We start from the raw sequence: 144,179 nt of genomic DNA, 5'->3' as shown, positions 1-144,179 counted from the left end.
TTTGAACCCGAACAACACTTCTTGAAAGTCTGATAACACTGTCAGAGCTTTTAGACATTCAAAGTGTTGCCATGTTATCCATCAATGCGTCTTAACACAATGACCCTAACTTGCTTCTAACTACAGTCACACATTTTGCAATTAGGGCTGTCAAAGTTAATGCGATAATAACGCGTTAACGTTAATTTTAACGGCACTAATTTCTTTAACACATTAACACAACTTGGGATTTTTAGGCTGTGGCAGGCTCAGTTTTAAAGCCAGAGTGAAGATACTGGTATCATATGAAACTAGAAAACCTAAAGAATCCATCGGTGCCAACCATCCCATACTAGGAAAATAACGCTCCAAACTTACGCTACATTTTGGCGAGAAAAAACTGTCATGTTCATTTTCAAAGGGGTCCCTTGACCTCTGACCTTCAGATATGTGAATGTAAATGGGTTCTATGGGTACCCACGAGTCTCCCCTTTACAGACATGCCCACTTTATGATAATCACATGCAGTTTGGGGCAAGTCATAGTCAAGTCAGCACACTGACACACTGACAGCTGTTGTTGCCTGTTGGGCTGCAGTTTGCCATGTTATGATTTGAGCATATTTTTTATGCTAAATGCAGTACCTGTGAGGGTTTCTGGACAATATGTGTCATTGTTTTGTGTTGTTAATTGATTTATAATAATAAATATATACATACATTTGCATAAAGCAGCATATCTGTCCACTCCAATGTTGATAAGAGTATTAAATATTTGAAAAATCTCCCTTTAAGGTTCATTTTGAACGATACAAAATGTATGATTAATTTGCAATTAATTTGGGATTAATCGCGATTAAATATTTTAATTGGTTGACAGCCCTATTGGCAATCCAATTGACTTCTGCATACATAAAACAACTCAACTACACATTACAAGTGACAAAAGAAACAAAACGGCCAGCGTGGCCAACAGCGTGTTGTTAAATAGCACTTGGAACTGGTTACGGCAATTTTTTTTATACGGAACAGAACAGGGTGAAACAAACACATATGATTGGTTGACGCTTCACCACTTTGATTTGTAGCCTTCATGTCACCGGCTTCCATTGAAAATAACTTGCAGCCTGTTGCTGTGTCGCTTATAACGTGAACACAGAATTACTGTAGCAGCAGTGCTGGTGTTTCTCTATTTTCAGATTCATTCTGAAATCCTCACAGGTCGTGTTGAAAACTCATATTGGACAAAGTATGCAGGGTGTTGTCACATCTCTTAAATGTATCTCTTTTTCATCTTAAACTCCTTTGATATTGTTTCTGTGTGGCACCTTTAATGTGTTTGATGTTTGAAAGACGAATCATTTCCGTACGAGACGGGCGGAGTCGACCCCGTTTGCACAATAGAAACAGCTGAGTGGTCAGTGAGTGGAGTAAAGTCATTCTCCTCCTCTTTGTTTTGCAACCCCCCCCCCACACACACACACAAACACACACACACACACACACACACACACACACACACACACACACACACACACACACACATCGTTCAACAACAATAATCCCAGCAGATTACAACAAACGCTAGTGTGTAGTTTTCGGAAAACCATTTGCCTCAGGTCTGACTCATTACTTGGAATTACTGATGATGTAATGCACTTTCTGCATTTTACATAAGAGGGAGAGAAACAGACTAAAATGCATTTTCACAACTAAAATCCACTGAAAGTTCTTAATATTATAATCCAAGAGAGATTGCTCTTGTGTTTCTGGTCACAGCCCAATCGCCAGGAGAAAACTGTTGGCATTGGACGTTTCATTCGGACAGAGCAGGTGACGTAGTTTTAAGAGCAAAAAGAGACACACTGGGCAGGTGGGAGGGGAGGTGGATGGGTCCAACAAACACAAGGCTTTCATCCAGGAGACCGCTGTTCGTGTCACGCTACAATCAGCTGTTCGTTCGTGTCCCGTGTTCACAACGTTCAGTGTCATTTTCCCTGTACAGACGTAGTAGTTTTACCATGTAGTGTGTTGCGTTATTATGTTGCTCGTTATTATTTAAACACATCTTCTTTTTGATCTGTTTCTAACCTTAACATGTAGTTTTGTTGCATAAACCCTAACTAATCGTTTCACAACGTTAACCACGTCGCTTTGTGTTTCTGCTAGCGTGATACGTGGCTGATATGAAATGTATTTATGGAACATATTTTGGTTCAGAAATGTCGCCATTCAACATATCCTGTGTTTTTCAAAACAACGCCAACATTATTTCCGGTGACGGGGTTGCTGGTCAACAGTGTATTTACGGTGACCTCATCAGATTTTAAAGGTGCAATCCATAATCCAAACGTAAACAAAAGGATGACCCCACCATTTTAAATCACCAAACTTCAAATAAAGTTCTTTAATTCACAGAAAAACTCAACTAAATCTAAATGTTTAATGTTTCTGCTAATGGAAAAGGTTTGTTTACTTCATCAATGTCTCTGATTACTTGAAAAAAATAAACATTTAATTTATTAAATGATATTTCAGGTTATTATAACGCAGATAGGATTAATCAAACTTTCCCTTTAAGAGCACCCATGGGCGCTCAGGTCTCCTTGCTCCTAATAAGGAGGTGGTGAGTCCTGCCTTCGAGAGGAGAGGAACAGGGGCACAAATATAAGGACCAGAGTCAAGTCAGCCACATGAGAATGTAGACTTCCTGTAAGGAACTTTCAAAGTAAAACTTTAAATCACTTGCGGGCCACATTGTCAGTGTCTTTATGATTACAGAGATATATAAAGTGAAAATAATCTCTGAGAAGCAGAGAGTGAATGTTTTCTTTTGGTTTCATTTCCAATTTACATAGTTTTATATTATCTTTGGAGTCCGTTTTAATGAAACATATATCTTTTGAATTAATCCATTTTTATTGTCATTAAGCCAACAGTACTTTTTATATTCTATAAATCACTTGAAGTGATGTCAGTCTGGTGTAATCACCATACTCGTTTCTCTCATACACATTTAATGTGTTTGCTTACTGCGACAGAGACTCACTTTCACAACATGTTCATGCAAATTCCAATCTATTCTCTTATTTTGTCTTGTGTGGAATCGTTTATCACTGTTGTTGGTGCTGTTTTAATTTAGTGTTATTTATTTATTAGGTATTTATACAAGGAGAACTACTGGAGAGTCATTGGGTTTTTATATATAGCACTTTTAAAGACCTGATGGCTTTTATTCTGCTTTTACTCTGTTAATATCCTGTCGTCCACTTTTGATTGTGCTGCACCATCGCACTTTGTTCACTGTGTTACGTTCTATGTTTGTGATTGTTTTTGTAAGTCTGTCTTTGCACCTTGGTCAACGACATTTCGTTTTAACCGTGTACATTGTATGTGGAAAAATGACAATAAACTTGAACTTGAACTTGAATGTGTTTGCTACTGTGACTAAGACCCATTTTCACAACATATCCATGCAAATTCCAATCTACTCTCTTATTTTGAAAGCAAATATCGTCCCGTTTCCGGTATGCTTGGGCTTTTCTCCGTGTGACTTGATGTGTGAAACTTCAGGAGGGGAGGCTCTGTTTATGTGTGGATAAAAAGCTGCTCACCGTTCAAAACGCAACCAGAGAGTGAGAAGCAGAAGCAGAAGAACCGGAGAGCAGTGAACAGTGAGACATACAGGGAGGAGCTACCTACCTATAAGAGACACGCTCTTAAATAAGACGGACAGGTTATACTTACAGTCCAGTGAATCGAGAGAGTTTTGCAGCGGAGCGTCCAGACAGAGAATTACGCACAAGCGCGCCGTTCCGTTCCAAGGTGAACCAACTTTTACGCACGGACTAGATTGGAGATGTGAGGAGAATGCTGCATTAGTGATATATTCTACTGCGACTCCTGGAGTAAAGTGGATGCATGGAGCACTTTGACACATGTTGATGAATTATTATTATAATAATTTTTTTTAAATCACACATTTGGAGACATTCTTGGAGTAATAGCAGAGGCTTATTGGGACGCTGCAGACTTGAGATAATTGCATGGCTGTATTCTGCATTACGCACCTGTCCCACCGTTGACGTCTCTCCTATTGAGAGAGTTTCTTTCCTGGACACAGTCAGACGTCTAGCCTGCGCAGTGAGTCACCAGTGAGCAAACACTCGGACAAGACGCGCTTAAAGGCGGTGACACATTTGGGGATATTTCACAGTGCGTTGACTCGCACGACGACACCGGGACGAGGCTCTCGGTGCAGCCGGAGGGGGGGATTGGACACCGAGCTGCTCAATGCCCAGCCGGTCGCTTGCGGCTCCTCAGGCTGGGCGGCAACATGAGGTCCTGGGTCCTTCTGCTGCTGCTGGCTGCTCTCTCTGCAGCTCGTCTGAGGCTCGGCAGCGCTGAGGTAAGACCAGCAAACACATATGACCTCTAGTCGGTGAGGGGAAACTAACAGGCATGGTTTAAAGGCATGGTTGTACTCAATGACAGGCAATGAAATATTGATTCTAGGATAAAAGCTTTATGATGTAGTGGTGGATAAAATGTGGTGCCAAGGTTAATAGTTCACTATCAGGGGAAACACATTTATATAGAATAGAATAGAAAGCTTTATTGTCATTGTATTAAATACAACGAGATTGCCACTTCTGGTCAGTGCTTTAAAACAAATACTTGACAAGACTAAACGAGGTAGATAAAACATATAACAGGTAAAACACACACAGTTATAAAGCAAATAAAAACAGATAAAGTAGATGTAATAAATACATATAAACAGAAGTGTTACACTAGAAGTATAAAATATAAAAATAGATGTAATGTAAACAGAGGTAATTGCACATGAGGTGTATATTGCATCAACGATATTGCACAGACAAATGTATTTTACATTCAGTGTATTAGTATTGCACAGATGTATTGTTTGTTCAGTGTCCGTGTGGCCAAGGGAAAGAAACTGTTGGATCTTGGATATGCTCTTTTACCTCTCTTATGACCCTATGTGAAGACACAACATGTCAATTTTGATCTGCAGCCTCCAATAAATCTCTGTCAGCTCTCTAATAATGAGTGCTGAGCCTCCACGACATCCCTGGACAAGTTGGAGGGAAGATTTCAGTGTGAGAGACAGACTGAAAGAGAAAACTAGAATAGATACTTTGATTAGTCGACTAATTGGTGGTTTTGGTCTTAAGTTGATGAAGATTTCTTTAGTCAATTAGTCGTTTTTTGGTGCCGTTTTCATGCTGATTTTCCAATTTCCAAGAAACTTCTGAGCACATCTCTGGTAAACACCAGATTTCAAGTGATGCTTTTGTGTGATTCTTTGTGGAGAAACTCAGTTTTACAGTCGATTAAATCGCTTAGTCGACAAAATCCTATGAGTGTCAGTTGCCTAAGAATTTCTCTGGTAGAGGACTGCCCTACTATGAACCATGAAGTTCAACTGATGGAGATGTTGTTGATCTCTTTCGCTGATCTTTTACTGGCAATAATGAGATCGATTTCCAAAGAACAGAACAACAGGACAAACAGGTTGGAAGTTCATGTTCTGACTCAGATACGTCACACAGACCATGACAGTCATGGGACGATGGAGAACTTCCTTCACTCGTAAGGAGCATTTGACGCACGCCATCCCCCCTCCCCTCCCCCCGTGGGGTGGGTTGGTTTGGTGTAACAGTTTAACTGCAGGGCAAAAGACAACGTGTGTGTGTGTGTGTGTGTGTGTGTGTGTGTGACAGCGTGTACGTCAGTCTATCCAGTTTTCTCTCTGTGACTCTGCAGCTTGTGCCGAATGACGGATCGGTTTCTCTCTGCGGTTCCTTTTCACGTTTCATCACAGTGATTCTCCTGAAGAGTCATATATAGAGGAGGGAGAGAGGGGGAGGCAGGGCCTTGGCTGTCACACCAGTACATCACACCACACTGAGGTCCTGTTGTCACTCCACCACTGACTGATTTTCTCTGGGATCTATTCTTTCAGCGCACCTTCATGTTTCCACCAGACACTTGTTTCTTTAGCTTGCAGCCAGCAAATGGAAACTTTCAGGTGATCAAATCAACATTAGAAAAGAAAAAAGTCTGCACATTACTCTGTTCATGTGGCTCAAATAATATAATTGTTATGTGCATTTACATTGGTTCTCCTCTGTGCCAATGATGCTTATCCACTTACACCTCATCTAGACACACATGTAACCCACAGTGTTATCTTTCTTAAAAGACACGACTTTTGACATGATGTTGCAAAGTGTCTCACAAGTCCTGCTCGTTCATGTCCCATCTGCAACACTAGTCTGTCATGTTGGTGACGAGCTGTCAGATGACCTCTGTAAAACCCAGCAATGATACAGCGTGTTGCGTAGCAATTAGAGCAGCCAGACCTTCAACCTCTACGGTTAAGATTCAGCAACAAACACGACACAGTTAAGTCTAGATAAAGATAATTACTGGCTCAAAGAAACCAACAGTCTGTTGGTAAGAGATGAAATATGATCCGAGGTCTGTGGTGTCTCACACTTTGTGAGTACGAAAAGTAATGCAGTGTTAGTCGTATATATCGTATTGTATGAAATCCACGTAATCTTGAACCAGGAAGTATAAAGAGTGACAAAGTCCTCAAACAACAGTTCGTCTGATATGTTACGAAAAAGTTAATCCTCCTTTTTCCTTCATTTTCATACAAATGTCCAGCAACATGTGTCAATTTCCACTCGTTACATGCATACAGTCTTTTCAAAATAATACTTCCGTCTTCACAGGAAACTAGTTAGGTTTAGGCAAGAAAGCTACTTAGTTAGGTTTAGGAAAAGAACGTGGTTTGGGTTAAAATAACTCCGTAAGTGGCGTTACTTAAGTACAAACTTACCGGACAAATAAATCAATGTTGAGTTCTGGTTTCACACGGGACATGAATTACACTCAAATTGATTTTGTGGGATATACACAAATTACAGTGCATTACTTTTAGCTACGAGCGGTGGATGAGACCAGCCTTGAGGAGGTCGGGGTGGATGGATGGGTCAAAAAACACCTGACTTTCACCCAGGAGACCGCTGTTAGAGTCCCGTTAGGCCTGTTAGTGAAACCACAAGTTTCACACAGTTTGTCATGTAACTTCCGTACTTCAGTTACACCACTTCTGTAGTTATTTTAATCCAAACCATCTTCAATCCACAATCTTTTACTAAACCTAACTATTCCTGTGAAGACAGAAGTTTATTTTGAAAAGACTGTATGCATGTAACAAGCGGAAATTGACACGTGTTGCTGGACGTTCGTAGGAAAACGCACGAAAAATGAGGAATAACTTTTTGTAAGATATCATACGAACCGTTGTCAGAGGATAAGTGACTCACAGCGTCTCAAAGGCTCCACATCCTGAAGATGGTGGAACTGATGATCGGAGAACTCGTTGACATTCAGACAGTTACATTTCACACAAGATGGTACAAACACTCTGTAGTGTAGCACATTGAGCTGCAGAAGGCAGAAGCTCAGTGCCTTGAACAAGGGCACGTTGGCTGGAAACCGGCTGTTGTTGGAGTTAAATGTGTGTTCCTGAAACCTACAGGTTATTAATCACGGAGACTCTAGCATGCTCGACTTCATGTGCACGATGAGTTAAACTGCAGCTTACTGTAGCCCGAACATCTTTTGGACAGATGTTTTTATTTAAAACAAAGAACGTATATTGCCAAGAAGTGAAAGTCAATCGATCAGCGCCCAGCAGCAGAGCTATGCTTCCGCCACTTTGGACTGAAAGTGACTACCGGACGCCGGTAATACATCCGCCTACAAAGTGCCGTACAAAAGTAAAACGTAATCATTTTTATTCTCATATTCTAATGAAATGACCTGTGTTGAACAATAAAATAATATAAATATAATAAGCGTTATCAGTCCAAAATGGCGGCAGCAGCTGTTAATAAACACACTGGAGTTTCGTCTCTTTGCTTCTATAGTCTTTGTTTAAAATAACGCTGAGCTGTCATGTGACCTGAGACTCTAATCTTCTTCTTGTCACACGATGTCTAGTCCAGTGACGGAAAAAATGAAGACATCTTTGACGTCTTACTTCTGCCACATCTGTCTGTGGAAAGGTTTGCACAGTCACGCTCACACACAGATTATTCAGTAATGTCACTACAGGTTCACTGAGGTTGACATAATCCAGAAAACATGATCATAATTTATTATTTACTGTGCAGCTGCTGCGTCTATGAGCAATCCAATCAAACCTTACTGCTTATACAACGTGTTAACACACATACTCACTCTCTCACACACTCACACGTACACACACACACACACACACATACACACACACACAGTCACACACACACACACACAGTTCATTTTTAAATCCATTTAAACAGATCTGGAGACAGATACAAACACACAAAAGCACTCACACATGAGGTCAGACCTCAACGGTTTCATCATCTGCTGTTCAAATGTTACATCAACACACACTATAACACACACACACACACACACACATACACACACACACACACACAGCTGATTGGTGAGCAGGTTGTAGTCTGACTATTGTCTGTGCGGGTCAGTTTGGATGATGTGCCGCCGACCGGTTTGATCCATTTTACATAAGAACAACAACTAATCTGCCGAGCCGGGGATTTCACAGACTTTGTGTAGCAGTGTGTGTGTCCTTGTGTGTGTGCACACATCTGGGTGCATGGCCGGGTGTAGCTGCGTAAGTGTTAGTGGACATATGTGCTTGTGTTTCTGTGTGTGTGTGTGTGCATGTGTGACAGATAGAAAAGCGCAGTGGTGCATAAGAGTATTTGTTAGTAAGCTCCGTGTGGTGCAGTATCAGAGGAAAAATCTATTCAGAGTCCAGTGGACAGTTTGAAATGATGATAATGAGGAATAATAATGAAGAAAGTCATATGGATTGTGGATCACAGTTACTTATTTTTCTAAAAAAGGATAGAAAATAACAAAATCACTAGATGAAAATGTTACAGATGTAAAAAAGGTTTGTTAGAATCAGGGCTGTAGAAGTGGAGATTGGTGCTGTCGCTTTATTGTTAGGCTTTAGTTTTTTTAGTTTTAAAACTAATGAAATACTTGCTTATTGTTAAATGCAGAACACAGAAGGGCAACGATGCACAGCATTTTTTTTCAGCTGCAACGCTTTGGTTGCGTCTGGTCGCTATGAAGGCTGAAGCTCGTATGGAGAGAGGACGGACCCACCGGTCTATCTGTATTCATTTCTCCTCCGTTGTTGTTCAAGACTTGTAGTGACGGTTGGTCTTTGTCCCTCCTCCGTTGTGATTGGACGTCCGGGTAAAACGTGACAGTGACGAGCGCAGCATGTTTTCAACTCTCAACCAGAAAAAAAACACCAAACGTGCAGCGGTCAGCGCTGAATAGACACTCAGCGGCTCGTCACGCTGCTGGAGTTTATAGCATAAATACACAGCGCTCCCATCGCAAAGAATTTAAAAAGAAAAAACGTGAACACAGCGGTTGCTTGGTCCTTGGCTCGTCAATAGCGCGGTATTGCAATATTGTGGTTATAGCAACAGCCCTAGTGGAAACACAATGTAATATGTGTCAAATGTGTTGCCGTGGTGACATGAATTAAGATAAATCAAAGACTCATGCACAGTCTGCATGTTGTGGACGTTCACATTGCCGTTATATAGAAGAACTCCCTGAGGGTTTCAGAGCCTTTTGGTGGTGTTACTCCTCACTCAGCCCTCAGACTTCCTCCCGTCTGCTCCTCTCCTCTGTCGTCTTTCCATCCATCATCTGTACCCTCCTCTCTGCAGCCGGGTGGGAATCTATCTGTTCTGCTGGTGTGTGTGTGTGTGTGTGTGTGTGTGTGTGCAGCGCGTTAATGCGACAGTGTGTTGGCCCTCTGCCATGTCTCTGATAAAAGAAGGTGCGTGTTGTGACAGCGCGGCGTGATTGTGAGTCACCCGTCACACATTCAGAGTTTGTGTGCGTTTACTTTTCGAGTCTGCGTCTCTCTTTGATAACATGTTTGTATATTTAAGACTGTGTGTGTGTGTGTGTGTGTGTGTGTGTGTGTGTGTGAGAGAGAGAGTCAGCTGGCCACATAATTACATTCCATTACATTCACCTTTCTCCTCAAACATTCCTTACAATCTCTTTGCCTTCCAGGCTTCCTTCAAGGCCCCATGCTGTGTGTGTTTTTGCACAAGCGTGCGTGTGTGTGTGACCTGCTTGTAGATCGTGACATCCTACCAGACAATCTCGACCCTAAAGAGCTTATAGCTACGCAAACTCACGCAGTGTAAGATATGAAAAATGCCAAACTTTTCATAAAAACATTTACAAGCTTCACAGAGACGGAAAACATCAAAGTTAACACAAATTTGTTTTAATGCCATTAAATTCTTTGACACATTAATGCAACTTTGGATTTTTAGTTTGCAGCATGGTCGGTTTTAAAGCTAGAGTGAAGATACTGGCATCATATGAAACTAGAAAACCTAAAGAATGCATTGGTACCAACCGTGTCATACTAGCTTGTCGAGAAGGAGGCTAAATACTAGGGCTGGGACGATTCACCTATCTCCCGATTCGATACTATCACGATACTTGGGTGCCGACTCGATATGTATTGCATTCGATATTACAATTTATTGTGATTGTTGTTAACTTTTTTAACACTAGACTATGGGGAAAAGTTGAATTATACACTTCTAGGGACTTTTACTTTGGAAAATATCCAAGTGAATCCAGTAAAAATGTTTAATTTTCAGCACGTATGTAGTCAGAGATGTCCTGAAGTCTTTTTCGTTTTGGCTCGTTGTGGTTTGTTTTGGTTGACGAATACAGAACGGATATGACATCACGTTACTCAGACTACAACAATAAAAGCGCTAACTTCCTTCTACCTCCGCATAGACTCAAATGAAACAAATATATTGATTCTGGCGTTAAAGAATCAATTTCAAAATCTATATATATATGTATATATCGTGATACATAGATGAATCCATTTTTTTCCCTACTAAATAACGCTACATTACATGTTCCTTAAAAATTAAAAAGAAAATACCACTAATTGTGAGGGAAATGTCTTTATTCCTTGATTTTTGGGTTGTTGAAGAAGAATGTTTAATAAATAATGCCTGACAATGACTGATATATTGGACTTCAGGACATCTCTGACTACATACATGCTGAAAATCAAACATTTCTACTGTATTAATTTGACTACTACTGTATTAATGTGGTTGACACAACGTGAGGTTGTATTTATTTATAAACGTGACACAATTTCAGACGAAAAATACGGACTTGGCGTGCAAAGACGTTCAGATGGCAAATAAGGAACTTGATGTCAGATCCATTCTGGGAGATTCAGCTCTTCTGCTTAAACCACTATTATTAGCTTGTTGTCCAGTTCTTGGGCCTTTTTTTAAACCAACAGTTTGTTGTTTTGAGGAACTACTTCCTGTCTGTGTGCTCCACTCTCTAATTTCTCTAATGTGTGTGTTTCTGCACATGATAATGATAGCATGTTGCTGAGTGAAAACTGTCTCTGTGTGCGAGTGTGTGTGCGAGGCTCTCTGGACAAATTGGGCGGACAGTTAAGTGGTTAAGCATCTGTATGTGAACTGGAAAAGAGGGGGCGAGTGTGTGTGTGTGTGTGTGTGTGTGTGTGTGTGTGTTTGCTTAACTAGGTCAGCCAATGGCTCGTGAAAGTCATCCAGGTGTCCTGAGCCGCCGCCGCCGCCGCCGCCGCCCACAAAGCAGACATACAGAGAAGAGGGGAACTAGATGGAAAATTGACTTAGAGACAGACATAAAATGATAATAAAAAGGCTCAACAATAAGGATTGCCCTCTTACCCGGGGCAAGTAAAATACCACTTTCTTGCAAAAAAGAAAAATAATTAAACACATTGTTTTTTCCCGGATCTGATGATGGAAGTAGCTAAGGAGTGAGCCCTCTCGTTTCCTTCTCATCTCCGTTGAGAGATGCACATGCTCAGTACTGATCTGGCGCTCGTGAGAAAATGGCGGCGGGTAAAGACAAAGTTTATGAGCTAAAGCGCAAGCGAGCATTTCAATTATCCTGGAAACAGGAGTTTAGTTGGGTGGCGTCAGAGGAAGAAGGCGAAACTCCAGATTCACTAACTTAAATAAATATTAAACACGACAATTAACTTTGGTCTTTGTTGTTGATAGCCCCTAATAAATAAAACTATTTCTATAGATAAAATATAAAAATAAAGATTGCATGTACCATCAGTTTGAACGGCAACACTAATATATTTGACATCTTGATAAAATCTTATGTGTCTGTATAAGAAATTGTATATTGCGATATTCGTAAAGTACATTTTCTGGTGTTCAGAGATCAATCAGTGTACTTCACCACGACATTCCTGTAAATCCTATATTGTCAGACCAGTTTATTGATTGGTTACATCGTCTTATAGTCTATGGTATGTAGTCATATCGCCCGACCTCTCTGTGTGGTATTCTTGGTAAAGACGAAGAAATGCAGCTGTATCAGAAGTGCATACAAATTTGTACACATCCGATGAAATCAATGCGTATTTAATACAAAATACAAAATGCGACAAAGTGCGTGAAGCAGGTGACTAAACGTCCACTTAAGTTTCCGCTCCACCGGAGAGACTAAAAATAGCAGCAGACGAAAACATTCAATCTTTGAGGAGCGACGACGAGACTGTAGATTAATACATGGAACAAACATAAATGCCATATGTGCATCTCTTTTTCCACATTGTTTTTGTTCAGTTGACGTTTGACTGACCCTTTTTGAATGATTTAATCTCATTGCAGCCTCTTCTTCTGCAGTGGTTTAACGGCATGTGACTAGAGATTACCGGGAAACCGATGCAGGATTAAATGCAGGTGTTGCAGATCATCATTTTAATCTCCATCATGTTATCACATTAACTGAGCCGCGGTTGTCCAGTATAATCGCTCTCATTTATAGCTTGATTTTACCCCTCAGATTATAACGGTAGTAGTGCAGTAGAAACCTAGTTTGAGTGTTACAAGAAAGTAGGTTTGGTTTGGGCTAATATTATACATTTTCTGTTGCATAATACTGATTAAAAAGTTATATATTCAATCAAACAATCCAGGTATCATAAAACTTGAATGCAGAAAGTGATCAGACTGTTGATGCTCCTGATCATTTTAATGGAAAAATCATGTCAGTAATAGAGTTGGCACATCACACTTTATTTCCCATTAAAATCAAAGGGAGCATCTACAGTGAACTGAAGCCGTTATATCGCTGTCTTCGAAGCCACCAGACTCCATTCACAAAAACAGTAATTTAACCTCTCAGAACACGGGAGTTTCTGGTCTACCGCTGCATCGATCGGTTAGTCTGTTTGTGTTATTGTGTGACTTTCTGATCTGAACTAACGTGGCGTCCACAGCAGTACATTAGCTTAGCTTCCTGCCGGTCCTCCTGTCTGCTTCTCCAAACTGGGAGCACGCCGACCGCCATCTAAGTTACTGTATTAATACACTGACTATAAGGATGTATATATATACTGTACATGTAGCAGCGTCATCATGCAGAAACCTACGTCAGGTCACGATGTGGGAAAAGTTTTTACAAGGACTTGAAGGGAAAATAACATTTTGATGCTAAAACATTATTTGATTCAAATTTTAATGTTTTTATTTGACTATATAAGGAACGCCACTGGGAAGCTACAGAATGATATAAAAACCTCAAAACATTAAATAATAATGGACCCACCCTTTAAATATATAATTCCTCTGACTAGCTGTAAGATCAACACTTACATGTTGTATCTTGATGGAAGTAAGGAAATTAATGCTTTTACTTTTCTCTCCTTTATCCAAAACTATTTTCTTCTCACATTCTCAACACACCCTAATTTGTTTTGGCCTCCTTCTGGCATGTGGCTATTTTAAATGGTGTTCCAGCCGCTCTGAGATCGTATCAACTAACAGCCAACCAAAGACTACAGGACGCTGAGTAATCTGCCTCTGATCTCCATAAAGAAACCACACGAGTCCTTCCTTAAAACCAAAACACTTGATCCGTAAAGAATCCCTGCAACGCCTTTCATTAACAGTTCATCAATTATCCTCTTATTTAATAACTGATTTTACAGTTAACTTTTATGTTCTTTGATTGATGATTTCACAATAAATGCTTGACCTAATCTGTGATTCAACACAAGATATTGACCTTTTTCTTGATGTCTGGTGCTAAAACATGTTAAACTGAGAGAATGACGGTGTGCTAGAGAGAGGCTAGTTTCCTGTGTTAACAACGGGAGCAACTGCGGTGTTTGTGGGTAAACAGACAGGGGAGAGAGTGACAACAGCAACAACAAACACCAATCACAACCATCATTTCCTTCCTCTGCAGGAGGCAGTGAAACTGGAGCAAGTGTTGACTGGAGAGAGATGAGATATTATACATCAGCCCGTCTCGCTCCCCCCTTCACACTTTCTCTTTTGATTTTCCAGGATTACATGAACTTTGTAAAAACAAGTCTTGCAAAGATTTATAAAAATATCATTCTGCTTATGTAACTATTAGAGATATTTGCATATCAGTGAATGCATTTGAGCACAAATACAAAAACAATGTGACAATGGAGTTTTTTTTAATTGATGGGGACCACCTGAATGCCCCATCTAACAACAGATGGTGCACAATGGTGCATTTCTTAGACCCTGCCGGTCCATTATGATGTATTGGTTCTAGAAATGCTGATTTAAAGGGGACATATCATGAAAAACTCACTTTTTCAGTGCTTGTTCACGTCCATCTGGGTATCTGGAGTTCCTACCAACCCACAAACTGTGAAATAGGACGATCCTATGTAACATGCAGTCTCATTAGAATATACTGCCCACAGCTTGAGAACTGCCTTTGCACCATATTTTTCTCTCAAGCCAATCAGAGCACACTGGGCTTTTTAAAGAGAACATTAAAGCATGTAAACATGTTCTAGTAGAAACCCAAAATACAAGTATGAACCTGGAAATGAGCACAATATGTCTCCTTTCAGGCTGTTCTCATACACTGTACGAAAAGTAATGCTCTGTAATTGGTATATAAAATGCATCAACTGTTTGTTGATGTGTCTCCACAGGGTGATCCTCTGCCTTCGTCGCTGGTCGACCTGGTGAGGAACTCTCCCATCTCCTCTGTGGACGACCTGAAGCTACTGCTGCAGCTGGAGACCAACGCAATAGGTACTAATGACCACACACAGACATACACACACACAGAGACACACACATACACAGACACACACACATACTAATAACAAAGACGTGGAGGAGGGAAGCGTCTACAGAGGCCTGAAGAGATAGGAATGCAGCAAGGGAGAGCATCAGCAGCCAGGGACCATGTTAAGGCAATATTTACCCGAGACAGCAGCAAGAATGATGAAGCAGCTTTATAATGCCGGGTACACTCTACACGAGAATCAAGCTGATTTTGGGCCTGATTCCTCCCGACCATTGTCAGTAAAGCCCTGATCGTTTGATGGTTCTAAAGATTATCTCTCCAGATATTCCTGTGGTGTGAGGTATCATAAATATTAAACATGTTCAGTATTTACGATGGGATCTCCTGTTGTGTGTGCGGGGAACCCCGAAGACAGCCGATGACGCCGTCACGTGGGAAAGAACGATAGCCAATAGTGCTAAACGTGAAGCATAAAGTAGTAGTAAGATGGAGCTCAGAAATGGAGGACCAATTTATTGATTTGTGGCAACAACACAAATGTTTATTTAACGTGTCTCCATGACTTCATCCATCCTTCGTCAATTTTTAGTACAAAGTAAAAACTAACATCGCTAATTCTTCCTGCCCGTCGTCCGACATGTTTGTTTACACTAAAGTCACGTTTGATCACGAGAGATTTTGCAAGATTTCTTTCTTAGTGTGTGCTGCTGTTTTGACCAAATCGTTGCTCTCCACACACTACAGGAACAAAATGTTGTTATGTGTGGAGTCTCTAACATTTTCAACATCTGGTAAGATTTGAAAAATCTTTTAGTGTCGGGCCAGCCCTCAGAGAGAGACAGAGAGAGAGCGTAGCTGTGACCTCGGTGTGTTTCGGACAAACGGAGACGGAGAGAGAGAGAAACTTCCAGCTCACAAGGTCACTGCATTGTTCTCCTGCTCTGAATTCCTCTCCAAGTTTTGAAATATGGATGTGTGTGACAGAAACAGACCCCCCCCCCTCTCTCTACGCCTCCACCCCCAAAACAGAGTCCAAACAAACAGTCAGACGCCTGCACAACTAGCTTGGCAGCTTGATTAAAAAATTCATTAATCTTATCCCTCAGAAGAACCAAGTCACACATACATATATTAATAGACAGCCCCTTTGATCACTCCATATGCATAAATCACACGGTGACATAACAGCGACCACAGAGAGGAACCAACAGAGGGAAGGATCCTCAGAAACAGGCCACGAGGAAGTGACTCACACTGAAGTTTTTTTAATCAAGAAACTTTTTGTTTTTTAGTTTCGGTGCAAGTTTATGAAGGGTCTGAGTCGAGGCAGCAGATGAATGATTTATATGATGGATCCGTGTGTTGTCATCATTAGCGTTCTGTTCGTGGTCACATTTTGTTGCTTGTCATCAGAAATTGAACTTCATCTGTAGTTAATTTGTAGCTTCCTCTACTTGAGATAACTTTTGTTTTTGCAATTCTGTCATCTCCCCTGCAGCCCTGCATTGTGTTTTATAACACTCGTTTGAAAAGATTCACTGGACTGATACTTTAACAGAATTAAATGGGTCACATGTTAATACACGAAAGAGGAAGGAAGGAGTCTCACAAAACATGTTGGCACAGATCAATGCTCAGATGAAATTAGAAAGTAGCTTCTGAGAACAATAAGAAACCGTTGTCTTTCTGCACCAGGCAGTTAATTAGGGCCAATAGGCAACCGAATAACACACACACACACACACACACACACACACACACACGGTGACCAAAAGCAATCTGCACCAGGGATATAATTAGGACTACGGGGCAACCGTATGAAATAACAACATATGTAAGAGTGCAAACGCGCACACTCACAAAGTCACACATGAGCTATATTTAACATCTCATATCTCTCCTCAACAGTATTCTTGACAGCGCCGGGACAAATTGCGGCAGAAAATAGCCTAATTGTTTTAGTGGGAGGAGAAAAAAATGGCTTCCTTTGTGCAGTGAACAATGAGCTTTGCTAAAAACTGCCCCAGCAGCCTCACAGGCTTTACACATTTCTGTCATTGCTTGTAGAAGTGCTGCCCTGTTTCAGATAAAAGTTGACTTTATTGACTCTGTATTTGTGTTTTTGTCCCTCTCCCTTCTAATCTCCCCTCCTCCTCTTTTTGTCTGCAGAAGAGGAAGAAGACGAGCATGATATTCTCACAAACCACACCCGTGGCCGATACACTAGAAGTCTTGGTAGGTTTCTGCATCTATTTGTGTCCCTTCCTGTGTCTTTTTCTATCCGTCCGCTTCTGCCATCTGTCTTTCAACACTTCTTGTCATTCCGACCAAACTCCCTGTCTCTTATTCTCGTCTCCCTCTCCTCTCCTCCCCTTCCAGTGGAGGCGCAGCCGGCCCAGCAGGCGGCGTGTAAAATTCGGACGGAGGTGATGGAGGTGACGAGGTCCATGCTGGACCGCAGCAACGCCAACTTCATGTTGTGGCCGCCGTGCGTGGAGGTGCAGCGATGTTCGGGCTGCTGCAACACCAGGGTGCTGCAGTGTGTCCCCACCGTCACCTCCAGCAGATACCTGCAGGTACCCGATGCACACACAGCTGCCATGAAGGAGCTTTAGGTTACATCGACACTAATATGTTTTCATTTTAAAACGCATCACGTTTATGCCTAGCGTCCACACTACTCCGGCGTCCTCAAGCCCGTAAAACGGTGACGTTTAAAAACCGCTGCTGACCCTTTTTTTGTTTTAAAACTCCGGGGGTTGTTTCTGAGCACAAAAGCTCAAAAGCTTCAATGAGCTCTGTGTTTTTAATACGATTGCTTCGAGGGATGATCTGCACACTTGGGCAGGCGTTGCAAGTGAATATGCAGAACCTGATTCTTTACATGATGTAACTTTGAGAACAAGTACTCCAACGTCTTTCATCAGAAAATTACACAGTAGAAGACTTGGCATAAAACAACCAATCAGATTGCTCTGCTGCTTGTTGCAACATGCACGGCAACAGTATGTTCAGTGAAGTGAAACAAAACAATCATCATTGATTATAGTTTGCATGGTTTCTGCGGGTATTTCATCATGTCTGGAACAAGCCCCCAGGAAGAGCGCCACACTTTGTGGCCAAACGGCGGTACGACAACTTCTGTGTCCGTCACGTGATGCCATTGGGCCCAAAAAGGCTTTTCCCCATAGACTTACATTGGGAAAGAGACGTCTGTAAATTCAACCCAACAGGAAGTCAGATTTTGTGTGCTTATGCTTTTGTTCTTTCTGCTTGTTCAGGTGATAAAGATCCAGTACATCAACAGGAAAGCCCACTACGACAAGGCCATCATCTCAGTGGATGACCACGTCAGCTGCAGGTGCCAGCCTCCCTCCTCTTCCTCCTCGTCTGTTCCCATCCCTCGCTCCCCAATTCAGAGCAACCCCAACCCGCCTCCACCTCCACCTCAGCAGCCACCCCCATCCTCCCACCTTCCCCTGCCCCTCCCCCGGGCCGTCCACCCGGCTCCGCCAAAGACTCACGCTTCCAAGGCCGACCTCCATCGCCACGACGACCTGAAGCACAACCAGCAGCGCTACCACCCCGAGGAGCGTGAGCCGGTGGCGAGGCAGTGGCAGCAGGGCAGCTACACCCAGCTGGTGCACTGGACGCAGCCCAGGGTGCACCAGCCGATCGCCGGGGTGCTCGGGCCGGTCAGCGGCTGGCCGTCTGAAGCAAGGGCGGAGCATAGCGTCATGGGAGGTACACCGCAGGTCGGGCACGGGAGCGGGAATGACGGGAGCAGGGAGGAGAGCGGCGTGCATGTAGCAAACAGCGGTGGGGAAGTGCAACATCCTGATCACATGCAGAGGCAGCAGCAGTTGCTGCAGCATCAGCAAAGACAGCAGTTTCAGCAGCAGTATCAGTTTCATCATCAGCCGCGTTATCCACAGCAGGACCAAGAGCTGAGGACACAACATCTGCTCAACACTCCCCAATCAGACAGCGCCTCTCCGCCTGACAGCCCAACCCAGCCAAAGCCCACCCCTCCTATGAGCACCCATCAGAAAGACTCAGTGACCAGCCAAAAAATCACAGAGGTCACAAAACACACACAGACTGAGACTGTAACAACCAGTCAGAAAGGAGGGACCGGGAGGGAGGAGAGCGGGTCGGCTAATAGCGGGGACTCGGCCGGGGCAGAGCTGGCCAATCAGAGGAAGGAAAAAGACTCAGAACTGACCAGCGGGGTCAGTCATTTAACGGAGGAGGAGAGGAGACAGAAAGCTCTGGAGATGATACAGAAGGAGACTCATCTTCATCCACATCATCCTCAGCAGAGACCAAAGCCGACCACATTTAAAACAGGTACCGCTCGGCTGTGTGAGAATGTGTGTTAGTGTGAATGAAAGATTACTTTTGCTAAATGAAACGATACTTTTGCTGAATATATTTTTATATCAGGTGGTCCAAAAATGACAGATTGGACCTTTAAGTTATGAAAGAGGCAGCTCAGTGATTTTTCCTTAAACCTGCAGTAGGCAGTATATTTTTGGCATCATTGGGCTTCCATAACAACATTTCAGATTATTGTAATTCAAGAGTTCTGAGAGAAACTAGATTTCTGCACCTCCTCATGGCTCTGTTTTCAGGCTTTAGAAAATCTAGCCCGTGACAGGAGACTTTGACCAATCACAGGTCATTTCAGAGAGAGAGCGCGTTCCTATTGGCTGTACTCCCGCTGGTGGGCGGCGTTTGGTATTTCCTTGAATTATCTCAACATGGCTGCCGGGTCACAAACTTTCTCATTTTATAGCTAAACAGTACACTACAAGATGCTTCTGAACACATCTGAGGAGAGAAATAGGCATTACAGTAACAGAATATTGATTCATATTTGATCAGCGCTGCCTAGCTTGACCGTTTGGTCGGAGTTCACGAGTGATTGACAGCTGCTCAGAGACGGCAAGGCTCCAAATCGGCTCTGATTGGTTGTTTTCTTCCAGTCTGTGAAATCTTGCAGATGCCGTTAGGAGCACCGGAGGACACAGAGGCACATTTTTTAAGATTACCTGTCTCATGCACTACTGTCAGGATGTAGTGACCGTTTTATAAAAATAACTTTTTGTAATCATATTTGCTGTGATGGTTTCTGGACAATAGTTGTCATTGTTTTGTGTTGTTAATGGTACATAAATTTGCATAAAACAGCATATTTGCCCACTCCCATGTTGATAAGAGTATTGAGTACTTGACAAATCTCCCTTTAAGGTATTAATTGCAATTAAATATTTTAATCAATTGACAGACAGAGTAACGTTACGCCAGGCAGACACAAAGCTGACAACCTTGCAGCTAAACTAAATGGTGTGGTGGAGACTTTTACTTGGAAAGTGGCTGCATGTGTCCGGAACAATAAACGCAGCATTGGGCTGCTAACTCTCCCAGACGGGTGAACTGGGGACTCGTTTGTTGTGCTCATACACTGCAGCTTGCGCACTGCTGAATGCGACGCACTAACTTTGTCGGTTAATGGTTATTAATCGGTGAACGAGGGTCGGTCCCTATCTCAAAGCGCTTTACACTACATGTCAGCATTCCCATTCACACATTCAGACACTGATGGCACAGCCTTCGGGAGCAATTTGGGGTTCAGTATCTTGCTCAAGGACACTTCGACATGTGACTGGAGGAGCCAGGGATCAAACCACCGACCCTCCGATTGGTGGACGACCTGCTCTACCCTCTGAGCCACAAATCATTTGTTAATCACTAACAAATACTTAGAATAATATAGTATATAATATGTTATATGCGAGACAGTGGGGGGCGGGGGTGGTGACCACTGCTATGTGTATGTCATGTGTGTACTGTCTCTGTGTTAGAGACATGTCTCCTATTTGAGCTTTTAATATATGAGAGAATCAATGGGCGAGTTTCCCAGACAGGAAGCAGCCCACCGTACACGCATGACTAAACATCATGGCCACATGTGTCCTGCTATTCTTCCTCGGCCCCCCGAGAGCTGAGACTTCCCACTGCTCCATGTTTGACTCAAACCTGCAGGGCTTCATTATGCAGACTTCAAGGTTATCAGCTGCCCTTCAGAGTGCAGTCAGAGCCACTACAGGAGCTATTCCTTCTATCTAGCGTTCTTCTATCCTGCTCTGTGTTTTTGTTGTTTGTTTATGGTCCTCCAGTAACAGTATCGAGTCCTTAAGATGAACTGCTTTCATGATCAATATTGACTGTTGCTATGCAGTGGGACACAAACCTCCTGTGTCTAAGTCAGATGCTTTAGTGTCACACTTCCTCCTGCGCTGCTGCTGCTTTTAGCTGTTTTTGTTGTGAGTTTCCTGAGGACAGTCTTATTATTATTTTTTTGCTAATCTGTCTCACATGACAACACTTATCACATTTCAATGTACATATAGGGAAAGATGTAAAGATGAAAGACTCTGCGTTAACTTTGTGTCCTCTACCTTCTCTTCTGGTTTCTTCCAGCCCTCTCTACTGCGGCTCCCATCTCGCCCGCGGCCCGCCTGGCCCCGTTCCGTCCAGCTTCGCCTCGCCGCAGGAGGAAACACCGCAAACGCATCAGCAAAGCAGCCATCAGAGCCATGATCATGTAGAGCTGCAGGTGAGAGAATGAGAAAAAAATAATTTCTTCATTATGAAAATCATAAAAAATGAATCAACCGCTGATTAAAGTCACTGTTCTCTTAGTCTGACTCACTGGATGTAGTCTGTGGGTATCAGCCTGCCATTGGCCGCCTATTTCATCCGGCATTGTCCTCCTAATCCGCGGTCTATTTTGCACCGTCGCTGCATCCTGTGCTAAGCACCGCTCAAGACGACTGCCAGGGTATTTTCCCCCTCTACCAGACTGATATTCTTAGATATCAATGAAATAGTAAACTGAGTCTTATATCAGGCCTGGGCGCCTCCCTTGGGAGGTGTTCCAGGCACGACCAGCTGGGAGGAGACCACGGGGAAGACCCAGGACTAGGTGGAGAGATTATATCTCTACTCTGGCCTGGGAACGCCTCGGGATCCCCCAGTCAGAGCTGGTTAATGTGGCCCGGGAAAGGGAAGTTTGGGGTCCCCTGCTGGAGCTGTTGCCCCCGCGACCCGATCCCGGATAAGCGGTTGAAGATGGATGGATGGATGGAGTCTTAGATCCACCTGCAGCTTCACAAATACGTTTCTTCCTGCTGTTAAACTGTGAGGCTGAATGCCAGAATAAGAATATGTGAATTTGTTAGAGTTGCACCGATCCGACTTTTTCAGCCCCGATAGCGATACCTGGGCTTTGGGTATTGGCCGATACCGAGTACCGATCCGATTGTCAGTGTGTCAGTGTGCTGACTTGACTATAACTTGCCCCAAACTGCACGTGATTATCATAAAGTGGGCATGTCTGTAAAGAGGAGACTCGTGGGTACCCATAGAACCCATTTACATTCACATATCTTGAGGTCAGAGGTCAAGGGACCCCTTTGAAAATGGCCATGACCGTTTTTCCTGTCAAGTTTGGAGCGTTATTTAGCCTCCTTTGTGACAAGCTAGTATGACATGGTTGGTACCGATGGATTCCTTTGATTTTTTCTAGTTCCATAGTCTACCAGTATCTTCAGTCTAGCTTTAAAATCTAAAAGGTTGAGGTCAAGGGACCACTTTGAAAATGACTATGACAGTTTTTCCTCGCCAAAATTTAGCAAAGCCTCCTACAACCTAAAATTTTGCAAGTTGCATTAATGCGTTAAAGGAATTTGTGGCGTTGAAATTAATTTGCGTTAAAAGCCCTAATTGTAAGATTAATTTATTCATGTGTAGACATTAATTGAAAAATAACATATTTATCTTGTGATTTTGTCTTTTTCTCTGACAGGAAATGGTAAAGCTAACCAAAAGCCAGACAAATTGCACCAAAGGAATATGGAGAGACGAGAAACGTGGGACTCCTGAATGTGGGATGATTGACGCTGTGGACGGACGCTAACGTTGATGGACAGACAGTGCTGCTGGCCTCAACGGACAGCTTCAGAGGAAGTCACCTGTCCTGCTCCAGAGCTGCCCGCAGAGCGTCCAGCTTTTTGGATGAAATAAAAGTGCAATCTTATAAACTCTTTGGGACGGAGGATATTTGTCACACTAAGACACTGGATTTGATTTGTAGGAACCACAAATCGAGGGAAGCTTGTCAGACGCTAGACTGGTGGTCTCTTCCTGCAGTTTGCAGCCATTGATTGGTTGCGTACACACTTGTGACTCCTAGCTGAACTACTGATTGGTCCACGAATGGAGAACTTGACTGTGACTTGGGTTAAGAAGTCATTATTGGGGGGCTAAATGTGGAGAACTGGATTTCTACACTGGGACGATAACTGGAAACTGGAGAGTGCAGCTCAGGCCTCAATGCCAAACATTACTGTTATCCTACAATGTCTGAATCTAACTGTATCTAACACTGGAGTAGCCATACACTGATCATACTACGTGCTCTACCGTGTACTGTAGCTTCATGTAACTGGAACATATTGATAACCTGCTCATTTTGTACTACTGCCAGATCAAAATGGAATAACAACCAAATGCCTGCCTAGATAAAATGCTATGAATATCCACATTAAAGCAAGTCTTAAAGACCTGGCTGTTAGAGATCGCTGTGAGCCAGTTATAGCCAACACTGTATGTAGAAATGCTTTTAGAAAATTATTTCTGGGGGGGGGGAGAAAACTTTATTTCTTAACTTATTTAAAAAAAAGGAGGATATGAAATCCTCCAGTTCTCAAGTGTAATTATTGTTGCAGATTATAATTATTGGTTGTACAACTGTTACTGTTATGAATGTTATTTTTAATAAAAAATAAAAATGTTCAACGAATGTTCAGTTTGTTTATCACTGTCTACTTGTGTGCATGCATGTGTGTCTGTGTGATTAAGTGGTAACATTAACAGTAAATGCATGCATATGAGTGCATGTTAAGTGTGCGTGCATGTGTGCTTAGCTGTGTACGTGCACTCTTACAGTAGTCTCCTCTGCTAGTCTTTGACCTGCGACTGAACGTCCTGCAGCTCTGTCACGCAAAGCAAGGCAGGGGTCAGCAGAAATGTCTGGTTGCTATAGGAACTCGCCGTCGGACACGTCAACAGAGAAGTATCGTATGTTGAAAGAGAGACGAGGGAGGAGGGGGGGGTTTCAGTCCAGGAATGGACAGAAGATGAACGACGGAGAGGCAGAAAGAGAGGGAGAAGGCCCAGTTAGGGGAAGGAGGTGGAGGGAGATGAAACATCACAGCAAGAAAGACAGCAGGGACAGAAGTAATGGTAATGAGGCTAATAAAAGAGTCTATAAAAAGGCTATAAAGTATATGAAAGAGTAGCGAGCATAAGACAGAGGCCTGCCTGAAAGATATATTAAGAAAGAAGAGGCCCTTTAAATGTCATTCTGTTGTGTAACGGGGTTTCCCCTGCAAAGCTAATTCAGTCAGCAAATTCTCTTCTTTAAGAATGATGACTCGGCGTGTACTTTACCAGGCCTCGAGGTACATAAACACACTTTCAGACTGCCTGGATAGTTTGAAGGGATAGTTTGAAGGGATGGATCAACCTGGTATCACCAAATGGCGTTACGAATAACACGCCAAATTCTCATGTCATTTCACGCTGCGGCAATATTAGACGTTCAGAGAAAGTGCTCCAGAAGTCAGGTGACGTAGTATAAAGCAGTGATTTACAAAGAGAGGTCCGTGGTATCATTAAAAAGTACATATCGATGGGGACCATTAGCACCAATAGAATAAGCTTACAGGTGCCGGCGACTGAAGTCATGAAGCCGGCCAAGCTAAAGCGACATCTGATTACAAAGCACCTGGAATATCAGGACAAAACAAAGTGGTGTTAACATGACTCTAAAGTATTTCGGTTGAAAGGTTTTATAATACAAATAGTTCCAACGGCATCTAATTGGTAGTAAGCATTATGCTTAATCGGTGTTACGATTATGAGGAGGTCCTTCGAACATTTTCTCCCCTTTAAAGGGTCCCTGGCCCCAAAAAGGTTGAAAACCCCTGGTATAAAGACAGAGAAAGTCTGCGTAGGGAGGAGGACGGGGTGGATGGACAGGTCAAAAAACCCGGAGGCCGCTGTTTGTGTCCTGTGTGAAACCAAAAGTCGACTGTTGACTTATTTATGTTGACTACTTAACTTGCGTATGTAGCTTAATTTACATAACAAACGTACTTATTTTAACCCAAATTGTGATCTTTTCCTAAACCTAACCAAGTAGTTTTTTTTTAATTCACTAGTTAACCACATGTTTAAAACTGCGACCGTGCGTCAAACTCATTTTCTCAGAGTTTGTGCAAATAACATCTGGGTATCTGGAGTTCCTACCAAACCTCAAACTGTGAAATAAGACAACCCAGTCAGTTTTTTGTGAGCTGCCTGGATCAGAAAACATGTGATTCAACAAGCCAATCAGATCTGGCTCCCCTTCCTATGTCACATGCATCCTCATTAGTATACTGTATACCGCCAACAGCTTGAAAACCACCTCTGCAAAGTGCACCATATTTTTCTCTAAAGCCAATCAGAGCAGACTGGGCTTTTTAAAGAGACAGGCACTAAAACGGAGCGTTTCAGACAGAGGGCGAATACAGGTATATCCAGACAGACAGGATGAGAATTAAAGCATGTAAACATGTTCTAGTAGAAACCCAAAAATACAAGTATGAACCTGGAAATGAACACGATATGTCCCCTTTAAAAGTGGCTTGCTATTTATATGCCTTCCCATGAGATCACGCTGGTTGGACATGAAAAAAGTCACAGTTTTCAATGCTGTAATTGTACTGTAACTATTTTTACAGCATCACAAGTCATGCCAGAGGCTGTAGTTCTGAGTCACAGTGAAGTATTCACCAACAGAAATCTGAATGGTGATCTCTAACACAAAGATAAACACTAAAGTTACAGCTATTAATAAGGAGGAAGAGGAATAAGATTTGTATCCAATGCTGTTTTAAAGCAAATAAGGGACGGGATGTTTGTTCCTCGAACACGATGGAGAGATTAGTGTCTCTGAGCAACAGATGAGGAGTTTGGATGAAGAGGTGAATTTGTGCAACACCAGTGTCAAACCTGCCGTCCATAATGTTCAAAAAACAACAACAAACAGTCCAGATATCATCAACTTGGTATTTCATTACTTGAAAAAATGTATTTCAAATGATTTATTTTGGTTACTTGGATCCAATGTGACAGAAAAAGTGCAATCAATCACATTAGATGTTGTAAATACAGTAGTGCAGTGAGTGAGCCAGACTGTTCTTGAAGCTTGATGGAGAGTAACGAAGTACATTTACTCAAGTACTGCACTTTACTAGAGTATTTCTATTCTCCGCTATTTATTACTCACGTATCCCGTTTTCTTCTTCCTCAAAAAATGTCCATCTCCCTTTAATTTTTTCCTTCTTCACTTCTTCTCATTCTTCAATTCTTCTTCTTTGTTTTCAATTCTTCTTTGTCTTCTTATATTCGTCTTCTTCAATTCATCTTCTTATTCAATTCATCTTCTTCAACTTGTCTTCTTCGTCTTTTTCAGTTCTTCAATTCGTCTTCTTCATCTTCTTTAATTCTTCTTTTTCAGTTCTTCTTCAATTTGTCTTCTACGTCTTTTTCAGTTCTTCTTCTGCATTTTGTCTTCGTCATTTCGTCGTCTTCTTTTTCAATTCGTCTTCATCTTCTTTAATTCCTCTGCTTCATCGTCTTCAATTCGTCTTTTTCATTGTCTTCAATTCGTCTTCTTCTACTTAAATTTGTCTTCATTTTCTTCAATTCGTCTTCTTCAATTTCTCTACTTCATCTTTTTCAGTTCTTCTTCTGCATTTCACCTTCTTCATCAATTCGTCGTCTTCTTTTTCAATTTTGTCTTCTTTGTCTTCTTCAATTTGTCTCCTTCATCGTCTTCAATTCGTCTTTTTCATCGTCTTCAATTAGTCTTCTTCTACTTCAATTTGTCTTCATCTTCTTCAATTCCTCTACTTCAATTAGTCTTCTTCATCTTTTTCAGTTCTTATTCTTCAATTTGTCTTTTTCGTCAATTCGTCTTCTTCAATTCTTCTTCTTCTCTCTTCTCCTCCTGTAAGTCATGACCCTGCAGTTGGTCCACCAGCCAAAAGGCATCTAGGTGTGAGGTTGTGTGGTGTAATGAACCAACGAGGGTGAGCCAAAGTTCAGCCAGGTCACCGAGGCCAGACAGACGCTCTGCTACTGATGGACTGTGGTGTGTGTGTATGTGTGTGTGTGTGTGTCTGTGTGTGTGTGTGTGTGCATGTGGCTGCCTGCCATACCTGCGGTGTCCCTCTGACGAGTGTGTGCGACTGTGTCCGTGTGTTGTGAAACAAATGGAGAGTGTGTCCTCTGGCACTGGTGTCCCCGTGTGAGTGGCTTAATGAGCTGGTAGCTGGCAGCCAATCACGGTCACCGGCAACCTTCGAGGTCACACCGTGGCGTCGTGTGTAAACAGTGCGGTGGGTCCGCCTACGCTTGACGCACACCTGACAAGACACACACACACACTCAGTGGCGAGGTCACAGTGGTTAGGGCACAGTTTTAGCACAGAAGCACACACAGATGCTTACATGCATTTACGCAGACGGGATGCAGTCACACACACACACAGACACACACACCCACACACACACACCCACACACACACACACACACACACACACACACACACACAGACAGACAGACACACCTTCCTGATTCACTGTGTGTTTGTGTTTATGTGTGTGTGAGGTGTCATCCCTTTCACCTGAGGGGAGACACAAAGACACAATTAATTCGCCCTCAGAATGACTCACTATGAGCTGAACATGCACTTACAACATACACACACACACACACACACACACACACACACACACCCTGTTCTGTGTCTCATCTTACTCACTTTTTTTCATATATCTCAAACATTCCTGTAAAACCAGCATAATTATCTAAAGTCTGAACAGCAGTTTGAACAGCGGGGTAAAAAAAAGAAAAAACACAGAGCAGAGAAGAGGAACAATCAGGATAAGATTTCTAATAAAAATAAAAAACCTATTTGCAGGTTTTCATACCAGAAATGACTAAATACAGAGTTTGCATGAGGCCAATAAGCACACGACTACATCAGGAAGTCTGTTTGTGACGTCGTATCCGTCAAACAAAACAAACCAGCTGGCAGCAGCGAACAGAAACGAAAAAGTATAAAACGGCGGAGGGTCAGCGTGGATACGACCCGCACCCTCACATTTTAAATCCAAAGTGGTGAACACTACACATCCAGTAAAGTATGAAAACGCTTTGGGTTTCACACATTGCAGGAAAAGCAGAGCTAGACATCACGGCTAAAGCTGCATGCTAACTCTGTCATAGACAGGAAACGTTATCGTATTGCGGTATCGTGCAGTCAAGCTGGCCGTCACTCTCATCTCCGTGGTCATATGGGCCGACGCTACAACTGTAGAGCACCCATATACTGACATTTATGTTAAATGCATTCAAACGGCCCTGATGGAGCTGACCATGGATGTATAAAGAGAACGGAGCTGACGGGAGAGCTAGAGACGTCCTTGGAGAAGTTAGTGGAAGTATACACGTGTGACTGTCAGGTTTTCAAAATAAGGTTTTAAAGGGAACTGTATATACAAAATACATATATGGAAATAAGATTGATTGGATTATATTCACCAGAAGTATAAAACTTTTTCAAATTTTTTTTTATTTTTCAAAGTAAAAGTCCCTAGAAGTGTATGATTCAACTTTTTCCCCATGGTCTAGTGTTAAAAAAGTTGACAAAAATCCTAATAAATTGTAATATTGAATCGCAATACTTATCGAATCGGAACCCAAGTATCGTGATAGTATTGAATCGGGATATAGGTGAATCGTCCCAGCCCTACTGTGAACCACACTGAAGAAGTTTAATTTGATGCATATTTGAATTTTGATTGTTCACTCATTTCTTACTCAATTGTAAAGAAAATCCATCTTGTCGTCATTGTCATTTATTTCATTTGTTTGGACAGACATTCATTAAACCCGTCGTCCTGGCGGGTTAGAAGTTTTGGCTCGGTCTGCGTCTTATTGTGACAGACTGTGTCAATATTATCTGTCTGTCCCAACGGGGAAGTGAATCTCCCAGAGTCCGTTTGTTTCACTCTCTGGAGGAAACCCAGATGACCACCCCACCCCACCGACAACACACACACACACACAAACACACACATACACTCTCCCTCGGCCACAATAGTGTTGTCATGTGGTGAGGGAGTGTTTGCATGGGCAGGGCTGGGAGTTTGGTCTCCCAGTTGTTTGCTGTGGGGGTGTTGTGGCTCCATGTGCGGCCTTCGTCTACCCCCCTACGCTTTGTCCTCAGTCCGCCCTCTGTCACAGGACACACACATGCACACCCATGTGCATGTTTTTCTGAACAAACATTGGCAAGTTTGACTCTCAAACACCAAGACAACTAGAAAACACATTCTGGCTTTGCTTTGGACACTCGCTGAGAAGCTGGATCTGACCGTAGGGAGCTGTCTTCATTTCAAATCTGCACCTTTGCATTTCTGTGTGTCAATCTGCCACCTCACATAACCCGTAACTTTAACCATCACAACTGCATACTTAACCCCAACCCTTACCTTAAACTTGAGATGTTTTATGTGACAAGTGTAAGTCAAGTTTCAAGTCTTATCAAAGCAGGTCTCTAGTTCTAAGTTGCTAAGTGCATTCATTTTATATTCATTTTGCCCCCAATCCACCTCATTTTGTGCAGCTTTGGAAACAGCTCAAAAATAACAAATTGCTGCTGAAAGTGTCATCAAATTCAAGGTATTTAGGCGGTCAGATCCCAAGTAAGTCAAGTAGAGCTGCAACGATTAATCAATCATTTGATCAGCTGTCAAAAGGGCTGTCAAATTCTTTAACGCATTAACGCAACTTGCGTTACGCAAAATTTTGGAGAGGAAAAACTGGCATGGTCGTTTTCAAAGGGGTCCCTTGACCTCAACCTTTTAAGTTGTAGCGGGCTCAGTTTTAAAGCTAGAGTCAAGATACTGATAGACTATGGAACTAAAAATCTAAGGAATCCATCGCTACCAACCATGTCATGCTAGCTTGTCGGAAAGGAGGCTAAATAACGCTCCAAACTTGCGCTACATTTTGGCGAGGAAAAACTGTCATGGTCATTTTCAAAGGGGTCCCTTGACCTCTGACCTCAAGATATGTGAATGAAAATGGGTTCTATGGGTACCCACGAGTCTCCCCTTTACAGACATGCCCACTTTATGATAATCACATGCAGTTTTGGGTCAAGTCATAGTCAAGTCAGCACATTGACACACTGACAGCTGTTGTTGCCCGTTGGGCTGCAGTTTGCCATGTTATGATTTGAGCATATTTCTTTATGCTAAATGCAGTACCTGTGAGGGTTTCTGGACAATATCTGTCATTGTTTTGTGTTGTTAATTGATTTCTAATAATAAATATATACATACAGTTACAAGAGAATTAAATACGTGACAAATCTCCTTTTAAGGTACATTTTGAACAGATAAAAATTGTGCTATTATTCTGCAATTAATCGCTATTAGACAAGACATTTGAGGATGCCATATTGGGATTTGGGAAACACCGACATTTTTTCACCATTTTCTGACAGTTTATAAACCAGACAATTAATCGGTTATCGAGAAAACAATTGGCAGGCAGATTAATTGAATAAAACAATCATTAGTTGAAGCCCAAAAGTCAACTCTCTATGAAGTCAAAGTCCAATTCAGTCAATCATTTATGTGACTTAGATCTGGTGGGATTCTGAGTTCTAAAAAAAAAGTCCTCAAAATCTCCTCTGAAGAAGTAAAAACCACCCAAAATAACTCCCATAACCAGGTCCTCCCAAAGACTGCACAAAGCACACATACAAACGTCATCATTCTAGCTCCACACACAATAGCTCGGTGCTCAGTCTTCCCGCACATCATCCTGCACAATTTCCTGTTATTATCTTACAGGGAGCTGAAGTCATAATTACTGGACTGTGTGTGTGTGTGTGTGTGTGTGTGTGTGTGTGTGTGTGTGTGTGTGTATGCGTGTGTGTGTGTGTGTGAGAGAGACAGAAAATCAATAGAGAGAAAGATCATTTTTCTCTCCCACAAACACAAGTTACACTTTCTGTCTCCATTTCCGCACATTGTTGGTGACATTAAAAGACGGTTTCTTTTCGCCTCGTCTATATAATGAATATGTTTTTTTGTCCACAGGGAAATTAACTTGGCTCCACCGGTAGCTCGGTTCACAGGGTCTGCACCGGGTTTTGCCCGTGCCCTCATGCTGGGTCTGAAAATACCTGAAGAGAGTTTATTTGCTCTGGGACCCTCAGTCAGTTGTTCATTAACCCTGATTTCAGTCCAGAGCTGGAGCCAGCAGATCCCAGGACAGCTAGAAGTATTTTAAGAACGGGTTTATTTGTCCCAGGGCTCTTGGTTACGGTAACTAGGCATTAGCTCATTTCCAGATATCCAGTTTACAGAAGTGAAACAAGAAGTGCGTGCTCGTCCATTTCTTCTCCTCGTCCTTTTGTTTCGCGGAGAAGTGCTAAGATCCATTTTTCCACCTCTCCTATATTCCCTCTTTTTTTTCATCACGCTGCTTTACACTTGTCCTTCACATGAAAACAGCAACACAGAAAGAGGAAATGTTCTTTCCCCTCTAACCAGAAGTATATATTTGTCTCTGGTTTCTAGCGGGGTGTGGTGTAATGTGACATCCGTGTTGCAACATTTTGCATGTACTCACATCCTCAAAACACACACATGCACTTTTCTGGATGGTTTCCTATGCAGATGTCTCACCATTGAAAATATTTTGAGGCTAAATAACCGAACATAACCTCAATTAGTGTTTATATCAGTCGTTTGGTTCCTTTTCTTTCTACCATACTTGCCAACCCTCTCGGTGACTTCCATATTTCATCGCCCTCTCTCAGTTTCCTCCCGGGGATCACAATTTCTCCCATTTTTCTACTGATTTTCACACCTTTTTTCCTTTTCGTTATCTCAACCTGTTTGCCCTACTCTTTCCACTCGGACGACAATAGAGCTTCACCAAATGTTGTTTCCAGCAGAAAGAGAGCTGCTTGTGACCATAGATAAACTGTATATATATATATACACTCACTATACTCACTTTATTAGGCACACCTGTTCAATTGCTTGTTAACACAAATAGCTAATCAGCCAATCACATGGCAGCAACTCAATGCATTTAGGCATCTAGACGCGGTGAAGACGACTTGCTGAAGTTCAAACCGAGCATCAGAATGGGGAAGAAAGGGGATTTAAGTGACTTTGAACGTGGCATGGTTGTTGGTGCCAGACGAGCTGGTCTGAGTATTTAAAAAACTGCTGATCTACTGGGATTTTCACGCACAACCATCTCTAGGGTTTACAGAGAATGGTCCGAACAAGAGAACATATCCAGTGAGCGGCAGTTGTGTGGACGGAAATGCCTTGTTGATGTCAGAGGTCAGAGGAGAATGGGCAGAGTGGTTCAAGATGATAGAAAGGCAACAGTAACTCAAATAACCACTCGTTACAACCAAGGTATGCAGAATACCATCTCTGAACACACAACACGTCTAACCTTGAAGCAGATGGGCTACAGCAGCAGAAGACCACCCGGTACTAGCAAGGTGTACCTAATAAAGTGGCCGGTGAGTGTATATATGTACTGTATACTGCATACTTTTGTGTGCTTTGGTTCTGAGGCAGGTTTTCATGGTTTGGCTTCAACCCCTTCGTCCCAATGAAGGGAATCTCAATGCTACAGCATACAATGATATTTAAAAAAATGGTTAGGTTTCAACTTTGCACAACAGTTTCAGGAGGAACCTTTTCTGTTTCAACAGGACAATGTATGTGTGCACAAAGCGAGGGCCATAAAGAAACGGTTTCCAGAGTTTGGTGTAAGTTAATGGCCTGCAGAGAGCCCTGACTTTATGTTTCAGATGAACTGGAACACCGACTGCGAGCCAGGCCTTATCGGCCAACATCAGTGCTCCACCTCACTAATGACTTAAAGGCCGCTAGCTAGTTCAGACAGTAATCTCAAGTTCACCTGGCATTCTCTTCTCACTGCAAGATATAGGCTATCCAATGCACCAAACATCAACTGCACATATTCTACATGAATGTATCCTCTTGGGCTGCAACTAACGATTGTTTTCATTGTCGATTAATAGGTTCATTTCTTTTCTCGATTAATCGTTTCGAGTATGACAAGAGAGAAAGTCCACTACGGATAGATGGGTCAAACAAACACGGACTTTCACCCAGAAGACCGCTGTTCAGAGTCTGAAATTAAGTTTTTTCCTCACCTGTGGCAGGTCGAAATATGGAATATATCATGTAACTTTGATCCCTGATGACTTTAAATTTAGTAATTGCTTTTTAAAATAATATGTGTTGATATAAGGAAAAGCTATCTGACATGGTTTGTACCTGCCATAGCCAACATTTACCCTGTTATTTGGCAGGTGGCAGATGCTAATTTCATTCCCTGTTTGTGTCCCACGTGAAACCAAAGTAAACATTGACTTTACACTTGTTATGTAAGAAAGTCCTCTAAGGTTGGGTTTTGCTTATTTGGGCAAGTTACGTTGTTACAGTTGTATCAGTTGTATCAGTTGCTGTAGTCCCATCATCCAGGGAATGATATAAAATAAAAGTGTTTGGGACGCAATAAACTCATCATCGACGCGTCCCTATTTTTCCTGATAATGCTACATTGTGAACAACAAATCCGTGTTGAAATCGGCAGGACGAGAGCGAGTTAAGGCAAGATGTTTGGTCTATAAAATGTCAGAAAACGGTGAAAACTGTCGATCAGTGTTTCCCAACGCCCACGATGACGTCCTCAAATGTCTTGTTTTGTCCACAACTCAAAGATATTCAGTTTACTGTCATAGAGAAATAAAGAAACCAGAAGATATTCACATTTGAGAAGCTCGAATCAAAGAATTTTCTCTTTTTTTTCTTAAAAAATTACTACTATCAAAATAGTTGTCGATTAATTTAATAGTTGACGACTAGTCGATTAATCGTTGCAGCTCTAGTATCCTCATACAACAGTTCACATGATATCTTATAACAAGTTGTTCCACATTTTTTGTTCGTTCACCTACAAATATCCAGCAACACATACAGAATTGATTTTGTGGGATATATACGAATTACAGTACACAACTTCTCAAAGGTATAGCTAGGAACAGTGTATGAGAACAGCCTGTCTACATTCACATTATAATCTATTCCACCACTTGAGTTGTCTGACTGAAAAGCTCTTGCGGCTGAATGGGAGTAAATCCCTGCAGCCAGGCTCCAAAATCTGGTGGGAAGCTTCCCAGCAGAGTGGAGCCGCTGTTATCAGAGCAGATTAATGCCCATAATTATAAAATGAGATAGTTAAACCATCACATATGGGTGTAATGACGTACATTACTGTATGTTGTATTCATCACTGATGATCAAATATTTCTGACTGGGTCAAAAACAGAAAAGGATTTAAAAACATTTCTTTGTACCTTATTTTGAAATAACTCTGCTGCAGTTTTCCTTTTCTTTTTTTTCACCCACTCACCTCTTCATCACTCACTCTTTGGTTTTGTTATCAGTCCTACCTAGCACTCAGCACTCTCACTGTGTAATGACCCTGATCTCTCTCTCTCTCTCACTCCCTGTCACTCTCTAATCCGCTGTTGTCCTCGCTGGCCCAGTGCTTATTATGCTGTAGCTCAGTTGCCCTGTCATTCCCTTTTTCTTATAGGACGTGTGTGTGCATGTGGTGTCCCATTTTCTGTGTGTGTGTGAGCGTGTTTTTCTCTCTGATTAAAGAGTGCTCAGTGCTGATTCAGCACATCTAGTCGCTTAAACCATCAACGATCGAGTCACACGCTATTAAACACTTGAATTTACATCTAGAGACTGCAGCTCTTTATACGATAAACTGAGAGCTTTTGTACATAATGTGTGCGTGTATAAAAACAAAACATTTACATGCTTCATGATGTTCATTTTGTGTCCGTGCACAAAGGCAAACTGCATTTGATGTCAGAATTAGGGTGTTTATATTCGGTGTATTTTGGGGCACATGGTAATGCATCGCTATTGTCTGTGTACTCGTTTGTATGAATGCTTGTGCACGGTCTACTGTATGTGTGTGTGTGTGTGTGTGAATGTGTGTGTGTGTGTATATGCATGTGCCTGCATTTCATCAGTGTGAGGTCAGTACAGTGGAAACTCTGACAGTGGAGTTGTGCCGCAGCCTCGGAGGCTTTTTTAGCTTATGTAAGAAGAGTAGGTGTATCTGTTTATTATACACGCCCAATGCACAAACACACATAAACACACATTAAAGGCAGGGTTGACGATGTTCTCCAGTAGACACTATTTGTTATATTGGTTGAAATGGTCTTTACACCCCGACAGCGATCCATTACTGATGAGCTCTGAAAAAGGACCGGAAAAGAGCCGTCACCTGTAGCTGCTGTAATCCTGTAAAAACGTCTACCAATCACTGCCTCGAGGTCCGCTTGGAAAGAACCAATCAGATGCCTCCCTGCCTCCCTGCTCGTACTCTACTCTTGGCGTGCACCAGCCTGAACTCAAAGCGCGTTGCCGCCGCACGTTTACTGGAGAATGGAAGAGAAAACTAGTAGTACTTGTTATGAGGTAGCGTTGAGTTGAGGTCCTCTCTCCACTCTGTTTCTGTGAAGTAGTTACGATGCGGCCGTGTGGGGGGTGGGAGGGGTGGAGGGGGGCGTTGCCTTGGAAGGAGCCCCGAGGGAAGGGGAGGAGGGGGGTTTAGACGGAGCTCCTGAGGCGATGACACTTTCAAATTATGCTAGCTTTCCAACATCGTCGACCCTACCTTTAACATGGATGGGATTAACACAAACTGGGCGATACGAGACAAAGACCGACAAACATCTTATCACATTGGGTGAACGGCGGGCGGACGTAGTGCAACGAGCGACCGTCATTGAAAGTTACGTGTTATAGTAACGACAAGCGAGAAAGTCTACTAAGGGTGGACGGATCAAACCAACACAGGACTTTTTCCCAGGAAGCCGCCGTTTGTGTCCCGTGTGAAACCAAATATGAACGTTGACTTTGTGCTTGTTACGTAATGTTACGAAAGAAAGTCCACTAAGGGCAGTTGTTGTTTACTTACGGTGGTTACGTTGTTAAAGTTGTTACGTGACTAACAGCGTCCCGTCGTAACAGGGATGACAGAAAATGCGTTTGGGACACAGTAAGCTCACTATCAACGCCTCCAGGGAACGCACCCTATTTTTCCCTGATAATGCTGCATTGTGAATAACAAATCCACGTTGAAATCGGCAGGACGAGAGTGAGTTAACGGTAGTTGTTTGGTTTATAAAATGTCAGAAAATGGTGAAAACTATCGATCAGTGTTTCCCAAAGCCCAAGATGACGTCCTCAAATGTCTTGTTTTGTCCACAACTCATAGATATTCAGTTTACTGTCATATAGGATGAAAGAAACCAGAAAATATTCACATTTAAGAAGCTAAAATCAGACTTGAAATTTACTTTTTTTTCTTAAACAAAAAAACGATTAATCGATTATCAAAATAGTTTGCAATTACTAACAGCTCCTAAGAAACTGTCTTTTTAACTTTTCCCAATTTATCTCCCAGTTGCTGTCAACTCCTTCTTTTCACCTGCCATTAGGAGTCTTCACCACCAGGGGGCGTAACACGTGGGATTAAAGAGAATTTCTTCTAAATGTCAGGTCAGACAGGTCAGATTCATTTTTCACTATCAGTATCGTGACATTTCACATCCCAACCATGAACTAAAAGAGGTCAACTGTCTGATTCTAACAAACGCCTCACTTCAAACAGCTCATCAGCCATTTAACACTTCACCACTACACTTATCAGTCCTTCTCCTCTTCACTTGTTATCTCTCTGTCTCTCTCCCACGATGACAGCTGAAAAAATACCACGACAGGCTTTTCAAAAAGTCACAAGTCAACACTCAACATCCTCCCTTTCTTCCCCCCCCCCCCGCAGCAGTACCACCGCTCCCCCCCCACCCTGCCTCCCTCTGTCTGTTTCTCTGGATGTTGACAATGGCATTTTCTGTGAGCAAGTGACTAAGACTCAAAGAATGTGCGTCTGTGTGTGTCCCTCCGTACTGTCACAGGCTGTCAGGGCCACAGACAGAGAGATGAGTCTGACAAAATGACAGCAGGACTGGAGTTCAGTCTGCCATCGGGACCAGGCCGAGGTCACGGGCATGCTGGGACTGCTGAGAAGGAGAAAACAAAGCAAGGCTACTTTGAATGTTAAAGTGAGCGAGAGAGCTCTTCAAAAAGAGTGATTTAAGAAAGTCATAATATCGTATGTTAGCGCTGATGTTTAGTTTTTATTATCAAGATAAATAATGTTGTCAAGCACCATTCGTTAAAATACTTCAATACTTCAATATTTTTCCATTTCCATTTGTGAGTGTCAACGCATGTTGTCACATTAAGGCAGCAATAACTGTTTTTTCAGCCATATATAAACAGTATACACCGATCAGCCATAACAACCATGACAGGTGAAGTGAATAACATGGATTATCTGGTTACTATGGCACCTGTCAGTGGGGGGGGGTTCAGCAAGTGAACATTTTGAACTTTGAACTTTGTGTTGGAAGCAGAAAAAATGGGCCAGCGTGAGGATGTGGGTGACTTTGACAAGGGCCAAATTGTGATGGTTAGACGACCGGGTCAGAGCATCTCCAGAACTGCAGCTCTTGTGGGATGTTCCCGGTCTGCAGTGGTCAGGACTAGGGATGTCACGAGAACTGATACTTCGGTAACAAGTCGATGTCAACATTTAAAAAAAGTGACGGTACACTTTTTCTACAGTACCGAAGGTACCGTACGATACTTGTAATGGTCGTTGGTAGTGATGTGACAGTGAGGAAAATGTTCCCAATAAACTTGTGACAACACTGGTGTCACCGATTACACCGGACATTTTATATGAAAAGATGACATGTCAATATGTGCAGAGCGCTGACTCTGATCTTTACCGTTGGGTGGCGGTGTGTCTGGCCTCTCCGGTAGCGCTTTTGCTGCGGGGCTCCGCTGCGGGTGTCTACTTGGCGCCGCTGCTCCGTGCACAATGGTATCGAGAATCATGGAAAATCACTGGTATTGATATCGACTACTAGATTTCTGGTATCGTGACCTCCCTAGTCAGGACCTACCAAAAGTGGTCCAAGGAAGGAAAACCGGTGAACCGGCGACAGGGTCAGACCCGAGGCTCATTGATGCACGTGGGGAGCGAAGGCTGGCCCGTGTTGTCTGATCTAATAGAAGAGCTACTGGAGCTCAAACTGCTGAAAAGGTTAATGCTGTTTGTGATAGAAAGCTGTCAGAACACACAGTGCATCGCAGTTTGACCGGTCAGGGTGCCCGTGCTGTCCTAATGTCCTGGCTGATCGGTGTATATACAGTTATATAAGTAAATCTCTCTTTAGGTTACACAATATCTGGCTTGTTTGTTGAAGGGGATGATTTGCTACAGATGCTTTATAAGGAGAGAAAGAAATATGTTTTAGCAAGGGCATGCTAGTTCAATTTACTGCCAGAAAACATTAATACCCGCATAGCTGCAGTATGTTTGTACAGAGTGGGCATGTGTGAATGTGTGTTTGGGCAAACACTGACGTGTGTTTTGCATCGCAGCAGTGTTTTCCAGCTCCTGAGACAGGAAGTGCTACCTTAGCGACATGAGGAAAACACAGGAAGTACAAACTGCGTGCCTCGAATTCCAGCAAATTCTTACAGCCGTGATGGAGCAGAGAGAGAGAGAGAGAGAGAGAGAGAGAGAGAGAGAGAGAGAGAGAGAGAGAGAGAGAGAGAGAGAGAGAGAGAACAATGAGCAGCACACAGTTTCACAAAAAAGACACAAATGTTCAAACTGGAGTCACACAGATGGCTAGACACGCACAAAAGGTCAATTATGAAGCCGTGGAAAGAAAAGACAATTATGGCGGATAATATGGGCGAATACGCACATATCTGCAGAAACAGTCACAGCAGGAATGTCTTTCCTCTCTCACAGCAATGATAAAAACAATGTACAAATACATGCATGTGTAACAAAAAAATTCGTAGTATTATTAGAATAAAGTCATAATATTATAAAGTAATAATTTTACGTGTTATTTTTTTTTTCTCATAAAGTTATGACTTTATTCTCATAATAAGATTTTTTTTCTCGTTACGTTATGACTTTTTTCTCATAATATTCTGACGTTATTCTCAAAATCTCAAATTTTTTTTCCTCAATGTGGCCCTAATACTATAATAGTACATTGTCTCTTTGGCCCTCACTGCATTAGACTTATATACTATAAACTTAGACTATAAACTGTGTTACCTTCATCACAATGCTCAAATGTTTTGCGGCTCCAGACAGATTATTATTTTTTTGTTGGCTAAAATGTCTCTTTTGATAGTAAAGGTCGCTGACCCCTGGATTAGACTAACCATTGTTACATAAAGAAAAGTAATGATTTTACTTCACTTTTCATCCTTTGGAGGAAGAAGAGGTAAAACTCCTGCTTCACCTGCAGCATGCAGAAGAATACAGTTGTTCTGAATACTACTAAACAGTGTTGCTGCGAGTTCTTCTCCATGCACCTTGGAAGTAGGTGAATTTGTGCCGGATATCCCTCCTCTGCTTCTGCATCCTTTAAAAGGAACTCGGTACATTTTTAGGAACTTTGCCCAGACGGTCAACATGAGTGATGAGAGTACTTAAGTTAAAGTCCTCCGTGTGTCCCTGGTCTATTATCTGCAGACATTAGTGCAGAAATAGCATTCTGTGTTGGAAGAAATACAAAAAAAAAAAAACGTTATCACTGGACCTAATGTCGGTTTTGGTGAAATCTATTTTTGTCTGTTTGTGTTGTAGTTGGTAGGTCCAATTTAAATTTAAATTTAGAAGTAATGGGAGAACGGGAGTTTGGTTTAGGTCTGTTTGAATACGTTTTTTTGGCCCCCCTCCTCCTCCTCTTCCTCCTCCTCCTCCTCCTCCTCCTCCTCCTCCTCCTCCTCCTCCTCCTCCTCCTCCTCCTCCTCGTGGCCTTGTATCACCTCTCTCACCCGTCTTCTGTCTCTCACTCCATCGCTCTTCCTCCCCTCCTCTCTCTCGGTGCTCTCTCAGCCTCGCTGTTTGTCAGCAGAGCTTGTGGGTGACGTTATTATGTTGGCATAGATTATGTCGGCCCAAACTCTGGCTGGATTTACTCCTCTGCTGCTGCTTCTGCTGCTCCCCTCCCTCTCTCAATTATTATCCTTCTCCTCTTTCTGAGCTGCCTCCCTTCCTTCCTCTGCATCCCTCTTTACCTCCCTCACTTTCACTTCCCTGTCTCTTCAGCACTCCTTCATTATCCTGCTCCCCTCTTGTCCCCTCTTGACCTCCTCTCTACCTGTTTTTATTCTTTCCTCCCTCTCTCCTGACTCCCTTCCTGTCCTCCTCTCCCTTGACTGCTCATAACACCTTTCACCTCTCCCTCCTCCCCATCTCTCTCTCTCTCTCCATTTGTCCTCTCTCCTTCCATCTGCATCCCTTTCTGCACAACATGACTAAGTGTATGTGGACACCCGAACATTATGTGATTGTTGAATAGGTTCAGGTTACTGTATTTGTACCCATAGGTAAAATTGGTTTTCAGTAAAAAGACAAGGTATCCATCGTGACACACATTTTACAGACACAGACAACAGACAAACATGATACAAATGCTCAAGGCTCCAGTGATCACTAAAACCATTAATATACAATGAATAAATATGAATAAATTAATAAATAAGCAAGCGTTGCTTCGATAGCATCTGTACAGTGTTGCTACAACTTGTTCATCTGAGTGATAGCTGCTGGAACAAAGCTGTCTTTATACCACTTTGTTCTAGACCGTGGGACACTAAACCTCTGTCCAAGATTGATTCAATAAAAGCATAATAAAATAAGGTCATCATAGTCAAAACAGACACGGGTTCCTCTTTTTGCACACAGCTTCATAATAGCTTCAGAGTTGAGCTTTGAGTCAATAATTGTCCCAAGATATTTATTAGTTTGCACACATTCCACTGTCTGATTGTTGATGGATATGGCTTCATGTGTGTAGGGCTTGTCTTCTAAAATCAATTATCATATCTTTGGTTTTAGATATGTTTAATTGAAGATAGGACTCCTCACACCACCTGACAAAGTCGTCCATGACCGAGCCATAATTCTAAAACTCATCACTGTATTGACCTTAGCTAGGGCTGTATACTGGTAAGAATCTGGCGATAAGATATGTATCATGATACAGGGGTAACGATTCAATATATTGCGATTACTGTATTCCGATTTTTTTCAAATCTAAATTTTAGGAAAACTGTCAGAGTATAAAAGATCCATCACCATAAAATCTGAGTAGAAAATGTCACGATGTGACACTATGACTATGGCTACTATGGGGACTAACATCTTTATGAATTAATATTATTGGACTGAATGGATCCACAAGTCTCTAAACCTAACAAAGTAGTTTTATTTTGAAAAGACTGGAGCGTAAATTGACGATTGATTCATGATTCAACATTTTCCCATAATCTACTGTTTAAAAAGTTAACCATAATCACAATAAATCGTAATATTGAATCGCATACTTAAAAATCACAATACATATCGGCACCCAAGTATCTTGACAGTATCGAATCGGGAGACATCGTCCCAGCGCTAGTGTGCAGGCCAGTCAAGTTCATCCACACCAAACCAGACTAAAAGTATATGAAAATGGACACTGGTGTCTACATACTTTTGGCCACAGTGTGTGTTTACCTTTAATCTCTCTCTTTCACCATCCTCCCTCTTAGTCGCTCTCTCTATATCTCCCCCTCCTTTATCTCTGCACCACGCACTTTAAAACTCTTTGAGAAAAGTTTGGCTACTCGTCTTGCTCTACCTGCATCCCTCTCTCCCCCTGTCTTCCTCCTTCTCCTCTCCCTCCCTCTCCTCCCTGTTCTGACAGTGTGATCCATGGGGGCATTATCTTTCCATTATCTGTCCATCCCATAATCGTTTCCCTCACCTCGCCCGGCGTCTCTGGAGAATATTAATCAGCTCACAGACAGGTCTAATCACTGCTCTGGGGCTATAACGGGAGCTGCAGTCCATCAGGCCTAACCACACACACACACACACACACACACACGGTTTCTCTCCCTCTGTGTTCACGGAAATCATAAAATAAAAAGTCTATTATCAAAACTGATACACACAAGCACATGCAATCTGTCAGGTAAACCCCTACCTTCACACAACATGTGCAAGTTATATGTTACATTAGTGTGGTGTCGGTGGTATAAATCAGGCAGAGCAGCGTTAGCAGCATCAGTTAGTGTTCAGTTACAGATTGAAACAGGCAAAACATGTGACCTTTGAGACACTGCAGATAGATAATGGCTGTTCTACAGGCCTAGCAGCTACCACCAAACATCTTGGGCTTTTGAATATGTTTGTGGAAATAGTTAAGTCGTTGGGTGATTCACCATATTTCTAGGTTTTAATAATTGTAAGATCAGTTCTCAGCTTTAACAGGCTTGGTCTCAAATGAACTACAACCACAAACATGTCAGGTGTTTGTTTATACTTGCGCGAGACACCGTGGCGCGGGCCTCCGTAGATGGCGCACACACTACAAGCATGCACAGAGGCGTTTATACTCGTTGCAGTATGCTCCGAAACGCCATAGAGGCGTACAAACAAAATATTCTGTGGATAAGCAAGAAGTCAACGAGTGGTACCGGAGAAGAAAGTAGAATGCCTGGCAACTGTAGTAAACACTAAACACCAACGTACAGTACGTACCGCCAAACATTGCATTTGTCAAAAATTGTCCAAGTCAAAATGACTTTTTGTCTCTCGGTGCTTCCCCTCGGGTCGCCACTCTTTCCATGAGACCTTTTTATTTTAACTTTTACAAAACAATCTCTGATATTCTTTCACATCCTGCAGCAGAAAGCCTCTTCTTTATCCAGTGTGTTGCCTATTTCTTTCCAAGTATTTGATGTCATGTGACTGTTCCTGAGCCCTCTGGCCCTCAGCGGGTGTATTTCTTCCATGGTGGTGCGCCAAGACCGGCTCTAGATCGGCTTGGGAAAGCCAGAGGCGAAGGTGACGCTTTACAACACCCCTCGCCCGGACCTCGCCGCTTAGCGCTCGCTGTGCCCCTCTCTCCCTGCCGTGTCATCACCGTTTATGATTAAATAGTTTTCAAGAGTACAAAGTTCTTCATAGATCTAGCCTCGTAATGTTGCTCTCAAAGTGCACCAGATTGATGCATCTAACTTTAAAACTTACGATACAAAATGTTCTTTCTAAATGCATGATGTTTTCCGAGGTCAATGAGTAATTGAGTTAAATAATGGTGATCTCAATTGTGACCACAATAATCGCGATGGAGCGGCCCTGTTTGGTGACAGCAGTACAGGCAGTCTGATGGTTCGGGGGATGTTTTCCTGGCACACATCAGGACCCCTGATGCCCACTGAAGAACATCTGAACATCTTTACTCACATACTATGCACTCCATACTCAATATGTGGTTGAACTGTGGTTCAACGTACTTTTGTGTGAATAAACAGTAGTGTGTATCTTTTCGGATGCACTGAGCAGTAATTTTCGTCGTCACTTCCTGAGAGCCTCCTTGCCAGCTGGAAACATGTAACCATGGTAACACGTGCCAACCTCCTGACAAAAACGATTATTTGTGAGAATTAAAGTCTGAAAGTGAAATCGAATACTTACAGTTAAACTGAAGCGTTACTGACGTTACAGAGCTGTCCGTCAACGTCTGTTATAAACGTTGTCGTCATACCGCATTGCATTGTGGGATATTTATGCCGCCATAGTGTCCAGCATTGCATACTGTAATATTTCACCGGAATATTATGCAATAGTAGTAAAAAAGTATGCACCTCACGTACTATTGGTTTCATACTAAGGTTTTGGACTGTTACATGTTAGTATGGATTTTCAGATGTGTTCAGTTTGTCCACTAGATGGACACTTGCTGAATCAAGAGTGTGTCACACATACATTTACAATTGTAAAGCTGTCAAACGGGAGACAAACGGGGGATTTTAGGCGATATGAATAAAATATAAACGTGACTGGACTTGATAACACAGTCAGCAAGTCCAGGGATGTTTAGTCTCTAAATGGTTCCAGGGAACCTCACAGCATTTTACTGCTGTTTTATTGCTTTTATTTCAGTGATTTTTACTGCGCCAGGATCTCAGCCCCATTGAGCATCGATGGGATGAGGTGGGAAGGGTTTACAGCAACACTGTGCAGATGTCCAATTTGCAGCAGTACATTGTTTTTGCATCTTCATGCTGCTCAAGGCCAAAGGAGGCGCAACATACTAGATACAAGATATAAACCGGTCACTTATTCATGCATACTGTAACTGCAAAGATGCATTTAAAAAATAATCAATTTATTATTATAAGCTGTTACTGCAGAACTGTTAAACATGCCAACTTTGCCTCAAACTGCGTCAAGATCTGCATTTTTCTGTGATGGCATCCTATCATTTTTTCTTCTCATTTTCATTTTTCAATGACTGTATATCTCAGTGCACACACACTGTCACTAGCACACTAAATCCATCTCAACATCGAGCCAGTTTCATCCCATAAATCTTTCTGCAGCACCTTTTTATCCAAATAGTAGAAGGAGAAAAGGGCAAAAGATGAAAGAATAGAGTGTTTTTTTTACCCCCAACAAAGCTCTTTTCTTCCAGCATGATCTTGATTATGAATGGCTGCCCTGAGGTGGACGAGGAGGAGGAGGTGGAGGAGGAGAGCAGAAAAGAGGAGGAGAGAAGGGGAGGGATGAATGTAGGAGAAGAGTGGAAGATCAGAGGCTGAGGAATGTTGGCCATGGGAGTGCACGAGCACTAAACACACATGAAACTATAAAGTGTCCACATGCATGTGCTTATAGGCTGTGGCACTGAAGGAATTTCCCCTGCAGTGATAATGATTGGCTCAACATATGCAATATTATTGCCTTTTAATTTTTTTGGTAAGTTACTTAATTTATCCTGATTTTAGGGCTGCATAAATAAGCTTTATTTTTAGGCTATTATTATTGTTGCTTTTTAAAACTAAATAAATAGAACACAGAAGGGCAACAAAGTGCAACATTTTTGTCAGCTGAGACTCTTTGGTTGCGTCTGGTTGCTATGATACGGAATATCTACAGAAGTAAAAATGTCGGCACAACGTAGAGTAGTTTCTCTGGATGAAGGGAAGGCTGAAGCACGCAGGGAGAGAGGACGGACCCGCTGGTCTATGTGCATTAATTTCTCCTCAATAGTTGTTTTTGTTCAGCACTTGTAACCTACATGTAGGATGTGACGGTTGGTCTTTCTGGTGTTTTTCAACTCTCAGCGACCAGAAAAAAACACTTAACGTGCAGCGCTCAGCGCAGCAGTTCGTGAAATAGTCACGAAATATAGTGTATTGACTTGTGTACATAGACACGTACATTTCACATTTTTTTCGTGATGGTCAGCACGAAATTAATTTGTATGTAATCCACGCCGTGTAGGAAGGAGGTTGGTGTGGGTGGGTCAGAAAACACCAGCCTTTCACCCAGGAGACTGGTGTTCGTGTCCCGTGCTAAACCAGAAGTCAACGTTGATTTATTTGCCATGTAACTTCCGTACTTAAGTTACGCCACTTCCTGAGTTATTTTAACCCAAACCGACCGCGACCTTTTCCTAAACCTAACTAAGTAGTTTTGTTGCCTAAGCCTAACCAAGTCGATCTAGTCTTGCACATACTGTATGTACCTGTAAACAATGCAATTACATACATGATGCACAGATACATAAACGTAGACCTGCTCACACACACACATCTACATCACTACACACAAACACACACACACCATGTTAAGGTACATGCAGAGGCAACTTCAAATCTCTGTCCTCTAAGCAGGTTGAGAGAGGTGGAGGACGGGTTAGGGAGGGGTGTAGCGTGAGGTGGGATGTTGTGGAAAGATAAGGGATGAGGGGTTACGTGAGGAAGTATTTGTATGTATGTGTGTGTGTGTGTGTGTGTGTGTGTGTGTGTGTGTGCGTGTGAGTGTAGATAGGCTATAAATCCCAATGGGGACTGCAGCAGACACAGCTGTTTCTCACTCGTCCAGATGTCAGTGGAGAAAGAGAGACGGAGGAACATAGAGAAGGAGGGAGACATGCACAGACCTATACTGTACACATCAAAGACTGTAACACACTGCATACACAAACACACACACACACACTACAGATGGTGTTAGGACTCATTGAGAGCATCAGAATAAAAGCTTTGAACTCAGAGAACTTCACTTCAGTATCCATGCAAACATGGGCTATAATATACATGTAACTGCTGGTGGAGGTGCTGTGACGGAGTATAAGATCTGAGTGATGGAGGTCTGAATGGTCGGCCATGGTACAGTAGAAATTGGTGCATTAAGGTAGCCGGTGGAGTTGCTGCCTACTAGTGGTGATATGGAGCTCATCATGTTTTGATTAGCAGGTCCGTGTTTTATTTGTGTCATGTGCTCTACCGTGTTAACGTGGGGAGTCACATGTGAGGACATCAGCCTGTGGTAGAGGTGGGCGATATGACCAAAAATGTCACAGTGGTTCTTTTGTTTTTTGCGGTATTATATCACGGTATTATAAAATTGAAAGGAATACTCCATTCAAAACATGATTCTTTTCTTTCTATTGGCAATGTAAGAGGACATATTTTAAGAAAGAAGAAAAAAGTTCAGCAGAGCACGCCTCCCTTTGGAAGCTACAAATACAACTTATTAGAGAATATATATAATTACACCATAAAAAACAATCCTTAGTGTCTCGTGCTCACATAGTCGTATCCAACACAATGCAAAACTACTATGTATTCTTTGTATGATGTCATTGAATGTCCCATCTTAATTCTCATGCTTTAAGTTACTATTTGACAGAAAAACTAACATATTTATGAGCTGAGTGGTACACAGAGGACCTGTTGGTTCTGCTGAAGAACAAAGCTCTGTTGTATTTTATGATGGTGACTGTTGGACCAGTCGCCTCAACTCTGGTTCCACTGCGGCTCTGACTCCAGAAAGGAACTAAGTATTCACTACTAGCACTATGTTCCATCAGAAGCTCAGACTACATGCTTTAGTCCAGTAATTGTCTATAAATTAGACAAGATTAAAATAATAATCACACTTGAAGAAATAATGTCTTCATAGTTATTATTCTCAAACATTGCCTTTGTGAGGTCTGTCTACCTGTACACAGTTTCATAAAATGACGGCAACACACAATTTAAATCTGTTCATAACATTAAGAGTAAACAGTGAAGTTAAGGCAAGCAAACAAACGCTGGTTAAGCCCATAGACTGTATACAGTCAATGGTTAAGCCTCTATGCATGTATGCATTCAATGTAGCACGCTCAGTGCAGCAGGTTGTTGTGTCTCAATGGACCTCAACGCCAAACAAAGATGGAGAAGCAACCAGAGGTGGAAAGAGTACTAGAATATTGTACTCAAGTAAAAAGTACTGTTACTTTAAATACATTTTAGTCAAGTAAAAGTAGGCTACTTGTGTAAAAAATGTACTTAAGTAAAGTAAAAAATAGTTCTGTTTAAATATACTCCCTCTGAGTAAACGTACTACGTTACATTAAAAAGAGGGGTGATATATGATACTACTGATAAATTAAATTAATAAACATCTTGAGGCTACAAAACAGACATGCATTAAATATTAGCATATATATAACATCAGCAACAACACCAGCCAGGAACTCTTCAGTCTGTGTATACAACTGAGTATCAATAATATAAATATTAACAGCCTTCCTCAGTAGTTATAGCCTCACAAGAATCAACCAGATTAAACAAGAATGATCAACAATAAATAAAACGAGCTGTGGATACTATGACGACTTAAACTGCTTTTAGAATCAACAGTAGAATAAATCATCACCAGCAGACAACAACGTGGACATGTAAACAACAGATATAAAAGTGTTTTATGTCTGTGATGTCAAGAACAGCTTTTTCTGTGAAAGGAGCGAAGTCTTGGAACTCGCTACCTGATCACTTGAAATCTGCTGCAAACTTTACCACCTTTAAGAGAGCAACCAAATCCTGTTTAATTCAGCAACAAACCTGTACTCATGTCTAGTTTTTACATGTATCGTTTTTAAATGTGTGCTTTATTGTATTTTCTTTATTTTTCCTGTACCCATTCCTGTTTTATTCTCTTATTTTCACAAAAAGCCCTTCTAGGGACAGGTGTTGCAAATTAGCATCCGCTATAAGCACTATGATACTGGCATCAGATAGCTGTTTTTAAGTTGTCTATGTACATTGTATTGGTCCCTATTAAATTAACCATGAATAAATGAATATTACCTCCACATAGAGAGACTGTGAAGCAAGCAGACGTAACTACTGTCATGTGGAGAGTTCAGCCAAAGAATATATATAGAACATAGAAGAGTCGCAATTTCAAATCCATCGGTTACTTCAGCATCATGGATTTATCAATACACAACACAATTATACCAAAAAAGGTATATTAATAACAAGTGAAAGTCAATTGTTTGTTCCATTGCAACGTCAGCGCCCAGCAGTAGAGCTACTCTTCCGCCATTTTGGACTGAAAGCGACTACCAGAAGTCAGTAAAAACATCCGCCTACAAAGTGCCATACAAAAGTAAAACATAATTATTTCCATTCTATTATCATATTCTACCGAAATTACCTGTGTTGAACCATAACATATTATGAATATAATAAGCCTTTTCAATCCAAAAATGGCATCAGCGGCTGTTGTCAAAAAAACACCAGAGTTTCTTACTCACCTGTCTGAAGCATGAGGTCCTCCACAATCTGCTCCTGGTTCAACTTCTCTTCGTTCATTCCCAAAGCATTCAACCAGTCCACCCTGTCTCTCTGTGCCAGTATAACCAGTCCACCCTGTCTCTCTGTGCCAGTATAACCAGTCCACCCTGTCTCTCTGTGCCAGTATAACCAGTCCTCTCTGTTCACAGTCTCAGGGTCCTCACTCATCTCAGTGAAGGTAGAAGCTCCACAGAACTCACCCTTGTAGCTTGTTAGCCATTCCTCTACACTACAGGTAAGGAACATCACAGGTGTGCCTCTCAGCGTCCTCACCTGTTGGTTCATTAAATCAGTCATTAACTAACTCTCTCGCAACATTTTTTGTTGAACTATACCGAGGTACAATAATGGTAATTATAATTATTCTAGCTGCTCGCTGCTAGTTGAAATGATGACGTCACACATGTTAGAGACGTTCACGGACCGAGTTTGGCCGAGGCTAGCAGCTAGCGTCTCAAACATGTGTGACGTCATCTTTTCCGGTGTGCAGAGAGTCTCCTCTCTGTCGCTCTGCTGCCCTCCTGCAGCCGCAGACACACCTGCAGCTGATTCATCTCTTTTCTCTCCTATTCTCACAGGACTTTTTCATGTGACTTTTGTTTTTACTCTGTGATAATCATTATTATGTAGTGAAGTAAAATACTTGTGAAAAAATATAATTTCAGTCCTGGTTGATTCAGAATTTCTAGGGTGAGAACAACTGAATTGTGCTAAGAGTTTAGCAGTATTATCAGTGGTGGAATGTAACCAAGTACATTTACTCAAGTACTGTACTTAAGTATAATTTTGAGATACTTTACTTGAGCATTTTAATTTGATGCTATTTTATACTTCTACTCCACTACATCCCAGAGGCAAATAATGTATATTTTAATACTAATATTTTTGTATATTTATTTTATACAGTATGTTATTGTTATTCTATGTCCATGTTTTATATTCTCTAAGCTAGTTGTAGTAGTCAGATATATTTATAGTCACTTAACAGACATTTATTTAAATGAATGAATGATTGCCACTTTAAGTAAAAGTAAAATTACTGATTTTTTTAAAAAATACTCAAAAAGTACACTAAAAAAACTACTTTGTTACAGTAACAAGAGTAAATGTAGTTCGTTACTTCCACCCCTGGAGGCCACCAGGAGGACACCAGCTGACCATCACACTGGTTGTCTGTCCAACTCATCTGCCGTCCTTTAAGAGCAGCCTGCAGCATCCCATTTATTTTCAGTCAGAGGAGCTTTCCAGGAATACACAGGGGATCACAAGCTGGCACGAGACAGGGAAGACAGGAGGTCAAAGTTCAAGTAAACAAACTGTGACTTGAAAGGGGCTGAAGCTCCTGACGTATTTTGGTTGACTGAACATTTATTGCAGCTTGAATATTTGACTGATGAAATATAACTCCAATGACTTGACAGCCCTGTCACCCAGCGGTGTCATTTGTGATCTAAACTGCGACAACCGTGGAGGAAAGCAGTCGACTGTGTTTGAGTTGACAGCATGATTGATCGGCCCACAAGCTGCTGCATTTCGTCTGGCTGTACCTGAAGACAGGCAGCCTGAGACACAGAGACAGGGCGGGCAGGTTTACTTTACTCACGAGCCAGCAGCATCTCTGTTTCATGTTTCACTTAGAGACATGTGTTACCCAATTTTTCTCCATTCCTGAAGACCCTGTACTGGTGAAAACTAAAACCAGTTTTGTCAGCCCGGTATATGCAGCGCCTACGTGTCAGTATGTCCTACTTAAAGTGTTAAAAGATGTGGAGATAGTGGTTGTGGAAGTGACTGAAAGAGGATCCTTCTCCCATCGAGTCAAGTTGATGATAGGGGATGAATGCACTTTGGTCTACCTTCTATCCTCTCCACACACACTGAGGGTATCTCACTAAACACTAAAGTGTAACTGTTTCCCTCTTCAGGATGTTTTGAAAGTGAAAGTGGAGCCTTTTTTGTCTTTGTTCTTGTGTGTATGCGGGTACACATGCACTCAAAACACACCAGCATCTTCAACCTCTTTAAGTGGGAATGTTAACACGGTGAAAGCACAGCTGCATGTTGGGAGTTGTGGGAGAAGACACAACACAAAACACACATAAAGGTGACAGCGGAGAGTCTCCTCTTTGAACCATAACTGACCTTTTTTAAAGAGCGTGTAATACTTTTTATATTTTAGAGAGAAAATAATCCATTTTGTATTGTTGTGTGCTGACAGCCACTGAGCAACTGCAGGTTGGAATATGGGTTTCCAAAGCATGCTGCTGAATCTTTAGACTTTTGAGTGTGTTTTAGTACCTTCCAGACAGCCGTTGGTTTCTGTTCACCTTTATCACGTTAAAAAAAAAAGCTTGAAGAGATGTAAAATGGTAAGGTCACACAAATTGTAAAGGAAACACATGGTCCCACTTTCCTCTAGTATTGGGTTAATTTGTCCAGGTTTACAGATATACATCTCTGCGCCTTCTGCTGTCGCTCCAATACGATGGAGGTGAATGCTATTTCACTGAAGTCAGAATCCGACTAACATTGAATTCGTGTTACAGAGTTCCCACTGCCAGTGCTGCCTCTTAACTAAATTTGGGAAAAAAAATTTTTTTTATTCTGGCTATATAGAGGCATCACATTTTAAAGATGCTAAATGCGAGATTAGGAGCTAACAACTCGTTCTCACTCCCAACTCGTCAAATACTGCCGTTTAGTCAGCGTCCCTCAGCATCGGAAACTGATGCACGGAGGCACCCTATAGCAACAGTATGTGACGAACCGGGCTTTTAACTAACTCCAATGTAAACCCACCCGCGGCGTTAGTCAACAGTCGGAGCAAGGGACGTAGTATTAATAGTGTGAGAGTCCGTTCAGGGCGGAAGGCGGGAGGCAAGAGGGAGGGGTGGTGGACGTGTCAAACAAACACAAGACTTTCAACCAGGAGACCGCTGTTCAAGTCCCATGCGAAATTAAAGGTAACGTTGACCTATTTTGTCAAGTCAGTCTTTAGTCACGCGCCTCGTCCGTATCGGGATCATCGGGGGACTGCCCATTGTTCCAAAGGACCATTGATCCAGTGCAACAAACAGAAGCACACGGCTAATTGTTATGCAGAATGACATCATTGGACCTTCCTGTCTTTGCCTCGAATGCCTTCCTTGGTTGGGTTGGTTAGGTTTCGGCATGAGGAGTGACATTAGTTAGGTTTAGGGTAATAAATATCAGGGTAAGACAACCAGAGGAAAAGCAGGGTAAAAAAAATATTGCTACCAGGAAGGTCCAATGACATAATTTTCCATAATAATTAGCCATGTGTTTCTGTTCGTTTCACGGACATTGTGTATTTTCGAAGCAAAGGGCTTCCTGCTCAGGTAGCCATTACTCCTCTATGTCTTTACATAGCTAATAGTTGTTTGATGTGTTATTAAAGCTCTGGATATTGTATAGAGAACCTTCAAATTAGAGCAAATTCTTCACATCTGCCAGTAAAGATTCAGCCTCTGTGAAGCAGCAATCCTCACTTGACCATAATAATATATCAATGGACCTAAACAGCCCGACACATACAGTTGCATCATACAACTCAAGCCAAAGTCAAATGTCATATAACATAATATGAGCTGTTTATGTGTGTGTGTGTTTATGTGTAGTGTGTCTCAGAGCATTACTGTGATGCTGATGTAAAGTGAACCTCTGAGCTGAGAGGACGGTGGTATTTAAATTAAAGGTCAGTTTATTCCTCCCTGAAGATCAGATTATGCCGACGATGAGATTATTTTCATGAACTAGAAGCTTTCACCTCAACCTGGCTGAAGGGAAACATGCAGCACTTCAGGTTGTCAAATAGCAATAACATAAAAGATTACAGAAATCCTAGATGCTTTGCTGGCACACAGTTTTACTTCTAGTTCTTCCTTCTGACTAAAACGTGAGATAGAAGCTGTTTTCTTCTCTCCTCTCATTTTGTCCGATATTTCTTTAAATTCATATGCAGCCCTTTCTGTGTCTGTGATTTCTCTTTTATTATCTGAACATCACTTTGCAGAAGGAGGCTGCATCAGTCACCATATCACATGGTGCACGGCAGTTTACACACCAAAGAGCTCCGTCGCCTCCTGATAAAAGAAGTTGTGGATTCAGCTGTGTCACTGTGAGGCAAACCGCACAAACCGACTCAAACACACCTCAGTCGGAGGGGAGCGCAGATACCCGACCGCCCCCCAACAACACCAACAACACTGGAGGTGTGAGTCTCTCAGTAGTTTATCCACACAAGGCCCATCAAGGGCAGCAGCTCTTTGTACGGGCAAACCCCCTAATTACAGTTTGGACCGTCATGAAAAAGCTTCCGCTCTGACATCAAACACAAAGTCACTGAAGTACAAAGGCTTTCATTTTTCCCTTTGTTTCAGATGCCAGCGCAGCAGAAGGAGCGGAGGGGAGGCGGCAGGAAGATAACGGGATTTACAAAGAGACAATAGTGGAGAGAGAGAGAGAGAGAGAGAGAGAGAGAGAGAGAGACAAGGAGACGGACAAGAATGGACAGAAAATGGAAACATGATAAGAAAGATGGAAGTAGAGAGAAAGAACCCCTCCCAAACACACACACACACACACACACACACACACACACACACACACACACATCAGACCAGTGGAAATGCCATTACTGTAATTTGAATCAGAGATGAATCAGATCAGAACAATGAAACAAACTTCATGAGCAAACTCTCCCAGTTTCCACTTCAGCAGACAACCAGTCATACAGTGTGTGTGTGTGTGTGTGTGTGTGTGTGTGCGTAATAATGAGGGACTTTTCCTAATTGTTTTCCTCTCCATGTCAGTGAAGTTTAACAATGGTCTATTCTGTGTTACAGTGGAGACTGACACACCCAAACTGAATCATGCTGTTTATTGTGTCCTTAAGAAAAATTAGGTAACACTTAATAGATAAACACTTAGTGGTAATTAGGTGATAGTTAGCAAGTAACCTATTTGAAATTTCTTTGGAATTACTGCCAAATTACCCCAATATATACCTCAAAATATATAGAAACTTACTTTATTATAAACATGATTTAATAATGATATGCTAAAATAGCAAATAATGGTTAAAACAGGGCGGCTGCTCTTTATCGGAGGTGGAAAACTAATAGAAGACACTTCCGATCAGGCACAAATCTCACCATTGTGTGACTTATTGTCCACACAAATGTAACCTGGTAGCTGATGTCATGATTTAGGGAGTTTTTTAAGAAATTTGAAATAAGTTATTTGATAATTCTTATCTATTTATCAGCAGACATGGAAATAAAGCATATCAATTAACTTTGTATTCTTTTCCTGGAAATGTATTAAAGAAATGACCAGCTATTGAGCAATAAGTAAGTGTTCCTACTGGGAAGTTGATTTACCTAAAAAAGAAAAATTCTCCTCTGATTTCCAGACGTCTCTTTATACATCCATGAAACTCAGTGGCATTTTCAATCCTAAATGGCGGCAGCGCGTTAATGGTTTCTCAGTAAAATGCTTCTATTTGACATGCTACAGCTCAGCCAGACGTTGGTAAACTCCCTTACCTGCCAACATTAGGTTGTGAATAGCTATTAACCTCTAATAAAGAGGTCAAAGGTCACAGCTAGAGTGTCCTTACAGTTATGTGACTGTGATCCTCGTGGATGGAAGAGACGAGCAACAAGAGGATTTGAGGCTTCAGTCATTTTGCTCCTCTTTTTTTTGTTTCATTTCTCGTCAGAAGTTGATCTTTTTTATGATAATCCCCACCAACTCTATCACACACACACACACAAAAACAATTTTCCCCGGCTTACTGTAATCCAGGAAAACAGATTTGTTACTGTAAATCTGGCCCAGCCTCTTTTCATTGTTGTCTTGTTCATCCAAAGTCTCTCTTGTTTAACCCTCCTGTCTCCACCTCTCACTCTTTTGATTCTCTCTTTCTTCTCCACCCACTTGTCTCGATCCCTCACCAACTCATCTTTCCCCCCTTTCATATCTGTAGACAGATTTAAGATCCACGCAGAGACAAACACACACTTCTCAGTATCCTCACACCAACCTCTCAGGCCAACTTCTTGACAACAGACTCCCAGCAGTCTCTGCCTCCTCCACAGCTTCATAATTGACCTGTGTGAGTCTGGCCATCTGTGTCTGCGACTCCAGTCGTCCTGTTTGAACACTTTCACTGGGGGAGCTCTGCTCACTGGTCCGTCTCCACTTATTTTCTCTGCCCTCTCTTTCTCCTCTCGTGTCTGCCTTTCCCTTTCAAAACCCCGCAGGCCTAAATGGAGATGACAGTATCGACCAATTTCTCCTCTCCGCTCTGATGGGAAACTCAATGCAGTGTTTTTATCCAGTCATGCTTCTCTTCTGACTGCAATATGCTGCCAATCATATATTTCATTTTGACATTAAAAAAGGGCAAGAACATCAAACGTATATGAAGGAGTAGCTTCAGTTACTTTACGACAAACACAACATGAAGCACAGAGGAGTCAGTGTTGTGTGCCGTCACATATTTCTGCTGCCAAACTCCAGGAAACACAAATAAAGCGCTGGCTATATGCAGAGCTGGTATCTGTTTTCTTTCCTTAGAATCTAATCAGCAGGAAGCTGCTGCTCATGTTGATGATGATGATTATGGTCCTGATGCTGACGACCCTGATGATGATGATTGAGTTGATGAAGATGTACTGAGCCTCTGCAGCATGCAGTCATCTGACAGCTACAAAGAGTGGATCAACAGCGCCCCTCTGTGGCGAGGACAGAAAAGACAACAGAGAGAAAATTCACCTGTAGGGTCACACATTTTCTTCCTGCATTTTTCTTTATATTAAATAATTCTCCATTACGAAAATAAATGTTTTGGATTCATTGGAAATTTGATCAGTTATACTTAATAAGTTGATTTTTAAATTTTTTATTTAGAGGCCTTTTCAGAGCTCTCAACCGAGATTGGTTCAGCTCTGATTACTTCCTCTGACTAAAGAATCAATTCATCAATTCAAGTCACTTTTCAGTCACTTTGTATATCACCACTAAAACTAGGAATTATTGTTTGCGCTCAAATGACACCTTCTTACTCTCTGTCCTTAAGGCTCACATTGAAATGGGCAAATAGGCCTTTATGTAGCTGGTTAGGTTGATATCAACCAGAGCTTTTAAAAATGCAGTGAAGGGTTTGAAGGCCAATTCAATTTGAGTTTGCCTCCATAGCTAGATATGTTTCATCTTGCCTGTCTTCCTGGTCACATGACTTTGTAGTGGATACCGCATGTTCTCTTTTATGTGTTTTTAATGTTTGCGTGTGAATACTGTGACTTAACACTGCATGTTTGTTTTATTTGTTCTAAATGTTTGTGTGTTTCTTGTCTGAAACATCCCATTGCTGCCGTCTTGAAAAAAAGATTTTCTTATCTCAATGAGACTTCCCTGGTTACATAAAATATAAAGTAAAGTATGTTTATAATGCATTATAGACATGGGCGTCATAGAAAGTGTATCTCAATATATTTCATGATATATGCATTAAAGATAATGTTAATAATAATCCTGCAGCACATACAGTATTTATCACACTCAGCCGGGAAGCCGTTTAATGATGCTCCTTTGTGTCATAAAAAGAAAACATCGAGCCAAGTCGTGTTAATGATTTGATCTGTGAAAATGATCCACTAAATATTACTGGGACTGGAAGGAAGAATTAAAAATACAGTTTTAGGATAATCATACTGTATCTTGATCTCTTACTGCTGCCACATGTTCCTGACTCCGCTCTCTGCACACCAAATGATAACAGTTGAACAGCAGTTTGTGAAATAGTCACAAACTTTAATATATTGATTCGTGTACATAGACACAAATTTCAAATTTTTTCCCTGAAGGTCAGCACGAAATCAACTCGTATGTAATCTACGTAATTGTGAACCGCTGAAGGTTGATTCATTTGTAACGTAACTTCTGTACTTAAGTTACACCACTACCACAGTTATTTTAACCCAAAGTGCAATCTTCTCCTAAACCTAACTAAGTAGTTTTATTTTGAAAAGATTGGAGCCGAAATTGACGCGTGCATCACGTGTTGCTAGACATTCGTAGGAAAACGCACTAACGTTGAAAGTAGTGCTGGGCGTCACAGAAAAACAAATCACGTAGATTAAATTTAGTGACCATTTCACGACACTGTGTTGGATAAATTCATGTCTGAAGTGTTCATGTTCATGTGTGTGTTCTTAATTTAGGCCACCTTTAGGGACATATTTCAGACTAAATACCAGTTAATTGGGGACATGTTGTTGGGAAAAAGCTGATTCGTGTGTGTTCTCTCTGTACGACAGATCTCTACATGATCATAAATGTGGATGAGGAGGCTGAATGTCCGCCGGCTGGAACAGAACCACATGAAGATGGATTGAACTCATCGCTGAAAACCTGGAGCAGACGGACAGATCCATCTCTCAGCCACACAGTGTGTCTGTGTGTGTGTGTGTGGTCATACTGTAGCTACGTTTCTAAAAATACAGAGACCAAAAGAAAACATATATAACCAAAAGCTACTTATTTATCTTAGTTTGGCTCCTGTCACCTTTAACACTCATTCATCACGGTCTTCATCAGCAGAAGCACAGAACAGCACCGCTGCTCTCCTATAAGATGAGACGTCGTCTCACCAACATCAAATCCTGTAAACTAGGAATCAGAATCAGGTCACAGCAGCAATTAACAGCAAGAATTAGACTCTGTAGTAGCGTACAGAGTCCAATGAGAGGCAGCACTTCACAGCTGATCAATGGAGAGGAGAGAGGATATTTTATACTGAGACTGCTACTTATCAGATAAAGATAAAGAAAATATACTCACCTGTAACACATAGGCCTACAGGTGATACATACAGTATCAGCGGGTGATGTAATTAAGGGTGGAGTTTCTAGATCAAATGATAAGACTAGAATGAGGCTACAAGGAGAACAATCTGCACAAACATGGCCTCAGTATGCTTCAAACTAGGGCGGTCAATCTAGAAAATAGTTAATCCTGATTAATCGCACATTTTTTATCTGTTCAAAATGTACCTTAAAGGGAGATTTATCAAGTATTTAATACTCTTGTCAATGTGGTAGTGGACAAATATGCTGGCTTTATGCAAATGTACGTATATTTATTATTGGAAATCAATTAACAACACAAAACAATGACAGATATTGTCCATTAAGCATAAAAAATATGCTCAAATCATAACATGGCAAACTGCAGCCCAACAGGCAACAGCAGCTGTCAGTGTGCTGTATTTGTCCGCTGTATTTATACCCTACACCTTAAAGAAGTTGCTTCATTGAGCTGTGAGTGTGACTACAAACGGAGTTCACTCCGTCATGGAGTGGGAGGCTGTAGGGAACGGATTGGAATTGGGCCAGGGTGAAAACAGGGCTGCGGTCGAAAAGTCTTTTTCTCTCAGGAAGGTTCCTAACGGAGTGAAATGAGCCGGAAGCATCTGAGTAGCAGCCATGATAAGAGCTGTTTGAATCCTCTAAATGTTAAGGAAAGGTGCTTCAATGCGTCCTTTATTATCTCTTTTAACATAGGATATACTTGAGCATCCTTTATTTAAGGAAAGGAGATAATACCGTCCCACAATTCCTTGCGGCCGCAACATTTAAAGCGACGCACCATTCTGTCGTTCATGAAAACAAACGATATGCCTATCTTGCATATTATTTTCATAGTCATATACTAATTGGGATTCATGTTGATAAATACGAGTGGACAAACATTTTGATTCACTTTATTTCTATGTATTTATTTTGAACAAGTAACAAATAAGTAAGGGATAACGACCGGCTAGCTGTACGTTATCCCGCCTATTACACGTCTACCTACTGAAGAAATCAATATTTTGACAGAAAAACGGTCCACCAGAGTCCGACATCAGACCTGCGCCCATAGCAACGGTCTGATATACATAGCAACGGTCTGTTATAAAGAAATAACGGCCGCAGAACACCGCGATTGACCAATTACGATCGAATATTCAACATGGCTCTACTCCTTCACCATAACTCAAAAAATAACTAAATATTTATCATATACACTTTTTGTGGTAGCCTGTAAGTTATTCCTTTTTTATTTCAGTTCCAACCTTCTTTAATGAAGTGATATATTTCACCGGTTGTCCACGTTGGGTCAGATAGTCATTTATTATATTTTGATGTAAAGTGTTCCAGCAACAGAAGGACCTGCAGTATCTCTATTTCAAACACCGCGGGTGAAGCAGCCGGTCACTGAAGGAGCTATATAACAACGCACGTAGGGAATCGGCGACTTTTGTAGTTTGTTGGGAACATTGTAGTTTCACCACAGCAGACCCGCGTCACTCACATCCACCACCGTTGCATCATAATTACAGAGTCGGATTTTCTTAACACCACGGTGGTCTTTTCCTAAATCCTTCTGAATTCTCATCCTCATCTTCCCATGACCTCATGACATTTTCCATCAAGGTCAAGTGGTAAGGAAAAGACATTAGGATGTATTTTTTTTACTTTTTGACTGCAGCCCTGGTATATTCAGACAGACAGGATGAGAAAAATGTGTTTTTATTTTTTAATCAGGCAGCTTTTGTCTTACTTGGTTCTTTAAGTTCCTCTGGTCTTCGTGGCTGGAGAGGAACCTTTCAACTTGGGTTGATTGGAGATGAGCTACAGCTAGTCCTCCCCCATGACTGCAGCATGTGGCGGGAAGCTACTGATAACCTCTTACCATCCCCAGCTGGCATCTGCTCCTACAGTCGTCCCTCGCTCTGGCTCCATCTCCTGGACGTTGTGATAAAACATCACACTGGCTGTAGGCATCTTGGCAAATGAAGCGTCAAGAGTTAGTAACAGCTACATATTATATAATGATAGCATGGACCTTTCTACTGTTACGACAGAGTAAGATGTCAGTGTGTAATTTTGTACTGACAGGAACTGATGATCAGAAATCACTCCCTATTTATTGAGATTTATTCACTACATAGTGCCTCAAACAATTTCCCACAAAGGAGCAAATAGAAGTTTCTGCCAACGATCCCTCAGCTCTAGATTTTATAGATACTAAATTACCATTGTGCAACTCAACCGCTGTAAACGATGACATAAAATGATGATTCATTAGCGTCTAAAATCTCAATTCACTGCTCACTAAAGAGCAAACCACTGAGTGTCTATTATGTACAGTACAGGAGGGAGTAGTGAATGAGTAACTGAGGGAGGGATTTTGGACACAGTTTGAGATTATAGTGCCAAATAAATTTTACAAACAAAGAAAGATAAGCCCTCTGGATTCATTACCTTTTGTAATTTATTTTCAGAGCTGGAGCCTTCATTCATCATCATAGATATGGATCCTGTTGTATGGCACACAAATACCCATCAACAAGAAACTTGAAAGAAATCTTTTGGTTGTTTTGCATCTCTCTGTAGTTGTTAAGCATCTCTTCTTAGTTGTTTTGCATCTCTTTTTGGTCATTTTGCATCTCTTTTTGGTTGTTTTTAATCTCTTTTTGGTTGTTTTGCATCTCTTTTTGGTTGTTTGCATCTCTTTTTGGTCATTTTGCATCTCTTTTTGGTTGTTTTGCATCTCTTTTTGGTCATTTTGCATCTCCTTGGTTGTTTTGCATCTCTTTTTGGTTGTTTTGCATCTTTTTGGTCTTTCTGCATTTATTCTTAGTTGTTTTGCATCTCTTCTTGGTCGTTTTGCATCTCTCTGTGGTTGTTTTGCATCTCTTCTTGTTTTTTTTGCATCTCAATTTTGTCATTTTGCATCTCTTGGTTGTTTAGCATATATTTTTTGGTTGTTTTGCATCTCTTTTTGGTCATTTTGCATCTCCTTGGTTGTTTTGCATCTCTTTTTGGTTGTTTTGCATCTCTCTAGTTGTTTAGTATCTCTTCTTGGTTGTTTTGCATCTTTTTGGTCTTTCTGCATTTATTCTTAGTTGTTTTGCATCTCTTCTTGGTTGTTTTGCATCTCTCTGTGGTTGTTTTGCATCTCTTCGGTTTTTTTTGCATCTCAATTTTGTCATTTTGCATCTCTTGGTTGTTTAGCATATATTTTTTGGTTGTTTTGCATCTCTTCTTGTTTTTTTTGCATCTCCATTTTGTCATTTTGCATCTCTTGGTTGTTTTGCATCTTTTTTTTGTTGTTTTGCATCTCTTCTTTAACTTCTATAAACAAACAAAGATAATCCCTTTGGATTCATTACCTTTGTAATTTGTTTTCAGAGCTGGAGCCTTCGTTCCATCATCCTAGATATGGATCCTGTTGTATGGCACAAAAATATCCATCAACAAGAAACTTGATTCTCCAAGCACGTTGGCATCTTGCGTTCTCTTTTTCTCGGTGATACTCACAACATGCTTAAATCAATCAGCTATATATAATCCATATGCATGCTACTGTATATGTTCAACAAATGTTTAAGAAAAGGTCCGAAAAACTCTTTTGAAAAGCTACATAACCCAAACTAGTGGCACGATTTAGCTTATCAGGGAACTTTAAATGGATACTCTCCTCACTGCAAAGCTCCTCCAAAAGCAATTTGGATCTTAGAGTAATGTGATTTTGAAGAAAGGCAATCACCCAGAACAACTGCAGTGAAAAACAGCCAGAGCAGGAGCAGGATGCGATTTTAACTACCCACTGTGCTGAGCTGAGTGAGGACAGACTGTAAGAGGAAAACTGTTATTTCACTAACGGAAGATTTATATTTCTGGAGTTGCCAAATGGGAGAAAAAAGTGAGAGAGAAGAAGAGAAGGTGAGAGGAAGGTCAGGGAGGTAAAGGAGACGGGAACAAACAGGAGGCACACAGGAACCAGTGGAGGGAAATGAACACCATCCACCAACCACATGTTGGTAAATTTAGGCCGACTCTGTCACATTAGTCTAGTTCACCAGTCACTCAGGAAGGGAGGTGAACAACCACCGTCGAAAAGCCATCGAGTGTAAGTGCCACATTCAAGCTGACACAAGGTCACCGGTGCATAGAAAGACAGAAGTCCTTCCACCACCGAGGGACCACACAGGAGAAGAGGTTTAGATCCTCCCTCCCAGTGACAGTAGGACTACTGTAGTCTTTGTAACCTGTTATCCTGTTTGAGCTCCTGCCTGCCTGTTATTTCCTGCCTCAGCCCCTTCAGATATGTTTGACTTCTGCCTCCTGTTGCTGAGTATTAGCCTGTTTTATGAACAGAACATTTGAGCAAAGTGAATTGCCTGGTTTGTTTAGCATCTCTTCTTGGTTGTTTTGCATCTCTTTTTGGTTGTTTTGCATCTCTTCTTGGTTGTTTTGCATCTCTCTGTGGTTGTTTAGCATCTGTTTTGGTTGTTTAGCATCTCTCTGTGGTTGTTTTGCATCTCTCTGTGGTTGTTTTGCATCTCTTTTGGTTGTTTTGCGCCTCTTCTTGGTTGTGTTGCATCTCTTTTTGGTTGTTTTGCATCTCTTCTTGGTTGTTTTGCATCTCTCTGTGGTTGTTTAGCATCTGTTTTGGTTGTTTAGCATCTGTTTTTGGTTGTTTTGCATCTCTTCTTGGTTGTTTTGCATCTCTTTTTGGTTGTTTTGCATCTCTTCTTGGTTGTTTTGCATCTCTTTTTGGTTGTTTTGCATCTCTTTTGGTTGTTTTGCGCCTCTTCTTGGTTGTGTTGCACCTTTTTTGGTTGTTCTGCATCTGTTTTGGGTTGTTTTGCATCTCTTTTTGGTTGTGTTGCATCTCGTCTTGGTTGTTTTGTATCTCTGGGTTTCATCTTAACTTTGACATGCTAGGTCCATATGTGTCATATTTCCAGAGCAGCCAGTATCTATCCATCTTTTTTTACAGCTGAGGCCTTAAATAAACTTGGGCCCTGCCATACATACAGTATATTGAACTATACCAAATGTAATTCAAAATACAAAATGAAATGTCATCCCTTTATCTCTCCTACTTGAGCATGTGCCTCATGGCTAGTTTGCAGGCTGACATGACTTTGGCCTTAATGACATTCATTATGAGCTTAATTAGATGTACAACAGGCCGTCGTGGCAGCAAAGACGAATGCTGATAATTCAATTCTGGCCAAAGGTTGACTGGAGAACATGCTACTCAGATAGAGTCTGCCCTTTCTTACTGATTAGGTTGTTATGAAGCACAGAGAGATACAGAGTGTGAAAGTGACAGACTGGGTCAGACTGACAGATAAACATGAATAAAATGTTCTCCAGCAGGTGATCAGTCACCCTCAGTCATAACATTAATCATTCCTCAAGTTTCACCAAAACATGACTGGTATTCTTACAGATGTGTGTTTTCAATCAGACCCATCAGTCAACCTCAATGCCAGAACACACACACGTTTATTTATTACACGGCTTTGTTGAATACTCGATGCTGATTGGTTAATTACGGCGTTGCTATGTGTAACAGACCGTTGCTATACATAACAGACCGTTGCTATGTATAACAGACCGTTGCTATGTGTAACAGACTGTTGCTATGTAGAACAGACTGTTGCTATGTAGAACAGACCGTTGCTATGTGTAACAGACCGTTGCTATGTAGAACAGACCGTTGCAATGTGTAACAGACCGTTGCTATGTGTAACAGACCGTTGCTATGTAGAACAGACTGTTGCTATGTAGAACAGACCGTTGCTATGTGTAACAGACTGTTGCTATGTAGAACAGACTGTTGCCATGTATAACAGACCGTTGCAATGTGTAACAGACCGTTGCTATGTAGAACAGACCGTTGCTATGTAGAACAGACCGTTGCTATGTGTAACAGACCGTTGCTATGTGTAACAGACCGTTGCTATGTGTAACAGACCGTTGCTATGTGTAACAGACCGTTGCTATGTATAACAGACTGTTGCTATGGACGCAGTTCTGATCTCGGTGGATGTCTGGCGGACCACTTTTGTGTTAAATTATTGATTTCTTAAGTAAGTGGCCGTGTATAACCAGGATAATGTACAGCTAGCGGGTCATTATTGTCCGCCAGAGTCTGAGATCAGAACTGCTATTCAGTGAAAGTGACTAACATTAACTAAGAGATTGTTATTTGCTTACGATGTGACAGTGTTATATAAGGACGTATATCAGTAGCAGAGTATGAAGAGCATTCCCAATCACAGCACCACTTAAAATGAATAATAATGGTTATGTTTTAATAAACACATTAGGAAAGATTATTTCTGACTCCAGAGAAACTTCCTAACAAGAACTCAAACCTATGTTGTTGTCCTTGAACAGGACCTGAAGCCTTGTGTGCTCACTCAGCTAAATGTATGACAGCAGGTTGCCTCCTTCCTTTTATCACAACAAAACAAAGCAAAACCACCACAAAGCCTCACGCAGCAGAAGCATCAACACGTGCAGTAACAAGTGATCGTGGTCACGAGGTACGGCTGCCTCTTGAGTGGCATCACAAAGCACCACATACTGTTTATTTCTCTGCAGCTCTGCCAAGGTGAAATTCAATGTCACTGGAGATCTCACTTGCTCTTTAGAAATGAAAAAGGCAATAGATGTAATTGGAAACAGAGTAATGTGTACGTAAAGTTAAAGGCAAACTGGTTTATCAAGGACGTGTGCCCTTTATCCATTTAATCCCCCTGTACTGTAATTCACACTCAGATAAATCAGAGTGTGTGTGTGTGTGTGTGTTGCTTCTTCTGTTTCTGAAGCTTTCAGCCCACAAACATCAACACTATCGTACTATCGTTTAGATGTTTCAGAATAACTGTTATTTTGGTCTAAAATAAGTTGAATTTCTACTCAAACTGTCAATAAAATGTCTCAAAATAAAACCTATCGGTATGAAAAGCATAAAAATATGTAAATGTGCTGTCAACTCGTATCCATCACAGAATCAACAATCACATTACCTTCTAGATTTGTCATTTTTTTACCAATAATTCTTTCTCATACAAAAGAAATAAACTAGATGAACACCTGAATACTCAACAGAATAAAGGTGTTTACACTCAAGTATCAGTCGCCTCTTGCGCCATAAGCAACTTTTAAAGATGCATAACTTCCACAGTGCCTGGGTGAGGATGTTAAAAAGGAATATGAGGAGAATAACTTTGCATTAAATATAAGGAAAAACTGTCCTGCTAGCAGAAAGCTAATATCGTATCTGAATTTCCTGGAGGGTATGAATGAAATGCAGACACGTGGGAGAAATGTGAATGCAGGTTGTGAGCTGGACCGAGCCAGCTTTTGATACATGCAAATAAACAAATATGAAAACTTAAACGCTAACTTCTGCATTTTTCGACTATTTTTTCCCATGTTTTTGTGTCCAAGTGACTGATCAAGCCATTAAATAGGCGTTATCAATCGCCATCAGCACCATAGATGTGGGTTATTAGGGGCCTACTACGTTGTAAAAGTGAAAGTGAAACTTCAAAGTGACACGTTCTAACATGTAAAACTGAATGAAACATCACGTTGTGAACATAAAAAAAGGCTTCATTGGGTTTAGGCAACAAAACTACAACTTCTTTAGATTTAGACAACAAAACTACAACTTCTTTAGGTTTAGGCAACAAAACTACAACTTCTTTAGGTTTAGACAACAAAACTACAACTTCTTTAGGTTTAGGCAACAAAACCACAACTTCTTTAGGTTTAGGCAACAAAACTACAACTTCTTTAGGTTTAGGTAACAAAACTACAACTTCTTTAGGTTTAGGCAAAAAAAATAATATATATATTAAATTTAGTGAAAAACATTGTGTTTTGGGTTGAAATAACTAATAATAATGGTACGGACAGACAACCCTGATCATAATGCCTCCGGCCGCGGCTGTCGCCGCCGCAGAGGCATAAAAAACTAAAGCATGCAAAATGTAAACATGTAATTAAATTAGTTTATTATTAAGTGAAATGTATCGGCCATTAACTGAAACACAGTGACATTAGTAACATGAATGAGGCTGTAAATGAATATCAGCAATAATATTCACTTGGTCTACTTCATTGATCTGATATAACAACACTAGTTATCTTCTCTCAGGCCTCGGCGTTGTACACTGAGAGGTCAGACACCATGGTCACATGCAGTTCCCATGTAAACTGATTGACAGGTCTCTTGACTTTGCCCTGCTGACGTCTGCTCTCCCTGATCATCAGCTGGATGTCCTCGTCGTCCAGGATACGGATGAGGTCGCCCTCGGGGTCGCGGTAGTTCACGGCGATGTCGTCCACCGTGAAGACGTTCCTGAAGAGAGACGAGGACAGGGAGAGGATTACGTCAGACGTTTTAACGCCCAGACATGTTCCTCCTTTTTTACTTTTATTAATTTGACTATAACACATCACAGCAGTCAGACCTTTTCTTTATTTTGTCTTACTTTTATCAGGATTAGTACTTTATTATTATTATTATTGTGTGGAGGTTCTTATTCAAACTATTCCAAGAGAATGAAAATGCTTCTAGGTTTCTTTCATAATAAGTGGTTGTTGACTTCAATGGTAAAAGCAATAAAAGATATTTAATGAAGACATTATGAGAAAACCCAGCACCGTTCTTCCAGTGAAGAACTGACTGCCCCCACATGGCTTTTGTTGATATATTACAGCTTAATTAAAATTTTGCTGTGGGAATTATCACCAAGAAAACATGTGCTGGACCAAAGGAAATGAGATATGACGTAACCACCGTCTCTATGTTCACCTCACGCAGACAGAAATGTTTGAGTCCAGGACTTAATAAGAGAGAGAGACAGTCAGAGTTTATGAGGCTTTCTGCAGGATTCCTGGAGGCACCGCATGACGGAGATAGTAAAAGTCACTTCCTGTCACCAGCAGTGAAAGAACAAACAACATTTTCTCATTAGAGGATGTGCATTCTTAATCTATAATTACACATTATTCTTATGTATCACTATACACCGATCAGCCATAACATTTTGACAGCATGGGCACCCTGACTGGTCTGCGGCTACGCAGCCCCATACACAACAAACTGCGATGCACTGTGTGTTTCTATCGGAACCAGCATTCACTTTTTCAGCAGTTTGAGCTCCAGTAGCTCTTCTATTGGATCGGACAACACGGGCCAGCCTTCGTTCCCCACGTGCATCAATGAGCCTCGGGTCTGACCCTGTCGCCGGTTCACCGGTTTTCCTTCCTTGGACCACTTTTGGTAGGTCCTGACCACTGCAGACCGGAAACATCCCACAAGAGCTGCAGTTCTGGAGATGCTCTGACCCAGTCGTCTAGCCATCACAGTTTGGCCCTTGTCAAAGTCGCTCACATCCTTACACTGGCCCATTTTTTCTGCTTCCAACACAAAGTCAAATGTTCAAAATGTTCACTTGCTGTCTAATATATCCCCCCCACTGCCAGGTGCCATTGTAACCAGATAATGAATGTTATTCACTTCCCCTGTCAGTGGTCTTAATGTTATGGCTGATCAGTGTATAAAATGTCAGTGGTGAGTGGGGTATCACCGACAGCATCATTGCTGAAGTGTCTCTCTGCTTGTATTAGATGATACATCACTGAAATGTGTTAAAACAAACTGTTGATAATCTTGCAAACTTAAAGGTCCAGTGTGTAGGATTTAGTGGCATATAGTGATGAGGTTGCAGATTGCAACCAACTGAGTATCCCTCCGCTCACTCCTCCCTTGCGGTAACGTGAGCCGCTGAGTGTAAAACTGTGGTAACGCCGTTGTCCTCGCTCAGAGGCCATCCATACCATAATAACACTACTTTAGGAGCAACAGAAGTCAGACAGCGGCTGGCATTACCACTGTTTAACACTCTGCAGCTCACGTTACCGCAGTTTCACAAGTGTGTCGTGTGGCCTAACATGGAGGGGTGGGAATCACCGGAGGCCCCACGATACGATATACCTAAGGCACGATACAATCTAATTGTGATTTTAAACATTTTGCAATATGCTGAGTATTGCGATATAGAGATATAGTGATATATTACGATTTATTACCTTTTTTCAAATGCAAATTATGCAGTTTGACAACATTTGTTTGATGTACTAAGATACAGTTTTCACTGTTAGTCTCAGACTTTTCATTTCACATATCTTGAGGTCACATGTCACAGGACACCTTTGAAAATGACTATGCCAGTTTTTCCTTGCCAAAATTTAACGTAATTTTGGAGCGTTATTTAGCTTTCATCCCGACAAACTAGTACGACATAGTTGGTACCAATGAACTCCTTAGGTTTTTCTAGTTTCATATGATACCAGTATACTTGACGCTCTTGTATCAATACAATATTGCCATACGATACTATACTGTATTGATTTTTCCCCACCCTTAGCCTTCAGGCAACGTAAAAATGTGAAAAGGTCTCGCTAGAGCCAGTGTCAGCAGCTGCAGCTCTTCCTCACTATTTCTTTGATTCTTCCTCCTTGTTTAACACGATGAAATCCTCTCTCCTCTTTTCCTCTCCACTATCTCCTAATACCTCCTCCCCCTTCCCTCCCTCCCTTTATCAGTGCTGAGCCATATTAAAACTGGAGACCAGGGTCCCATCCATCCTTCTCCAGGGCTCAATAGACCCGAACACAGAAAAAACAATAATGAGCAGATAAGCGGAAGAAATTAACTGATTATGAATGGGGAGGGCTAATCATCGTAGCGCTCACCTATCTAATTTACCAGATAATGAGAGATGGAGGGAGAGGGAGGCTGGAAGAGAAAAAGACAGATATGATGGTGGAATGAGCATATGCATCCGGTGATGGCGGCGCTGTGGGAGGGGGAGGGGCAGTCGGAGGTCTCGCAGGAACTAATTTGACGAGCGGTGATGATGGGCAACGGGCAATTTGCAGGTTTGCTGTGCAGAACAGTTTAATACGCCGCCCCTCAGGGCAGGCCGCTGAATTAATGGACTTTTATCCTTGTTTGTTCTGAAAAAATGGTGAGGGAGCTGAAAGAGTGGTCACAGAGGTCAACAATCACGTTCATCAGTGAATCCCCAGGAGAAACACTCCACAACGCCATCCAAACGCTTAAAAATGCCATTCTTGAAAAAATCTCCAAATGTTTTTGATACCAAATCACAGCATGGCTTTTTCTATGGTGTTCCTCGAGGTCTTGGTGTCTTAATGTGGTATTTTGGAGGAATTATTTATCATTTTTATCAATTCTCGAGTGGTAAAAAATGGTTAAATTTAGCTCCAAATCTGTGTAACAAATGGTATCAACCCAAAAATGGCTGCAAAAAACTTATGAGACATAATAGAGCATGAAGATGATCATCATATACTCATATCATAATGTTCTAAGCTCTAAACGTTTACAATTTATCTTAATTAATTATTTAATTCATGTTAGTTTCTGATTCATGACTAGAACAACTGGACACACAGTGTTGAGCTGCATCTCAAATTAATCTTCAGGTTCCCAGCTTTCAGATGATGAACACCATTTCTATGTGACAGCTACTGTTGACATGCTATCTCCCCCTAAAGACCACCTGTACCCCCCTAAAAACGTGTCTATTGTGGGTCTCAGGGGGTTAAAGTCTCATTTATTAAAATGGCTTGTATAAAACATGTTGAGCACTTCACAAATGTTTTACAAAGCTCAAACTAGTTTGTCATTGATGTAATTCTAGTAGGAGAGTAATGTGGAATAGTCGCACGCTTCACTGCCTCCACGTCAAGAGTTCATCAAATAGTTTTATGTTCCATTATCACATCGTTTGGAAGGTGTTGTAATTCACTCAAAGGTGTGAGGTTGCACACAATAATTTCCCCTCCACGGGTAAACAACAGTCGGCTCTTCACACCCACAACATTGATCCTCACATTTCTCTCAAACACATGGGTGTAAATGAAATAATAACAACATAAAACACACACTTTTAAATGTTTTGTTTCTCCAGTTCGGTACACACCCACCTCATACGAGACAGCAGGTCCTTGTAGGTCGGCTGGATAGTGATGTCCTCTTGAACACACACATCTCTGTAAAGAAGGAACACACATTTTAAGACCGGCCTGAAACATTCACTCCTGAAGGTTTAATTAAACTTAAAAAAACGTTATCTTTATCATTACATATATGAAATGTGACCTCTGCATTTAACCATTTTAGGAGCAGTGGGCTGCTGTGAAGCACCCGGAGAGCAACTTGGGGTTCAGAGTCTCACTCAGGGACATTTCAACATGCAGACAGTAGGAGTCGGGAATCGAACTGACAACTTTGTGATTAAAGGATGACCCGCTCTACCCCCTGAGCCACAACCGCCTTGACTACCATGATAGGTTTTAGGACTCTGGATTATCTGAAGCTGACACTCAAAACACTTTTTCACCTCATCAAAACAAATGGTTTCTTTATTTTACAAATATCTAATCTAACAATAGAAATCCCGTTAACTCGTCAATATGAAATTAATAATTGCTCTCACACACACACACGCTCCTAAACAGACCTGGTTTGGACTCCAGAGGGGGTGAGCAGGAAGCAGCGCAGACAGCTGTAGGTGAGGACGCCACCATCGCCTTCTGAGTCGCTCTCTGGGAGGGGCTTAATGATCTTCACAAAGGATTGTGGGAAAATACCTGTCTGATTGTTCACCGTTCCCTGAGGAGAAGACGGAAGGACAGAGGAGAGGGTTGAGAAGTAGTGAATGAGTGGAGAGACCCAGAGGATGGACTGATGAGATGTGTTGATGATTTAAAGGACAGAAACACAATAAAGCAACAGCGACGTGCATCTAGAGAGAAGCTTTCTGGAATAATTAGCTTGTTAATAATATTCTGCTGATGTTACAAGCACTCAACACAGCCATACAGCCTGTTTACTACACCCCTGGTGTCTGAGCGTGTCTCTGCACAAACACGCAGCAGCACCAGGCAACAAAAAAGGATCCATGTGATCATGCAACAGTACAACAAATAATTTAATTTGGGACTTTAAGATACAGTGAGGAACTTGGTTATGAAACAGAGTCAGTTTAATCCTGATGCCTCTATATGACCTACATCAAAGAGAAGATTGGCTATTTCTATATAGTTATTATTAACCATCTGAGACCCACAATAGACCTGTTTTAGTCTTTTTTAGGGGGGTGCAGAGGATCTTTAGGGGGAGATAGGAGGTCAGCAGTAGATGTCACATAGAAGTGGTGTACATCATCTGAAAGCTGGGAACCTGGAGATTAATTTGAGATGCAGAAAAAAACTGAAATAAACATGAATGAATTAAAATACATTTTGAAAATGTGTAAGGGCTGAGAACATTATGATTGAAGTATATGATGGTCATTTCCATGCTCTATTATGTCTCATAAGTTCTTGCAACAATTTTTGGGTTGATACCATTTGTTACACAGATTTGGTGCTAAATTTAACAATTTTTTCCACTGGAGAATTGATAAAAATTATGAATAATCCCTCCAGAATACCACATTAAGACACCAAGACCTTGAGGAACACCACATAAAAAGCCATGCTGTGATTTGGTATCAAAAAACTTTTGACATTTGGAGATTTCTGTAAGAATTGCATTTTTTGGCGATTGGATGGCGAGCACTTCTGTTGTGTAAACTGCTCAGAAATCCCCTTATTGTCAATCTAGCTAGGAAAGCCATCCATCCTCTGAATGCTCTAGGTCTCTAGTTTGTGGCTGTAAAGTTTCAGGAGGCTGTGGTTATCCTAGAGGTCACCACAGGTCATTTTATACAGTGAGGTCAAGTTTAATAAATGGTCTCAATACAATGAAATGTCTCCTACGGGGACTAACATCATCACACATGAATACAGTTGGGCTCATTGGATCCACAAGAGTCTCAGCTTTACAGTGATACCCAATTTATGTAATTCAAGACTGTTTAGGGACCCCATGCAGAAATATTCAAACACACCATTTTAGAATAGGAGAAAATAACACATTTATACTGCATGATAAAAACTGCATGTGATTATCATAAAGTGGGCATGTCTGTAAAGGGGAGACTCGTGGGTACCCATAGAACCCATTTTCATTCACATATCTTGAGGTCAGAGGTCAAAAGACCTCAAAACAGGCATGGTCAATTTTTCCTTCACAAAATTTAGCCTAATTTTGTAGCATTATTTAGCCTCCTTTCCGACAAGCTAGCATGACATGGTTGTTAGATTTCTAGTTTCATATGATACCAGTACCTCCACTGCTCTCTAAAACTGAGCCTGCAACAGCGTCTGAACGACAGTAAGGGCAATCTCGCGGGTCTCAGGGGGTTAACGGATTGTCGGAAATCAGACAACATCATGTAGGTTCACCAGAAACTCCTTCAGCTCAGACTCCAGCTGGGCCTCCGGCAGCGACCAGCCTGCCACGGACAGACCCAGATCCGGCTTCGCTGGGCAGTCGAAGCTCTGACGGGATGTGGAGAGCTCCGCGCCCGGCAGCAGCGGCTCCTCTTCCGGCCAGGAGCAGAGCTTTGCCTGAGGTACTGCGCGGGGCAGACCGTCAGACCCTGCTGCAATAAAATGAGGTTTTCTAAAGGGACTCCGTAACACTACCGCTTTTGTCCACAGGGACCGCCAAAAATAAAACTAGTAGCTTAAATTAACAAGAATTTCCAATCTTTAATTTATCAGTTAGGTTGTAGGTTTTAATAAGGACTGAATTTAGATTTGTACCTTTAAATCTTGTTAGGGCCCGAGCACGAAAGTGCCAGGACCCAACGGTTATCCTAGAGAGTTCATCGGATTTCCGTGAAATTTGGGTGGTGTAACCCTCAAACTACTGTGTTGCTAAATTGCGTCGGGCAGCGAGGCTCAACACCTTCATGATGCTAAATTGCGAAGCTTTTGTGTTTATGCAAAACGGCGTTGTTGTGGCGGCGCGGCGAATTCTGATGCTTCGCCATTACACAGGAAGCTGGTGTAACTTGACTTTACATAGTCCGATCTGCCCCAAATTTCACAAGCTGGATAATAGTCCAGGCCTGGAGACATATATGTAACATTATGAGTGAAAGTCATAGCGCCCCCTACAGGAAACAGGAAATTGTTGTAAATTGACTATACATTGTCCAATCTTCCCCAAATTTGACATGTTTTATAAGAGTCTTGGCCTGAAGACATTTACGTGCCCCGACGTGCGCGTTCCCCAGACGTGCCCGCGGGGGCGAGGGCCCGTTCATCGCTGCTTGCAGCTTTAAATTTTTTATTTTTTTTTACCTGTGCCCCCCCTGGCCACCCTCTTCCGCCGCCCCTGCAGCTTCTCAAAAAGCTGTTCAGGAACTAGTAAGTATTTCTCATTTTCTCTGGAAACCCTGAAACTGTTGAGGTTTCTCTCCACTAGTGTGTTTGAAACAATCACCTTGATGTACCAGTCTGCCAGTTGGATGTGTCACGTTTTCCACCCACAGCCGCTCTGTCCGCTGACTAAATTAAAGGCACTCAGTCAACTTTTCACAAGTTGTAAGCAAAAAACAAAACAAAACGCTTGTTACGAGCATGGACGCAAAGAAACAAGAACAAGGAGATGGTGTTACTGCACTGTTGTATAAGAATTAATAGATTATGATGTGTAGATTTCTCTAGAAAGCCAGAGGCAAGATAAGTGCATCCTCCTCCTCCATGTTGATTCTCTCTCTCTCTCCACTATCAGCTTCCACCTCCTCCCTCCCTCTCTCACCCACTCCCTCCTTCTTTCTCACACTCTCTCTCAACACCTTGCACATTTTTATCAAACACGTTTCCTGACCTTTCTTTAACTATATTTGCCAGCACCAGTGTTGCATTTTTATGTTGAGCAGCTAATTAAAATGTCCCACATCCCGTTTTTGGACGGCGGCGACTTACACGTGACACCTGCGGAGAGTGTGTAATCAGGACATTTTGTTCATTAAGTAATTGTTCCTCTAAAAGAAACTGGAGCAGGTCACCTGCAGTCACATCTGTGGAGGTACTTTGTGGTCGCCGTGCTCAGCTGCTGCCATGTGGGGATGACACCATTTTCAAGTTTTTATTATATTCTGTAATTAGCTCTTTGATTGCTACAACTTGTGAAGGAACTGTTTTTTTTATTTCCTTACAACATACTAAATAAAGCAATGTGGAAATATACACTCCACGGCCAAACAAAGTATGTGGATACTACAACATCACTTCCATATGAGACTTTTGAATATGTCAACCCAAAACCATCAGCATTCATCTGCTGCTATGACAACCTACACTCTTCTGGGAAGGCTTTTTACCAGATTAAAGGGATAGTTTGGTGTTTCTCAGTGGAGTTGTATGAGGTACTTCTCCATAGTCAGTGTATTTCCTGCAGTAGATGGCGTTCGGCATGCCCGTGGAGAAACAGGAGTACCAGCACAGGAGCAAAGCAATACAGTGCTGTGGACGGGAACAGCAGCGTGACAGATTTTAGACACCTAAAAATATATATATACATATTTATTACACAGCTTTGTTGAATACTTGATTCTGATTGGTCAATCACTGCATTCTACGGTCTGTTATTTCTTTATAGCAGACTGTTGCTATGTATAACAGACCGTTGCTATGTATAACAGACCGTTGCTATGGGTGCAGTTCTGATGTCGGACTCTGGCGGACCGTTTTTGTGTCAAATTATTGATTTCTTAAGTAAGTAGCCGTGTAATAAGCGGGATGATGTACAGCTAGCGGCTCATTGTTGTGAAATAAACCCTGACAGGGCGATGCGGACCCCAACGCGAATGACCGGCTCGCTGTACATTATCCCTCACATATATCAGTTTAAGTGTACGCTATATTTCGAATATTTTCACCACTTTACCTCGTCGTCACACAGCCCCTTTCTGACGGGGATCTCAAGCCGTTACCTATGCTCTCTTCAGAGCCACCAGACTACATTCACAAAAACAGTAATTTTACCTCTCAGAACACAGGAGTTGCTCATCGACCGCTGCCTCGATCGGTTAGTTTGTTTGTGTGATTGTGTGACTTTGGTGAATCCAAACTAGCCCTTTAAAACACCAAAGTCACACAATAACACACATATTAACCGATCGAGGCAGCGGTAGACCAGCAACTCCTGTGTTCTGAGAGGTAAAATTACTGTTTTTGTGAATGGAGTCTGGTGGCTGTGAAGAGAGCATAGATAACGGCTTCCCGTCATAAAGGGCTGTCTGACAGCGAGGTTAAGTGGTGAAAATATTCTAAATATAGTGTACACTTAACCCTTGTGTGGTGTTCGGGGTCTGTGGGACCCGTTTTCAATGTTTACTAAAAGAAAAATTATGTGATTCATTATTTTTTCAACCTCAGACTCATTGGCCTTGGCTCATTTTCTATGAAGAACATATAAAAGAACACATTTTTCAATGACTGCACACTGTACACCCCCCTACACAATTATATTACATATGTGATGTCCGTGTCCTCTGGACTCCCGAGTGAGATAAATGTGTGGAAATTGTAGGTGCTGTTTACAGTACCTACACTCTGTCATCCTCTGACCTGGGCCTGCTGTAAGTGTGTGTGTGTGTGCGCGTGTGTGTTTGTTTCTATGTGTGTGAGTTTTGTCTTTCTGTTCCTGCTGTTCCCGCATGAGGTTGTTACATTTCAAGCACCGACACCTGTCTGCTCCCACATTCCCGCACATTTTACCCTCTGTCTTGCGAGAACTAGTCTATATTTTCTCGCACTATATCCCAGCTGCCATATGCTGTCTATATTGCTTGTAATTGGGATAAAGTAAACATCTGATTGTTATGGCTGTATTGATTTAAAAACCCAATAATGGTGTGGGTCCAACAGACCGGCGGACATTGGCTGAGAAACAAAAACATGAACACCACACAAGGGTTAAACTGATATTGATTTTTTTAGGTGTCTAAATGCGTTTATAACTGCTGCCCCCCGTCCGCTGCCGTGCTGGTCTGTTTCTCCAAACTCCATCTACTGTAGGTAATATACACTGACTATGGAGAAATACCTCGTATAACCCCACTAAGAAACACCTGAACTATCCCTTTAAGCCACAACAGCATCAGTGAGGTTCGGACACTGATGTTGAATGATCAGGACTGGCTCACAAGTGATGTTCCAGTTCATCCCAGAGGTGTTGGACTGGGTGGAGGTCAGGTCTCTGTGCAGACCAGTCCAATTGGCAACCAAGTAACGTGATAGTATCGAATCAGGAGATCGGTGAATCGTACCAACCCTATCATTTAGTCTATTATTTTATCTTCTCACTTTTCATCTTTCTCTCCCTTTCCCTCTGTTTTTCTCCCTCTTTCATTTTCTCCATCTCTTGCCATTACCTCGTCTCGTCCTCCATCTCTTTTCCTCTCCTCCACCGTCTCAATCAAGATGCCTCCTTCTCTCTTTCTATTTTTTCTCTCTTCTTGGCTCACGTCTCCTCTCCCCCTCCACCTCTTCTATATCTTTCCCATCCCTCTCATCCATTTTTCCCTGCCTGCCTTCCACTCTCCCACTCTTTCCCTCTCTCCTTCTCTACTTTTCTCTCCCCTCCCTCCCTCTCTCACTCTCTCTCTTCTTCTCTCCTCTTCTTACCTCCAGCCAGTCTGTGTTGACTCGTTGCAGCAGGAAGATCACCTCTCCCTTCTTCAGGTTCAGCTCCGCCTTGCCGTTGCCGCGAAAGTCAAATATCGCCTGGGAAACACACACAGAAGAAACCACACACACACACAAGTCAGTGCGAGGGGAGAGGAACGAGAGAGGAGAGAGAGACGGACACATTCAACACAAAGAGAGAAGAGAGAGCGGACAGGTAAAACACACTTTTTTTCTGATGGAGAATGTTGTGTGAGTGTTCAAGTAGAGAAAGAGACGGATAGAGAGAGAAGAAAGAGAAGAGATATTTGTTCCAGTTTGACAAAGTTGAGATTTGTGAGCAAATTAGAGAATCGATGCAAAAAAGCAGTGAAGTTTGGAGCGTGAGAAGACCCGTGTGTTTGCATGTGTGAGTTATTGAGTGAAGGGATGTGAGAGAAGACGAGGATGAATTCATCCACATCAAGAAGTTTTGCGAGGAAGAGTGAATTCACACGAAAAAGGAGTGAACCCGTGAGATGTGCGTGAGTGAGAGTGAAAGGAGGCAAGACGATGAGGAAGAAGAGATGTTAGAGGAGGATCACTTCATGTGCTGCTGCTGTTCTGTCTGTGAGTTTGTGTGGAGCAGATATTTGTAAGCAATAAGTAGTAATATTGTGTTTTAAAATGCACATTAGGACTACAACTAATGATGTAGATTATTTTATGAAATGTTGAAATCACATTTGCCCGGTGTGACGTCTTCAAGAGTCTTGTTTTACTTGACCAACAGTCTAAAGATGTTAAATTGACATTGATATAAAACAGAAAGCAGCAGCAAATCCTCATATTTGAGAAGCTGTTACAAAGAGTGTCGAAGCAAACAGACGAAACTTTGGTGCTTTTTTTTTCAGCTAGATGGCGCTGCGGTAGCGCTGCCGCCATTTTGGACTGAAAACGCCAATGAATCTGTGTCCATGGATGTATAAAGAGACGTCTGTAAATCAGAGGATACATTTCTTTTTAGGTAAATCAACGTACGAACACAATCCCAGTACGAACACTTAAATATCCATCATTTAAATCATTATGTCCTAAAAGTTGTAAAATGAACTAACAGCTGAATCCAGAGTTATTTTCCTCGGCATAATGAACGTGCATCAGACCTACGGGACTGCACCGCCCTGCACGCTCAGATGACATATCCGGTTCTGCCAGCTTCCTGCTAGCTGTATGCGCCTTTAATAATGGATATATTGGCTGTAATTCATCACTTTTATTATCTTATAATACACCCATGGGCTGTATGCTGTAAGCCTGTACCGTGGTGGATGTATTAACGTCTCTGCTCCCAAACAACCGGCTATCGGCCAGTAGCTAGTGGCATGACATCAACAGAATTTAATGGAGTTGTAGGCTATTTACTGACATGCAGGGCACAACCTCTTATACATCCATGGTCTGTGGTCTACTGGAATCCATTCTGTATCTTTGACATGAAAAAGTTTGAGATTGCTCTCAAAATCTGTGTGCTGGATTTTTCTAATCGCTCACTTTATGCTCCTCTGGGAAGCAGCCGGGCAAAACGTTTAATAAATAAGTAAGTATGTAAATAGTTATAATAATATGCATATTTATAATATAATAATTTAGTTTTACTTCTGTTACTTTGTAGGCAGACGCTTTACTGCCATCCGGTAGTCGCTTTCAGTCCAAAATTGTGGAAGCGTAGCTCTGCTGCTGGGCGCTGATGTTGCGATCGAACGAACTATAGACTTTCACTTCTTAGCAACATACTGTACGTTCTTTGGCTGTAACCAGTTAAGCTTTTTCGCTTGATTAATAACCATTTCAGCACCACGTTCATGTATGCAGCACCTATCTGTGTGTCTATACAAACTATACTGGACTTGCTAGTAATAACTTCGTGCAGCTGCGTGTCAAAGAGAGTCGTGTCTGTGGGAGATGAAGTAAAAAGCATGCACGAGGAATTTGCAAAAGTGGCACAGCCTGAGGAGATGCCACGCTGCAATGCAAGGGTGTGTGTGTGTGATTGGGGGGGCTGGATGCTCGACCATCCCAGTTAGCATCAGTGCGTCCGGAATAAAAGCCGGCTGAGTTGAATTTACATTTAAAGTAGAGCTCAGTAGAGTCATTACCGATGCTTTAAACCTGCTCCTGTCCTTTTGCAAAGAGACTCCTCGAACAGACAGATGATGAAGTAGCCTATTACACTCACAAGGTTTCGCAAATGCACCACCATGCACACAAAAGCTACAATAATCTGTACACTGTAATAGCACTCGTACTGTGCACACTCTTGCAGTAAGCAGCTGTGTGTTATCAATATCAACTGAAGCATGCAGGAAAAGAAAGAGGGACAAAGAAAGAAAGAAAGGAGAGCAATTATATTGGACGAGGAAATTGGGGAGAGAATTACAACCACAGTAGGAGAGTGGAAGAGAGATGGAGAATCAGGAGAGGAACAGCGAGTCCAAAAAAAGAACGAGGAGCGGTTAAAGCAGTGGGAGGGAGGTGAAGAAGAGGAGGAGGAAGAGGAGGAGGAGGAGGAGATAAGAAAAGTGAAAGTTAAACAGAGGTGCAGGGCTGCAGAGGGCTGATAGATCACTGCTGTTCTCATGTGGTTGTGTGATAATCCTCACAGGACAGTGAGTGAGTGAGTGAGTGAGTGAGAGAGAGAGAGAGAGAGTGAATGCTTTCTTGTGCCAAGGCTTATTCTGGTTTCTTTCCAGGGTCACAATTCTCCTGTATTTCTCCCGATTTAGGGCAAATTTTCAATTTCTTTTTTCCTTTTCGTTATCTTAGCCTGTTTTTGGACTTGAACAGTGTGTCTTATCCCTACTGTTTCCACCCGGACGACTATAGAGCTACACCAACTGTTGTTTCCCGGCGACACAGAGCAGTTTGAGCTCATGTTTAAGCTGCGCTCGCCACAGCGTGCATCACCCAAAGTTGGGCTTTGCTCGATTCAGCGAAAAGCCGTCGTGGTGCAGCGCGAGCCATTTGGAAATAATAGATTTCAGAGCGAAGTGGTGGCATTGGCACGTTGTGTCTGAAATGACCTTCAGTGAGTGAGAGGAGGAGAGAGAAATGGAGAGAACTAAGAGAAAGAAATCTATGCCAGAGATTCACACGCCAAGTTCACAACCAGAGGGGTGAATTATTCAGTTTTCTTTCCTGGGAGTTAAAAGTAAAATCAAAAGTTTAACAAAAAAATGCTGTTGCAGTTTACTTATTTTGATATTTTTCATTCTTGTAAAGTCACCAGAATGCAGGAAACAAAGTCTCTGAAACTCAAATTTAGTCTATTTGACACTAAATGGGATCATAATTTACTAAATGAACATCATGCTGTATTGAAGAAGACTTGAAACTAGAGATTGAGACCATAAACTCATGTTTACAATGTTTACTGAGGTAATAAATCAAGTGAGAAGTAGGCTCATTTTCTCCTACACTTCTATACAACCAGAGGAGTCGCCCCCTGCTGGCTGTTAGAAAGAATGCAGGTTTGAGGCACTTCAGCATTGGCTTCCCTTCTCAGACCCGAAGGTTGCCTACTGTTCGCATCACATCCACTACCTGCATGCGAGGTTACGCAATTTGAATCCTACAGACTCATCCATTAACATTTTAAACTACTATATCAAGACACTGACTAAAGAAATGGCTGTTCTGTTCTGCTGACACACATAGCATCAAACATTGGGTTTGACGTGTTGAAAATCTAAAAGATAACACCTTTAAAGTGCATATTCAAGTGTGTGTGTGTCCACAGAAAATGAGACTGGTGGCAGATTAATGAAGCTGGGGAGAGAGGGAGCTGGCTGGATTAACAATCCATTGAGATTATCTTGACCCCCGAGGACACACACACACACACACACACTCTTTGAATGTGGGGCTGCTATTTTTTGATGCATTATTCCAGACGCTGCTTTATTATAGCGTTGACCCGCCGCTGGCACTAATTTATAGATGATGTGAAAATGTGTTGGAGGCGATGAGCTACTATCTCCAACACAAACACCAAATATGATGTGACAAAGCAATTCCCCCTCTCTCTCTCTCTTTACACCTCCGTTCATCTCTCCTCACTGTCACCGTCCCACCTCTTTACTTCCACGTGTCCTTTTCTCTTTGTCTCTATTTCAATCTGTTTCATTCATATAATTTGTTCTTTTTTTCCCTCTCTGTCTTCCTCTGTGTCTCTACTAACAGTTTAGCCAACGCCTGGCACCTGTGGCCGTTAAGTCAACGACAGTCAGCGTCCTGTTGCTCGCGATTGTGCTCGGACTACGTAGGCGCGAACGAGCTTCGGTCAAAACAGTGAGGCGACACACAACGTGATTGACAGGCATCATGTTGATTAACGTTGGCAACATTAGCCAGCTAAAACCACAATATCACTGTATATTCCACATGCTTGGCAGTAATATTGGCTTACCAAGCAAAGGTCTGAGTTGTGGTAGGGGCTTGTCGTTTATTGGCGTTTATGGACTCCATTTCTAACCAAACATTAGCTATGGTTGCACACTGTTAGCCCTGTAAGCGGAGCATGAGAATAAAGGCACTCGCAAGCGTGCATGGCGTCACATTCGTTGGCTTTTCCCGGTATAAACAGCCCGGGTTCATCACTTTAAAGGCCTTCTACAAGCTGATAGAGGAAACCCAGAATTTCGCGGAAGGTCTTATTTTTTAGGTTAAGTTACAACCTGTTCACACACTGGCAATAAAAAAGGATTTATATGTGTAAAAAGTTACATACAGTCCCTTTAAGTAGTTGACCTGATGAGTGATGTATCAGTGCTGAGGGCGATACAGGAGTACGCCATTTAAACAGCTGCATAAAAAGAAGCAATTGTGCATCAGTGTTTTCAGTCAAATAATAGTTTTTAGCATCCAAGAAGGACAGACCTAGATACAATCAATCATAGAAGAGGCAGAGACACCCGTTCCTCTACCCGCAGCAGTATCAATAGACCAGAATGCATTGAAGCCACTGCTTGTGTCCTTACTAATCTGTCTTCGATAATGTGTGGAATATAACGGCTTCCTCAATGGCATTTTTGTAATTTGACCAGCCATGCAAAGCAAAGCATTAGATTGTTCTGTCTCCTCTCATTATAGATACAGTATGCAGTTTATCAGAGCAGGTACTTTGTGTTGGTGTACCTCACGTCCCCCAGTAAAGGCCGGCCTCCTAATGAAGCCACATCGCCCCTGGGTTCAGCCAGTCCCCCCAGGAGCAATCATCTGCTACAATTAGACTCGCGCCGACCCCGCCTTAATGAGCTTGTTAAAACCTCAGCTCGTTAGTTTGGCAATAGGGAGGTGGAGATGAGAATTGAGCTTTTTTTTCCCGTCTCCCTGACGTTTAATGAAAGTGTATTATTTTTAAGAACATGGCCCACTTCCTAGAAGGCCTGCGGTGAAGGGTCATAGGAGGATGTGCATGTTAATACATGCAAGAATGGGCACAGGTTGCAGAGGTTGTGTGCGGGTATATGTGTGTGTAACTTCTGCTTTTCAACTGTCGCACAGAGAAGCTACAGTATGCATTTGGACATTTTCTGCAAAAATATTTAATGTCTACGCATTTGATTTCAAAACGTGAGAGCAGAAGAAAAACGCAGACGGACACAAAGCCCTAACAGCATAGGATCGGTTTGAACTTTAAGGTCTGGGGTTCACAAAAGAAATCTAGAAGGAATGATGTGTACAACGCAGAGAGGTCTAGCGTATTGGGATGTGTGTAGCCGACATTATTACACCCTCCAAACAAAATGCAACACGCAGTCTTTTGAGCTAAACACATGTCAGACGTACTCTTTCTATATATTCCTTATTCCAACGGATGATGAACGGCTGATTGGTTAAGTTGAAATGAGGAGGTATCGGATACGATACCTCCTCATTTCACTACAGAAACCTAAATAAGGTGACAGCAAGCTGGAGGGAGATTGCCTGAAAGTTTACATGAGCTACTGTTGGCTGTATTGTATTTTCAGTCATTTTCAGTAAATATCACAGTATAAAACCTGCGTTTTCTGTTTAAAAAAACACAAACTTCTGAAGATAGCAAGTACTACTCACCCATCTCTTAAGTGGTTAAGTCTCTAGTGTGATCTGGAGTGCACAGCTGATAGGTACGTGGTTTGTGTAACAGAATATTTAACCATGTGTGGACAGAGAGCGTCTGATGTTATTAGGCTTTAAATAAATAAAAAGACCACAAATCTATCTTCTTATCTTGTTGGTTTCTTATTCTGTCAATATGAAGACACAACCAGGCCAATATCATTCATCAGTACTATAAATTATTGGTTATAGTTTAGTATTATAAAAAATATAGATGCATTTCTAGGAGGTTCAGTGAGCCCCCTGAACCAACGCACATTGCGCCTGTGACTAAAACCTTATCAGACACATTATCTACTCCGTATCAGTCCGTAGACAGTCAGCAAACATTAAGCAAGATTATCATTTATTTGAAATCAGATTTCTGGGGACCTGATGACTGTAAGTCTAACATTTACTCTCCTTTTGGCTCTTTGGCTCCTCACAATAGCTGCTAAACGATCCGCCATGTTCCCCAGCTAGTCGCTATCTTTGTCTGCCTGCTGTGTCGAGGCAGGCAGGCAGACAGGCAGGGTGCACTGGGTTTATCAGAGCTATTCTGCTGAAGACAGCTTCCTGCTGCTGCTGGACACAAAGACTGATGTGAGAGGTGAGAGTACACCGAACAGTTAACACGCTGTGAGAGTAAAGCAGTGACCTACAACAGGTTAAAAAAGCTCAGCAGAGCTGCAGAGTTGTGTCATTGTGTAATTCATCACTGTGACCAAACGCAAAGACTCACTTAACCTGCTGACATGTTAACCTTTATATTCACTGTTTAACCCCTTACCATTCCGCCCTCTTTTTTTAGTGAGGTAGAGGGACAGGGGATGTTCAAGGGGAAATAAACAGTCAACAGTAGACGTCACATAGAAGTGGTGTACATCATCTGAAAGCTGGGAACCTGGAGATTAATTTGAGATACTGCTAAGCACTGTGTGTCAAGTTGTACTAGTCATTAATAAGAAATAGAAAATAATTAATTAATTAAAATAAATTGTGGAAGTGTATAAGGGTTTACAACATTATGATAGAAGTATATGATGGTCATCCTCATGCTCTATTATGTCTTATAAATTGTTGCAACAATTTTTGGGTTGATACAATTTGTCACATAGATTTGGTGCTAAATTTAACTATGTTTTACCACTCGAGAATTGATAAAAATTATGAATTATCCCTCCAAAATACCACAATAAGACTCCAAGACCTTGAAGAACACCATAGAAAAAGTCATGTTGTGATTTGGGATCAAATACTTTTTGACATTTGGAGATTTCTGCAAGAATTGCATTTTTCGGCGATTGGATGGCGAGCACTTCTGTTGTGTAAACTGCTCAGAAACCCCCTTATTGTCAATCTAGCTAGGAAAGCCATCCATCCTCTGAATGCTCTAGGTCTCTAGTTTGTGGCTGTAACGTTTCATGAGGCTGTGATTATCCTAGAGGTCACCACAGGTCATTTTATACACTGAGGTCAAGTTTCAAAAAATGGTCTCACTACAATGAAAAGGCGTTCTGACATGGTTGGTACCAATGGATTCCTGATAGCGGCTGGGCACGCCGGCGGGCCGTCAGAGTTTTAAAGGGTTAAACTACATGTATATCCACTGAGGTGTGATGACACAGCAGCTGGTCTTGATTCTTCTTCTACACTCTGGTATCAAACCTGCTAAATCTCTAGTGAGTTATTTAATCATCCACATCACACCGATGAACCTTCTGCTGCACGAGTTCACTTCATCCTATAAGTAGAACAGCTGAGTTTTATGGTCATATTTCTTCTTAAATACTTAGCGTACCTGCATATCAGCTTTTTTCTGCTCGGGTAGGTCTTTATCTGTAATAGGATCTAATTTGGGCCCTTATGGCTCTCTGCAGGAGAAAAGCTGAGACTCGGTCGATTAGGGACCTGCTTGATTTTCAATTTTCTAGTTGTATTTAAAAAAAATTTCACTCCATCTTTGTGCCTCTCTAACACTATCTACCTCTTTATCTATCCCTGCTTCTCTGTCTGTCACAGTCACATCAGACAAAGCAGCCCTGCAGCGCGTGCATCGTTAAAATCCTGCTAACCACGAGCAGCCTGTCTCATTGACCTTGTTTGAAGCTCGCAGTGCCACAGCCAACAACAATTACTCATCGTGCTGTTTGGGGCTAAGCCTGAGCTAATACTAAGTGGAGTGGAATGAAGTGTCGTAGCGTAAAACGCTAACGCTTGCAGCGGCTCCGCTGTGACAAATGCCCGCGCTCTCCTCTTATCCATCAGGCTCAAGACCAGACATTGATCATTGTTTTGGACGGAGTTTAACAGCCACTTCCCTGCGCTGGAAAAAACACACACACGGCCGGACACACAAACACACAGAGGAGCCCTCATTCTGCTCAGAGAGAAAGAGCTAAAATAAATGTTGAGTAGGCTGGCTGCTTCGTGAGTAGAGTACACCAATGTTTTACTCTGTGTGGGAGACAGGGAGAGAGATGGAGAGGGGGGGGGAGTGAAATGGAGTTGTTGCTCTTAGTTTGGCAATAAAACACCACTGGAGTGTGCACAGAGATATACAGAGTGTGTATGTGTGTGTGTGTGAGACCTGCACCTTTTACCGCGTTGTGCAAGAAAGTTAAACGCTTTTGCAAAGTGATGAAGAACACGCAGTTCAAGAGCTGCAGGAACACACGTCACCTGCAGACATGTACTCACAGTGTAGGCTGTAAAGAAACAGCCACTTACACAGCGGAGCAAAGGTGCATCAACAGGGTGAAAGTAGGCCGGTTACGGTCCGGTACTCCGTCCCACTAAAAGCTTTCTGCCAAAACCCACATACAACCCGTCACAACCGATCGCATTTCAACAAGAAAACACATCTGCTAACATCAGGTCAACATACAGTTGATTACCTCCGTCAAGGAGGTTGTATGTTTGGTTTGTTAGTACACGCATTAAAGCCCCCCTCCAGCATATTCTGACATTTCGATGATTTGCCTCCGAGCTGCAGGTGCTCTCATGCTCATTTGAGTCTGAGCAGCAAACAGATAAATCTGTTTATCTGTCTGTCTGTTTGTCGTTCTAGTTAGTTAACTAGTTAGATGTAGTTAGTTAGCACAACTTGTTGCATCAGCTAACTGAAGGTTTTCATTTTATGTTTTAGTTTCCTCCACCTTAGTTTAGTGTGTTTATTTTCACCATGGCATTTGTGTGTGCGGTGAACGGGTGAAATCAACACAGTGAATTACACAAAATCCCACCAACAGAATTAACACAACACACTGACTGTCTCTCTCACTCGCTCTCTTCTTTACCGTACGGAAACGGAAAACAGACGATATCGTTTTGGATGTTTGTGAGCCTCTTACAGGTCCGAACGCATTTGTATTATCAATTTATCTGCAGATTATTTTCTCAATTCATCAATTAATCATTTGGTTTATAAAACATCAGACAGCAGTGAAAATCTTAGTCCAAAGTAATGGCTGTCATCCATCAGTCTGACTGTACTACCACCATTATTACTCCTACACAAACACTACACACAGTTACTGCAAGGCTTAGTTTAATAATAGAAGGTTTTAATTGAGCGTGTGCACTCTCCTACTTCTATCTTTGTGAGGACCATTATCAGTTTTAGACCCGGAGTGCTTGAATATTTGGTTGCTCCTCCCTTCTTCAAAGGGCTCTTTGGAGGTTTAGATCTTGTCTGGGTTTACGATCATGCTAAGGTCAGGGCGAAGACTCCTGTCGGGCCGTCAGTGAGCGTCCGTCGGTCATGTTTTTGTCCCGAACTACGGGCTCTAGTCTGCCCGTGTCGGAGTTTTTTTGGCCGATTCAGCATGTTGAATCGGCAGCGGAACTCGTCAGTGAGAGAAATCACTCTGATTGGCTGTTCAGTTTCAACGAATGCACGAGAAGAGAAACGGAAGTGAGGAAAGCAAGCCAAGTAAAGTCAAGAGGACACACACAGAAGGCTCTTCTCATTTTTCATATTCATCTTCATCTGATCGTTCCAACACACGGATATTTTCACAGCGAAATGGCCATCTGAAATGAAGCTAAGTGGTATCGCAACAATGGCTCGTATATCCTTAATCCTCGGTCTTCCAGTTTCCCATTTTAAATGACGAATAGAGACTACCGCCGCCTGCTGGTGTGGAGTTATTTACAGAACGCACGTGGTAGTCGTCTGTAGTCTTTGCGGTGTGTTCAGGTGCAACTTTTTGACCGAGACAAAGGCGACGTGAAGCAACGCAACAGGTGGCTTTCATCGGCACTAGTATTTTATGTCGGTTTGGTGTGTCCGGGCCCTAAGAGTTGAGGTTAGGCATTTAGTTGTGATGGGTAAAGTTAGCGTTATGCGTTGTTTCTGAGATTTTATTGCTCGTTTTTAAGGTTGGCTAGCACCACCTTATCTAACAGAACTCTTGCATCTTCATACTCCAGTTAGAGCGCTGAAGTCGACCAATCAGATGCTCCTGGATGTCCCCAGAATGAGACACAAAACAGGCGACCGAGCCTTTGTGGCGTCCGCCCCTAATCTCTGGAACAGTTTACCTTTTCATATAAAAACTGCTCAGACTACAGAAACCTTTAAGTCCCTGCTGAAGACCCTCCTCTTCTCGCTGGCGTTTGATTGAGTTGAGCTTGACTTGTTTTCTTCTGTCCTTATTGTTGTTTGCTTTGCATATGTATTTTGTGCCTGTTCAGCACTTTGGTCAACTGCGGTTGTTTTTAAATGTGCTATTGAAAAGTTTGACCTGACTTGACTTTGACTATAAGGGTCCTCACAAGTATAGAATCATACTTGTGTGTTTGCAAAGGTCAGTCTGATTGTGCTGATCGTACAAAGAATAAGAACTTTTTTTTTTGCCTCCGTGGAGGATTTAATTGGCGGGTCATCCCCACGTTAACCTCTGACCTGACTGCATTCACCTCCAGCACACCTGAACCACAGCAGCTACACAACCTCACTAACACACACACCTTCTAGGTGAGACGGAGACAGAATATGAACGCCGTTTCTCTTCCCCCTTTTTCACGGCGTCAGAGTAGAGGGCGTGAACAGAATAGAAATGAGAGGATGTGAAGGAGAAGAGGAGGAGGAGGAGGAGGAAGAGGAGAAACCTTGGAAAGAGACAGAGGGAGGGGAGAGGAAAAGGAAACGAGGACAAACTTAAGGGTTGTTTAAGGGGAGAGGTGGGGAAGGGAGGAGGAGATAAAGCGAAGAGGATAATACGAAAGGAGAGACAGATACAGAAATTAAAAAAGGAAGTGAAGCGAGGCGGGAACTATTGATGAGGTCAACCGTGGCAACAGAGAAAAAGTGTGACAACTTTTGACGAATTAAGTCATCCTTATTGATCTGTCACATCAGTCGATATGTTTGTTCCTATTTTAGTGTGTTTTTATGCGTCTTGAGTCTCATAAAGTAATGCAGTACAGTGGGCAGGACTGTGTGTGTGTGTGTGTGTGTGTGTGTGTGTGTGTGTGTTGAGATGCAGTCATGCCGAGGGTGCTGACAGGATCACGTGGTATTTCTCGGGGTGATGCAGTGCATTCTGCGTGGTTGTTTGACTAAAAAGTTGTTACTCTGTGGGTGTCCATGGAGATTGTAACCAAAGCAACAACAACTATGAAACTGTTACTACACATACCTCGGCCCTGGGGGAGGAGAACTTGTCCATGTTTGGTTTGATGGTCTTCCTAAAAGACAAAGAGAGATATGAGAGACGTAAGAGGACAGATAAAACACGTCTCCCAGAGACACTGCAGGTGTGATCAATAACAGGATGCATTACCCCTTGATGGGAGATCAAAATCTGACCGTTTAAGGACCTCTAATTATAATTTTTGTAGTCAAACCTAAGCTGTGTATTCTTAGCCACACAAGCAGCATGGCTCTAGAGATAGTTTGAAATAGAGACATTTTGTACAGACATCCATGTTCCCCAGAGGATGAATCCTACTGACTTTTCCTCTGGCGGCATCATGTTGTTAACATTTTGTTTCAGAGTGAACTGAATTGTCTCAACAACTGTCAATTAAGATGTAATTTGGTGCTGACATTCATGTTCAATGACCAAAAAGGGATGCAAAACAACTACAGAGAGATGCAAAATGACCAAAACAACACTCAAAACAACTACAAAGACACGCAAAGCGACTACAAAGAGATGCAAAACGACCACAAAGAGACGCTGGGTGACTACAAAGAGATGGAAAATGACCACAAAGAGACGTTAGGTTACTACAAAGAGATGCAAAATGACCACAAAGAGATGCAAAACGACTACAAAGAGACGCTAGATGACTACAAAGAGATGCAAAACGACTACAAAGAGATGCAAAACGACCATAAAGAGACACTATGTGACTACAAAGAGATGCAAAACGACTACAAAGAGATGCAAAACGACCATAAAGAGACGCTAGATGACTACAAAGAGATCCAAAACGACTACAAAGAGATGCAAAACGACCATAAAGAGACGCTATGTGACTACAAAAAGATGCAAAACGACCACAAAGAGATACAAAACTACCAAAAATATGTCTCGTTGAATCTGTGGCTCTTGTTATGTAGGAGGGTTGGGGGCATGGATGCTATGTTTAAGAATACTGAACTATAATCAATGCTATATTTCTTATGCAAGAACACAAAATGTACAAATTGGACCAATTTCATGTCAAAATTTTAAAATCGTTAATATAAATAAAACTCAATATAGGCAGAAAATATACAGCCAGTAGTTTAATGGTGAATAGAAACTCTTGCTCAGGTTGGATGAAGCTCATTTATAAAAAGTTGTTCACTGTAAAATATTAGAACTGTGCAACAAAAAGCATCTGGTTATGAGGACAATGAGGACAATCAAATATGTGGCAACACTGGAAAGAGGAAACTTCACAGTTCCTTTGTAAAGTTCCACAACATCTAAATAAAGGCAGATCAGATGTAAGAGCAGAGGAAGTAATGAGAGTCTACGTTTGCATGATTTCCTGTTGAGAGATTTTCCCGTTAGCACATCTCCTGCTGCTGTAATCTGACCGCGGGGACGTGTGCCAATCAGACGCCTGAACAGCCGTTATTAAGGAGGAAGTAGACTGTAAACTGGGTAATACGTCTCTGCGGACTTTTCTCAATGTTTTCCCCAAATTTATGTATCCTAGCCTCCGTCGACTCCTCACTACTCAACTGCATCCATTTATGATGTGAGGGGATCAGATGGGAGGAATCAAGGCCGCAATTATTTACCAAATGGGACCTTATAACAGCCTCGTTTCTTTTTATTTGACATAAAATATTTATGCCCTCTAGATGCTGTCTCAAACACAACAAACTGCTTATTAAGGACTGTTTGAGTAAAGATTAAAAAATCAATACTGAGGTGGATCCATTAATCAACTAGGTCACTTTGGTGTTTTTGCATCTCTTTGCAGTCGTTTTGCATCTTATTTGTCGATTAGCATCTCTTTGCAGTCGTTTTGCATCTTATTTAGGTCTTTTGCATCTTTTTCTGTCATTTTGCATCTCTTTGTAGCCATTCTGCATCTCGTTTTGGTTGTTTTGCGTCTCTTTGTAGTCGCTTTACTTCTCCTTTTGGTCGTTTTTCATCTTTTGTTGTCGTTTTGCATCTGTTGGTTGTCGTTTTGCATCTTTTTCTGCTGTTTTGCATCTTTTTTGTTGTTTTGCATCTGTTGGTTGTCGTTTTGCATCTTTTTCTGTCACTTTGCATCTCTTCTTGGTTGTTTTGTGTCTCTTTGTAGTCGCTTTGCATCTCTTTGGTCGTTTTGCAACTCTCTGTAGTTTGCATTGAGTGTGGGCATTTTGTGTCTATGAAGAAATGTTAGCAGTTAGCAGTAACTACAAACAGAGGCTCTGGCCCAGGGGCCCAACAGGTTAGGGGGCCCCTGGGCAGACCCATTCAGTAATCCGTCCATGTATATCACTGCCTCCTCTGGCAGACTCCATGCTACCGCTTGAGGATGTTGGAGAAGGTTGAGAGATATGAACTGGAAACTAGGAAGAATCCCATCTAATGAGGAGCCAAGGTGAATCTGCTTTGTTATGACAGGACACCACTTTTCTAAAACATTTCTTCAAACATTTCCCAGATTGTCCTTGACATTGAAGATGAAGCCTAAATAACCAGACAATCGGGTGATCAATTTGACAGCTGACTTACCAGTAAGACGCAAACTTCCAGCGCTCTTTCACTCTAAATCACATTTGATGTGAGCTAATAATGTAGAGTTCTGGAGGAAGTAAATGCTTGCATAAGCACCACACACACACACACACACACACAACCCTGTCTTCTTGCTGTGAATACTGAACAATTAGTGGGTCCAAGCAAATGTGTCTTTTATAGCACTACATCAATAACTCCTACCACTAATATGAATCCCTGCTTATGTAAACTGGTATTTATAACACTAAAGGTACAGCAACATTTTAAATAGTGATACAAAATCTGCATACTTCCATTCAATGTCTTCTGAGGAACTGAATTTTCCGTCTAAATGACCTCCATCAATCAATATACAGACTTAATAGCATCTCATCTTGATGGAAAGCTCTGGAATGAAACTTGCATGCATATAAGTCTGCCAAAGTAAAACTCTTTTGTCTCTTAAGGCCTTTACACACCAGGGACGTGATGAATTAACAACAGAATATCTCTCATCAAAACTATTTATACCGGCAGTGATGTGAATTTGCGACACTTGTTCGATAAAAGGTTTGAATAGATTCTTATAATATATTATATATATATAAAAGTTAAATCAAATATCCAAGTACTACAGATTAGTTTTCCTCTTACCTGGGAAAAACTGACACTAAAACCCATTACCGGTTTAATTATTAATATAAATCTAATACTTGAAGCATTTCAAGGTTTGTGCTTTTGGGTAAAGTGTCCATTATCTCCCATCCTTTTCCTCTTTCTAGCAGCCTGTTGTTGATCCTCTACATTAAACCGAGAGCTGAACCCCATCTGCTCCGACTACTTTCATTTCAAAACATGATTTAATTCGTTCGTTTTTATTCATCATTTCAAGTGATGAAAACTGCTCTTAAAAAGCCTAATGGCTCTAGATTGAGAATAATTATGGGAACTTTTAAAAGATAAGGAGGCATTTTTTTCCATCTTGATGATGAAAATGTCTCTGGTATTTCACATTTTGAGGACTTGAGTTGCTTTTACTGAGGATTTCTTATTCACAAAGAAATTTATGCAAATCCATTTAGGGCACAAACAAGTGCCAAAAAAATAACCCATTTCCTCATTAATTGCAGGTGCTTCAGTTCAGATTCACCAAGGCTGGCACCTTTACACCCTCAAACACTCTGGATAATTGGATCTTTGGATCTGAAGCTCTGATGAAAAGCTTTTTTTCAAAGGGTCTGACAGGCACGTTGGTGTTGAGAACGGTGGCATCTTTGTGTCGCTGTGCACAGTTTGAGGACGTGTTGTCTGAATGCTCTACGGTATATGAATATATAGATACAGAATGATAAAGCTCATGATGGATCTGGAGTAATGTGGAGATCACGTCTTCATATTAAGTCACATCTTAGCTAGCTGTTTAGCATTACTACCAGTCACTCTCTTTGTGCTTGTTAGCATCGCGTGCACAGGGGGGGGGGCTTACACTTTGCGGGTAGGTGGGCGGAGACGCCGGAGGTTTCGCGGTTGGTGCTCGCTGTCCTGGTCCGTTTGGTAGAAAAACATCCTGATAGCCTCGTTGAGCAACAACCATGTTGGCAGACCCAGCAACCTCTGGGAGAGAGAGGAGAGAGATGTAAACGGGTTGGATAACAAGACAGGAAGGAAAGGATAGAGCGGTGGTTCCCAACCTGGGGTCCAGCTCCCCCTCAGGGGGGCGTCAAATATCACAGAGGTTGCGCCAGGATTTGTCTGCTCTGAGGTTGTCAAAATCAATCAATAGTATCAATCAATAGTAATAGTAAAGTAAAATAATCAAAAGTATCATATGAAACTATAAAATCTAATGAATCTCCATCGGTACCAACCATGTCGTACTAGTTTGTCATGAAGGAGGCTAAATAACGCTACAAACTTACTATAAATTTTGGTGAGGAAAAACTGTCATGGCCATTTTCAGAGGGGTCCCTTGACCTCTGACCTCAAGATATGTGAATGAAAATGGGTTCTAATGGTACCCACGAGTCTCCCATTTACAGACAAGCCCACTTTATGATGATCACATGCAGTTTGGGGGCAAGTCATAGTCAAGTCAGCACACTGACACACTGACAGCTGGGCAGCAGTTTGCCATGTTATGATTTTAGCATATTCTTTATGCTAAATGCAGTACCTGTGAGGGTTTCTGGACAATATCTGTCATTGTTTTGTGTTGTTAGTTGATTTCCAATAACAAATACATACACACATTTGCATAAAGCAGCATATTTGTCCACTCCCATGTTGATAAGAGTATTAAATACTTGACAAATCTCCCAAATCTTAAGGTACATTTGGAACAGATAAAAAATGTGTGATTAATCAAGATTAATCAAGATTAATTATGGACAATCATGCGATTAATTGCAACTAAATATTCCCTAATAATAACACACTTCCTGGATAATTGATACAAAAGTCTGCATATATAACTGTTAAAATTTGCTACTTATTAGGCCACATTCTGTTTAAACCCGGCATTCGATCCATATTTGTTGGCGTTTAGCCCTTTAAAAAACAACATTTTCACTGCGGTCAAAAAACACAAAGAAAGGCACGCGCCTGTATTGACGGGGCGGTCTAGCAGCAACCTAACAACACCATAAATTTCATTTATTTAACCACAATAACTTGTGGTTATCTTACACTAGAAGATCATATCATGTCTCTGCATTTGCCTGGTGAATCCACCAAGAGTTAAATTCATTAAGGAAAGTAGATTTAAAAAAAGACTAACTCATTTAATACACTGAATCACTTATTGAAATTGATGATTTTGTTCGAGGATTTGTAAAAATGTAAGGATGATGACGTCAGAAAATGTGGGGAAGGGTTTCAGCTTTTCTTAGATACAAGTAGGGGGGGGCATCAAGAAAAAATAGGTTGGGAACCACTGCGATAAAGGACCAAAAGAGAGATAATGAGGCAGCGTTTGAGGTGGAAGATGGGGAAGCCGGGTGGAGATGGAGGGTGGTTAGAGAGGTCAGCAGAGACAAGATGGGTCTAAGGAGAGTGGGAGTTTGATGGAAGAGGAGAAGGAGAAGTAGGGTGGTGGGAGACTCGAGCGAGAAGGATGGAAGGAGTGGATGAAAAAAAGAGCAGATGAAGAGAGGAAGATTACAAGTGCAAGGCAAGCGAAGGCGAGAGAGTGTGGCAAAGTGAGAACCACGTAGGTTGCGGGAAAAAAAGCAGAAAAGAGAAGTGAGTGAGTGGGAGAAAGAGAACCTGATCATGTTTTTAGCGATGGAGCAACGCTGAAACATGTCAAAAGTCCCACAACTACAGTCAGTCAGACGTGATGTGGGCACAGGGCAGAGCAAAGAGAAGAGAGCAGCAACGCCTACATGTTGAGCTCCATCTGCAAACTGCTGCTGAAATATCCGAGTCGGTGCTTATCCACCTACAGCATCGTTCAGCCCACCAAGTTGTAGGCTTCTGCTGCAGAAGACACCGAGCATGCCAACAAACTCTTTCCTTTGTACAAAATAAAACACTGCATTACATTAAAAGTGATTACCTTCATGTACGTGTTGAGTTCAGGGATTCTGCTCTCTGCAATCTCCTTCTTGTGGCCCATGAAGACTTTTCCTAAAGAGAAACATACTCACAATGAAAAAGGTGCAGGAATAAAATCACCAGGGGGTCAGATGTATAATCGTTTCCCACACACACTGTTAACTGGTATTTATGGAAGAAGAACATGCAGAATGTGCACAGCTCACACATACTGTACGCCAGACCAGGCGAACAGACGTTTCTCTACAGTGAGCTCAGTGTGATATAGAAATGAAAACATAAGGTGAGAGACTGAATCTAATATGCAATATTATTCTTTTAGGCTCCAACTCAGTTTCACTGCCTGTATATGTTTTTTTGCCGACTGCACCCTGCAGAGATTATGTCATTCGCACGAGGACTCACACATCACAACATGATATACAGCCTACGCTATTCAACTGATTGGCGGCGGTAACGTGATTCATGCGTCGAGTGTTCACACCAGCTGTGTTTCTGCTGCTGCTGTCAGCCCTTTCTTTCTACATAGAGTTTGCCTTTTAATGGCCATTTAACTTCATTATAAATATCATTTATATTAATTTTAGACAGAGAAAGGTTAAGAAACGTGTGGTAATTTGTAAATAATAGTAATAATTCACAATTAAAACCTGTACTATATTCATTCATGGAGCTCTGCAAGTCACCGCATGTCCTACAACACTGTCCTGCAAATATTTCAGAATAAAAGCCTTGTGTTAACAAATGAAGGAATTCTGTCCGCAGAAAAAAAACGCTTGAGGGCTTTTATTTTGAAATGAAAGCAGGAAGTGTTGATTTAAAAAATAAATCTTTACTTTTTTCATCTCCGTAACATATTCTACATATATCTAGACATTAAAACTGTAGTAATATTTCTTGTATGATGTCAATATAAAGTCAATTGATCACTTTCACTGTCTGTTGTTGCTGTGAACCGCGCGGCTCTCGTCGAAAATAGGCAAGACCTCGAATATTTAGAAGAGATGCAGCTGAGCCGCATGTCTCACCCGGGCATTGTGGCTGCTCGAACATGTTAACACGGATGCCGAAATAAAAAACAAAAGGTAACGTCAAACGCTGCTGACGTTCCTGGTGTGGCCCAAACTTTAGGCTTGCTCTTCATCGGAGGTGGAAAACCAAAACTAATAGAAGACACTTCTGATCAGGCACAAATCTCACCATTGTGACTTAATGTAACCTGGTAGCTCATGTAATGATTCAGGTAGCCAAGGAGTAAAATGTAGATGTACCGATACTGCATACCGGTGAGTACCGGCCCACTTCGAGCACTGATGCAGGCATATTTGTGCATAGAGAGTAGACATATTTATACACTTAACCCCAAGAAAAAGTCAGTTCTATTAAACTTTCCACAAGAACGCCATGTATTTTAGCAGTTTGTGGGGTATTTTAAATCAAAACCACATTTATTTTATCCCAAACTAGACTAATGCTCCTCTAGAAAACACATCCTTCATGAGGGGCGTGGACGTATTACCCTTCATCCCTAATATCACACCAAGTCCAGTCAGAAATGATGAGGCACAGCGCAGACTGCTAATGCTCTAAATCAGGCCGCTCAACAATCCATCCAGAGCCGTCCAACTCTGCTGTTAAATCTGATTTAGCACAGTCGTAATGACCCTCAGCCCTCTCTCCTCTCTGCTTCTGTCCTCTCGTTCACTCCATCACTCCCATTTACTCACTGATGATGAATCATTCACTCATCTGCTCACCACCTGCTGAATACAACGCTCTGCCGACCTTCTATCTATTGTAGAATACGTTTTTTCTTTTCTTATTTCTATCATAATATCGATGTTGCATTAAGCCCAAAGGCTACACCTGAGATAAAACAAGATAACAGGAGAGAAGAATGTGTTTGACTTCCAGATAGCAGCTGATATATTTAGATTAATCTATTAAGGACAAGCAAAGAGAAGAGAGAGAGAGAAGGAGCAAAACAGTCTGGCATTAAGATCATTTTTTAGTAATTAATATTCATTAATCACAAAAGTTTCAATTTGACCAAACAGACCTTTGTCCTTTTCCATTATTGTTTTTTTGCTCCTACCCATCTCCCATCCTCCCCTCTGTCTCCCTCCTCCCCCCCTCCCTGTCTTTCTTATTCCCTCTCCATCCTGATGAGATCTGGCACCGCAATTAAACCCATCACATCTAATATTATCCAGCAGACTCCTCGGTGGCAGACGCTAAATCAGAGTTTGTAGAAAAGGAGAACTTTCCCCGATATAGAAAGTGACATTAAGAGATATTCCCCTTAAAGTCTATAATAAAGAAGTTATGTCACAAATGTATTGCTGTTAATTAGAGTTGCTGTCAAATGACAGAAATGTGACTGGAATCAATATATTCATAGTGGGTTACTTTGAATAAACTATGAAAAAATGTATATAACAGACTGCACATCTAACAGTGGGGGATAAAAGCATCTTTACTACAGAGAGCCATGTGATTAACCGCCTCATTTTTGACTGATTTTACCGCTTTTTAGGAGAATATTAAAGATGGGGTCGACAATGCTGGAAAGCTTAGAGCTCATCAGTAATGGATCGCTGTTGGGTTGTAAAGGCCATTTCAACCAATATAACAAATAGTGTATACTAGAGAACATCGCCAACCCTGCCTTTAACTATAGGGAAGTCAATCGATTAAAACACTCCTTAAAGGAAGATTTATCAAATATTTAATACTCTTATTAACATGGGAGTGGGCGAATATGCTGCTTTATGTTAATGTATGTATATATTTACTACAACGATGACAAATATTGTCCAGAAACCCTCACAGGTACTGCATTTAGCATAAAACAATATGCTCAAATCATAACATGGCAAACTGCAGCCCAACAGGCAACAACAGCTGTCAGTGTGTCAGTGTACTGACTTGACTATGACTTGACCCCAAACTGCATGTGATTATCATAAAGTGGGCATGTCTGTAAAGGGGAGACTCATGGGTACCCATAGAACCCATTTTCATTCACATATCTGGAGGTCAGAGGTCAAAGGACCCCTTTGAAGATGACCGTGACAGTCTGCTACAGCCTCCAAAAAGAAAAGAAAATCTCCTGTTAAAAACAAAATTCACCAACATCTGACGGGCCAAATCGAACCTGATAGCAGGGCAACTTTGGGCAGCCGTGTTTCGACAGTAGATGTGATGATGTAGAGTCGGCACTGTTGTAATCAGATTACTGTGCTTCTACTGCAACAATGCTGTACATAGCACATGCTGTAAATGTGACATTGAATATTAAACCCAATCCTTCATTAACACTGTCCACAAGTCGACAGTTAAATTAAAGCCGCTTGAGTTCAAACAGAAATAAATCTGTATGCAACTGAAGTGTGTAACCTGATTCCTACCTGTAAGCAGTTTATACATCTACACACACACCTCACTCTGTCCTCATCTCTCCTAAATCGATGGTCCGAGCCACCCATTCAAAGCCCCTCAGGCTTTTATTGGTGCAGATGTTGGTTTCCAGCCTCCGATAATCAATACTGACACTGACGGCGGCTCCCAGACAGACAGACTTATGGGAAAACAACGAGCTGCAGACGGAGCAGATGAGGACGAGAGGACAAACACGGACATGCTGCAGCACAGCCAACGACTGAAGCCTGAGTGAAAATACCGTGCAGTCTTAATGACTTATATTTCATCTTAATTTAAAAACATTACATGGCTAAAGACTTAAAAGGAAACCATTAAAAAAAACACTAAATGGTGGTAAAACTGTTATGATGCAAGCATGCATCTCTGCAGCACCGCCACATAGACAAACTGTTGTATAATTACTGCAATTAGCATATTAAGCATGTTGAGCTTCTAAACAGCACTCTCCAGTCTGTTATGCACCAGCTGACTCTTTCTAATTTATTTAAAGTTTCTGTTTGTGGCCAGTCCAGCTGCTTTCTACCAGCTTTTAATCTTCTTTATCAAAAGCTAACTTGCATGGGCCAATGACTTCCTGTTAACTTCATTTAGATTATTTAATGTGCAGACAACCTCTCTGTTGGGTGTATTTTCTTTTCTCTTTCTCTCTTGTTCTTATTTCTTCTTGTCAACAAACAACTTTATGGTGGCGGTAACGTGATTCATGCGTTCACACCAGCTGCGTTTCAGCTGCGTTTCTGCTGTTGCTGTCAGCCCCTTCTTTCTACATAGAGTTTCTCTTTTAATGGCCATTTAACTTCTTTATAAATATCATTTATATTTATTTTAGACAGAGAAAGGTTAAGAAACGTGTGGTAATTTGTAAATAATAGTAAGAATTCACAATTAAAACCTGTACGATATTCATTAATTTTTTGTATGACAAGTTTTCTGATAATGTATATTTAAATATGCAAATGAAGCAGTATGTTGTCAAATATGTGCTAATTTAGATTATTTTTTTTAGAATTTAGGAGAAATTTACAGACGTAAATAGACAAAGTAGTAAACTAAATGTTTCCACTAGTCTGAAAGAAGACATGTTATGGAGGCAAGATAGACCAACATCTCAAAATCCATCAGGGTATTTAAAAACGGTGTTATGCCTGTAGTGTCTCTCCTTAAGCAGTCAAAAGCTGTACTGTAAAATCAAACATTTTTACTATATTAATGTAGATATAGAGAGATATTTTCCAAAGTAAAAGTTCCTAGAAGTGTATGATTCAACTTTTTCCCATGTTTTAGTGTTAAAAATGTTAAGAAAAGCTGAAATAAATTGTAATATTAAATCGCAATACATATCGAATCGGTACCCAAGTATCGTGACAGTATCAAATCGGGAGATATGGGTTCTAGGTTTGGTTTCTCTCATTCATCACGTAGCTAAGTAACCAGGAAAAGTCACTGGAAAGAGGATAGATGGATGAATCTGCCTCCTTCATCTGTCCTCAAACCCTCACCCTTCATCGTGGCTGTTTCCCCTCACGGTTTGTCCCTGCGGCTCTCATCTGTCCTTCTATCCATCTGCTCTTTTCTGACTAGTCTGAATGTCAATCACTGGATTATACTTTCTTATTACAGTCTTCTGATGTAAGGCTTTAAACTGAGGTGACCTTGTAGGATGTACTCCTCAGTGGCGCTATGATGACTGATGGCCATGCAGACTTTGTGACATTTAGCCTGACAACTATGGAGGACGGAACCTGCCAATATAAAAAATAAATAAATAAATGTGTCAATAAATAAATAAATATGTCATTAAATGTATCAAAAGTATAAGTATTAGTTAATTGATAAAATGTGACATAAATTGTTTTTTTTCTGTTTTAATTTGCTTCTTTATTTATTTATCTTTGTACCGATTCCCCTATCAATTTACTCTTCTTTATAATTTTCCCTGTTGTTTTTTACTTTATTATTATGGATTTTTATTCTCTTTTAAATGTCTATTTATTTTGCATTTATTTTTATTTATCTAAAATTTATTTCTAAATTAATTTATTCATTGTTAAATTGTTTTCAATCATTTATTTATTTATTATTATTAATTTTTAAATTTATGATTTTTCTTTTATTATTTTACATTTATTTTTAAATGTAGTTATTTATTCTTAAATTGTATGTATTTATTTATTTTTATTAACTTTTAAATATCTTTACTTATTTTTTCATTTTCTTTTTATTTATTTTAATCTATTTTCAAATGTATTTATTCATTATTAAATTGTATTTATATCTGCATGATTTTCCCTTTGCATTTTCCCCTCATTTATTTCCTCAAACGTATTTATTTATATTTGCTTTTCATTATACATTTCTTTATTCTTCATTTATATATTTTTGTTTTTAGCAGGTTCCGTCCTCCGTACACAATGTGACACTTAGCTACGGTCATATCTAAAGAGACGAGTTTTATTCCAGAAAGATGCTAACATGTCGTCTTTCTGGGACTTTAATCATTCACTATTAGAGACTAATTAATAATGGATCATATCAGCTACAATAAAGCAGATCAATCAGAGATCCGAGCAGATCTGATCCTTTACTGTGTTTCCTCATCTCAGCCTGTCAGTGTTGCAGCGCTGCTCTCCTTTAAGACCGCCCGTCTGAGCATGTCGCTGCATTATCTAAGTGAGAATTAGAGTGTGTGAATGCGAAAATTTATTTGGGCGCACCAGCACGACTGACTCAGACGGAGAGTTTGGTCTAATACGTGGAGCTGCTGATCTCTGTTATCACTCCTCTCTCTTTGTTATTAGCAGAACTAACTGTACTGTAGTTCCCACAACACCAACAGAGCGATACGTCTTACAGCTGATCGTGTAATTCAAGTTTATAAACTTAGTTTTAAACCAGGACTTTCAATATTTGGATCAAGACGTCCAGCAGTTGTTTCAGTGAGTCAGATAATATTTAACATTAAGGTAAATATTGGACTCTGCAGATACCCAATATCAAGGCGTAGGATCAGGACATTCCTACCCATTATGCTTTACAAGGAAACTATTTTAATTCTACTGAATAAACATTTCGAGAGTAGGAGTTCCCCTTCACACAGCAGATTTCTCATTGCATTAGTGTTGTAACGCAGCGTTTTCAGCGCTCAACTTCACATTATTATGCAGCAACATGTGCTTAAAATATGCCACCGCTATACCCTTGTGACTTGAAGACAAGTTCACACGAACGGGCTAAATTTCAATGAAATCTCTGAGGGCCACAACCGTAATTATTATTCACTATTCTTCCTTATGTTCATCTGCTACTAATGTGTTCTTAAATTCATTCAGAGAATCCAATGATGTCTCAATCCACCCTGGACAAAACAGGAGGTATATATTTGATTTATGATATCTGACATAACAGATCTACACCGATCAGCCATAACATTATGACCACCTGACTAATATTGAGTAGGTCCCTCTTTTGCCGCCAAAACAGCCCTGACCCGTCGAGGCATGGACTCCACTAGACCTCTGAAGGTCTGCTGTGGTATCTGGCACCAAGCCGTCAGTAGCAGATCCTTTAAGTCCTGTAAGTTGCGAGGTGGGGCCTCCGTGGATCGGACTTGTTTGTCCAGAACATCCCACAGATGCTCGTTTGGATTGAGATCTGGAGATTTTGGAGGCCGAGTCAACACCTCAAACTCGTTGCCGTCCACATGATGTAAAAGAAAACGTGAATCATCGGACCGGGCCACCTTCTTCCATTGCTCCGTGGTCCAGTTCTGATGCTAACGTGCCCATTGTAGGTGCTTTTGGCGGTGGACACTGGTCAGCACGGGCACCCTGACCGGTCTACGGCTACGCAGCCCCATACGCAACAAACTGCTCCTCACTGTGTGTCCTGACACCTTTCTATCAGAACCAGCATTAACTTTTTCAGCAGTTTGAGCTCCAGTAGCTCTTCTATTGGATCGGACAACACGGGCCAGCCTTCGCTCCCCACATGCATCAATGAGTCTCGGGTCTGACCCTGTTGCCGGTTCACCAGTTTTTCTTCCTTGGACCACTTTCGGTAGGTCCTGACCACTGCAGACCGGGAACATCCCACAAGAGCTGCAGTTCTGGAGATGCTCTGACTCAGTCGTTTAGCCAGCACTATCTGGCCCTTGTCAAAGTCGCTCACATCCTTACGCTGGCCCATTTTTTCTGCTTCCAACACAAAGTTCAAAGTTAAAAATGTTCACTTGCTGTCTAATATATCCCCCCCACTGCCAGGTTCCATTGTAACGAGATGATTAATGTTATTCACTTCCCCTGTCAGTGGTCTTAATGTTATGGCTGATCGGTGTACTATATCCTACGCATGTAGCAGTTCACTGTTAAAACCATAGTGAGATGGGTTTCAGTTCCTCCAGCCACAGCCAGCTGTCACCATGAACCCAGTCTGTGCATGAAGCGGAGCAGAGCGAGTGTGCATTTGAAGGTCAAAGCGTGACGAGGCAGAAAGGATGCAGCAAAACACAACTTTCCCTCTGCATTCAGTCAGCAGCAAAAACCAACCACGGTCATCACTGTGAGACTGGACGTTACAGTAGCACTGCTGACTGTCCGCTATCATTCTCACTAAACAAGAAACACAGGATGCAGGGACGTTAATAATCCAAGTTATTTCTGCATCTTCTCTCACTAATATCATTAGGCTATAGATCAAAACAATTTGCCGTAGTGTTACAGTAGTTAGGACATATTTTACTGTAGCGTAGCAGTGACAGGTTGACGAACTGTCAGTCAATTACAGACTGAAAAGTTGTCAGACAAAAGATGTACAGAAGCTCAAAGTGAAACACAACACAACTAGCATTATGGGAACATTCTGCACTGATCCTTTCATGCACTAATCAATCATTAAAACAATAGCTGTTTAAGTGACATTAGCTGGCGTTCCAGCCCGTTCTCATTCCCACGGTGTCAAATACCGACACGGCAACGATTTGACATGCCCCGCGGCGTGCGATACAGACACACGAGGCACCCTTTAGTGTCTGTATGAGATGCACCAGACTTTCAAGTGACTACAATGTAAACCTGTCCGCGGCCATATTAAACACTCAGAGAAAGTGGTTTAAAGTTTTAAGTATTAAGAGCAAGAAAACACACACAGGGTGGGTGTGAGGGGAGGTGGATGGGTCCAACAAACACAGGGCTTTCATCCAGGAGACTGCTGTTTGTGTCTCGCGCGTCACGTTGCAATCAGCTTTTCTTTCATGTCCCATGTTCAAAATGTTCAGTGATCATTTTTCACTTTACAAACGTAGTAATTTTAAGCCCAACCATGATGCTTTTCCTCAACCTAAGCAGGTGTTTTTGTTTGTTTGAATGTGTTTACTGCGACCGTAAAGTGACGCCAAACACCACAAGGCTTTCATCCAGGAGACCGCTGTTTGTGTTAAGTTTCACGTTACAATCAGTTGTTCGTTCGTATCTCGTGTTCACAACATTCAGTGTTATTTTCACTGTACAAATGTAGTAGTTTTAAAGTCCTGACACACCAAGCCGAAGGTTGGCTGTCACACAGTTTGGTGCCGTCGGTGAGCGTCTGTCGGCCTAGTTTTTGCAGTGTGTCAGAGCAGACTACTGCCGCCTGCTAGTGAGGAGAGTTATTTCCTCTCACGCAGGCGCAGAACGTACGTGCTAACTGGCCGTCTGCTGTAGTCTCTGCGGTGTGTTCAAGTGCAACTTTTTGGCCAAGACAAAGGCGAAGTAAGGCGACGTGAGGCGACGCAACTTGTCGCCTTCATCGGCGCTAGTTCTTTGATGTTGGGTTGGTGTGTCTGGGCCTTTAAGACCAACCATGTTATTTTTCTCGTTTAATTTAATTTAACATTTAGCACGTGTTTACTGCGACGGACAAAGCGTCAGTATGTGACGAGTTGGGATGAGAACGTGATGAGCTTTCAGACTCTGAAAGCACTCTGCGTTGGGGGGGTTTGCGAAACAAATGAAAAGAAAAGTAATAAGAACAGGAAGTCCAGTTTGGTGAATACATCCATGAGTTTGAGGGCACCGAAACACTGCACAGTGGTTTAATATTACACCACTCACAACAGGTCCTCTCTGTGCTGGAGCCCTCAGGTTTCTCATTGAAATGAATGCAGGGCTGCTATCTGTGGCTTACCCGTCAACATTTACTCTATTACACCAGCTGCCCTCGCAGAAACCTGAGGTTGTTCTCTCAACACTAAAAGTTAAACTTGCAGCATCAGAACCAGCTGATGTGTTTTGAGGCTTCGGCCCATCATGTCTGGATGTCAAATGTTCCACAGAAATGTATTTAGCAGCTTGTTACTGTTTAATGTCTTTATGTGGACACAGTCTGACATGGTAGCCTAAAGCAACTTAACAATATTGGAAGGCTTAATAATTTGTCTGTTGAGCTTCGGGCTCCTGACAGACGTGTATTTGAACTATGTGAAATGTGACACCGCTGCAGTTATCGGTGCTGTGAACACACACACACACACTCACCTGGAAGAGATGGCAGGATGCAGGTGTTGGGTCCAGGTCTCTCTTGGTTTTCAGGAGAGTATTTGGACTCGAGGACCTGGTGGAGGTCGAAGAATTCTCGGTACCTCCTGTAGATGAGATACTTACTCCCTCCTTTAGTCTTCACCTCAATCACAAACGCCTGGAGGAGAAACAGAGACATGAAGCGATTTGTTACTCGTCACTTTCTTATCTCGGCTCGGTTAAAAGTTTGTGGTAATTTTCTAAACTTACAAAGTAGTCAATGAAGCCTTTCTTCTCCTCGATATCAGCAATGGTGGCGCTGATGGGGATGTTATGAGGCAGCTGATCAAAATCACTGAGCAGAAGAAATAAGCTGGTTAGAATATTTTACACAGCAGAGGTTAGCCCTGTAAAATCCGGTTTTATAATACGGAGGCATTGATGCTGGAAAGTACATTTTTATTTATTTATTTTCAATTCATCAGATTTGAAACATTGGTGTTTAGAATATTAACCCTCTGATACCCGCGGGATCACGGGAGATCCCGACCGACTTTACTGTCTTTCAAGGGTTCTAGCAAGTTCAGTTTTAGGGCTAAAGTGAAGATACAGATATCATCTGAAACTAGAAACTACAAAACCTAAGCAATCCATTAGTACCAACCATGTCATACTAGCTCGTCGGGAAGGAGGCTAAATAACGCTCCAAACTTGCGCTAAATTTTGGCGAGGAAAAACTGGCATGGCCATTTTCAAAGGGGTCCCTTGACCTCTGACCTCAAGATATGTGAATGAAAATGGGTTCTATGGGTACCCACGAGTCTCCCCTTTACAGACATGCCCACTTTATGATAATTAAGTATTTGAATATTTCTGCATACTGGGGTCCATAAACAGTCTCTGACTTACATAAATTGGGTCTCACTGTAAAGCTGAGACTCTTGTGGATCCAATGAGCCCAACTGTATTCATGTGTGATGATGTTAGTCCCCATAGTAACCATTTCATTGTAGTGAGACCATTTTTTTTAAACTTGACCTCACTGTATAAAATGACCTGTGGTGACCTCTAGGATAACCACAGCCTCACGAAACTTTACAGCCACAACCTAGAGACCTAGAGCATTCAGAGGATGGATGGCTTTCCTAGCTAGATTGACAATAAGGGGATTTCTGAGCAGTTTACACAACAGAAGTGCTCGCCATCCAATCGCTGAAAAATGCAATTCTTGCAGAAATCTCCAAATGTCAAAACGTTTTTGATCCCAAATCACAGCATGGCTTTTTCTATGGTGTTCCTCAATGTCTTGGTGTCTTAATGTGGTACTTTGGAGGGATTATTGATCATTTTTATCAATTCTCTAGTGGTAAAAAAAGGTTAAATTTAGCACCAAATCAATCCAACAACTTATGAGACATAATAGAGCATGGGGATGGCCATCATATATTTCCATCATAATGTTATACACTTTCACAAGTTATTTTAATTAATGAATTAATGTTTCTCTCTGACTTATGACTGAGCTGCATTTTAAATTAATCTTCAGGTTCCAGCTTTCAGATGATGTACACCACTTCTATGTGACATCTACTGCAGCAAAAATAATAAAAACATAATTGCAACAAACAACTTTAACATTTCCTGTCTGACAAAGAGCGAATAAATAAAACACAGAGCCACAAAACTTCTGCAAACATGAGGTGAGCTGTAGTTTCATTTTGACCCAGTTAGTCTACATGCAGAGAAACAGTGAACTGATGGAACCTGATAACAACTTCATATATTGTGATTTTAGTATCTAGTAGGCCATAAATACCACTCCACTGATATTTTATAAGTGTCATAAACCTGCGCTACCAGACATGACGACACTAATTCTCGGTTAGTGATTTAGTTAGTACTAGTTAGTGATTTCTTCCGTTAAACTAACTCACCTCTCGTCTCGCAGCTGCTGCGGCAGCGACATGATGTTGAGCAGGTTTTGACTGCAGACAAACGCAGAAAGTTGAACTTGTTCGCTTCTTACATGCAGACTAAAGTCCCTCACTGCTGTCTGCACCGACTCACTGAGTCTGAGTCTGTCTGCAGGGCGGAGAACAGCACCAGGAAGAGAGAAGAGAAGAGTTCCCTAAAACACACCAGAGGATGGTGCGTTCAGTGACCTGTACTGCAGCTACAGACAGGGCGGGGTCAGAGTCTCTAATGGGGTGCAGGTGGCAGGTGGCACCTGAGAGGGCAGGTAGACTATGACAGAAGGTAGAGCAGAGAGGAGCAGTTTGTTTATTTGTTTCTTTGTTTTGCACTATTTAAGACTATACAACATCACACAAAACATAAAGTAATAATATAAAGTGCAGGAAGAGGCAAAAAACCCACTGGGCTTATCTGAAGCCTCCACCTACAGACAAGATTCATATAAAGAAATATGACTACATAATAGTGATAACAAACAGTAGGACAAGATATATATAATAATAACAATAAGAATACAGTAAATACGATACCATACGATACAACGTTATTGTCAGTTTGCACTAAAATTCATTTTGCATCCATAGGCAGCTCAGTTTGAGGAAAAAGTACACATCCAATAGACATCCTGTTACCATGGACAGACAGACAAGTAACACCCATCAGACAAAAAACAAAACACATCACAATTATTCATACATAACCCATTACAAAATGACCATCTGTCTTCTGGATTGACATGTCTTTAGCAGCACATTAATTATTATTTAGCAACAAGATGGACTTATGGACAAAAGCGTTCTTTCGCCTGATGCGGTTAAAAGTAGGGACTCTGAATTGCCTCTTGGAGGGCAGAAGTTGATATTCCCCATTTAAAACATGTAAGGGATCAGAAGAGATGCTGTTGGCAAGTCTGAGCATATTTGTTGTGAGCTGCTTGAAAGGAGGCTGTCACAGGTTGGACAATGATCTTGGCGCAGATTTTGATTTGGCTGTAAAGTTTAGTTTTTAGTTTTACAGATATACTACTGAGCCAGGCTGTGCTGCAGAAAAACAGGATACTCTGAATCACTGAACTGAAAAATAGAAAAATAATCTATCATATATATATATAAAAAAAGATAAGTGTGTGTGTGTGTGTGTGTTGCGTGGAAGTGTATGGTTAGTGTTTGTGAGGAGGAAATTGATTTAAATATCTATAATGATTTCTGGGCAATCATAACCAAACAACATTGTGAGTGGGAAAAAAATTCAAAACATAAAAACAGATGGACAACAACATGGGGAAAAGCAATTACAAGACAGCAGATGAATGACCCTTTAAGCGACTTTTGAAACTTTTGACAGATGAACAGTTTATTGATAGATGTGAAAAGCTACTCCATAATTTATATTCATGAATTTAGAACAATTCTGGCTGATGATGAGATGAAATAATCAGGTAAGATTATGTTAAAGGGTTAATTCATCAAATCACAAACGTGTTCTCATTGATGCCCATCTTTGCATGAACACAGTGAGGGTTTATATCCTGTTTTTTTTAAATATCCACAGCTGAAACTTCTGCTGACACCCAGGTGGCAACCTTAAAGCCTTAAAGGTGTGTCCACACCACCGCCCTCCTGTCACTATGATAACTTTTCTTTGTGTCTTGAAATGAAGTTTCGGGTGCATGTATTTGTGTTTGTTTTGTGTTTGGGAGGGACGGAGCACATCTTCTGCAGCACAGTCTCTATTATCCTGTCCACCGGGTAGCCTATAGCGTCACTTCACTTTCAGCAATGTGCTGCAGATTCACCTGGAAATAATAAACACAAAGGAGGAGTTAACACTTACAGAGTAGCAGTTTTTGGAAACCAGGTGACACAATCGATCATGCATTATTTAGTTTCATACTACGTTTTATTTTGAAAATGTTTTGCATCCCCCCCCTCGTCGTAGAGGCCACTGTACCAAAATCACCAACTGCAAATGAGTTTTGAAAATCAGGTGTAATAATAGAAGCCGTTGGGTCACATCGTGCCCGGGGAGTCCCCGAGCACTTCTCAGGAAGTGGCCTTTCGCTGATTATTCTCACCGAGCTTCTGTTTTATTCCAGGGTTCACAGTCACGTCTCCTCAAGACTCGGAGCCACCACACGCTCCATCTCAATGAGTAACTCCCACATTCAATTTGACTGATTAGCCTAAATACTTTGAACGAGCAAGACGGTTGTTAACTATTGGCAGCCGCTCCCAGCCTCCCACACGGTATCATCACACAAAGGAGGACGGTTCATGCATGTCACAAACACAACCTTACTCCGGTGTCTGCTGTCAAAAGAGTGCATATCAAAGTCAGCTGTTAGCATGATTTACTGCCAAGCAGAATAAACATGAAGTTATCAAGAGCTCCTTTTTGACCTTTTATTTAGTGCGATACAGTGAGGGATGAAGGATGTGTCTACTAAACACTTAACTAAACAGACTGAACTAAAAAGTAAAAGTCAAATTTAAAGAGACGGAGTGAGCCCTCCTTTAGTCTGAGCTGAATGAAATATCTAAATGGAGACAAACATGGTCTGAAATTAACTTTTTTTTTGTCTGCCACTCAGATATGTTATTTGCCACTTCTGAAGTCTAAATGAAGGAATAATATTTAGATCATAAACCTTCTATTTTACCTTAAAATACCTTCTTGTTGTCTGCTGATGTCTATTTTTTTTCACTTCATCTTGTTTTAGAGGTTTCTCAATATTTGGAAAGTGACACCACGTTGTTTATAGCTAGTCAATCAAGCTGTCAGATGAAATGATACATGAGCTTGTGAAGTCGATCCCGCAACAACTAGGCGTGTATGTATGTGTGTCTTTTTATGGTTCATAGTTATATGGGGAGAATTCGGTGAACATTGACTGTCAACGCCGGCGGTACACTGCCTGTGTCAGATTACATATCGTATCCACCGTTTGTAGCTATACCTACACAAAGTAATGCACTGTAATTCATATATATTTCACAAAATCAATCTGTATTTAAGCCACGCAATCGTGAACCAGGATGAAGAGCGAGAAACGCAGCGTAGGGAGGAGGTCGGGGTGGATGGGTGGATGGGTGGGTCAAAAAACACCAGACTTTCACCCAGGAGACCGCTGTTTATGTCCCGTGTGAAACCAGAAGTCAACGTTGACTTATTTGTCACGTAACTTCCGTACTTAAGTAACACTACTTCAGGAGTTATTTTAAGTCAAACCACGATCTTTTCCTAAACCTAAGCAAGTAGTTTGTTGCCCAAACCTAAGGAAGTTGTTACCTGTGAAGACGGAATTTTATTTTGAAAAGACTCCATGCATGTAACGAGTGGAAATGGACACGTGTTGCTGTACATTCTTAGGAAAACGAAGGAAAAAGGAGGAATAACTCTTTCAGTTATCACATGAACCGTTGTATGAGGATACGTTGAACTATTTAAGGTGTTGTCTTTTCAGCAAGATGGAAGTTTCTTTTTCCAGAGACTTTTGTTGATGAAGATGGCGACGGCCAAAATGACAAACTCAAGGCTTTAAAACGGCAGCCCACAAACCAATAGGTGATGTCACGGTGACTGCGTCCACTTCTTATATACAGTTTATGGGCCAGCGCCTTGCATGGTAGCTTTCTGCCTTTGGTTGTGAATGTGTGTGTTCAGCATGGTTACTTTACGCCTCAGCTGTTCTTTGTTGTCGCCTCACAGCGCAGAGGGTCGCAGGTTCGAACCCGGCTTTGGGCCCTTCTGTGTAGAGTTTGCATGTTCTCCCCATGTTAACGTGGGTTTCCTCTCACAGTCCAAAGACATGCAGGTTAGGTTGAATTAGGTGAATGTGAGCGTGAATGGTTGTCTGTCTCTATGTGTCACCCCCCACCCCATGCGACCCTGAATGGGATAAGCGGCTACAGATAATGGATGGATGAATGTTCTTTTTTGCCTTCAGATAATTTAAGGTGCCAAACTACAGGTATTTTTTTTCCCATGTAGACTGCATTAATTCATAATGAATACACGTGTTAACATTGCCAGTGCTTTAGTTAAGTAAACCCTGTCACCCTCCTCCAGCTACTTAGTCAACTCTTTTCTTGCAGCACGTGCTAACATTATTCCTTTCTTCTCTCACTTCTTATCTCAATGGAAGCAGAAAGTCCACATTCTCCAAATCACTAGCGTTACATAGAAACACACACACACCCTTTATACATAAACACATCAGCCGGCGGCGGTGACCTCTCAACCTTCTTTTGTAGCTGACAATTATAAGTAAATAGAGACGAGGGCTGGTGATAGCTGAAATTAGTCTGAGAGGAAATAATTGGAAGAAAATGTGAGGTGGTGAAAGTTTATAACACTAGATGTCAGCAAAGTTGTGCAGTTCGTGTGTGTGCGTGTGTGTGTGTGTGTGTGTGTGGGGGTGGGTGAGAGGGAGGCAGCAACCGTGATTTATCCTCCAATCTGAAAGGGTTTCTTAATGCTGCCGATGAAATGTAGGTTACTGATTGTTGTTATGATTTCTAATCAGTCTTGATCCATCTTGACGTCTCTTTGTGACGTCACTTCTACTTTAGACTCTCTGAGCGCTGACAACGACGGGGGAGTATTCATTCATACTGTATGTCAACATATCATATGCTCTTCATTTAAAAGTATTGCACATATGTTCATAGTATTTTTCATATTTCTATTGTAAACTTTTCTTTTCTATATTTGTGTTTCTTGACTTTGCAGTACTTGTGTTTTATTTTTATTTTCTCTTGCACCAAAACACCGAAGCAAATTCCTTGTATGTGAAAACCTACTTTGTTAAATTAATCATACATGTTTTATGTGTTCAAAATGTACCTTAATTTGTCAAATATTTAATACTCTTATCAACATGGGAGTAGACAAATATGCTGCTTTATGTAACTGTGTGCATATATTTATTATTGTAAATCAATTAACAACACAAAATAATGACAAATATAAGTTTTTTCTCGCCAAAATTTTGTAAAAATTTGGAGCGTTATTTATCCTCCTCTCAACAAGCTAGTATGACATGGTTGGTACCAATGGATTTATTAGGTTTTCTGGTTTCACATGATACCAGTATCTTCACGGTACCTTTAAAACACATTAATGCATTAAAGAAATTAGTGGCGTTAAAACAAATTTGCGTTAACGCGTTATCACGTTAACTTTGACAGACTGATTCTGATTCGATATATCTGCTCGGCTTATAGTTGCATTTCCCACACAAAGACAGAACATCCACGGCCTCTTTAAGCTTCAGTGCTGCACCTCAGATGGTTGTTTGCTTTTTAACTACAACACCTGAATCACTGCATCAGTGGCTACACACACACACAGACTGAACGAGCTGAATGAACAGAGGGATTACTGCCTTCACATTCTTCAGTAAATCAAACAAGGTGTACTGAAGGCGTTTTCCCTGCAGACGTTCACCGTGATCTGTGCCTGTTTCTGACTTCTTGTTTGCATAAATGTTCAACTTATTAGTGTGCAAACAGTAAAAACGTACTCAACTACTAGTGTGTATGTGTGTGTGTGTGCGTGTGTGTCAACACATATTGACTCCATGTCTATTTTCATGCATCCTGAGATAGATGGATCCTTTGAAACGCTGCTCGTATAACAGACCGTCACCAGCCCTGAATTGCAGAAACATTTTTCAAGGGTGTATTTATCTTCAAGGTCAGACCAGCTGCTGGTGTGTGTGTGTGTGTGTTTGTGTGTGTGTGTGTATAAGAGAGAATGTGTGGATTGTGAATGTGTGAAAGAAGGTGTGTGTGTGTATACTGTAACTGTGTTTGTATATAGTTTATTGCATGCTAGCCTTGGAATATAACTTTGAAACACAAGTACACTGTAAAAAGACGTCTGCTGATGACACATAATGAGTCATTAAGTTGACAGACAAATAGATACCAAACACACACTCACACACACACACACACACAGAGAGAGAAACAGAAGAAGTGAGACTGACAGAAAGTCTCAACAAACACACGGCTTGTGTTTACCATGTTGACAGCTGGTTACCGTAGAGACGCCATCAGGGAAGTAGAAAAAGGAAGAACACGGGGCTCATCTAAATACTGACACTTTATGTCAGATGTAATGTCACTCTGATGCTATAATATATACTGTAGTATAATACTGGTGGTACAACTTGAGAATTCTTATCCAAAATCTGATATCCACTGCTTCAAAAGCTACTTTTAGACAGTGGTTTATATATATATATGTAGGGGTGTTATTAAAAAAAAAAAAAAAGATGAATTACAGAGTCAGGGGACGGTGATAATATTCAGAAAAAATATTCAGAATTTCCGAGATTTATGTGGCCAATTTACGAGAAAAAAACTCACAAATTTGTGAGATTGTAGTCATAAAGTTACGAGAAAAATAAACTTGGATATTCTCTGAGATTAAAGTGGCCAATTTATGAGAAAAAACCTATTGCGAGATTATAAAGACGTACATTTACGAGAAAAAATACTTGATTATTGGTACAGCTGTCTAACAGAACTAAGAGCCAAGGAACATTATTACACAGCTTTGTTGAATACTCGATTCTGATTGGTCAATCAGAGCGTTCTACAGTCTGTTATTTCTTTATAGCAGAGCGTTGCTATGTAGAACAGACCGTTGCTATGGGCACAGTTCTGATGTCGGACTGGGGCGGACCGTTTTTGTGTCAAATGATTGATTCTTTAAGTAAGTAGCCGTGTAATAAGCAGGATCATGTACAGCTGGCAGGTCGTTGTTGTCCCCGTCGGGGTTACTTTCACAACAATGACCGGCTTGCTGTACATTATCCCTTACTTATCGTTCTCATCTCATGGCGCCACTTTGTAACGTACTGGATAGCCCAGCGTGTCAAACTATGACACGCAGTAAACACGTGGTTAACGTTGTAAATTTCTGACGTGTTGGAGATGAGACAATTGGAGATAATGCTGGTCACCCGCTGTCCCTAAACACACCAAACAATCAGCATGACTAACTGGAACTTACCAGATCTGATGTCTCATTACTTAACAGGTCGGCTGTGTAACAACTTGGTGCATTCCTTTTAAAACTCACCATCTCCCACACACACACGCCCACACACACCAGCCGTATTATTAGCACTAACTATACCACTAGAAACCAGTGCCTGCAGAGCACTCAGAGTGGGGCTTCCTTCTCCCACTCCTCTGAACATGTTGGCTTGGACTCACTGAGGGGAGCTGCTGTCAAACCACCAACCCAAATGAGAACAAACTGTAGGCTCGTTAATGTCACATTACTTTACTAATTACTCAACAGCAGGAGTAAATACATTACAAAAGTAGTTGCATTACTTTTGTTACACAATGTAGCTCCACCAAAGGTTTCTTTAAACAACTCTAATGCCTCCACATCTTCTGTTTTTACATTTCTTTCTGTACTTGACTGCAGTCTTTGCGGTGTGTTCAAATGCAACTTGTCGGGCCAAGACAAAGGCGACGTGAGGCGACGCAACAGCCGGCCTTCATCGCCGCTGATTCTTTCACGTCGGCTTGGTGTGTCTGGGTCTTAACACGTCCTGGACCAGTCTGTCTACTGAACACACAAAGACAAAACTGATATTAACCTCCGATCAAAGTCTCAGTAAGGCAGCGAAGATGCAGACCACTAAACTGTCAAAGTAACAGAGCGTTAGTGAGATTAGCAATTGTAATGTAAGTCAGTAAAACGTGAGGTGATTCGTGCTTGAGCAAAAACATATGTGACCTGCTCCATCATTATGAGTCACATTGACCCCAAAACACATTTTGAGTTATCTGACTGTAAAGAGGAAAGTCTCAGCTTTATGGCAATACCAAGATTATCTTTCTACGCCAAATATTCGATGAGATATGCTCTTTCAAAGTTTGACTGTCATGAAACATTACTTTTGAGAAAAAGGGCATTAAAGATAAGAATTCATTTTCAGCCATTTTTTGCATTGATTAAAACACATTTATTAAGACTCAAGTCTAAATGAACACAATATGTTTTGGTCAAAAGTGACACCCAACATTTCATAATGTAGCCTGCACATACCTTCATGCATACATGTGCACATAGTCACGAGCATGTGATGTGCACGTGGCCACGTGCATGCGTATGACCACAAGCAGTACAGTAGATAGGGCTAGAAGTCCATGTAGAAAAGAATCCAAAATGTATAGAATAAAATTTATAAAATATAAAAAAATATACTGTACATATGATATAATATATAGTATATATGTTTATTTCAATATAATAATAATTATATGAAGAATACATAATTAAAAATATTAAATATGGAGCCATGTGCACACAGGTACAAACTTACAAGTCCATATCCAAACAATAAAAAAAACATACTAGAAAAAGGATAGCATATGAACAAATATTATGTACATATTATGTATGTACAATATTATATAAAATAATACATAATAGAAATATAGATATAATAGAAAGACTATGAAATGTGTTGCCTGTACTCATTCTGCTGGCTTCTTCTGCAGCTCACTGTATCCTTTCACAGGGTCATATGGGAGCTGATCTTCTCAAGGAGATCCAGATGTTTCTCATCTACAAAATGACATAAAGTGAAAAGCATAAAGTGAAAAATCAAGTCATCTCAAAGATTTTAGGCTGGCTAAATCATGTTGAATCATTGTTGAATGAGGACTGATCATTATCATATTAATACAGCCCTATATTCATTAACATAGCCTATTCACCATGTGATATCAGATTAATATACAACATATCATTTTACTATATGTTAAGCTATTTCTTTTGCTATTTAAAATGATATCCTCACCTTTTGTGTCTCTCACAGCAACCCTGTCTGTCCCTGTCCCTGTCTCCTAGAAATGACATTTGTATATTGTTTTCATAAAACCTGGTGTGGTGAGGAGGTAACAGCTGCCTGGATTATGTTCAGATACAACGCTTCTTTCAATGAATTAAACACTTCACAACATTTCCCTTTTAATAATAATAGTTTCTAGGAGACAGGCACCTGAGAGACATACCTGAGACAGACAGACACCTCAGAGACACACCTGAGACACACAGACACCTGAGAGACACACATGAGACAGACAGACACCTGAGAGACACACATGAGACACACAGACACCTGAGAGACACACATGAGACAGACAGACACCTCAGAGACACACATGAGACACACAGACACCTGAGAGACACACATGAGACACACAGACACCTGAGAGACACACATGAGACACACAGGCACCTGAGAGACACACATGAGACACACAGACACCTGAGAGACACACATGAGACAGACAGACACCTGAGAGACACACATGAGACAGACAGACACCTGAGAGACACACATGAGACACACAGACACCTCAGAGACACACATGAGACAGACAGACACCTGAGAGACACACATGAGACACACAGACACCTCAGAAACACACATGAGACAGACAGACACCTGAGAGACACACATGAGACAGACAGACACCTGAGAGACACACATGAGACACACAGGCACCTGAGAGACACACCTGAGACAGACAGACACACAGACACCTGAGAGACACACATGAGACAGACAGACACACAGACACCTGAGAGACACACCTGAGACAGACAGACACACAGACACCTGAGAGACACACATGAGACACACAGACACCTGAGAGACACACCTGAGACACACAGGCACCTGAGAGACACACCTGAGACAGACAGACACCTATAGACTACACACACTGACACACACATTAGTAGCTGCTATTAATGCTTCTTAGCCTGCTCTAGAGTGATTTAAAAGTCTTTAAAACAAACAGATAAAATAAGGATAGTGTAGTTTAACTATAAGAACTTACCATCAGTCATTTCTTTCATCTGGTCGCGTCTTCTCTCATCTCCTCCGGTGTAGAGAGCGGCGCTGTTTTACAGTTTGCAGCTACACTGGTACTCCCGGCCGGGCGATCTCAGTCTCTTTAACACTGTCCTGATTTAATAACTATAATCAGAGACATTTCGTGCCACCATCGGCTCAGCCATGAGTGGAATATCTTCCTCCTCGCCTTCCTCCAACTCTCTTTCTCCGTCCTGATCAGCGGATTGAGAGCTAGCCTAGCCTCTAGCGTTAGCAGGGCGTCCGACCCGACCCGGCGCACCCGCTGTCCTCATCGCCCGCTGTCCTCATCACCCGCTGTCCTCATCACCCGCTGTCCTCATCACCCGGTGTCCTCATCACCCGGTGTCCTCATCACCCGCTGTCCTCATCACCCGGTGTCCTCATCACCCGGTGTCCTCATCACCCGCTGTCCTCATCACCCGGTGTCCTCATCACCCGGTGTCCTCATCACCCGCTGTCCTCATCACCCGCTGTCCTCATCACCCGCTGTCCTCATCACCCGGTGTCCTCATCACCCGGTGTCCTCATCACCCGCTGTCCTCATCACCCGGTGTCCTCATCACCCGGTGTCCTCATCACCCGCTGTCCTCATCACCCGCTGTCCTCATCACCCGCTGTCCTCATCACCCGGTGTCCTCATCACCCGCTGTCCTCATCACCCGCTGTCCTCATCACCCGGTGTCCTCATCACCCGCTGTCCTCATCACCCGCTGTCCTCATCACCCGCTGTCCTCATCACCCGGTGTCCTCATCACCCGCTGTCCTCATCACCCGCTGTCCTCATCACCCGGTGTCCTCATCACCCGCTGTCCTCATCGCCCGCTGTCCTCATCGCCCGCTGTCCTCATCGCCCGCTGTCCTCATCGCCCGCTGTCCTCATCACCCGGTGTCCTCATCACCCGGTGTCCTCATCACCCGCTGTCCTCATCACCCGGTGTCCTCATCACCCGGTGTCCTCATCACCCGCTGTCCTCATCACCCGGTGTCCTCATCACCAGCTGTCCTCATCACCCGCTGTCCTCATCACCCGGTGTCCTCATCACCCGGTGTCCTCATCACCCGCTGTCCTCATCACCCGCTGTCCTCATCACCCGGTGCGGTGAAATAATCTGAATTTAAGTCGGTCCAGTTGTCGTCAGATGTAGCACCTCTAACAGGAATTTAATTTAAAAGTCGAGCGATGTTTTCCTCACGTGAATTCATCTTGTCAAGCAGCTATCTCCTCTGTCAACCAGCTCTATTGAGCCGCGTCAATACACAGCGGACTTCCGGTAAAAACTTTACGACAACGTTATGTTTAAGAGCTTCAAAACTAGACTTATCATTTGAATTTTACATCGATTCTTACTTTGTATTAAAGCTGAGACTTTATTTATTCAGAAACGCATAAAAAAACAAAACAACCCAAAACACACTTTTTCATAAAAAAACGTGTTTTTACAAGAATGCACTGCCGCGACTTACGACTCATTTTGATAGAGCGGGTCACATATTCACACGCCACATAAAGCTGCCTTAGTAAAATTGTTTTCAGATTCTGGACAAACAAACCACAGACTGTATATAAGAAGTGGACGTAGTCACTGTGACGTAGTCACTGTGACGTCACCCATTGGTTTGTAGACTACGGTTTGGAAGCCTCGAGTTCTGCATTTTGGCCGTCGCCATCTTGGTGAAGTGACACGAGAGGGTGGAGCTAATTATAACCGAATGCTGAATAAGACATTTTTAGGCGACCAAAAAAGGTTAAAATTAACTTCCCTGAAGTGAAAACAAACTGTGAAAGAGTTAAAGTTCTACGACGAAAACACGGACAACTCCCAGACCGGACAACGCAAGGTAGCCCCGCCCTAAAGCATCCTCTGCTTTATGGTCTATTTGACTCTAAATGGAACCAAAATTTACTAAATGAACATCATGCTGTATTGAAGAAGACTTGAAACTAGAGATTGAGACCATAAACTCATGTTTACAATGTTTACTGAGGTAGTAAATGAAGTGATAATGCTCCATTGAGCCTCCTATCAGTGCAGTGACTGGGATACCCCAGTGATACCAGTAACACACACACAGCTGTGGCTCGTATCCACCCCTGCCATGACTTAATGCACCACCTGCTGCTGAATAGTAAGCTGGTCATTAAAAACACATTAAATTCCCCTCTCTCTCTCTCTCTCTCTCTCTCTCTCTCTCTCTATCTCTCTCTCTCTCTCTATCTCTCTCTCTCTCTGTTACCTCCTTCTCCTCTATTATTTTCAATTTGAAAACTTTTCTATTGCTGCTTATAACCTGTCCTCACAACCCTACACTTTGCGTGTTCTGTTCTCCAGAGTTAATAACATTCATTAGCCCCATTATTCCTCTGCCATGTCTCCAGTCGTGTCCTTGACCTGCCTCTCCTCATCATCTATTGCTTCATTTACACTAACCCATCCATATGTATCTCTCCCCTGACCCGTCCTCCCCACCACTAATCCCTCCTCACCCTCCGTGTCTTTCTACAACTGTGGTTAAGAGCTGATGAGGGCTAATTCAATAGAGGGTCTCAGGACAGTACAGTGAGAGAACAGAGGGGTCAGCACAGGACATGAAGGGACAGACAGCAGACAAGTATTTGTTATGCATGAGGGTGTTGAGCAACATGGCTCCAGGACTGTACGACAGGGACATGATCTCTGAAATGCATCACATATTAATATGAGTGATGTTATTCCGCTGAGACCGGATTATGTGACACTAGGTTGCATTGAAACAGAATTATCATTGAGGTATGAGGGCTTGTTGTTCAGGCTGTTCTCGTACACTGTTCATAGTTATACCTACAAAAAAGTAATGCACTGTCATACGTATACATACCACGAAATCAATTTGTATTTAATCAACGGGAACCAGGAAGTATACAGAGCGACAAACGCCGTGTAGGGTAGGGAGGAAGTCGGGGCAGATGGGTGGGTGAAAAAACGCTCAACCAGGAAACCGCTGTTCATGTCCGGTGTGAAACCAGAAGTCAACGTTGATTTATTTGTCACGTACTCAAGTAACGCTACTTCCGAAGTTATTTCAACCCAAACCACAATCTTTTTCTAAACCTAACCAAGTTGTTTCCTGTGAAGACGGAAGTTTATTTTGAGAAGACTGTATGCATGTAACCGCCGGAAACTGACACGTGTTGCTGGACATTCGTAGGAGAACGCACAAATAATGAAGTGTTGTATGAGGATATGGTGTGTTGTTATGAGGGTCAACTAAACTGGGATCATTTTAACAGACATTAACAGGTTTTCAGCTTTTTTAAGGCTGAATGATTGACCTACATCAATGTAAAAAAGTGTTTGTAATTAACATATCAGTCTCTCTCTACACTGTCAAAAGCCGGTACCAACCATGTCGTACTAGCTCATCACCGAGGAGGATAAATAACGCTCCAAACTTGCGCTAAATTTTGGCGAGGAAAAACTGGTATTGACCTCTGACCTCAAGATATGTGAATGAAAATGGGTTTTATGGGTACCCACGAGTCTCCTCTTTACAGACATGCCCACTTTATGATAATCACATGCAGTTTTGGGGCAAGTCATAGTCAAGTCAGCACACTGACACACTGACAGCTGTTGTTGCCTGTTGAGCTGCAGTTTGCCATGTTATGATTTGAGCATATTGTTTTATGCTAAATGCAGTAAATAAATGAATATGCATACATGTATACATATATTCGCATAAAACAAGCATATTTGAGTATTAAATACTTGAAAAATGTCCCTTTAAGATACATTTTGAACGGATAAAAAATGTGTGAATAATTTGCGATTAATCACGATTAACTATTTTAATCGATTGACAGCTCTATTAAAAACCTGGATTATAAGACAAAACAAACTCAAAAGCTTTAAATAACATCAATATTAACTTACAAACAAAAGGTCTACTTTGGGATAAAATGCCTTTTTGTTTAACTGGCTGCAGGCTTGTAACAGCTCAAGTGGCTTTCTCTTTATATATATATCTCATACATACACCTACCATAAATGAATTCCTCTCTTGGTCTTGACTGGCATAAGGGAAGGAGATGGTCTACTATCACTCAACAAAAGATAAGCAAATGAGAGAGAGAGAGAGAGAGAAAGAAAGAGAGAGAGAGAGAGTCACACAAGCTGTCAGGATCCTGACAGGATAGAGATTGATAAGTGATAAGACGATAAGGATGCAGAGAGAAAGAGGAGTGGATTTGATGTGCTGGAGAGAGGAAAGTGGAAGGGGAGGAGATATGAAGGAGAGATTAAGAAAGTGATGGACAGAGAGATGAAGGAGAGATACTGGGAGAAAGGAAGTGAAGAGAAGAGAGAGAGAGGAGTCCATACAACTGCAGCATGGCTTTCCCTTACAAGCTTTTAGTTCTCCACAATGGCACATATTTTCAGTCTCTGTACTTGTTAATAATTGGGCAGGAAGAGTACTAGAACAAGACTGCAAGAACAGCACAGCAATTTCAATGTTTCCCTCTTATCTTAAGACTTTAAAAACAGTGAGAACTGCAGCAGTGAGAGGACACATGCACAGAACAAATGAAAGAAAAGTTCTAGATGTGTGTAAAAAAGAAGGTGAGGGAGCGAGAGAAGACCTGGGAGGAGATACGGTCCGAGTGGTCCGTCAGATAAAGTGGGATTATTAATAGGCCTGTGTGTGATTTGTTAGTGCTGCAGAGAAAACGATCGCACTCCAGGGCCGCCGGTGGTGTGCGTCACATCTTGACAACCACCCCACCTTTCTCAAAATAGAGAGAATACGTAGAGGTGGGGATGTGGTGGGTGAGGTGAGGGGGGTAAACGGGGTAAGTGTGTTTGTGTTTGGAGGCAGCTATAAAAGTCTTATTGTGTCCCATCTTACCTCCATCTCCAACCCCTTCTCTCTGGTCTCTACTCCATCACCTCTCCTCTGGCCCTCTCTCTCCTCTCAGGTGCACTCATCCACTCCTTCATTCAGGTAAGACAGAGAAGAAATATCAAATGTTTGTCAGCAGAGAATTAAAAAAGGAACACACAATAGAAGTCTTTCAGGTGCTTTGGTCAGAATGAGCTGTACGTGAACAGAAAGATGAAATACAATGATTACTGACGTTATCTGTGACGAGCAGATATGATGCAACTGAATGAAATAACTCTGCTAGTTGTGTGAATAATGAAGCCAAGGTGAAACATGACAATAAAATATGTCGTAGCTGTATAGTAGAGGTGCATTTGGATAAACCTCTGAGTTAATGCTCTCAGAAAATCCATCAGAGGCATCACAGATTATATAAAACACGACTTGAATAAAATGGAATATGAATAAAAATACTGAGGCACATGTCAACATGTATATATCTAAAGAAATCTGTAAAAACATGATTCTCATGTATTTGATTTAGACTGCTCCTTTAATTCCAAATAAACTTAATCATAAAGAAAGCAATGACAACCCACGTAAACGCAGAACAGTTTCACTTTTGGTTTTAACAACACCTCGTACAAACTATGGAGGACGGAACCGGCAAAAATAAATAAATAAACGAATAAAGGAAAAAATAATAATGAATGAAATGAGAAATAATGAATACATTTACAAAATTAAAAAAATTAAAACAAAAATAAATGAAGAATAAAGAAATGTATAAAGAAAAGATTACAGAAATAAATAAGTTTGAGGAAATAAATAGGGGGGAAATGCAATGGGAAAATCATGCAGACAAAAATAAATACATAAATAAATACAATTTAATAATGAATACATTTAAAAAAATAAATTAAAAATAAATGCAAAATAAATACATTTAAAAGTTAATAAATTAATGAATAAATAAATAAAATAGAAGAGTAGATAGATAGGGAAATTAATACAAAAGTAAATAAATAAAGAAGCAAATTAAAACAGAAATATCAATTTATGTCACATTTATTAATTAATACCTACATTTATTTTTATATTATTTTAGTACATTTAATGGCATAATTGTTTTTTTTATTTATTTGTAATTTTTTTATATCTATTATTTTATACCTATTTATTTTTTATTTTGGCAGGCTCCGACCTCCATAACAAACCACTTCTTTTCTAGTCCAACCCGGCTCTTCGTCCTTTAAAACACAGGGCTGTTTTTGGAGGAATTGTTTTTCTAAAAGTTTATTTGGTTGGGTGTTAATCTTTCACGTCTCTGCTCCCCTGCATGCTGCGATGTGTTGTTTCCTTTGTGTTGTTTTCCTCTCTGCAGTAGCCTGTACCAAATGAAAGGTGGTGTCAGGAGCAGGTGTTGGTCTAATGGCTGTTTTCTTGGCTCTTGTGTCACCGTGAACAGGCGTTTATGCACACAGTGCCATGGCACGGTAGCCAGGATGTTAAGTACAGTAGATGTTTTCATTGTTGTTACTATTTCGACTGGACCCAGACGCTCAATGTGACGGCCTCTTTTAATAAATGACACACTGCTGACTGTGTGGTCATCAGAATCTTTTTAACTTGCAGAGATGTTTAGTGTTGTAGGCTGATGAAGCTTTCTGGAGTTCTCAACCAATTAAACCCACTTATCCAGCGTAGTTGTTCACTGCAGGACAGATCTTGGCATTGTGCATTGCAATTTCTTTTACATTTTAAAGGTGCTATTGATAACATTGACAACATTCAACCACTAGATGTCATATTCTCCCTCCCCCGTTCCATTGCGTATACTTCACAACAAGTCGTTGCCCGGCATTTACCGTCAATCTCAGCTATTTATCCGTTTTCTCCACACTAACTGACGAGACACCACGTGATACCAAACGCCAGATATCTTCCACTGATATAAACAAAACATTCATTTTGGACACGCCAAAACTTTTAAAATGATTAATTGACAATCATAATAATTTTTTTCAGGGAAAGCCATACTTTTATTCAGCACTGTAGATGTATTATATTTAAAAAATATGTATTTGTCTACATAAAAATGTTATCAATAAGACCTTTAAAGGTCCAGTGTGTAGGATCTGGCGGTATCTAGTGTTGATGTGAAGAGATTGCAACCAACTGAAGCTTCTCCCGTGTGCCAAGCGTGTTGGAGAGCTACGGTGGCCAACGCAAAAACGCAAATGTCCCTCTCAAGAGCCATCTGGAGCAGAGCTAGTACCTAGTGTGTGTGTGTGTGTGTGTGTGTGTGTGTGTGTGTATGTGGGAAGTGAGTGTTGAAGCAAGAGAGAGAGAGAGCGGCGGCGACGGGAGCAAGTAACGTTATCGACTCCGGCCCAAGCAGGAAAAGTTAACGGAGTTTGGTTTGTCTGTTCTGGGCTACTGTGCAACATGGCGGACTCAGTGAAGAGGACCCGCTCCCTACGTAGATATAAAGGGCTCATTCTAAGCTAACGGAAACACAGCGATTCTTATTATCAGGTGATTATACACTAAAGAAAACATACTTATTCATATTATATTCCATTTCTGCCAATACATCCCCCCTGAAATGTTACAGACCGGTCATTTAAGCTACAAGGACACTTAAAGGGCTCGGTTGCTGCAAAGGGTGATGGAAGATTTGTGTCGTAATGTCTGTGAGTTGTTACGACTACGTTGGCAACACTGATCCAGAAATGTCCGTCAAGGTTTGTTGTTGACAGACAAAAGATGAAATAATGGATCTGAACAACCTCTCTGTCTTAAACAAACCAAAACAACCTGACCACATCTTTAGCTGCACGGCGTTTTATTTGTAAGACATTATCTTACAGATGGAGAAATGTTTGCACATCTCAAAACCACAAACAGATGCTCACTAACTGTCTTTTTGCTGCAGTAAAATGTGGACACACAACAGGTGGAGAGAAAGTTGAGTTGGATAGAGAGGATGAGGATGACGACCTACAGTATCTCTGTTTTTTTATTAGTCACTGTGTCCTTTGGTCAAACATTTTGTCGGGGTGAAGACCTGCAGAGGGACGATCAAAACTACTCCACCGAGGCTCTGTCAGTCTCATATCCTCACCAAGGCGCTATGTGGCAACAAACACACACTCTCACAACACGCGAGCTCAGTTCTCTCTTATAGCCACAAACACAATTCAACACTTGTTGCCTGAGCTCTAAACAGATAAAGGTCTGACACCCACTGGCAGCTACCGGGTACTGCAGCGTTCTGCAACTGAGGGGACACTTTCACTATGTTTTCAACCTTTGGGGAAACATCACTGAGCAGGTCCTTTACACTCCTTCTGAGCCACATCCAGCTTTACATTCATACTACACACACAGCCCAGTCTCCCACTGTGAACACTGGACATTTTCACTGGAAAGTTTAGGGGTTAAATGTGAAAAATGTTAATTATTATTCAGTGACCATGTTTGAATTTAATACTGGATATTATAATGAGACATTCTTAGAAAACATGCCACAGTTTGCATAACGATAATATTAGTTTGGCTGTTCTCGTCTTTAATGTCTTAATGTTATATACATCATAGGTGTAGTCAATTGTTCACTGTATTTCCAGAAACAGTAAATTTTCCAGTTTGTAAACTGGAAGGAAAAGACCAGTAGCAGCCCAGCAAGTGGTGCAATCCTCCAGTCAGATGTACAATGCTAGAATCTTGTGTTAATGTATGAATAACACTCACCGGGCCTCATGCAGGAAGCGATATACGAACGAATTTACTCTTATTTTTGTTCGTATCCACGATTATTAGCCTTATATTCACCAACGTTTTGTTGTTTTTGCTCTTCTCTTTGGTAAGAGAAAAGATAAGATAATAAAAAACATCTTGTTTTCACATTCCACAAATTGTTTGTCCAACACAAAGAAACATAAGTTTTACATTTGAGGAACATAAAAACATACATGAATATCATAATACAATTTAGATTATTATCTGTTTTAGAGTAATTATAATAATTGGCTTATTAAAGAAATACTCAACACAGTCTCACGGCAGTTCATGAAATAGTCATTATCTATCTACCGATCTATCTATCTACAGTATCTATCTATATATCTATCTCTTATTTTTTCGTAGACGTATGATTACAAATATATAAGTTTTGGAAGAATAGAAAGAAAATGTACAAGAATAAAGAAGTAAATGACTTGTGATTGTGCATAGTTGTGCAGTATGTATGTAAAAGGCGAATGGTTAGATAATGTCGTTGTGTATATATGTATTTGTGTCTCCTTAGTGTATGCCAGACTGTATTCATGCCCAGGTCTTCAATTCTAAACTTTGGCCTTGAATCATAACATTTCTTTGAGGCGTCTTCTGAATGCCTGAATGTAATTCTACCAACGTCAACATCCTCTTTGTTTGTGTGCATGTCGACTCCAACCAACAAACTATGTTCATGTCCTATTATCTAGTATCTCTGGGCCAAACTTTTATTTATTCATTTTATAACCAATACGTTCTCAGATATGGAGGATGGAACCTGCCAAAATAAAAATAAATTAATAAATAAATGACTCAGTAATTAAATAAATATGCCATTAGAAGTAGCAAAAATAATATTAAAAATAAATGGTCATTAATTAATTGAGAAAATGTGACATAAATTGATATTTCTGTTTCAATTCAATTTTTTATTTATTATTTATTTTTACATTTATCTATTTATTTTTTTAATTTAGTTGTATTCATCTATTTACTTTTGCAAGTATAAATGTATACGTTTAAAATTTCATAAAATTAACTACATAAATATATAAAAGTGAAAATTAAACATAAAAGTAAATAAATAAGCAAATTAACACAAAATTAAATAAATAAAAAATCACATTTTATCAATTAATTAATTACGGTTACTTTTAATATTATTTTTTCTAGGTTTAATGGAAGATTTATTTATTTATCAATAATTTATTTTTGAATTTGGCAAATTCCGTCCTCCATACTCAGAAACATGCACACATGACACTTTAAATGTGGCTTTTGTGCGAAATCCTCGACTCTTGTGCTCCCAGTTCAGCTGTTGTCTGCACTACACTCTTTGAAATATTGCTTTTTTTATTTCTCACCCTTTATGTGCTCTCTCTCTCTCTCTCTCTCTCTCTCTCTCTCTCTGTCCCTCTCTCCAGCTGACAAAATGTCGATGACAGATCTGTTGAAAGCTGAGGAGATCAAGAAAGCTCTTGAAGCCTTTGCAGGTCTGTAACAGTTGTGGAGTCGACATGTGGTGTCCTCAGCAGAAAACAGGCCTACAAAGTTCCACAAGTTAGCTGACAAAGCAAACCCACACACATTTTTATCTTTTCAAACCAGTGTGTACAAAAGTGTCTAATGTAAAGAAGAGAAGAGCTGTTTGATGGTTGAGTCAGTCTGTACCTGCTGTCTTTCCTTTTGTAGGAGAAACATTCGACCCTAAGAAGTTCTTTGAAATGGTGGGAATGAAGGCCATGACAGCTGAAAACGTCAGGAAGGTCTTCCAGGTTCTGGATGTGGACGGCAGCGGCTTCATAGAGGAGGAGGAGCTCAAGTGAGGAAGTCACACAGACACAAAAGAAAACAGAAAAAGAAGAGACTGCATAGTTGTGTTCATAACAGTGATCTTTGTCTGCATCACTCTGTACTGTTCTCAGGTATGTACTAAAGGGCTTTTCCAAGGAGGGCAGAGATCTGACCGACTCTGAGACATCAGCGTTCCTTAAAGCCGCAGACAAAGATGGAGACGGCAAGATCGGCATTGATGGTGAGAGAGCTGAGGAACACTGTAAAGTATAATTAAGTTTATGATAAAAAAAAGAAGATGAGTAGAAGGTAGAGGAGGTAGAGGATGGGAAGAGTACAGGTTAACATGTAGGCTAAAGGAAAGTCCACACATCTCGGCTCAGTGAGATATCCAACCTGGATTTTAGGTATGTGGGATTATTCACCAAATTAAACCAACATTTCTATAATCCCTGTTGTAATGAGGATTGTTTACCTCCATCTGGTAGCTACCAACATGCATTCTGAAGACTAAGTTAAAACTGTAATTTCAACATTTTACAAGCGGGCTCATTTGTTTAATGGAAATCAGGTCTGAAAATGAATGTGCTGATAATTCTTTTGATTTTACGTAAAAGCACAATCACAACATTTCTGACATGTTAGCTTTTCTGGTGTAGTTTAGGTGTTCACAGGAGATGAAATATTTAAAGGTGCTCAATATGGAATAAAGAGCATTTCTATTGCCTCTACACGGCTCTCAACATGGCGACGGCTGAGCCAGTACAGTACCGACAGAGCTAATAGTGTTTAACCTGGGGGGGAACCGGAGGGTGGGCTCTATGATTCCAGCGTTATCAGCTGTAACTGCCGTATGAGAGCAGTGCAGAGCAGTGGCTGAGACTTCATTCTCTGCTCAGGTAGACAACAGGTCACAGATATATAGTTACTTTTTTTATAAGGCTAAATAATTTCCTAAAACAGCTGGGATCTGTAGTTTTGTCAATACACATTTGGTGCTTTCGTTGTCTTTGGTTACACAGACTATACTTTGTTAGTAGGATCAATTCATTGTTGGTCTTTTCATTAGATTTGTTGACAACATGGGAACGTAGAATATTGCCAGCCTCATCCTTTAAAGGGATAGTTTGGGTGTTTTGAGGTGGGGTTGTATGAGGTTCTTATCCATAGCAGGTGTATTACTTACAGTAGGTGACGGTCAGCGTGCCCCCAGCTTGGAGAAACAGACACCGGACAAAGCAATACTGCTGTGGACGGGGACGGCAGCAAAACATATTTTAGTCACCTAAAAGAAGCTCTCATCTAAAAAGTAAGTCTACGCCATATTTAGAATATTATGAATATATCTAAATATAGCGTACACTTAAAACGGATATATTTTTTTTAGGTGAGCCTTTCTACTCTAAGTAATACACCTACTACAGTATGGATAAGTACCTCACACAACCCCACTTCAAAACACCTGAACGATCCCTTTAAGATCAGGAGAGTTTGTCTCATCATTTGTGCAAATATTTCCATTTGTCTTTTTCAGAGTTTGAGATCTTGGTGCATGAGGGATAGGGGATAGCTGAACCCCCCCCGTCTTCTTCCTCCTCCTCTTCGTCCCTGCATTCATATTCTGTAACTGCCACCTTCAAACTCCTCTCACCTTCTTCGGGACCCCACAGACGGAGTCAGCCCAGGCCTGCTCTCTACGAAACACTACAGCAGCAGGCCGACAGGGAGTTACCATGAGGAGAAACATACAGGCATAACAGGCACCGGTGTCATTATTGATTTTTCTTTTTATATATATATTTAATCGCACATGCTGTATGGGTTTCAGGATCATTCTTAATGATTTCATGAAGATCGTGGTGGTGCTAGTGCTGTAGATGGTGTAGATGTTATAAAGAAATCTTAATTTCCTTCCTCTATGTATTTCAGGTTGTGCATTTTGTCTGATTGGTTTAACTTCTAGATGTTCACATATCAGTGCACTTTCCTCCCACTCCTCCTCTTCCTCGTCCACCTTCCTTCACCTCACCTCCTCTCCTCCTCCTCCTCCTCCTCCTCCTCCTCCTCCTCCTCCTCCTCCTCCTCCACACTCCCTGCCTCCGATCAGATGATGTAGTAAATAAAATGATATGTAAGGAGAGCTGTGAAGAGAGAAAAGCTCTGAGTAAGAAATGATAATAAAATAACTTGAGTAATAACTGTCTCTTTACTTATTGTTACTCGCAGAGGACACACAACTTTAAACTCACAAAACATAACATTACACTGAACGTTGCAAAACATGTCAATCACAGGACAGCGAAGAGGATCAGACATTTACAATCACTAGGTGAGAAGCTGTGGTTTAACCTCCAAGGAAAACTATTACGCTATGACGCTAGATGAAAGATCAATATCACTCGCATGTCTGGAAGCTAAATAGGTTGCTGGGGCCAGCAGCCAGGTAGCGTAGCTTAGCATAAAGACTGGAAACGGGGGGAAACAGCTAGCCTGGCTCTGTTCAGATGTCCTTATGTTAGGCTAAACCGCTGCTGGCTGTAGCTTCATATTTAGCAGACGGATGTCTCCTCAATTATTCCTTTAATATTTTTACTATAACAGACTAACAGACCTATCTATAAAATACTGTACAAAGAGTTGATAAAACAACGACTTTAAAAGTGTTGTGATATTAAACTATTTAGATGTGCTACAGTGTCACAAAGCCTCATCTTATTTAACACTGTACAAAAAACTCAGCAAACCTTCCTCAGAGACGTCATTACATTCTCCTGAAACAACAATGAACATCCTGCCTCCACAACCTGACCTGGCGGCCTCGGTTACAAACCCTGCCAGCGTGAGCGCTGACGGATCATTGAATCTGAGGATCAGATCTGTCGTTGGTCGTCGTGGGGCGAAGCTTTACGGTGGCGAACGGGTTTGTGCCTCTGAAACAAGAGGAAGACGAACAATGTTACACAATACCTCACACGCTGACTCAACTGCTTTCTGCAAACACAAATAAACTGCATACTGTACACACACATGCACACAGCACAGGTTGGGAAATGAACACCAAACCCCAGCCAGAAGATGGAACACTTTGACTGTGGATAGTGAGCATTGTGGTTGTTATTAGGGTTCAACCTATAGATTCATTTTTGAAGCTGATGCAGATGATCATTTCTTCTGGGTTTAAGCCTCAGTACGAAATGTTGCAGATGAAAACTTCCCCACAAACCATAGACTGTATATAAAGATGGTTGACATGACAGCTCCCCAAAAGTGAAGCTGAAACATCTGGATCGCCCCCTGGTGGCTGGCTGTAGTATAGGTCATAAAGCCTGCCTCCTCCATGTTAGTGGATGTAACATGGACCAAATAAAAAAAAATCAAAGTACACGTCAAATAACTGTTTTCCAAAGATAGTTTCTGTTATTTTAGGTAGTTCTTATCACACTGATGTTTGTTCAAGTGTTCATTTTTCTGATCAGTTTGGTTTTCAATTAGTTATTTGATGCTGTAAAAACGACGTCATGAATGACAGCTGTGAGTCTCTCTCGCTGACAAGCTGCGGCCGTGCTCGGCTCGCGATTGGTTTCGAGCAGGTGACCTTGATACCGCAGCTCCACCGCCTGATCACTACTGCGCAGACTCCTAATGAAAAATCTCAAGATGGCAGCTCCTGTATCTGGAATATTTTGGCTTCACTTCTGTACAGCTGGAGGAAGTGGAGATCTTCATCTTTATATACAGTCTATGATAAAAACCCAGACTGCTACGAGCACAAATCCACTACTCTTCATAATCCTGATACATGATCAATCATGAATACTTGTATGGAATAAATTAGGATTATTTCAGACAAATGCCAAGATAAAATACTGACCAGCCGATGGATAGTTCTTAATAAAATGTCAAAAAGGTACTGGAATTCAGTCACCGAAGCCAGGGAAATTTAACTTTTTTGTGTCAACCCATACACACTGAACATTACCTGGGAAACAGAGGGTTTTCAGGTGGCCCATGGGGTGATAATGCCTAAGAGAAGAGAGGATTGCCAGCGTGAATAACCAAAACAAGTGAAGTAGGATAAGTGCAGCAGGATTACTTTATATGGAACAGAAGAGAGTAAACTCTTTTCAGATTTAAACCTCTGGTACCTGGACATCAGACGCTGATTCTGCCCTCCTGTCAGGGAGGGGAGAGATGGGTCGATAATCTGCAGAGCCCCTTCTGAGACTCTGACTCAGGGGAAGAGGAGGAGGCGGTGGGGGAGGAGGTGGAGGCGGCTGATCGTTGTAGCTCTTCGTCTGACCGGGCTTCGTCTCCGAGCCTGACTCCAGCTTCTTCTCAGGGAGAGGAGAGATCGGCCGGACGTCGACGGAGGCTCTGCGGTCGGGTGTGGCTGGAGGCGGGACGTCCCCAAAGCTCTTGCCCTCTGATTGGTCGGTGTAGGTGTCAGTGGGGTCCAGCAGATTGTTCATACTGTGACTTCTTACAGAGCCACCACTGAGGGGTCAAAGGAGCACATATAGGAACTTTTAGTGATTCATAACAACATTAGTACAGTCATTCTGTGGTGGGATCCCTGTAAGACAACAATCTGCTACTGGTGTTCAGAGTCAGATCAAAGGTAAGAATCTATAACAGTTTTAAAAAAACACACGTTCAAACTATTCAAATATCTATTTTGATGCGCCGTTTTGAGATGAACTTCTGTTGGACGCCCTGCTCCTATTCATTCCTGTCGCTCGCTTTGAAAGCACCGCAACAGGCGAGGAACGGCTGATTGGTAAAGCTGAAATGAGGAGTTATCTCTTGGTTCCTCCTCCTCCTAAACAAGGTGACAGCTGGCTGGAGGGAGATCACCAGGAGATCGCATGAAAGTTTTGTGCTTCTTGTTGGCTATATTGTAAGTCATTGCCAGTAAATATCACAATGTTACATGTGTGTTTTCTGTTTGTCGGAAGAGCTCACAGCTGATCGTACGTGGTTTGTTTATGTGACGTAGCGCTCGCTGTTCGGACACAGTGTTAATTCATCATTACTGTCGGTGAATTATTCCTCGTTCAGCTCGACCTAACGTTAGATTTCATTTTCATATAATGAAAGTGGCGTTGTGTGACTCCTGTCATTTGGTGCATTCAGTTGGCGCGAGGCACACAGCCGCTGTAGTGCTGCTTTTTTCCCCCCCACAATCAAATATTATCTGTTGTTTGTTTTTTACTATTCGGATTTAGAAAATGTGTTGACAGCCCTAGTAAGATGCAGAAATGTTGGCCACTTTGAGGTGAACTGTTTCTGCTGTGCAGACTGAGAGTAGTTCTTACCTTGTTGCTAAAGTGTTGGAGAAATCCTCAACGGGGGCCACATAGGCAGCAGGGAACCAGCCCTGACTGGACGAGAAAAGAAGCATATAGATGAGGAAACAGCAAACTCCACACATCCTCTTGTCCTTCTACAGGAGTATAAACTTTAAAACATTCTATCAGACATACATACTTTTTAAGACAAATCAACGCACAAGTATAGAGTGTCTATTGACATCTATGTCAGCTGTTACACATAATGTACATAATCATCAAGTCCATGTTTATCCATCCAGTATTTATTTCTTGGCAGTATTTGTATTGTTTACAACTTCCAGAACATTGGACTTGTATATAGACATTTTTATATGTATTATTGTATTATTATTACCTCCGCCAAGGCCGAAGGCCTAGGAAGGAGGTTATATTTTCACTGGCGTTGGTTTGTTTGTTAGTTTGTTGGTTTGTTGGTGTGTCTGTTAGCAGGATTACTCCAAATGTCCGTGATGGATTTGAATGAAATTTTTTGGAGGTGTGGGGTGTTTTGGTGGCGATCCAGATCATGATCCGGCTTCGGGAATTTTTTTTAATAACTCCGCTCAGCCTGTGCATTAACACAACAGGCTATAACACATGCGCAGTGTAACTGATGACGCGTTCATGACGCGTCACCCAGCCTCTTTCCTGCTGCCAGCAGACAGAGAGACAGAGAGAGAGCGGGGGTTGGAGGGAGGGGGGAACAACTGTAGGTTTTGGCATTTTTTCACATTGAACTCTGTGAAATTAGAGTCGAGTTCGACCAAAGCACACTTGGTGATTGTTGGAAAGAGTAACGACGACGGTTTAGGTGAGTTTTATTTTGTTTCTGTCCAGTTTGAATGAAATGTTTTACGATGCTTCGCTACGTACAGCTGATCTCAACATAAACAAAAATACATGTGGATGATGGCACAAGCTGAACGGAGAGCTGGGCGGAGGTCTGCGCTCTCCGAGTGCCATTCTAGTTTTTTTATTGTTAGTCATTGTTGTTCCTAGCTCTTATTTCTTTTCTGTGTAAGTACATTGAGAGTGCTGCATAAAACCTGATTTTCTTTCTGCTCTTGATTATCAAACTAGCAATTACAGAACTCTTTTGTGCTCTTGCCAAATGGAAACCGACATAAAACAGCACAGTTTAAGTGGTCAAAATTAATATCTTTACAGTCTTATTGCACAAAATAAGACACCTACTGATCTGTGCTGCTTTGTTGAGTTGGCGATGACTCAACTCAACTCTTAGTGATGAGATTTCTCTGTTCAAAACACTTCCAAGGCCATCAACCTGCTGCCCATACAAGTGAGTGCTCAGCATTAAGGGACATTTTGTTCTCATGATAAATGAACGAAAGACAGCATTGCTACAATTTTCTTTTGAATAATTAATTAACTTTCTCATCTTTGTTGGTCAGTGGTAGGAGGAGGAGGAGGAGGGGGAGGGATAAGAAGCTAAGTCAGAGATTTATCAGTTGGAAATCCTTCTGGTTACTGAAAGCCATAAATAGTCACAGATAATTTAATTCTCATGTAAAAACACTTAAAAATCTCTGCACTGCATGCATACACACGTCTTCAGATACCCACCGCAGGCTGCTGTCAGTGCGTCCATACAGCCAGCCGTTGCGTGGCTCCTGGACCAGCACGGTGACGGTCTCTCCCCTGTTGAAAGGTAAAAGCTTTGGGTTGGATGAGGAGGGGTGAGACACCAGAGCTCTCATGGCTCTGCCTCCACCCAGACCCAGAGATTCCCCCACTGAGCTGGAGCGAGAGCGAGAGCGGCTCGGGAGGGGAGACGGCGCTGGAGGAGGGGGGAACCAGTGGAGGACGAAACAGAAAGCATAAAAGAGGAGAGAGAGAGAGAGTTAGACATAAAGGGAAAAACGTTTCTGCCTCATGCTTAACATGAGTTAAAAAACTAATTCAAAAAGGGGAGAAGGGAACAGCCTTCATTTACCATTGATCATCATTCACTCAGACATTAATGCAAGAACTCAGCAGAGGCAGATACTACTGGTCTTGCTTGGCTTTAAAGGTTGTCATAATGTAATCACATTTATTTACAGCAATCATACTGTAGTTTCTACAGAGTACAGTCTTCCTCCCACCTCTAGAGGGCACTCTGCCCAGCGCCTGCTGCTCCCTTCTGGCCCAGGACATGTCTTCATCTCTGGCTACTGTCTGCAGCAGGGAGCTCACTGAACCTCGCAGCTGTTCAGAAACAATGCACACATGTAAATAAACTCTATTTCTATTTTCATAGACCTATTTTTGCCTTTTTTTAGTTGGTACAGGGGGTCTTTAGGGGGAGATAGCAGGTCAACAGTAGATGTCACATATTAGCGGGGTACATCATCTGAAAGCTGGGAACCTGAAGATTAATTTGAGATGCAGCTCAGCACTGTGTGTCAAGTTGTTCTAGTCATAAATAAACAATAACATTAATTAACTAAAATAAATTGTAAAAGTGTGTAAAGGCTTAAAACATTATGATAGAAGTATATGATGATCATTCCCATGCTCTGTTATGTCTCATAAGTTGTCGCAGCAATTTTTGAGTTGATACCTTTCCTTACAGAGATTTGGTGCTAAATATAAAAAAAATGTACCAATCGAGAATTGATAAAAATGATCAATAATCCCTCTAAAATACCACATTAAGACACCAAAACCTTCAGGAACACCATAGAAAAAGCCATGCTGTGATTTGGTATCAACTGCTTTTGACATTTGGAGATTTCTGCAAGAATTGCATTTTTCGGGGATTGGATGGCGAGCACTTCTGTTGTGTAAACTGCTCAGAAACCCCCTTATTGTCAATCTAGCTAGGAAAGCCATCCATCCTCTGAATGCTCTAGGTCTCTAGTTTGTGGCTGTAAAGTTTCATGAGGCTGTGATTATCCTAGAGGTCACCACAGGTCATTTTATACAGTGATGTCAAGTTTCAAAAAATGGTCAAGAAATCAGAGCAGATTAATGAACTAGAATGACCTCGGTTATATACAGACACTGGTGCAGCATCACAGTATAACTTCTTTACAGGCTGTCTGGTGCTTAGAATACTAATGAACTCTGTATACTGTTCACATTGGATCAAATAATCTAGTAAACCTTGTTAACGCCTTGGTACCTGAGCATCCTGATCCACATGGGTGGGAGTTCGAGGTCTGGACCCTCTGGTCTCATTCACTTTCTCCTTCCATCCATCTGCCTTCTGCTGGAGAGACGTTCCGGTCTGAAAACAGATGAGCGAGGTCAGCACCTCATTAAATCTCAGGCAGCAGCAGAATGAACACAAACGCTTCAGTAAATGAGCCAGTGGACACTGACCAAGACGTGAGTTTCATATAATATAGTAATTAACATGCTATCACGCTGGTGGAACAGAAACGCTGTGCAGCCTGATCGTGTGTGTGTGTGTGTACAACACATTCTCACTCCCAACTCGTCACATGGTCAGTGCCCCTCGGCATTAAAGGCCGACGTGTCCTTTCAATATAAACTTCCATTTTCACAGGAAGTTTTGGCAACACAACCACTTGGTTAGGGTTTGGAAACGGACGTGGTTGACGTTATCGTCACTGACTAACGACATCACATGACTCATGTGACTCACAGGACTAACGATTGTAACGAGTCACGTGACTGACGTGACAAAAACAAAGCTGGGTTTCCACCAAAAGTTCCCAAAACTTTTAGTCCCTGGAACTACTTTTCAAGGATCTAAAAGGTTCCTTCAGCCCACTGTTGTCTGTGTTTCCACCGCAGTCCAAAGACCTGTGAAGATTAGGCTGATTAGTCCGCTGACGTATGAAAAAGCAACATGACATGTGACGATGGCTGCTGGTGGTCGCAGCAGTAAACTCACTCTGCAGCCTGCAGCTCAGTGTGTCCGCCTGTTTACCCACACAGGAAAAAAAGCAAAGTTTATGTTCTCCCCTCGTCCTAAACTGGTCCTAAATCAATAGAGTACTTCCTTGTTTTATGAATGAAGCGGTACAGTTGAAGCAGCGGTGCTGTTTGACCAATCAGCGACGGTCATCCCTGCAAACTCCACCCCAAATGTTCCTGTACTTTCAGAAAGTACTCTCCCCCGACCAGGGCCTTTTTTTGAGGTAGAAGGTCCTTAATTTAGACCCTGGTTCCTGCAGTCGAAACGCAAAGAGTTCTTCAAAAGGTTCCTAGTTCCGGGGGAAAGTTCCTGCGGTCGAAACGGGGGCTTAAGTCCACGTTACTTTTAGCTTAACACGGGCCATGAACAGCGGTCTCCTGGTTGAAAGTCCTGTGTTTGTTTGACCCGTCCAACCCGCCTTAAACGGACTTTAATACTACGTCAGTTCCTCTGACTGTCGAATTATGTTGTGGGTTTCTATTGGAGTGAGTTGAAAGCCTGGTGTGACTCATACAGACGTTAAAGAGTGCCTCCGTGTGTCGGTGTCAGACGCCAACGGGCACTGACCAAGCATCGGTATTTGACGAGTTGGGAGTGAGAAGGGGTTGGTGTGTACCTTGTTTATAAGGAAGAGCAGCGACTGAGTGAGGCCACAGTGTTTCTCTGCCAGGAAACGATACCTCCTCTCCTCCTCCTTCAGGATCTCCTGCTGGCTCTGCCGCAGGTACAGCATGTACTCACTGTTCTCCTAAACACACACACGTGACAGATGACACTTATACAATGGTACACATTGTGTACGGTATATCTCAGTGTGTGAACCTGCATAGTGTTAATGTGTGTGAGTGTAGGTACCAGAGAGTCTCTGTAGGCTCCTCGTCTGAGCTGCTTCTCCAGATTCTCTGCCTGGTTCCTCACCTCCAGCTCATACACTCTGCGGCTGCCCTGCAGCACAGGAAACGCTTTGATTTAAGAAGCTCTGATGTGATAATGAAAAGAGAATAACTAGCTCTCATCTGATTCTGGCCTTGACTGACTTTACCTCACTGAAGAATTAGGCTACATCCACATTAATACATTTTAGTTTTAAAAGGCATAACTTTTGCTAAGTTTATGCCTAGCGTCCACACTATTCCGGCGTTTTCAAGCCCCTAAAACTGAGACATTTGAAAACGCTGCTGACCCCGTTTTAGTTTTAAACCTCTGGGGTTGCGTTTTAGTCTGGACGGACAGAAATAGAGACCTTTAAAAACAATGACGCAGACACCCACGCTCGCTTCTTCATTGGGTCTTATCAGTCATGACGTGTCCTTCCCTATTTCCCTATATATCACATGAACCTTTTCCGGAAGAAAACAAATCTGTTGTGTTTTCCGCCGTGTTAAACGCCTTATACTTGTGTGTTACTTTCAGTAACAGCTCCACCTCGTCGTCTGTCCAAGCAAAGAAATCTTTGGTCTTACTTTTCACCATTGCTGTACTTCCGTTGTAGTATTTCCTGCAACTGAACAACCAACTTCCAACTACTTCCTGTTTACACGGCACACACATGCCCAGTGTACGTGAATGGTCATGTGATATGCGTTTTCAGGCCTGGCAGTATGGACGGAGATTCATTCTGAAACGGCCCTAAAACTCTCGTCTGGACGGAGATCATTTTCGTTTTTAAATAAAAACGTGTTAGTGTGGATGTAGCATATGTAGCATACATATAATAAATTAAGTGTTACCATTTACCAAACTCCTAGCCCAGTTCCCCCTAATTATCCTCAACTCAAGCCAGTCCTCAGTAGATAAAACATATTGTAAACTCACATCAATGTACTCCTCATCCAACTTGACATTCTTCTCCATGGCTTGCAGCACCTCTATCTGGAACCATCGAAACTGTAACAGGAAGAACAACAATGTCCCCGTGATGCAGCCAAGTCATTATAGAAACCGTCCCCTTGTTTTTGTGTGACTGAATCTATATGCAAATGTGCTCCGTCCTCAGGCCATCTCTCTAATCAGAGGCCGTGTTTTGCTCATTCACATCACTGAAAGCTGCTGCAATCAAGGGTTCGAGTGGTACTTTGCATTTTAAACAAGCAGTGAAACTTATCTCCTAAAAGTTTTCTGTAAAGCTCAGCTTTAGTTTCACGAGTCAAAAGTGATTCTATCAGAACCCTACACAGATTTCTTAATCAACAAAGGATTCGAACATTTTGGGGGATGTGTTTTTTGCTGTCTTTCCCAGAGTTAAATGAGAGAGTTGACATCATCTCTGGATAAAATGCAAACAAGCGTATCTCCCAATATGCCTTTTAAATTACATGCTTGTGTCTGCCACATGTTGTTGCTACACATTTGTGTTAAAAGACAATCGGGTTTAATAAACAAATAACTTTTTAGCAAGATGTCCTGTCACCTGGGAAATTATTTATTGTGGTTATTATTTATTCAGATATGACCTGATCACCACCAAGCATAAATACAAACCGATGAAAACATTTTAGATATTTACACTTTTTGTTAAACTTCTCAATACTAAAATTTAGAAAGTATTTCTGTGTTTCGGTTGGAATAATATTAAAATAATATTATATATATAGATATATCATAAAAGAGTATTGACTGAAGACATGTACTGACCACTCCCTCCATCTCTGCGGTGAGTCTCCTCTGTGTTTCTGATATCTGGATCAGGACATCCCCTGATTAAAACAAAAAGATGGAAAGATAAATCAGAGACTTCACAGACAACACCATATTATAATGTTAGTTATACGTATATACGTATATATGGACTATATATATATATATATCTATATATATATATATATATATCGGTTCAAATTTGACCAATTTCAAGTTAAAATATTTCGTAGGCTGTTTTTTTTTATTTTGGAATTAGGGCTGTTAATGCCTGTTTTTGGACAATATCTGTCATTGTTTTGTGTTGTTAATTGATTTTCAATAATAAATATATACATACATTTGCATAAAGCAGCATATTTGCCCACTCCCATGTTGATAAGAGTATTAAATACTTGACAAATCTCCCTTTAAGGTACATTTGTAACAGATAAGAGGGAACAGATGTGATTAATTTGTGATTAATGGCGATTAACTAATTTAATGGATTGACAGCCCTAGTAATCATATATAACACTATGAGTGAAACAAAAAAAAAGACATACATGGACAATATGGGGAAAAGCAGTTACAAAACATCTTTTGAAACATTTAATACATTTATGTTATAGTTTTTTGATAGATGTGAAAAGCTACTCCAAAATTTGGTTTCCCTAAATCTTATCAAAAATGTACTTCTACTAGTGAGGAATTTAGGAGGATGAAGATATAAAGATTGACGAGTTGAGCGTGCTCTCCTTTCTAGCACAATACAAGGCTTAAGTAAACATTTCAAAATATGTGGTCGGGAACATAAAACACAAACCCGGTTGTCCATTACAAAAGAAAAGGCACAACACTTTAGCGGGACTGTCAGTAATTTGATATATGACTTTAACACTGCTCAAGTCATCCTGCTGAGATGGTGGAAAGTTAGCCCAGCTCTTTATATGACGGCCGCCTCTGGTGTAGTCTATTGTCGTGGATTGTGGTTGAGCTAATGAATTGAGTGCAGCTGAAAGACTGTCCCCATCTATAATTCAGAGGCCGTCACTCAATAGGGCCGCTGGTCACGCTGTGGCTCCCTGACCTTCTCAGTTAGCCAACCTAGCAGAACCACGCGTGTCACGCTGCGCTAGTACTGAGGCATGAGCCGCGTTAGCACAGTGCTAACAATGCTATCACACGTCCCCGGAGGTCAGAGTGAAAGTGAAGCTTGTGGAAAATATGCACTCATGCATGCCCTCAGGACTGCACACACACACACACACACACACACACACACACACACACACACACACACACAGATGCATATAAGAGAGGATGAGGAAGGAAGGATGTCATTTTAAGGTTACTGAGTGTGTATGGGATACGTCAGTATGATTGGGCTTGACATTAACTTGATAGAGCACTTAGCCATCTCTAGAGGATAATTCTGTTTCTGTGATGAATGCAATAAATTAAGGGTGAAACCTGTTATGGAAAGATCAAGTAATCAATCTCACACACACACTTACCAAGAGAGCGAGATGAAAGTGTGTGAAGGGCCTGGTCACCCATCTTAGCCACGGCGCTGAAGTAGGCCTCGCTGCAAACCGCTAAGGCTGTAGAGCAAACACACACACAACAATGCACAATAAACTACAAGCTTTTCAAATACTCAACATTAGAAACATTAGAGTGACATCACAGCCAGTTAAACTACTCTTTAATTCTTCCTGTTTCATCATAACACAAGCCTCGCAGTGCCGACATGTGATATGTGGTTTTGGTCTAGGAATAGCCCCATGCCAGTGGGTATTGATTTACCATTTACCTCTGCCTTGTTGCCCTGTGACTGACGGCCTGTTCCTTTTTTTATCAGGCAGAGACGTACATTAATGATACATGCTGCTCACAACAAACCACCAATGCAACACATGCTTAATGGTTGGAGAAACATAGACAGGAAGGATTAGTGAGGTCAGACGGGCAAATACAAGAGGATGCACTCAAACGGTTTAAATTCTGCTTCATGTTGTTGTCATATAAACTTCATTTTACATATTTTATTTTTACATGCTACAAGTTTAACAGCCCAGTCGACAGGAAAATGTTTTGGCATTGGAAGTTTCTGCAAACCACGGATATGTTGAATGATGTTTTTTTCAGTCAGAGCATGTGATGTAGTATATTAAGCGGGCGTTATTGAAAGTTACGTGGTATACTAACAAGTATAACAGGCGAGAAAGTCCACTAAGAGCGGCCGGGAGGAGTGGTGGATTGGTCAAGGAAGCCGCTGCAACCAAAAGTAAAAGTTGACTTTACGCTTGTTACATAACGTTACGTCCGAAAGTTCGCTGAGGGCGGTTGTTATTTATTTATGCTAGTTACGTTGTTATTTTAAAGGTACAGTGTGTAGCATTTGGTGGCATCTAGTGGTGAGTACCCCTCCGCTCGCTCCTCCGTTTACAAGACTGCGGTAACATGAACCGCCGCGTGCTAAACTGTGGTAACGCCCTTGGTCTCGCCCAGAGGCCATTCTTACCATAATAACACCAGTTTAGGAGCAACAGAAGTCAGACAACGGCTGGCGGTACCATGGTTGAGCACTCTGCGGCTCACGTTACCGCAGTTTTACAAGCGCGTCGGAGAACTACGGTGGCCTTCAGATAACGAAAAAACGTGACAGTCTCTCTCCAGAGCCGGTGTTTGGTTTGTCCGTTCTGGGCTACTGTAGAAACATGGAGGAGCAACATAGAGGACTCCCTGAAGAGGTCCCGCTCCCTATATAGATATGAAGGACTCATTCCAAGTTAACGAAAACACAACCGTTCTTAGTCTCAGCTGATTATACACTAATGAAAATATTATATTTTTATATTTTTAACCATAACCAAGTAGTTTTGTTGCCTAAACCTAACCAATGCTTTCACAACGTGGCATTATTCGTTTCTGCAAGCGTGATATGAGGCTGATATGAAACGTATTTATGAAACTCATTTTTTGGGTTCAGAAACGTTGACAAACCCAACATTTTTTTCAGGCGACTGGCAAATTATATTTACTGTTTGTCAACCCTACGCAATGTTATTGACTTTGAATCTTGTTAGCATAATGTTAGCATAAAGCTAAACCGCAGCACAGCGGACGGTTCTGGCCTCCACGTTGTCCATTAATTCCTGATAATGGACACCTCGTCAGGCATTATACCTTACTTTAGTTTTTATTTCTGTGTCATGCCAAACATTTGGCCCATCCCACATGAGATTACAAGACACCGTTATTAATCAAACATTAAAAACAAGTAGAACACGCGTCTTCTTGTGGCACGTATGCAAAACCGAAAGAAAGAGAAAAATGCCGGTTACATCATCATATGAGCGTCTATATACTTTAAATTAGATATTTATGTATGCAAATTGACAAACAAAAATGAAAAGTGCATCTACACATTTACCCACTAGTCACTCACAAACTTACTCACAGACTTACTCACCTTGGAAAGCCGTGACGTAGCTGTTTCCTAAAGCAACGAGCTTCTGGAGGCCAGGATTGAAGTGCTCCATCAGGTTCTGCAGTAACACACACACACACACACACACACACACAGAGAAACACATGCAAACCAACACAAAACAGTTGTTACTTCAGCTTTCACTAAACACACTGGAGTTTTAAATCTGATAGATACTCACCCAAGCCACTGACGCCATGTTTAAATATACATCACAGTTCTTCCTCCCATTAGAAACACGACATGAACAGAGACCAAAGGTAGAGAGCAAGGAGACGTAATAAACTCACCAGGTAGACTGTCAGAGTTGATCTGTGCAGCTGGTCGCTGGTGGCTCCGGACATAGTGACCGATTTCAAAGACAATATGAACTTTAAACAAAGCAAACGAACGTCAGGGACAGAACAAACTTCTGCAAAGAGTCTGTATTCCCATTCAAACTTCTGTTTCCTCAGGCGTTTCTGGTCCTTCGTGTATCAGCGTCTTAAGGCGGTGAAAGTCACCTTCACTGTTGTTCCAAAGACTGATAACACCTGTCTGCTGGAATGATGGTGCCTTCCTCCCTTTCTCCCTGGGCCTGTCGTCCGTTGATGAGCTCTTTAACCCCTCGTCAGCAACAGTTTTCATGGAAAGAACAAGCGAGCGAGCGAGGGGAGGAGAAAAGGGAGTAAGTGCCATCGATATGACCGGGCCAGGTGAATTATTGATTGAAGCCCTGAAAGGAAAGGAGGAGGAGGACAGCCAGCTGCCCAATTAGCTGTGACGTACACTCACACCTACGGGAGGACCTCAGCTCTGGTGAAACAAACTAAAGGTACATATTAAGTCCTCATAACTCCACAATATCACACATGCAGCTACATCTGCTTCATTAGACTCACATATCAAATATCTATGAGCTACGTAATGGACACCTATCACAAAGCAAGTACATGAACATAATATGAGGATCACCTTCTCCGTCCATCAACAGACCAACATATTGAATCCAGATAAAAGCTACGAACTTTAGTTGTCAGTCACGAAGAAGTGAGCGTTGAAGACTTGAAACAACTCACATTAAAGAATCAGAAGAATTCAAAATGTAGAGGGTGCTTCTGATGTTTTATTCTTTATCGTGCATCTGATCCACACTATAGCCGTTTCCACCGCAGGAACTTTCCCCGAGGACTAGGAACCTTTTGAGGAACTCATTGCGTTTCCAAAGCAGGGACAAGGGTCTGAATTAAGTTCTGGGGACATTTTACGGGGCCTTTTTTACCCCCCAAAAAGGTCCTGATTGGAGGGTAGTTATTTCTGAAAGTACAGGAACTTTTGGGGTGGAGTTTGCAGGGATGACCGTTGCTGATTGGTGAAACAGCACTGCCGCTTCAACTGTACTGCTTCATTCATAAACAAGGAAGTACTCTAGTATCGATTCAGGATCATTTTAGGATGAGGAGAACATTTCTCTTTGTTTGATAACATTAAAAGTAAAGTTAGGTTCTGCTGTCGACTTCCCGACTCATAAAAAATAAAAGACAGAGAGAGAAAAAGAAAGAGAGATTGTGAACGAGGTCCTTCTGACCAACATCTATGGTGCTTATAGTGACCGATAACGCCTATTTAAAAGCCTGACAACAGTCTAATCAGCTGGACTTATAAACACAAGCCTCTCATCCATAAGTAGATGCACGCTTCCTTATACGCGGTGATACGTTGGCGGGTGTAGTTGGGTAGAAAGAAAATAGTTCCTAAATGAAACTGCTCACAAAAAGGTCTGTGGATTATCTTGAGTAACCGGGTCATGATTTCTGGAAAGAGACATTGCTGTTGACTTTTTCAAATACATTTTTTTGGCGCTTTGAGCACCACAAGCTGAGTGCCATCTAGTTCCATTATGTGGATAGAAGGCAGACATCTCTACGGGCAACTTCTCCAACACTCT

General features: G+C 41.5%; 4 protein-coding genes and 3 long non-coding RNA genes across 7 annotated transcripts; 3 read left to right on the top strand and 4 right to left on the bottom strand.

Annotated features, from left to right (window-relative positions):
• Window positions 1-3,608: 3,608 nt before the first annotated feature.
• On the top strand, window positions 3,609-24,086 carry pdgfba (platelet-derived growth factor beta polypeptide a). The gene is made up of 7 exons (XM_074630852.1): window positions 3,609-4,386; window positions 15,121-15,223; window positions 17,391-17,456; window positions 17,601-17,797; window positions 18,503-19,571; window positions 21,708-21,843; window positions 23,095-24,086. The coding sequence occupies exons 1-6, from the start codon at window positions 4,315-4,317 to the stop codon at window positions 21,833-21,835; spliced, it is 1,635 nt and encodes a 544-aa protein (XP_074486953.1). The 5' UTR covers window positions 3,609-4,314; the 3' UTR covers window positions 21,836-21,843; window positions 23,095-24,086.
• Window positions 24,087-49,289: 25,203 nt separating this feature from the next.
• LOC141765372 (uncharacterized) lies at window positions 49,290-56,089 on the top strand. Its single transcript, XR_012593467.1, has 3 exons — window positions 49,290-49,542; window positions 53,341-53,539; window positions 53,708-56,089. It is a non-coding gene; the product is annotated as an uncharacterized LOC141765372 (long non-coding RNA).
• A 10,095-nt stretch (window positions 56,090-66,184) lies between these two features.
• On the bottom strand, window positions 66,185-106,745 carry ncf4 (neutrophil cytosolic factor 4). Its single transcript, XM_074630849.1, has 10 exons — window positions 106,529-106,745; window positions 104,865-104,949; window positions 104,613-104,772; window positions 94,661-94,731; window positions 92,591-92,718; window positions 88,588-88,636; window positions 76,823-76,921; window positions 70,753-70,904; window positions 70,217-70,282; window positions 66,185-66,554 (listed from the first exon to the last, which is right to left on the bottom strand). The coding sequence occupies exons 1-10, from the start codon at window positions 106,558-106,560 to the stop codon at window positions 66,347-66,349; spliced, it is 1,050 nt and encodes a 349-aa protein (XP_074486950.1). The 5' UTR covers window positions 106,561-106,745; the 3' UTR covers window positions 66,185-66,346.
• On the bottom strand, window positions 72,644-76,408 carry LOC141765032 (uncharacterized). The gene is made up of 3 exons (XR_012593357.1): window positions 76,118-76,408; window positions 73,632-75,485; window positions 72,644-72,783 (listed from the first exon to the last, which is right to left on the bottom strand). It is a non-coding gene; the product is annotated as an uncharacterized LOC141765032 (long non-coding RNA).
• LOC141765030 (parvalbumin-7-like) lies at window positions 76,973-128,982 on the top strand. The gene is made up of 5 exons (XM_074630851.1): window positions 76,973-77,039; window positions 126,552-126,620; window positions 126,820-126,949; window positions 127,053-127,162; window positions 128,456-128,982. The coding sequence occupies exons 2-5, from the start codon at window positions 126,560-126,562 to the stop codon at window positions 128,482-128,484; spliced, it is 330 nt and encodes a 109-aa protein (XP_074486952.1). The 5' UTR covers window positions 76,973-77,039; window positions 126,552-126,559; the 3' UTR covers window positions 128,485-128,982.
• On the bottom strand, window positions 106,870-126,937 carry LOC141765031 (uncharacterized). Its single transcript, XR_012593356.1, has 4 exons — window positions 126,799-126,937; window positions 126,492-126,671; window positions 121,372-121,457; window positions 106,870-108,363 (listed from the first exon to the last, which is right to left on the bottom strand). It is a non-coding gene; the product is annotated as an uncharacterized LOC141765031 (long non-coding RNA).
• A 24-nt stretch (window positions 128,983-129,006) lies between the features above and the next one.
• Window positions 129,007-142,746, bottom strand: baiap2l2b (BAR/IMD domain containing adaptor protein 2 like 2b). Its single transcript, XM_074630848.1, has 15 exons — window positions 142,543-142,746; window positions 142,235-142,310; window positions 140,274-140,360; window positions 138,775-138,836; window positions 137,956-138,027; window positions 136,996-137,085; window positions 136,757-136,888; window positions 135,379-135,483; window positions 134,357-134,459; window positions 133,836-134,049; window positions 132,237-132,302; window positions 131,067-131,415; window positions 130,901-130,944; window positions 129,666-129,851; window positions 129,007-129,062 (listed from the first exon to the last, which is right to left on the bottom strand). The coding sequence occupies exons 1-14, from the start codon at window positions 142,594-142,596 to the stop codon at window positions 129,776-129,778; spliced, it is 1,530 nt and encodes a 509-aa protein (XP_074486949.1). The 5' UTR covers window positions 142,597-142,746; the 3' UTR covers window positions 129,007-129,062; window positions 129,666-129,775.
• Window positions 142,747-144,179: the final 1,433 nt, after the last annotated feature.

This window comes from Sebastes fasciatus, chromosome 3, assembly GCF_043250625.1.
Source record: "Sebastes fasciatus isolate fSebFas1 chromosome 3, fSebFas1.pri, whole genome shotgun sequence".
NCBI lineage: Eukaryota > Metazoa > Chordata > Actinopteri > Perciformes > Sebastidae > Sebastes > Sebastes fasciatus.
This window is presented reverse-complemented; position numbering and strand designations above follow the sequence as displayed.

What these genes read in the sequence shown, in the direction of transcription:
- pdgfba (XM_074630852.1), top strand. Translation starts at nt 4,315, where the DNA reads ATGAGGTCCTGGGTCCTTCTGCTGCTGCTGGCTGCTCTCTCTGCAGCT. An exon ending in CCTCCAGCAGATACCTGCAG is followed by an intron (nt 17,798 to 18,502) that starts GTACCCGATGCA and finishes CTGCTTGTTCAG; the next exon opens with GTGATAAAGATCCAGTACAT. An exon ending in GCCGACCACATTTAAAACAG is followed by an intron (nt 19,572 to 21,707) that starts GTACCGCTCGGC and finishes GGTTTCTTCCAG; the next exon opens with CCCTCTCTACTGCGGCTCCC.
- LOC141765030 (XM_074630851.1), top strand. Translation starts at nt 126,560, where the DNA reads ATGTCGATGACAGATCTGTTGAAAGCTGAGGAGATCAAGAAAGCTCTT. An exon ending in AGCTCTTGAAGCCTTTGCAG is followed by an intron (nt 126,621 to 126,819) that starts GTCTGTAACAGT and finishes TTCCTTTTGTAG; the next exon opens with GAGAAACATTCGACCCTAAG. An exon ending in ATAGAGGAGGAGGAGCTCAA is followed by an intron (nt 126,950 to 127,052) that starts GTGAGGAAGTCA and finishes TACTGTTCTCAG; the next exon opens with GTATGTACTAAAGGGCTTTT.
- baiap2l2b (XM_074630848.1), bottom strand. Translation starts at nt 142,596, where the DNA reads ATGTCCGGAGCCACCAGCGACCAGCTGCACAGATCAACTCTGACAGTC. An exon ending in GAGCCTACAGAGACTCTCTG is followed by an intron (nt 136,889 to 136,995) that starts GTACCTACACTC and finishes GTGTGTGTTTAG; the next exon opens with GAGAACAGTGAGTACATGCT. An exon ending in ATGTGGATCAGGATGCTCAG is followed by an intron (nt 134,460 to 135,378) that starts GTACCAAGGCGT and finishes GTTTCTGAACAG; the next exon opens with CTGCGAGGTTCAGTGAGCTC.
- ncf4 (XM_074630849.1), bottom strand. Translation starts at nt 106,560, where the DNA reads ATGTCGCTGCCGCAGCAGCTGCGAGACGAGAG. An exon ending in AACTCAACACGTACATGAAG is followed by an intron (nt 92,719 to 94,660) that starts GTAATCACTTTT and finishes TCTCTCTCCCAG; the next exon opens with AGGTTGCTGGGTCTGCCAAC. An exon ending in TCAACACAGACTGGCTGGAG is followed by an intron (nt 70,905 to 76,822) that starts GTAAGAAGAGGA and finishes TCTTCTCCTCAG; the next exon opens with GGAACGGTGAACAATCAGAC.